The sequence below is a fragment of the Amphiura filiformis genome, chromosome 18 (assembly GCF_039555335.1).
Source record: "Amphiura filiformis chromosome 18, Afil_fr2py, whole genome shotgun sequence".
Classification (NCBI taxonomy): Eukaryota; Metazoa; Echinodermata; class Ophiuroidea; order Amphilepidida; family Amphiuridae; genus Amphiura; species Amphiura filiformis.
In genome coordinates, this window is record NC_092645.1 from 29,820,663 (window position 1) to 29,928,237 (window position 107,575).

The 107,575-nt window shown below is 36.4% G+C and overlaps 3 protein-coding genes and 1 long non-coding RNA gene across 4 annotated transcripts; all 4 read right to left on the bottom strand.

Annotated features, from left to right (window-relative positions):
* Window positions 1–29,418: 29,418 nt before the first annotated feature.
* On the bottom strand, window positions 29,419–49,191 carry LOC140139087 (probable tubulin polyglutamylase ttll-15). Its single transcript, XM_072160867.1, has 10 exons — window positions 49,165–49,191; window positions 48,030–48,111; window positions 46,080–46,318; window positions 39,630–39,705; window positions 38,646–38,775; window positions 37,715–37,781; window positions 35,813–35,937; window positions 34,893–34,965; window positions 31,941–32,054; window positions 29,419–29,679 (listed from the first exon to the last, which is right to left on the bottom strand). Exons 1-10 carry the CDS (start codon window positions 49,189–49,191, stop codon window positions 29,563–29,565), a joined length of 1,050 nt encoding a protein of 349 aa, XP_072016968.1. The 3' UTR covers window positions 29,419–29,562.
* A 128-nt stretch (window positions 49,192–49,319) lies between these two features.
* LOC140139432 (uncharacterized) lies at window positions 49,320–51,480 on the bottom strand. Its single transcript, XR_011857119.1, has 3 exons — window positions 51,147–51,480; window positions 49,625–49,792; window positions 49,320–49,445 (listed from the first exon to the last, which is right to left on the bottom strand). It is a non-coding gene; the product is annotated as an uncharacterized lncRNA (long non-coding RNA).
* Window positions 51,481–56,547: 5,067 nt separating this feature from the next.
* On the bottom strand, window positions 56,548–79,113 carry LOC140139433 (probable tubulin polyglutamylase ttll-15). The gene is made up of 13 exons (XM_072161190.1): window positions 79,077–79,113; window positions 77,651–78,023; window positions 76,428–76,595; window positions 76,126–76,248; window positions 73,771–73,852; window positions 72,569–72,804; window positions 71,023–71,098; window positions 69,724–69,844; window positions 66,171–66,240; window positions 63,284–63,408; window positions 61,650–61,722; window positions 60,596–60,709; window positions 56,548–56,804 (listed from the first exon to the last, which is right to left on the bottom strand). The coding sequence occupies exons 2-13, from the start codon at window positions 77,987–77,989 to the stop codon at window positions 56,688–56,690; spliced, it is 1,644 nt and encodes a 547-aa protein (XP_072017291.1). The 5' UTR covers window positions 77,990–78,023; window positions 79,077–79,113; the 3' UTR covers window positions 56,548–56,687.
* Window positions 79,114–83,166: 4,053 nt separating this feature from the next.
* Window positions 83,167–90,312, bottom strand: LOC140139434 (probable tubulin polyglutamylase ttll-15). The gene is made up of 5 exons (XM_072161191.1): window positions 90,234–90,312; window positions 89,678–89,799; window positions 87,618–87,690; window positions 85,811–85,924; window positions 83,167–84,895 (listed from the first exon to the last, which is right to left on the bottom strand). Exons 1-5 carry the CDS (start codon window positions 90,252–90,254, stop codon window positions 84,779–84,781), a joined length of 447 nt encoding a protein of 148 aa, XP_072017292.1. The 5' UTR covers window positions 90,255–90,312; the 3' UTR covers window positions 83,167–84,778.
* Between the last annotated feature and the right edge of the window lie 17,263 nt (window positions 90,313–107,575).

Below are 107,575 nucleotides of genomic sequence, written 5' to 3' on the forward strand. Positions count from 1 at the left end.
TTCGCAACTCCGGTAGGCACATACCTGTCACTTCTAATGTTGAGTGCCCACCCGAGTATCACAATAACACTACCAGTTTCTAGAACCATATCTACTGGCAGGACCTTCTTCAACATTGCAGTTAATGTTTGGAATAGCCTACCAGATGGAGTAGTCGGAGACATATCTGACAACGGCGCACCATCCTTCAAGAGCAGAGTGTATAAGCATCATATTTCTCGTGTCCGATGCTTTACTGTACCCCTCCACTTATGTTGTCCCTAAGCTCTTGTGAACCACTGATTGGCCCATGTGGTTGTCTTTTATAGTGCCTTTATATATAAACTGCTCAAATAAAGAAAGTCCGCAGTCATGTAACCTGTCCTATACCAAAACCTGATCATGTTATGACAATTTAATTGATACGGTCGTATGCATAATCTTGTTAGCTCCAATTTGATACCAAATTTGCTACCAAACACTCTAATTTCAGAGAGATTGATACCAGTATATGAACTTTGGTGCATTTTCAAAAGTTGCAAATTAAAAACGGACCACGCGGACCTGTAGAGGTGAATAACAGAGCGTAGCCCGAAACAACCGCTAGGACATATCGATCGCATCGTGCCCTGGTATTCATCAGTAAAGCACTGTAGCAATCCATGCGTTTTAAATTAACAATTAAATAAAGCGCGCACTTCGGATAGTCGACAGGGGCCCATAGTGGGCAAGCAAGCTTGACCAAATTACCATGCAAAGCAATTTCGACCGCGTGCATAGTGTTGATTTGCAACTTTTAAAAATGCACCAAATGCCATAAACTGGTATCAATCTTTGTCACTTTTGAGTGTTTGGTAGCAAATTTGGTATCAAGTTGGAGCTAACAAAATTCTGCATACGACCGTATCAATTAAATTGTCATAATACGATCTGGTTTTGGTGTAGGACAGGTTACTTGACTGCGGACTTTCTTTATTTGAGCAGTTTAGTTCTTAACATATGTCACTCATCATGGAAACAAAATTGATGTGATACAAAATATGATGAAAGTGATTTTCCGATCTCCTGAGGTCACAATGGTCAAAATGTGTTATCAATTAGATGGATTCTTATATGCTAATATTGTTAAAATCAAGATGTTATATACTGGGTGTCCCCCCAAATGCCCCTCATTGCGCCCTCTTTTTCTCCTATTTTAGAAAAGTTGATCAAGTATATGTTGATATGTAAAGAAGCCTTTACCCGTTAGCTTTAATAAACCGAATTATTTTAATCGGCTCATAACTTTTGAAGATATGCCCTTTTAAAGAAATGTATCCGTTTTTCACTCTGTCCACGGAGGAGGTTTGGCTACCTCAAAGATTGAAAAGTGCATATACCATGCATGAATATAAAACATTCCTCGAGGATAACTTTATAAAATAACAACTTTATTTTAGGGAATGGGATCTACCGGTGGGCTTATGGGTTATGGATGTTGTTAAGTGTCATTAATTTGGGTGAAATTGATGTGGGACTTCTTTTGCTATACTTGCAATTACTTATGTTTTTCTCGGTTATTTTATGCATTTCTGTTTTATTATGTTTCTTACTTTCTTACTTTATTGTTTCTTGCTTTCTTTTTATTGACAACATAAGTCATTTCTCTTTTTGGAATAAACGGTAGCCCTGAAAAGGGTAGTTTAGTTTGTCGTTGGTTCCTTTGAAGTGAGTTTACTGTGCTGCTCTGCCCTCTACCTGGTTGCCTCCTTGTTCCTCAGGTTTCAGCCCTAGTCCTCATTGCATCAATTGCGTTGAGTTTCAACCTTGTGCGCCGGATACTTGCGAATATAGCAGTAATATATTTGCAAATCAAGTGGTGTGAGGTCTGGTGATCTTGCAGGCCACTCCACAGCATGACCCATCCCAACCACTCTGTTTGCTATCCGTGGACAGAGTGAAAAACGGGTACTTGTCTTTAAAAGGGCATATCTTCAAAAGTTGTGAGCCGATTGAAATAATTGTTTTGGTTTATTGAAGCTAACAATTAAAGGTTTCTTTTCATACCAAAATATATTTGATCAATTTTTCAGAAATAGGCGAAAAAGAGGGCGCAATGAGGTGCCTCTTTTTTTGGGGGACACCCTGTACCTATCACGGCCATGCATTTCTTATATCGCCTTGTTAAGAGTTCGAAGCCATGTCATCAACAGAGGGCGGTAATCCCACGGTAAAGAACGTTATATGTATAAACATATTTAACATCGTAATAATAAATCCACATCTTGACCTTTCCCATATAACAATGTTCCGTTGGCCCAACGTTGGTCCAACATGTTTAGATTGTTGGGCCAACGTTGGCTGTCTGACGTTGGATCAACCTTTTTTTGCTGATTGGCCCAACGTTGCCTCACCGTACAAACTTACGTTGGGCCAGCGCTGGGAAACGTTTGTCTAACCAATATCGCTCCATGGACAACCGTCTGCCAACGTACGGCCAACGTTGAGCTAACATTGACCAAACTAATCTAATGTTTCTAATTGATCAACCTTCTGCCAACATTAAGCCAGCATTCGCCCATCATTGATCCAACAAATTGCTTTCAACATTTTGCCAAAGTCATTTCAATGATAGGTCAATAATGCCAATATTGAACCAACGTTACCCCAACGTGTGGCCAGCCCTTTTAGACACAATTAATTACACAAGCTCAATAATAATTATTTTCTCAGTCTGAACTGAATCATTTTAATATCTGACAACTCATCACAGATAAAATACACATCATTCAACTGTGCCAATTTTCCATCTTGAAAATGTACATTATTAACCGTTCTTTCAGTCAATTGTTATTTTTAGAAGTGACTTTGCATGTACCATGTACAGAAATTGTTTCTATTCCAAATTCTGCACCACCGATCTCTATTTCGGAATCTGTTAACATTAAGGAGGCATATAGGGAAAATATGCATAACCCTACCCGTGGTTTTTGTGCTATCGGAAGGGAAAGAAGGAACGAAAAAGGAGAGAAGATGAAGAAGAAAGTCACTTGGCACCCCCGGGATTCGAACCTTGGACCCCTCGCATGCCACGCAGAAGATCCCCAGCATGTAGCTACACAGGTGACGTCGGCCCGGCCAACGATTCCCTGGGTATATATGACTTGGTCTGATTGCGTCATCAAGTCCCGTGGAATGCATGCACGCAGAGCGGTTTTAATAGTGAGCTTTAGTGAGTCCTAGTTGGATTAGGGTTAAGGAGGCATATAGGGAAAAGATGCATATAGCTTAACCCTAACCCTACCCGTGGTTTTTGTGCTATCGGAAGGGAAAGAAGGAACGAAAAAGGAGAGGAGATGAAGAAGAAAGTCACTTGGCACCCCCGGGTTTCGAACCTTGGACCCCTCGCATGCCACGCAGAAGATCCCCAGCTTGTAGCTACACAGGTGACGTCGGCCCGGCCAACGATTCCCTGGGTATATATGACTTGGTCTGATTGCGTCATCAAGTCCCGTGGAATGCATGCACGCAGAGCGGTTTTAATAGTGAGCTTTAGTGAGTCCTAGTTGGATTAGGGTTAAGGAGGCATATAGGGAAAAGATGCATATAGCTTAACCCTAACCCTACCCGTGGTTTTTGTGCTATCGGAAGGGAAAAAAGGAACGAAAAAGGAGAGAAGATGAAGAAGAAAGTCACTTGGCACCCCCGAGTTTCGAAACTCGGACCTCTCGCATGCCACGCAGAAGATCCCCAGCATGTAGCTACACAGGTGACGTCGGCCCGGCCAACGATTCCCTGGGTATATATGACTTGGTCTGATTGCGTCATCAAGTCCCGTGGAATGCATGCACGCAGAGCGGTTTTAATAGTGAGCTTTATTTAGTGAGTCCTAGTTGGGTTAGGGTTGGGTTAAGGAGGCATATAGGGAAAAGATGCATAACCCTACCCGTGGTTTTTGTGCTATCGGAAGGGAAAGAAGGAACGAAAAAGGAGAGAAGATGAAGAAGAAAGTCACTTGGCACCCCTGGGTTTCGAACCTTGGACCCCTCGCATGCCACGCAGAAGATCCCCAGCATGTAGCTACACAGGTGACGTCGGCCCGGCCAACGATTCCCTGGGTATATATGACTTGGTCTGATTGCGTCATCAAGTCCCGTGGAATGCATGCACGCAGAGCGGTTTTAATAGTGAGCTTTAGTGAGTCCTAGTTGGGTTAGGGTTAAGCGAGATTATAACAAATATGTGACCAGCTCCAACAAAACCTGGAACAAGTCGCCAGGCTTGTTTTTGAGTTCTAGGGCTTTAAAAATGACATTTCCATTTAAAAAAAAGTCAAATTTTGGAATTATTAAAAATTTCATGGTATTTGGCTTTGGGACTGAGAGGATTTTCAAATCTTTGAAAGTACTTATTAAAAAGAGGTTTATTTAATCAATAATTGACAGTTGAACTATGATAATTCCCTATTCAATCTTGTGTAAAGCAGGAAACTTATTAGCCCATTACTTAGAATATCAATTTGGCAAAAATATCAAGGCATCAATCACAAAATTATCCATATCTTGACAAGTATTGATGCTATGTATATAATTTTGGTATCATTTTGAAGCTTCTTTTCCCGTGCTTACATTTGTATGTCTTGTTCCTGGTTTTGTCGGATTAACGGGTCACATAATACATATTTCATGATGTATTTGAGCAAGATAATAAATAATTTCTATACCTGCGTTTCTGACATGAAAATGATACGCGAAATTTATCCACAAAATGTATCGGCAAAGCGGGAGACAAATATACGATACGTTCACTCCAGATGATGGTGGATGCGATATCGCTATTTTTGACGTCGCCATTGGATTAACACATAATCAATCATGAAATCTTCACAAACAATTCTGAGTTTGTTATGTCAAGGCAAAATTGGCTTACTCTAAAACCGTTGGGGTTCGACAAAGTACCCCACTGTAAGTATGTTGTTTTTTCAATTTGTAACTGCTAACCGCGTATTTTGAATGGGGCTGTCGGCCTTGTATTTTCGCCAGCCTCGAACGTCACGTGTTGCGTGTCCTATGCCGCCTGTTCACTCGAATGACGCCATTAACGCACTCTACATAGGAGGATTGGTTGTTCAATCGTTGGCTAACCGACTGTTGAAAACATGTCGGATTACCTACGTCTGAACAACGTTGGTATGCCAACCAATTTCCGATACTTTTCACCATGCATACATGTGACGTAGGCACGACGTTGGTGCAACGTAGGCTCAAGGTACCGTCGAACGCACATGTTGGCCCAAACCAGGTCTGGCTATCTGGGTTATATGGTACTGTAACTTAACTTTTAATTCAACTGCAGAAACATGTATAGACTAATACATGTACGCCCCCACACTCTTCATTTAACAATAAACCACGAGCTCTTTTAATTGTAATTTTATAAGAGAAGTTTCCTTTAAAAGCACTGGGTAGGAACGTATCAATTTGATTCTATGTTCGTGATTGTTATAGTAATCACAGCTAATCGCATCTTAGTAGTAGTTTATATTAACCAGGCCCTCATTATGTACACCAGTATGTATCTTGTTTGCATTTTTCTTCAAACCAGGCTTGGTTTAGCCTCTCACGTTTTGGAATGTATTCCCTCCAGTATTCTGTGCTCGTCACCCCTCCATGTGTATGAAATGTAAAATAATCAGCACGTCAACAAAAGAAAAAGAAAAAGGTGGTACGCTGACCTAAAGAGCGCAAAAAAAAATACACGATACGGCATACATCCAGCCCATTATTATGGGCTACACCATACCCTGCGGAAAATTCCAGAAAATTCTTCCGACAGAAGGAATATGTTTTTCGAATGAAATTAGTAAGACGATGGTGGCCTACGGCATAGCAATGCGGCAACAGCTAACATCGTAATATTCTGTCAGAATCATGCTATTTACTGATGATAGCGCCCTGCTTCTGCGAAGAGAAAATTTTATATTTTACTCTAATAAAATTTACCATAGGCTTTGGGTGAAATCGTCTCATTCCCAGTCTATTTAATTGATCTCCCAATGAGTCCTTTAACATGATCACATGATCAGCAGTAAGACAGTGCCGACACAGAAGACATACCTATTATTAATAGAAAGGTTAAATGAAATATTCGTATGTAAAAAGTAAGATAGTAATCAACATATTTTTGCATTCATGATTAAATTGAAAATAGTCTTTAACCTTGTAATGAAATTATTTTGAATATAAAATTATGTCACTAATACCGTGTAATAGGGTACATGTCTGGACGCCACGTAAAGTACCTTAAGCTATCCCAGCAAATAAAAATGTTTCTTAAAACGTTTATTCAATATAGTATCACTGGGCTAATTGTTTGCTGTTACAAGAGCAATGAGAAAACTTGAACACTTTACAGCTTCTTAAACACTTCACAAATTGAAAAGCTTACGTTCTTTTACGGGACACAAATAATTTATAAATGCGAATTAGCATACCTCAGATGTGCACGACTCGCACATTGGTTCATAACACATGGCTTTGTAAACCAGGACGTCACTATGGCGTAATCTGTAGAAAAGCAAAGACAAAGAAACACATTGAAAAACCCGTGCGTGTATATGTCAGTTTTATATTCATGCATGGTATATGCACTTTAAAATCTTTGAAGTAGCCAAACCTCCTCCATGGACAGAGTGAAAACGAATACATTTGTTTAAAACGGCATATCTTCAAAAGTTATGAGTCGATTGAAATAATTGTTTCGGTTTATTAAAGCTAACGGGTAAAGGCTTCTTTACATACCAATCATGCTAACATATACTTGATCAACTTGTCTGAAATAGGAGAAAATAGGAGGGCGCAATGAGGGGCCTCTTTGTTTTTGGGACACCCTGTATGACAAATACAAGGTTTGCGGAACAGTGGTTGCTTATACTAAAATTAGACATCAAATTTCTTATTCAATCCAGAGCCTCTCTAAGGTGTGCTACTTTGATTACAAAAACATGACCTTTTGAAAACAACGGCAACGGGTTCATTAAGAAAGAGCTGAAATTGTGGTTTCACCACTGGGACCTCCCTTTTTAATTATCAGCTGATACCGAATCGAACCAGGTACCATTTGTTAAATTGTGTCATCGATTAATCTTTCTATCTCTTATTATGTTAAGAACAATGGGTGATAAAGCCTACTTTAAATTGGATATATTCAACGTGATCTCTTATCTTTAATAAAAAAAATGGTATAATTATACGTTTATTCTCGAGATTGGAATTATGTAACAATACCTCAATTCGGCGCGAGATTCTCTTGACTACTACATGTCTCATTCTTAGGTACTTTGTCATGAAGAAGTCAGAGCTACTGCTGATGAAAGCTTGACAGTTCTAAACTTGTCCGAAGGTGAACCCGCTAAAACCCCACTAATTGACATTCAAGCATATTAAAAGTTCTAACCGATATCCGTGAACACCACGACCACCTGTGTCAGCTCCGAGAATATGCAACACATTAAATAAAACGTGCTCCGACTTAACGGTTCTTGGATGACGGATTCCCTGGAAATTCAGTTCAGGGGATGCGTTGACCTAATATGTAAAGAAACATTATAATATAGTGAATCATTCCTTTTGGAAATTTGTGCAGACTCCCAAGTTATGAAACATATACGATAGTTTGGGACTGGAGCTCTATCGGTGCTCCGATATGTAATGATGGTTCTTTATATCATACCATGGATACGTAATAAATATTTTGCATCAAGTGAAACAAGAGACAGGGAAAGTGGGATACTTTTGAAGTACCAACAACATCATTCATTTTTATAATACAGGGTGTCTTATCCAACAAGTTTGGGTATTTCAACGCCCGAATCAAACATGACCGAAAGCTATTCATTTGAACAATGAAACAGCTATCATGATATTTTCTTTAATTTAAAAGAATTACCATTCGTTCTTGAAATACAATAATTTTACGATAATACCTCATTTTCAATGCGTTCCAAAGTACCACATATATACTGAACATGGATATGTATTGTCAAGATAATTACGACTTAAATTAAAATTTATTAGGTGTGATTTCCAAATTGCTCTAATTCAAGAACGGACCAGTCAATAAGCCAAATCGGCATTAGAAGTTTGCAATGCATTGTGGGACAGTTTTTGCATTTTTAGGACACTTTGTCCTTTGACCTATCAGAAATATTGGTCTTTGTGCATACAAAATAATTTTAAAAAGTTTTACTAAGTTATGAAACATATACGATAGTTTGGGACTGGAGCTCTATCGGTGCTCCGATATGTAATGATGGTTCTTTATATCATACCATGGATACGTAATAAATATTTTGCATCAAGTGAAACAAGGAGCATTTATTGTTATGTTATCGGGTTTTTTTTTAACATAAACAATAACACTGTGCAAACGTTCCGGTTACGATAAAAAGAGTCATCGGTACCTATCGCGACACCGATAGTACTATACTAAACCTAATCAGTCCAGTCCGACTGGCTGCTCAGCAAACACTGCCAAGCCAGGCAGCATGTTATCTGCGCAGGCAACATGGGCTCTGGTAAATGTGGCAGACTAACCCCTAGATTTGATGATTTGATAAAAGATCGAGGATTTTACTCTTACACACATGAACTAAAACTAACTTTCGTTTTCTCTCACTCTGGTCTAATTAATGACTTTCTTAAACACGTGCACTTAGCAGCAACAAGAACCAAAGCAACAAAACCATATCAGCAATAGTGAAAATATTCTACCCTCGTTCAGTAAATAATAAGCATAAATCGTACAATGTGTCTAAACAGTTAGAGAGATTGGTTTCATCATGAAACACAATACAAGTTTTGGCAAGGAATGAACGTTTACACAACAAAGGAAGCAGCTTCAGAACGCTGTCACCAAGCACGGTGCCACAAGATGATACCAACGAGTTCAACCAGTCATACGTTTTGCCAATTAATGTAAACACGTTGTGTTTCTAGAATAACTGAGCACGCATTTTAAATTATATTACTAATATACATACCTCGAGTAAATAAACTTGCATATTAGATCCAAGAATGAAATCCCATCTAGTGAATTCGAAGAAATTACAGCTGACAAAAAATGTTGACAAGACAAAAATATAGAAATTATGTTGTTTTTCAAGGAAGGATTTAAAGAATAAGAATAAAATGTAAATTGTTGCTAGCCTCTGTTCTGCCAATGTCCGATTGATTGCAATGCTCCTTGTCTCTTCTGTTTTGTATGAAAGGGTGCTGGCTGTTGTGCTTATAGACTTATAAAGTAGTGTATAAATGTTTGAGTCATAAGTCAGCATATCGTAAGTGCATTTATGCGAACTTACGATATCTTATGATTCAATGTACGTATCATTGATACGTACAACTTTATAAGTCGATAAGCACAACAGTCAGCACCCATTTATACAAATCAAATTAAAACTTGCTCCGGTTCTATCCACGTTGTTTTCTAGGGTGAACCGAGGACAGGGAGCCAGGTTTGTGTGTCTAGGTCCATTTGACTTAACGGGAAAATTCTAAATAGAGTCCAAATGAGACCAATGGGGGTCGATGATATCATGTTTTGTGTCAATACATAATCAAGTGTGCGCACCCTTGCTCTAAAAGTCTACCCTCACCTCTGCAACTTGATTTTACCTCACACTACCCCCGGTCCCCGCACTCCGTGCATCCGCCGGTATTTATGCTTGTCGGGAAACACCCATTTTTAACGATTTCGCGAATTATTTGCCCTTCAACAATACCCCTATTTTCGCTAAAACGCGAACGATATTTCTAATATAGCCTTTTCTGGCAGAAACGCATTTCATTTGACCGGGTGCACACCGGATGCGCCAAACGGAAAATTGTGAAACTGCGATATTTTTGCAAAACTACAGAAGATATAATAAAATATTACCTCTTCTCTGGTAAAAGCAAGAGAAGTGATATTTCGATGAAATACCTCTTTTCAATTTCGCGAACAAGTGGTTTGAAAACACACCCCTTTTTTGTGTTTCGCGGATCGCGTTTCTTCATCTAAAAGCACCCCTTATTTCGCAAAATTTTCGACGAGCAAGAGCACCTGCTGATCCACGGAGTGCGGGGAACCCCACCCTCTCCCTTAAGACGGTGATTGTTTCCTCCAACAACATACATAGATTGGGAGTGGAGGAGATAAATTCAAACATAAATAAGAGTATAGTAAGAGAAACAAGAATACTAAAGCGAAGTAGAGACAAAGAGAAAGCCGCAGTATGTATTGTGTAACGACCCTTAATACCTAACAGTCGGCTTGAATCCTTGGTACATTTTACGATATTCTTGTAGCATTATATCCCTTCCGCTGTACAAAACGGTTCGAATAGCATCGTAAATCTGGGCGTGTATCTTCGATATATTATGACCTGCATAGAATAAATCCCGGGAACAGAGATACCGATTATCAAGGAACAAATCAGTGAAGGTAGATAGAGAAAGGGAGCGACAGAGACAGGGAAAGTGGGATACTTTTGAAGTACCAACAACATCATTCATTTTTATAATACAGGGTGTCTTATCCAACAAGTTTGGGTATTTCAACGCCCGAATCAAACATGACCGAAAGCTATTCATTTGAACAATGAAACAGCTATCATGATATTTTCTTTAATTTAAAAGAATTACCATTCGTTCTTGAAATACAATAATTTTACGATAATACCTCATTTTCAATGCGTTCCAAAGTACCACATATATACTGAACATGGATATGTATTGTCAAGATAATTACGACTTAAATTAAAATTTATTAGGTGTGATTTCCAAATTGCTCTAATTCAAGAACGGACCAGTCAATAAGCCAAATCGGCATTAGAAGTTTGCAATGCATTGTGGGACAGTTTTTGCATTTTTAGGACACTTTGTCCTTTGACCTATCAGAAATATTGGTCTTTGTGCATACAAAAATAATTTTAAAAAGTTTTACTAGAATCAAAACAAATCCAAAAAATATATTTGTTGTATACGGTGTGCAAAAAGTTCGTTCCGCCCTTATGTCCGGTTTGCTCTAAGCATATTATCACTATAGTTAGAGCACCATCAGCTTTTACCCTCAGGATTACTTGCTATGAATGTCCTTAAGGCATACACGCTGTACAAATTCTCCAGCCATTTTAATTTTCTTCTAGTGCGGGCAGACGTGTGTCTTGAGGAATTTAAAGAACCCCAAACCTCGGAGAATTTAAAGATGGCGTCCAAAAAACCCCGACAATGGCTTGTTCAAGGGGAGAGAAATTGCTAGAGAATGGAGGAAGACGGTCTTAACCCAATAGAGAAATGTTGTGGTCTAGTCTAAAAGAAAGGTTTTTTGAAACTCCTTATTGCAAAATCATAACATCACTTACAGATAGAGTAAGAATAGAATAAGGAACTTCTTGTGCCATTAGTGGACATTATTTCTGTGGCAAGTGTGGTTTGTAGGTATCATGGTGATTGACCACCAAGGATCCTATGACTTCAAATAAATTTGTTTAACATTTCTACTCATGTAACAACATAACAAATAACAAGTAGCCTTGAAATGCATTGTGTGAGTTTCATTTTAAACATGTTATAAATGCTTTTGGGTAGGGGCGGAACGAACTTATTGCACACGGTATATAAATTAATTATTTAAATATTTTTAATGATAAAATATTTACAATAATAGATAAATAAATAATAATTAGAGCAATTTCCCCGATATGTCATAGGTCAAAGTGTCCTAAAAGTGGTCTCAAAAACCGGAAGTCACAATGGCGATTGGGCTTATTGACAAAATTCTAAAAGTGTGTGCTAGTTGTTTTATTTTTAAGTTGAATTTGATTCAGGCAATAAGACAGCTAACATAAAAGTTTCCCTTTCTGGACACTCTGGATAACAAGCAAGGGTCCCGACAGTAATTTTATTCCCAACAACATTATTAATTTTAGATAGCTTTGATTAAACAAGATTGCAGTTTACTCGTATAATTTAATTAACCTGTCCAAGACAATCTCTAGACAAAACATGGATAAACTAATGTGAAATGCTCAGCATTTATGAAAAATAGATTTAACCTTTACAATCTTAGCTTATCTGTGACATGAAAACGACAAGTAAAAAATTAATTTCTCTACCTGCGTCTGTTATGTAACTGGCTATCATCTGCCCTTTGTTGTATCCTGCGTCAAAATGGCGTTTCATTTCCGGAAACTGAAATGATAAGGATTAGAGTTGTAAATTTTATAAATGAAATTTAAATACAACCTACTGGTATCACTAACATCCCCTTACAGCTATGTCGGAGATCTGATCATAAGCGATTACTAAAGATGCTGTTCGCCTTGCATGGATATCGCCATCTTACTACCTCTGCTACCAAAACAAGCTACTCCCTGCAAAAGCATGTGCATCTTTTGTTTCTTGATTCGCGCAGAAAAACTTTTGCAATGCGTACGCAGTAATTAAAGCCTGTGTTTGACAGGCGTACGTACACACAGCAAGCACTTTGTGGGTAGAACGTTTTGAGATGATCGTGCAATCGGAGAATGGAAGACCACTAAATCTCATTAGTTGCAACAACCCCTCTCAAGGTCTGAGCATCACTGTTAACATCATTATTGTCATCAATGTTCTTATAGTCATCACCATTTTTCTCAACGTCATCCCCATCACCCTCATCACCACCATCATCATCTTTATCAACATAATAACCATTTTCATCACCGTCATAGTTATCATCATAGCCCATGTGAAGTTTATAATCATTGTCATTTTCGTGGTCATTATTATCACCAATAATTGTGAGAGTAGACTAACTTAAAAGGTGGTCTTAACTCTGGAATTATGGAAACTTTCGGGCCTCATAACTGCTTAACATTGGTCTAAAGTATATAAAAGTATAAAGTTATGAATGGCAAAGACTTAATAAATTCATCTGTGAGGTCAAATTTGGGACAAAATGCTCATTTTTGAAGAAAATCCTCCAAAACAGTTTTTTGGCCTATAGTTTTTCGTTCAACGAAACCAAAAAAATTGTAAATTTTTAAAAACTAGATACAAATATCTAAGAACCGTTTTTAATTTTTTTGAATTTTGACCAACTTCACCAAAAATATTTGAAATTTGGCAAAAATCACGCTTGTTTATGATTTTTTTGAAAATTTAGCATTGTTTGACCATATTTGGTGCAGATTTCTCAAAGTTTGTCAAAATTCAAAAAAATATAAAAAACGGGTCCTAGATATTTTTGTTCAGCTTAAAAAACAACCGTTTCGGGGAATTTTCTCTAAAAATATCACAAGTCTAAAAGGTATTCTTTTATATTCTTTAGACCAATAATTTAGCAGTTATGAGGCCCGAAAGTTTCCATAATTCCAGGGTTAAGACCACCCTAAACACAAACATACTGTGTGAGGTTGCTTGGTTTCTTTATAACCATCTGTGACATAACTCCTGGTGTCATTAAAATCATCAAGAGAGAATTTCACTGGAGCAAGTCTGTGGCTAAACTCATGTTGAATAATATATAATCGCAATGGTTCTATGTAAATAACACGAAGACGCCTATCTGAAATGAGTGACCATGGATGAGAAACTGGTCGGAAATGTATTCTTGGACGAGGATGTTCTGGTCAAGGTTCAAATCTGCAAAAAATTAAAGAATGAAATATTATTTATTTATTTATTTATTTATTTATTTATTTATTTTAGGATGAGCCTGCTTTTATTTTGAGTTGTGGATGCTGAAACTGCAAAAAATAAGCTAAAATCATGAAAGTCTTAAATGAACGAAATCACTCTTAAAGGAGTATTTCTTGATCCTAGCATCCTCTTTTCATGACATTTTCCAAAAACTATCAATGAAAACAACTTATTCCCAAAATTTCAGTTGATTCCGATTTTGCGTTTGCGAGGTATACATGATTATGTGTATTACACTGTTCCATAGACATTGTGTTGTATTTTCGTTCTGGTGTACCAGAACGTAATTAAAATGTTCACGATATTTTTTTGAAACGAATTAATCTGCAAAATGTTTTGGTACCTAAACATTATGTATAACCCGAGGTTTCCAGTGGTATAAAAATATCAACTTTTTTTAGGAAAGTGGGGGGAATGATGCTGTGGATCACAAAATGCCCTTTTAATAAGAAATTTTAATAGCAAAACAAAATGTTGTATGGGTGGTTTTTTTAGGTGATCATTTGATTGTTCGTAAAAGGCTATGACTTAGAGGCCATTTTTCTTCTTCTTTTTTTCAACCTCCACTTTCCAGCACAAAACTTTTTCTAACAATTATTACAAAAAAAAAACAAAAAAAAAAACAACTTCGCATACGACTTGTCATATGCGGGCGAGTTTCTGAGACAAACTTCATTATTCTCATAAAATGTTAACGATATATGTAGTGACTTACCTTTTATTTCCTTTACTTTATTCCCCCGGTGGCTTTGGCCTTTCTCAATCCACAGTTGGTTCTTGTATCTCGCTGACTTTATCTGAAAATATATCATTATTGATTTGTGATTCTACTTTTTAAGTAATAAATCACAAAATTATATAATATAAATTCAACAAGAGTATGTTAAGGAACAAGCCAAAAGATTAATTACGTTCTATAAACGAAACTAGTTTTCGTTTCTCAGCCGACCCCCTCCCTCCCTGCCAGAAACGTAATCCTGAAATGTTGAAAAATTGCATGGTCTCTTATACTGAGCAAAGGAGCAACTGCATGACAAAGAGCATAAGAATATATCAACGAGTTACCCCAACAGCATTTATATAAATTTAATATCGATTTGGTGGGTAAATTAAGCTCATAATATCGCAGAGGCAAATACAGGTCCGACATTTCCACAAAAGAATAGACCTACTACTTCTCTTACATTTTCTCAATATTGAAACCTATACCAAAAAAAATAATAATAATAATAACTTGCTGAACAACAGCTTTCACCTTTTAAACGCCAATTGTTTGGGTAAATCTGGTGTCCTAAAAATGCGAACTGCTAAAACATGTTTTACGTATTAGCGGCTGGTAGCTTTGAGGTTCCATTTATAGGGACCACTTTTTTTAGATTTCCATAGATATACAAAATGGGCCCCCAAATCAACCATTCACGAACGAAACCGTGTTACTGCGTGGGGTCGGTTGAGAGGCCTGGTAATAATTTGCATGTCAGACGCGCTAGGCTATTTTGGCCACAAATAAAAAGCTAAATTTCCCCTGAATTTCAGACCCTTTTTATGTCGAGTGTTTGTTGCTTTTTTTAGTTTGACCCTATTTTGAGGCGAAATGAGCTGAAAACGGGCCAATTTTGACCATGCCTTTAGAAAATAAAGACCAACAAGCTCAAATAAGCGGTGGACTATGTTAACCGAATTTCACTGGTACATAAAACGTAGAGTGATTTGGCGGTGCTCCCTCTGAACTTCCCCGGAATTCCTCCTTTCATGTCTTCCTTATATTACGGTACCGTGCAATCTTCGAATGTATATACTATTTCCTGTACACAATTGCCACTGGCGTCTTTTCTACATAGCACATAAAATCTCCATCATGGCAATTTTCCGAATTTTTCGTTTCATCGGAGGATTTAAAAATTTCTACCAAATGTACAAAAATCACAATGCATTTGCACAAACTTTGAACAAAGCTAAGCTTGTGTATTATGAACAACAGGGTATATCTTAATAATATCGAGCTGATCTTGGGTTTTTTTCCTGTTATTGTTCATTAACCAATGACCGTGAAGAGAGTACAAGGTCATGTCTTTTATTAACCTGAGGATAATTTCGTGTTATTGTTCCTAAAACCAACGACCGTGAAACAAGGGCAGACGATTATATCAGACCAAAAAAAAGTAAGTTTGTTTCCTGTAGCGCACGCGCATTTTGCACATTAGAATTTTTTTCACTTAAAAAACAAACAAAAAAACCCGGAAAATCGCAAAAACATAACATAAAACACCACTTGAGAAAACATTCACACATTACACAATCGAGTGAAGTGAAAAACTGCTGGAGAAAACATTACACATTATTTAAATACCTTTTCTAATCTTCAGGTTGAAAGGGGGTCATAAATATTCTTGAATATGAAGAAATATGATTGTATTTGTGGGCGTCGGAGAGACACACTGTATTTTTTTTTTTTTGTCAAGGCATGGATTTAAAAAATAAAAATAAACAACAGCATTTTGCATTTGACTTTTTAGACCTTCTACCGGAAACAAACATGTTTTTTGGCCTTATATTGTAGAGATAAAACCTATAATTTTCTCTCTCACTTATAATTTATATTCTACATAACAATCAATGGCAAGCAGCATTTCAACGATCTTGCTCTTCTATGGATATCTACAACAACATACCGTAACATTCCGTCTACAAGCATATATATGCCTCTAAACGAGGTTTTTTTGACACAAGAGACAAGAGGCAGACACTCTCAACAAAAACGTTATTTGTAGTTTGAACAACTATATTACTGATAAAGGCGGCTGTACAAACATGTATATTTGTAAGACCAATCTATTGCAATGTTTTTGAGAAGGGTATTGGCCTTTCATATCTTTCGTTAAAAAACCTCGTTTAGAGGCATATATGCTTCTAGACGGAATTCTACGGTATCCTGCTGTCTCGCTCTCAAACATACACTATTAACATCTTCATTGGCCAATTTAAATACTAAAATGGGCCAATATAATAATGTGGTCTGAAACTGGGCCAAAGGAAGTTGCAATTTTGCATGGGAATTTTGCCCAGGATTTCGAGCCTAGCCAGTTTGGCAACATGTAGGCCTAATAATAGAATACCAGCAAATAAGCGTGATTTATGAACCGCCCATAGCAAAAAGAAAAGTTTCCCGGTGAACACCCGATGACCATTCGGTGGTCATCAGAAACCTTTCGGGTACCTTTTCCAGAGTTATCCGAAAGTGCCCGCTAGCGGATACCTTGCGGATACCTAATGAAATTATCCAAAAGTTTTCGGGTAGACATCCGAAAGTCTCCCAAAAACTCAAATATTTCAAATGAGTTACCCAGAAGGTTCCCAGAAACTTATATTCTTTGCAGGAGTTACCCGGTGGTTATCCGCTTTTAATTTGACCTTGAAAATAGCATTAAGCATCTTAAGAATGCGTGGGTGGGTATATGGTCAAAGGTCACTGAATGAATTCAAATAATGGAGCAGCTAGCTGTTGGCAGTTGGAATATATTTGTGCAGAATATTCAAGTTATTTGTGGTCCAAAATGTATGGATTTACATGTAGGACATTACAAGATGTTTACTAATTAATCTGGAACATGCTGTATTAGCAATTATAAAGCATTGAATGCTTGATTTCATATGACAATGCAGGTAGGAAAATTTGTATGAAATGATTTGTATTGATGCAGTCTTTATACACTGATGTACCTAATGACATATTTGAATGTTTTAGTTCTATATCTTTTCTAGTAAATCATGCATGATTTTGACAGTAAATTAATGTCAATTAAATTACTAATCATCAGCTAATGTGTCAATTAACTAATCAGCTTTATGTTAAGCTATTTGTTGTAAATAAATTATAATATTTGATATGAAAATTATTATGCTGTGTCAGTGATGTGATCACATTTAGGTACTGTAATACATGTATATGCTGATATCATAACAATTTGGTTGTAGGCCTACATTAATTGAATGGTATGCACCTTATAGGTGTGAACCAATTAAATTAAATCAGGAATATTTAAAATTACATTGTACACTTTCAAGTTTCTTAAAGCAAGATAGCACAAGCTCAACTGACATAAACTAGCTTAAACTGCAGAGTTATATTTCTCCAAAATCTACAATTCAAATAATAAGCTAAATTGCCTAATAAATTTGTGCATACTCATGAATTTGTATTTCTGCATTCCCCAAAAGGTCAACAGGAAGTCTCCAAAAGAGGTCACCAGGTATATCGTCACCAAAAGTTATCCGCTAGGTCCCCAAAAAGTTATCGGGTAGTTATCCGCTAGTTCCCCAAAAAAGTCATCGGGTGGTTACCCGCTAGTTTCCCAAAACAGTCATCGGGTAGTCATCCGGTACCTATTACCTGAAAGGTATCCACTATTGTTTCCCAAAAATTTATCGGGTAGTCACCCGCTACCTATCTAATTTGCATGTGAAATTTGCCGGTGTCTACCCGGTGACTATCGGGAAGTTATCCGAAAAGGTCTCATTTTTTTGATATGGGCGTTTTTATGGTTGGCAAAATGATAATACATCCATCAGCAAATGAATGGTCGAAAGCAAAAACAAAATTGAAAATGTCACAAACCAGTTACGATGGTATGCTCAGTATACCTTAGTAACTGAAAGGAAATCATCATTTCTGTACATATGCCCCAAAATGTGGAATATTTGCAATTTTAGCCTATTTTGGCGCAAAATTTGTTTAAAAAGAATAAGAAACAGTTTTATTTATATAGGACGTCGTCGATTCTTTTGGTTTGTTCCTTTCTGGTGGAATCAAAACTAATAATAATTTATTCTAGCAGTTTCAAAGAAAGTCCACCAAGATAAAACATAGAACTCATAATAGATGATATTTGATTGAAAACTGTACAGCAATATGTAGACATTGATACAACGTCAACATTGTATTAACTGTACGCAACCAAAAAAATATTCTTCAAACTTCACTTGATAGTTACAACAAAATCTGGAATGAGCGTTTTGAGCGTTTCGACAGTATTTTTTGTGGGACATGAGAGCACATCAGAAATATCGAATTGCATTCTGAATACGAAGAATGTCTTTCTGATATCAAATAATTTTCATTTTTGAAATTCACGATATGATACAAATCTTATGACAAATTATTAAAATTTGATATTTTTCACATTTTTGATATATAACAGTCCTCGAAGGAATTTTTTTATAAATCTAATGACATATTCTTAAAGTGTATGTAGCTGGGAGGAAAAGCCGATGATCAATTGAAAATTTTGACGTTTCATATTGAAGATATGGATTTTCCCTCAAAAATACCTTGTTTTTTTGGTGCTTTGGGGAAAAAATCCATATCTTCAATACGAAAGGTCAACATTTTCAATTGATCGTCGGCTTTTCATCCCACCTACATACACTTTAAGTATAAATCATCAGATTTACAAAGTTTACTTCGAGTACTGTTAAATATCAAAAATATAAATTTTTAATTATTTGCCATAAAATGTGTATTAAATTGCGAATTTCAAAAAATCAAAATTATTTGATATCAGAATGACATTCTTCGTATTCAGAATGCAATTCGATATGTCTGATGTGCTCTATTGTCCCACAATAAATACTGTCCAAACGTTCATACCCCACCCCTTAAGGCAGCTTGACTATGAAGCTAGTTGAAGACTGTAATATTTACCTGCCCTTACATTATTAATGCTAACAATTTTTAGTATATACCTACTTATGTTCACATACCTGATTCAGAAAGTGCATTTTCTCCTGCGGCATAACAAACGTTTTAGGGATATACTTGCTGGGTTGAACAGTGTTCAACATCCGCTTGTCAAGCATAAAAATCATCCCTGGAAAATGATTAACCTATGGAAGTGTAATAAAACAACCTTATTGTTATCTATACGATGTCCAGCAAACACGTTTTCAAAATCATTCACAAAAGGTTAGGTTAGAAAAGGTTGCCAGAAAACGTTTAAATGTCGGGTTATATAAAGGACATAATGGGTATAAAACGTTTTCATAACATTTAAAAACATTTGTTGATAACCTACTGCAAATATTCAAAGATATATAGTAAGTGTTGACAAAAAATATGGTTGTAGTGTGTTTTCATACAAAACGTTTTAAAACGTTTCCATGACCCGACATAAACTCCTCAAAAAAAAGTTTGGAAACTTTCAAAAATGGCTGTATATCGGAATTTTTTGAAATCCATCTCCATATTGTTTCAGATCAGTGAAAACATTGTTCTATCAACAATGACACCTCATTTGTGACGATAACTTATTCCAGGGCTGAGTAACTTTCTTTGAAAGACAGAGAGGTCTCAAAGAAAATGTGCCAAACTGACCATTGTCTGCGCTCATCTCATTGCTTTGACCCAGCAAACACAAAAACGATTTAAAACCGTTTTAAATAAGTTATATTTTGGCTTTTGGTTTAGGTAAAAACGTTTTAATAATATTAAAATGTCGGGTTATATAAATGTCATGAAATCGTTATAAAACGTTTTGTATGAAAACACACTACAACGAAATGTCATTGTAAACTATTTTTGCAAACATTTTTGGCCAAATATTTTGTCAACACTTAAATAACATTATGTTAAAATATTTGCACCCAGCAAACACAGAAATGTTCTTAAATGTTTTTTACAACACGTTTTAATAACATTTAAATGTCGGGTTATATAAAGGTCGTGAAAACATTTTAAAAACGTTGTTGTTGTAAATATTTTGGGCAAACATTTTTGCAAAATATTTTTTCAACCCGAAAATAACATTCTGTTTAGAATGACTTGGAATGTTATTAAAACGTTTTTATGCCCTTTATATAACCCGACATTTAAATGTTTTCTGTAAAAATTTGTGTTTGCTGTGCAGTAAATTACCAACAAATGTTATTTAATGTTATGAAAACGTTTTATACCATGAATGTACCCTTTATATAACCCGACATTTAAACGTTTTCCGACAACCTTTTATAACCTTTTGCGAATGATGTCGAAAACGTCTTGTGTTTGCTGGGGAATGAATGAACGAGTGGTTTAATGCATGAATAAAAGAATGAATGAAAAGTGCTAGGATGAAATTGACAGTTCTACAGGTGGATTCAAATTAATCAACGCAAGTCAATCTCTCTTGCTGGTCACTTCTTCATAGTGGTCATTTGCAAGAAAGTTCTAGTTAACCATGGTTCGATTATCAGATCTGGATAAAGCTCGAGCTATTGGTCAGCTTGAGGCTGGCATGCGTCAGAATCAAGTTGTGGCAACTTTTGGAGTTTCCAGCAAATGATCTCCAAGTTAAAATTTAAGTTTCGTCAGACCAGAGATGTCAAAGAAAGACCCAGAAGTGGCCGCCAAAGAAAAACAACGGCTGCAGAAGACCGGTACATCAGGTTAGCAGCACGTCGAAACCGTTTTTAATGAAACAGTGTGATATTCCTTACTGATGCAAATGGCGCAGACAATGGCAGATATGGCACATTTTGTTTGAGACCTCCTTGTCTTTTAAAGACAGTTTCCTAACAATGGAATAAGTTATAGTCACATATTTGGTGTCATTTTTGACCGAAAGGAACAATGTATGTATTGATAGGAAAAAATACAGAAATAAATTTCAAATATATCTGATATGAAGCCGTTTTGGAAAGTTTCCAAACTATTTTTGAGGAGTTTATATAACCCGACATTTAATGTTATTAAAACGTTTTTATCTAAACCAAAACCTAAACTATAAACTGTTTAAAACGTGTTTGTGTTTACTGGTGGTTATGTAGCCAATCATAAAAAAATAAAAAAGCGAAGTCAGTGCGGTACACATGACGGGGAAGTTAAGAGACACATATATCCACTCACTTTACTCCGAGGAGGTATATTTTTTACATCCGTAAGTATATCAAGTTCCGGATGCTGCTTCTTTGTATTATGGTTGAATGGGTAAATTTTAGTCCATAATAAATCCCAGTCTTCATTTGGCGTGCCAGAACTGTATCCCACTCGTGATAAGACCTGCTTTATACAAGGCTACCAATGAAAAAATATATATCGTTTTAATTTATAATTTAGAAATTCCTCTCCCTTTCTTACCCTTCCTCCTCCCCTCCTCCTACCTCATCTCTAGCCCCCACCCATCTCCTCTCTCTACTAATAGAGTAGCTATAGATCAAGGAAAGTTTGGTTATTAAGAAGGCTAAATGTTATAATAAAATGTTCGTTAATTTGGAGTGACTACTGTGCCGCAATACTAATTTCTTACTTACTTCACCGGTCATCGATACAACGCTACGATGTATTAAACAATTCAATCGTGCCGGGATCTTTGTAAAGTTTTCTTGTGATGCGTTGGTAAACAGTTGCGATGAACATCTCATGTCCACATCTCTCCATAAGAGAACAATCTGTAGACATAACCACACGTCTATCAACGCAATAATGTACCCAATCTTTGATGTATAACTTCGTGGTAGCAGCAGGTTAACTCTTTCTAGTGGAACCTGTTTCGTTGAAGTTGGCGTCGTGTTGTCAGAAGGGTGAGAACGACGTTTTTTCATTGCATTGGCTCTGTTGCGACTGTGATGGATCGCCATATCCTACAGCATGGATGTATTCGAAATCACAACATATTCCTTGAATACAATAACAAAAGCATCACAGGATAATGCAATTTGTCTTACAGCTATAGTTTTATAAAACGGAATAATTACGTTAAAATCTTTCTCTGAAAGTGTATGAAATTCTAATGGAACTGCCCAATGTGTTCATTATATTTGAAATTCACACTCCCCGTGTGGAAGATATTTCCAAAATCTTCCATAGGGGTAGTGTGGATTTTAAATCAAATGGCCCAATAGGGCACCAGATGTTAACGCTGGCAGTTTCACGCTATCTACTATACGGGATTCCATTACTACAGGCCGGCCATACAATACCACGTAGAAGGTCAGCATCTTGGTCAATTTCTGGCTGACCTTTATTTCATCGAAATCACTGATTCGGACAATTTCGACAATGCTTAAAAAAATAATTACCTATTTCAACACAGGAACAATGAACAGTAGCTAAGGTAAACTGACAATATTATTTATAAGGTTTCCTGCAGTAGAACGGACCCACCGCACATCGCGAATCCATTGGTTTTTTTTGGTACCGCAGGCCGCCGACCCAATTAGTTGCTATCAGCTAATCTGTTTTATCACGAGAGTGTGAGACTGATCAATAAACACCATCACATCAACTCAATACGAAGCCTACCGCGGTAAGCTGCCAACACCATCACATCAACTCAAATACGAAGCCTACCGCGGTAAGCTGCCAACACCATCACATCAACTCAAATACGAAGCCTACCGCGGTAAGCTGCCAACACCATCACATCAACTCAAATTCTGTATTAATTTATAACTATAAACACATGTACATATTATTAACAATCATAAACAAAAATACTACCGAATGCACATCCAGAAAATTCTTCCTCTTCTTCTTCTACTTATTGTTTTTCTTATTCTTCCTATTCTTCTTCTTCTCCTTCTCATGGCCTCCTTTTCATTTTGTTTATACTCCCCCTTTTTTTAAAACAACGTTTTGTTCCCGATAGGCCCCTACTTCGCAACGCCGGTAGGCACATACCCGTCACTTCTAATGTTGAGTGCCCACCCCGGGTATCTCAGTACCAGTTTCTAGAACCATGTCTACTGGCAGGACCTTCTTCCACATTGCAGATAATGTTATAGTATCTAACGACATGCTACTGGGAGAAGTTACCAATCACTCTTGATTTTAGCGTATTCATTGCTACTGCATTGTGCTATTGATCTTCGATCGGAATGAATTCATTCATTAAAACTCATGTTTTGATCGTATACGGCATTTTGGCCCATTCTCCGTTAAAGCGTTCAAGTTTGGTCTCAGGAATGACAAAATGCCAACCACAAAGAATTCATAAAATTCATTCAGAATCGTAAACTTTAATAATATAAGAACACAAAACAATGCATGGGTGATTTTTCAACAATACTTCATTTATCACAGCGTTTTTTCCGAGGGGAGTAGAATTTAGGTAACGTATCTGTGACGGCATGAACGTAACGTCAGGACTTTTTGCCATTAATAGACCTGTTTTTATTTACTTTGAAACCATTGTGTTATGTTCCATATATATAATATAACTATGGAGCCTGCTTGATCCATCACATATGAGAACATTCATCTAGCCAATTATTTTCACAGATTGTTATCCATTAGAAATATGGTAATGTATCTGTGAACAATATTGGCGACATAGTCTGAAAGACCTGTTGGAAAAATTTAATAATCTGTGTTGTGATGATTTATACTTTATAATTAGGGCATGATACCAGCTAATGAAAATTACCTATAATCCATTATATGCGCGCATGTTTAGAGAGCAGGGACACATTATACGGAACACAACTTGGCTGGCGACATGGAGGAAAACAATGGACATGCATAATCAGCTTTATTGTTTTATACTTTCTAGGCATGTTACAACCTCTAGTCTCACACATTTTAAAAAGCAACTCCTTAGTATAAGTTATATTAATAAAAGTTATTTCTTTCTGATGAAACAAGTCTGAATACGACTTGAAACTATGGGCGACACATATTTGGCATTTTGAACACTTTATCGGAGAATGTGCCTTTTATCTAAAATATATTTTGATTTTACGCGGTCACTTTACACACCTTTTTGTGTGAGACATGTTTATAGGTTATTATTCCTCCATTTAAGCCAACTTGCCACGGTCTACCATTTATAATATATGTAAAATAAACATCATGCGGTTATTTCTCATTTCTCAAGTCGCCAGGCATATTTTTGAGTTATAGGGCTTTAAAAATGACATTCCCATAAAAAAAATTAAAAAAATTTGAAATTCTTTAAAATTTCATGGTATTTGACTTTGGGACTGAGTGGACTTTGAAATCCTTCAAAGTACTTATTAAAAGAGGTTTAATTAATCAATAATTGACAGTTGAACTAAGATAATTCACTATTCAATCTTGTGTAAAGCAGAAAACTTGTTACTGTCTGTTCAATTAGCTTAGATTCTTTAATTTTTAAGATATTTGAAAAAATAGAAAATTGTGGTCAAAGTCATCAAAGAAAGGTGTTAGTATTTCTTTTCAACTTTGGTCTTTTCCCGCGATATTTTTATAAAAAGCCGTAGAACGTCGGGTACCAGAAACTTTTATGAATCAATCCATTTAGAGCAATGGGGACGAATGTCACAATGCGCAGAGATAGTATTTATCCGACCATCCGCATCAGGAAGTATTGTCCAGCAAAATATTTGCCAGTATGCCTAATTTGTGTTGAAACCCGTCTGTTGAAACATTACGATATTATTTATGAACTAAGGTTTTCAAAAATAGGCCCAGCTTATATAAATACATTCCTTGCGTATTTATTTATTTATTTATTTTTATTTATTTATTTATTTATTGTGCGAATTGGTATGAGAATGGGTCTGAGAATGTGTAGGCCTATAGGCCAATTATAAAACTGCACATTTATTTTCAATTTGCTATTTCGTTTTGTTTGTTGAATACAAACTGAAAAAAAGTGTGAAACAAAAGAACTTTTGTACAAGAAAGTATTATTTATAACAATCAGGTTACAGAAAACAATTCTTGTAAAGTCACTGTATCTGAAAATATCAAGCGAATGCTGATATTCTTGTAAACCAGTTGAAATGAGAACGAAATCCATAATTTTAATGTCATTGTTTAGGAAAAAATAATGCTCAGAATAATGTTACGCATAAAACGTAATCGCGCCATATAATTTCGTGTTAACAACAAAAACCGGTGGACCATCATCACCTATAGAACCTATCCAATAACCGGAACGGTATAACAATTGAAATGGCAGGACAAATTGGTGGACAGCTTGTTTTGCTAAATTGACTAGGGCCAAATTGAGGCCAAATTGAAAAGAAATGGGGTTTTAAATTGAACTTTGGAATTTGAAAAGTATAAATCACTTTTCTTTGATGACTTTGGCCACAAGTTTTTATTTTTTCAAATATCTTAAAAAATCAATAATCTAAGCTAATTGAACAGACAGTAATCCATTACTTAGAATATCAATTTGGCAAAAATATCAAGGCATCAATCACAAAATTATCCATATCTTGAAAAGTATTGATGCTATGTATATAATTTTGGTATAATTTTCAAGCTTCTTGTCCCGTGCTTACATTTGTATTCAAATAATGAAATGTCTTGTTCCTGGTTTTGTCGGAATGGGTCATATATTTGGTACATATTTCATGATGTATTTAAGCAGGGTATTAAACAATTTCTATACCTGATGACTGCTTTTCTGACATGGAAATGATACTCGAAATTTATCCACAAAATGTATCGGCAAAGCGGGGGATAAATATACGATACGTTCACTCAAGATGATGGTGGATGCGATATCGCTATTTTTGACGTCGCTATTGGATTATCACATAATCATGAAATCGTCACAAACAATTCTGAGTTTGTTATGTGGTATCAAAGCAAAATTATCTTACTTTAAAACCGTTGGGGTTCGACAAAGTACCCCACTGTAAGTATGTTGTTTTTCAATTTGTAACTCCTAACCGTGTATTTTGAATGGGGCTGTCGGCCTTGTATTTTCGCCAGCCTCGAACGTCACGTGATGCGTGTCCTATGCCGCCTGTTCACTCGAATGGCGCCATTAACGCCCTCTACATAGCACAGTGTCAACACCCTGTATTATAAATATTTTTTTCCATACAGCTCAATATTCTGTTGAAATCAATATTCTATTATGGACACAGATAAGGAAAGTTTATATATGCATTGTGTTATAGGACGTGCACCTGGAACTTAACTAAATGGGCTAAACGCGTTCCTTTATACCTATAAAGTATAATTGTCATTTTCAAAATTAAATATATCTCAATGTTTACATTGGATTTTAAATTTTTTACATTAAAAATGCAGTAAAAGATATCCACAGCAAGCTGCAAGGCCCCGCTAATTAGTGTACTGCTTTTCGAGTGAGTGTACTGGAAACAAAACCCTGGTTTTACCTGAAAACAATTTTTTTTCTTGTAATAGAAACATCATAATGGGGTACTAGAGCATGCACAAATCGTAATAATGTGTAAAATATAGAAACGCTGTGGTATCTCATATGATAGTCATGGTATGCTTAGCCTGAGTCGCTCGGCCTATCTCGAACAAAATCGCGATGCGTAGCTGTTACAAAACGAGAGGATTCGCTGAACTATCACGGCAATTTTTAACACGAAGATATAGGGATGATGACGATGTGCATAGGAGGATTGGTTGTTCAATCGTTGGCTAACCGACTGTTGAAAACACGTCTGAACAACGTTGGCATGCCAACCAATTACCGATACTTTTCACCATGCATACATGTGACGTTAGCATGATGTTGGCGTAACATCTGCTCAACAACCACAACCGTGCCGACGAATGCCAATGTTGGCCCAAACCAGGTCTGGCTATCTGGGTTATATAGTACTGTAACTTAAAATTTTAATTCAACTGCAGAAACATGTATATGGTCAATTCCAGCCAAAGCGGGCCAAAATTCTCTCTGGGGCCATTTTGAAAATGTTTTCCTTTTCAATTCTAGACTTATCAAATGAGACGATCATGTCTAGTGAATCATCAGGTGGAAGTGCCATCGGATTGAAAAATAACTTTTCTTGCTAGACCAAATAAAGTGTTAAATGCGCATATGCATGTTACCCACGAATTCAAGCATTTTTCACCTGTTGTACGCGATAAAATTTCACTTTCTTTAATATCTTTCAATATTTTATGTGTGACTCATATACACTAGAAATCGGTGAAGACTTTGAACGTAAAATAGAATTTTATTACATATATCTACAAAGAAATATTTTGGTTATTACAAATTTTAAGAAAGAACCAGGTGTACAGTTAAGATTGTGTCAATTCTTCGAACTCTTTCCAAAGTGGCTGTCATTTAACATTACTGTATTATTTCGAAAGATTAGAATAAATGCTTCATATAAATATAAAGTTAGATTTTGTATCTCGTCGCAGGATGAGGATCTCGGATGGATTCGTGGGTAACAGCGTCTGGAAAATAGCAATTCCTATTACTTTTTTAAATAAAAATAAAAAATACTTTTCCGTATGTCAATAATTCAGGCTGCAATGGCACTAAAATGAATTTTAATCAAAATACAGACTACATGGAATATTTAGAATGGATCATTATGGCATTTTGGGTATAAAAATTTAGAGAATAATGAAGTTGCCAAATTCAAATAGACAGAGCAAACAGTTTTATATTATTATTTTAGTAAAATCATTCCATATTTTCATGCAGCAATATTCTATTAACTCGTGTTTGACAGTTCCTATGAACTAAAACACTATCAATACATTGTTAACTATTATTTAAGTAGGGATTCGTGGGTAACCAAAATGTTCGTGGGTAACACATATTTGAAGGTATGTATTGGTAAGCGGCAACATAGAAAATATTACAGAAGGTTGGAAACCACCATGCGGTTATTCCTCCATTGTGTTTCAATGATTCCCGTTTCTCTAACCAATTGCATTTACCCCCAAAATGGTAATTTAGGATAATCAATCAAAACTTCATGATGCAGCTTCAGTATACCTTAAAGAGGGCGCTATTAAACAGGACTGTTTTGGAACCTATTTCGCATGTTTTCAAAATGTTAAGATGCATAAGAAACATATAATTTACAAGTAAATCCTTGGATTCGTGGGTAACGCCGAATTCGTGGGTAAAGCTATAAGTACTATAGTACCGTTTGGGGTTTGCGTTTCTTAGGTGTATAAACTGTAAGTACTGTCAAAATTATAGCATACCCATGGCTTGAATATGTGCTGATTTAAACTTAAAATAAACAATCTCCTTATTTTTCAAGGTTAGCATCTATTCGGGATTCGTGGGTAACAAAAATTTAAACCGTCGTAGATTCTTTTTTAAAGCGGTGAACGTATTTTTACGATTTACAATTTTAAGCGCTTGTCAAACTAAATTCAGTGTCCAAAGTCATTAAATGTTAATTTAAGTTATGGCAATTATATTTGCTGTACTCGTGGGTAACAGTTGATACGTGGGTAACGTCAAATTTGATTTTATGGAATTTTATGGGTAAAACGTATTTGCATAAAATAATCACTTGGACCTCAGAATTATAGAACGAAACTTCGTTTCATGGTATAGTCATTTATGGCATATTCACTTAACATTTTTCAGAACGATCATTTTATTTTTGATACGCGGGTAACAAAATTATTAGCCAAATTGACTTAATGGCCTCTAGAGTCCACAAACTTTGGTGGAATTCAATCGTTTTACATATGATGAGAGATCATGCAAACGTCTTTCTAACGGTAATAATTTCATTTTGATTGAAGGACATTCAATGACATATATGGTGCTTTATCTTTGAATTCGTGGGTAACGCCAATTCATTTAAGCTATCATAACTTGTCCCCTGGTATGACTTGCTAGTAAAGGCCTATATGCACAAAGAGAGCACATTGGACGTGACATGATATGCTCCATCAATAACGTGATTTCCTTTATTAATGACATTTTAAAGTGGAAAGTTAACATAGAGAGAATTTTGTCCCTTTTCGCTGGAATTGACCATATACTATGCACACCCACACACTCTTCATTTAAAAATAAACCACGAGATCGTTTATTTGCAATTTTAAAAGAGGTTTCATTTAAAAGCAGGTACGTATCCATTTGATTCTATTTTCGTGACTGTTATAGTAATCACAACACAGCTAATCGCATCTTAGTAGTAGTTTATATTAGCTAGGCCGTCATTATGTACACCAGTATGTATCTTGTTTGCACTTTTCTTCAAACCAGGCTTGGTTTAGCCTTTCAAGTTTTGGAATGTATTCCCTCCAGTAGTCTGTGCTCGTCACCCCTCCGTGTGTCTGAAATGTAAAATATAATCAGTACGTTAACTCTCTTCATGCGGATGTCGAATGCAGACGCCATGTTTAAAACAAAATTGTAAAATTCAAAAATTTCAGAAATATAAATTTTCATGACCATATTTGGAATCGGCATGAAAAATGCATTAAAATGAGTACAAACAAGCCTAGTATTGGTTCAGTAGTAGTTCTTAAGATAGCTCTTGATATTTTGAGAAAATATTTCAAAACTTCAATTTTTTCCGTTGAAGCGCATGGCTAGCACGCAGAGCATTAACAAATGATAAAAGAAAAAGGAGGTACGCAGGCCTAAATAGCGTATAAAAACACACGATACGGCATTCATGCAGCCAATGTTTCATTTGAAATCTTTCATACCCTGCGGAAGATTCCAGAAAAGTTTCCCGACAGAAGGAATATGTTTTTCGAATGAAATTAGTAAGACGATGGTAGCCTACGTCATAACAATGAGGTAACCGTTAATATCGTAATATTCTGGTAACCGTATTATTAGAACCAGAAGCATCCCAGCAAACACAAAAACGTTTTAAAAACGTTTAAAATAAATTATATTTTGGCTTTTGGTTTAGGAAAAAACGTTTTAATAACAATACAATGTCGGGTTATATAAAGGTAATTAAAACGTTTTAAACGTTTTGTATGAAAACACACTACAGCATTTTTAAAAAATGTTTTCAAAATGCTATTGTAAATTATTTTTGCCAAATATTTTGTCTACATTTAAATAACATAATGTTAAAATATTTGCACCCAGAAAACACACAAATGCTTTAAAGATGTTATTTGCAAAACGTGTTAATAACATTTAAATGTCGGGTTATATAAAGGTCATGAAAACGTTTTTAAAACGTTATTGCAACTATTTTGCGCAAACGATTTTCGCAAAATATTTTGTCAACCCAAAAATAACATTCTGTTTAGAATATTTTGTATCAAGTTTTCACAAATGTTTTTGGAATGTTATTAAAACGTTTTTATACCCTTTATATAACCCGACATTTAAACGCTTTCTGTAAGACATTTGTGTTTCATGGGCAGAAGATTATCAAAAAATGTTTTTTAATGTTAAGGGGAACGTTTTATACCATTAATATACCTTTATATAACCCGACATTTAAACGTTTTCTGACAACCTTTTATAACCTTTTGCGAATGATGTCGAAAACGTTTTGTGTTTGCTGGGATATGGTATCATAGATCATTGTCATTTACTGGTAATAGCGCAATGGCGCATATCCTTGTTATAGTCAGTTAATATCTATTGATGACAGCATTGTCAGAGTCATACTATCCATGCGCGTATTTGGGGGGGGGGGGGCTTTGGGGGCGCCAGAAGAAGAAGGGCGGCAAAAACAGGGGCGGCAAAAACTAAAGGGGCGGCAAAAAGAAATAGTAACTAAAAAAGGGCGGAAAAATTTGATAAAGCATAAAAATGGTACTATACATCAAAATGTGTTACATTTTATAATAGGGCGCTTGGGCCTGAATTCCTTTTTTTTTGCTCTTTACTTTTTCAAACAACCGAAAAACAAAAAGGGGGTCAACCTTTTCGGGCTGTTGAGGAAGGGGCAGCAAAATGAATTTTCTTCAGCCCCCCGGTGTTGGGGTAGACTATGCCATAGTCGAATTTTATTAAAAATATGTTATTATTAGTCATGGTGAACCCATTTCGTTGAACTCAAAATTATACTGATGTTTATTAAAATTAAAGTATTCAATAGTAAAATGGTCATAAAGAGTTAAATATATCAGATGATTAGTGACAATAAAAGTAATTGAATGCAACATTATCTTGCATAATTATAATGGCTCACTTTAATACTGAACAATTCTGATTTTGGAATCTACCAGTTTATTGATAGCGAACCCCGAAAATTCTTGGGAAGCTAACAAAGAGCCGGAGTAGGGTGACTGAAAAGATCAGATGTGAAAATCTATCAATTGTGCACACATTAATTAAATCAGAGTTTTAAGCTATCCAGAGTATGCACAATGGGCAAGTGGACTACGGGGTAGTCTAGGGTTGGGGCGGACACGGTACGCCACTGCTATCTACTGATGATAGCCCGGAATGATAACTTGTTATGGTCAGTTACTATGCACTAACGTTAGCATTGTCAGAATCAGATGCTATTTACTGATGATAGCATTATTAGTATGGGATGCTAACATGTTGATTTTATTACACTGTCAGACTGATGCTGTGAAGAGAAAACTTATATTAATCTGATAAAACTTACCATAGGCTTTGGATGAAGTCGTCTCATTCCCAGTCTATTTAAATGCTCTCCCAAGGATTCCTTTAACATTGTCACGTGATCTTCAGTATGACAGTGCCCACACTGAAGGCATTCCTGATAAAATGAAAATTAAATGAAAAGTTCCAATAAGGTTAATATGTAAATAATGAATATATTTAATGCAGCCCTTAAATTTGTGGTTGTATACTTTTGTGCGTATATGGTCAATTCCAGCGAAAGCGGGACAAAATTCTCTCTATGTTAACTTTCCACTTTAAAATGTCATTAATAAAGGAAATCACGTTATTGATGGAGCACATCATGTCACGTCCAATGTGCTTTCTTTGTGCATATAGGCCTTTACTAGCAAGTCATACCAGGGGACAAGTTATGATAGCTTAAATGAATTGGCGTTACCCACGAATTCAAAGATAAAGCACCATATATGTCATTGAATGTCCTTCAATCAAAATGAAATTATTACCGTTAGAAAGATGTTTGCATGATCTCTCATCATATGTAAAACGATTGAATTCCACCAAAGTTTGTGGACTCTAGAGGCCATTAAGTCAATTTGGCTAATAATTTTGTTACCCGCGTATCAAAAATAAAATGATCGTTCTGAAAATGTTAAGTGAATATGCCATAAATGACTATATCATGAAACGAAGTTTCGTTCTATAATTCTGAGGTCCAAGTGATTATTTTATGCAAATACGTTTTACCCATAAAATTCCATAAAATCAAATTTGACGTTACCCACGTATCAACTGTTACCCACGAGTCCAGCAAATATAATTGCCATAACTTAAATTAACATTTAATGACTTTGGACACTGAATTTAGTTTGACAAGCGCTTACAATTGTAAATGGTAAAAATACGTTCACCGCTTTAAAAAAGAATCTACGACGGTTTAACTTTTGTTACCCACGAATCCCGAATAGATGCTAACCTTGAAAAATAAGAAGATTGTTTGTTTTAAGTTTAAATCAGCACATATTCAAGCCATGGGTTTGCTATAATTTTGACAGTACTTACAGTTTATACACCTAAGAAACGCAAACCCCAAACGGTACTATAGTACTTATAGCTTTACCCACGAATTTGGCGTTACCCACGAATCCAAGGATTTACTCGTAAATTATATGTTTCTTATGCATCTTAACATTTTGAAAACATGCGAAATAGGTTCCAAAACAGTCCTGTTTAATAGCGTCCTCTTGAAGGTATACTGAAGCTGCATCATGAAGTTTTGATTGATTATCCTAAATTACCATTTTTTGGGTAAATGCAATTGGTTAGAGAAACGGGAATCATTGAAACACAATGGAGGAATAACCGCATGGTGGTTTCCAACCTTCTGTAATAATTTCTATTTTGCCACTTACCAATACATACCTTCAAATATGTGTTACCCACGAACATTTTGGTTACCCACGAATCCCTACTTGAATTATAGTTAACAATGTATTGATAGTGTTTTAGTTCATAGGAACTGTCAAACACGAGTTAATAGAATATTGCTGCATGAAAATATGGAATGATTTTACTAAAATAATAATATAAAACTGTTTCCTCTGTCTATTTGAATTTGGCAACTTCATTATTCTCAAAATTTTTATACCCAAAATGTCATAATGATCCATTCTAAATATACCATGTAGTCTGTATTTTGATTAAAATTCATTTTAGTGTCATTGCAGCCTGAATTATTGACATACGGAAAAGTATTTTTTATTTTTATTTTAAAAAATTAATAGGAATTGCTATTTTCCAGACGCTGTTACCCACGAATCCATCCGAGATCCTCATCCTGCGACGAGATACAAAATCTAACTTTATATTTATATGAAGCATTCATTCTAATCTTTCGAAATAATACAGTAATGTTAAATGACAGCCACTTTGGAAAGAGTTCGAAGAATTGACACAATCTTAACTGTACACCTGGTTCTTTCTTAAAATTTGTAATAACCAAAACATTTCTTTGTAGATATATGTAATAAAATTCTATTTTACGTTCAAAGTCTTCACCGATTTCTAGTGTATATGAGTCACACATAAAATATTGAAAGATATTAAAGAAAGTGAAATTTTATGGCGTACAACAGGTGAAAAATGCTTGAATTCGTGGGTAACATGCATATGCGCATTTAACACTTTATTTGGTCTAGCAAGAAAAGTTATTTTTCAATCAGATGGCACTTCCACCTGATGATTCACTATATATGATCGTCTCATTTGATAAGTCTAGAATTGAAAAGGAAAACATTTTCAAAATGGCCCCCAGAGAGAATTTTGGCCCGCTTTGGCTGGAATTGACCATATAGTGAAATATGTGTTTTTAATTGTCTGATGTTACATGTATAATGAAAACACTTCACAGATTTGAACAGTTTTTGAACACTTCACAAATTTAAACACTTTACGAATAATTTTATTTAAACACTTTTATTAAGACACAAAGTAAATATGAACAGTGTACTTCGGTTCTATTTATAAATGCGCTTTTATAAATACGCACGTGAGTCTTGGCACGACATACCAAGACCAGCAAATGTGACCAAATCCTCATGCATTGAACACTATACAGAAAAGGACATGAACTCTGTAGATAAATATCATCAAATTTAATTAATGGAATAGGAAAATTAGTACACAAACAACATTTTGAAAGTATTCGACGACCATGACGACGGAAAAAATATTCAACGACGGAAACGTTTACAATATAATCACAAAGTTGAACAAACTAGACAATTTTGCTGCACGGTAGTCTCATGTTGTTCCGCCTTTGCATTCAAATGTATAAGAAGACCACCTGCTATGTAAAAGGTCACTTCGAGACTTACTATGTACAAGCTGTTATGGCATCGCGGAGGCGTTCGCGTGCGTATTTATAAAAGCGCATTTATAAATATAACCGTAGTACACTGATCAATTATCTAACCTCAGATGAACATGACTCGCACATTGGTTTATAACACATGGCTTTGGACACCAGAACGTCACTATTACGTAACCTGTACAGAAACCAAGACCAAGAAACAGATGTAGAAGTTAAACTTATTGGGACCTTGAAACGACCTCCATCATATTTTGAAGCATACCAACATCGCACATATTGATTCCATTCCAAAAGAATTTTACCATTTTGACCACAAAATCTCCCCTCCCGTACCAAATCTGATTACATTTCCATAAGCACCTAATGTTGGAGCTAGTTTGGCATTATCTGATTACCTGTCGCCCCCGCCCCAATAAATTTGGCGGGGGAAAGTACCCTAGGGCCCAGGGACGTAGGCAGCTTTCTTGGTCAAGGGGAGCAAAATAAAATTTCAGTGGCACAGCTTTAAAAAAATTGTTTTAGAGAGACTGTACATGTCTTCGAGCTTCCCAAAAAAGCTTTTATGATGATGTTGAATTTGACACTATTTTTGCTTTATTGTGACAATGTGCAAACACTGATGTGAATGTTGATGAAAAGGGGGCTCCTTGCCCTTTGCACTTTGGTCAGAGGGGTACTTTTTTTTGTCAGGGGGCAGTCTGCTCCCTCCCTGCCTCCGCTGGCTACGCTACTGCTAGGGCATCATCCCATAATATAAGGTAAAATTCATTTTAGGATAAAATTCATAATTTTAGAATGTAAATCAGAATGTAAGGTACAATTCATTTGAAAAGGTATGCATTTCAAAAGCTTCCGCGCTTCGAGAGGGCGGAGAATAATGGCACCCACCCCTTCAGGGTTTCGCGCATTGGAGCAGAAGCCAACTTTTGAGCCCCTACATTCAAAATCTTGCGGAGCCTCTGTAAAGGTCACATGAAGGCGTTTTAAAATGTTTCAAGCATGATGATAATAAATATTCTCACCAATTTCTGTGAGAAGCATGACCTCCTTTGTCAGCTCCGAGAATGTGCAGAACATTAAATAGATAGGCTTCGTATCTTAACGCTCTCGGGCTATATTCCACAATCATATTGGGAGATGCATTGACCTAAAATATAAAGAAATATTATTGAATGCAGTGAATCATTTCTACTGACTGAAAAATGGTTGACGTAGTTCCTGCAGTACTTGGTAGACATCAAGATTTAAAGCGTTCCAGTTATCATGGTTATTATATGGAAAAATTGTGTAACATAGTGCTGCTAGACAGGAAAAACTGCATATTCAATGCAAAAGGTCAAATGCAAAACACCATATCGTCAGCCTGCTACGCTAAATGTATAAGTCATTCTTACATGTTTCTCATTTGCAATTTCGATTTTTTGAGTCCTTGACCTATTCCGTTCACTCCAACTGGGGGTTGAGTGGTGGCATCCGCATCACAATGTCCCGCCAAACTGTTCTGTCATCTGCTGTACAGCTGGCATTTACAATGGAGTTAGGTTGGTTCTTTTGCAGTCAGCTAGCAGGCAGTCTCTCCGCCTCTTTGGTGGTCTTCGTCTAGGTCTGACTCCCTGGATGTGACATTCAAAGGCCATCTTTGGAAGGCGTGAGGGAGGCATTTTCTGGACGTGGTCAAAAATCAGGGTTTTGCGGATGATGGTGTTTCGGATCCTGTCTCTCCGTGCTACTCCCATCATCTTCCTAAGGCACATCATCTCGAAAGTGAGCAGTCGATTCTCATCTTCTCTTTTCAATGTCCAGGTTTCTGCTCCGTAAAGCAATATTGACAAAACAAGGACCTTGTATAGCTTAATCTTAGTGTTGGTTTGGATGTCATTAGCACTCCAGATACTCTGTAGTCTCTGCACAGCTCCTAAGGCTTTGCCTATTCGAAGTTTACTATCTTTTAGGCAGGATCCTTTTTGGGTGATCATTCCTCCCATAAAAAGAGATGTATTCCACAAGCTAATGAAAAATGCGGCTGGAAATTTGATGAATTATGGGTTTATTACTCAGAAAATCAAAATTGCAAATGAGAAACATGAAAGAATGACTTAGGCATTTAGTGTAGCAGGCTGACGATATGTAAAAAGTCGGCCCACTTCATATGTGGAATTTTTAGTTAATTTTTTGTTTTGTATGTCAAGTTTTGTATGTCTACTTACTGTAACACAAGTCTGTAAATTAGAGAATAAGGGTATTGTTCGCCACTGGAGTGCATCTTTCGTCTCGTATAACACGAGCGACATCATTATCGCCAAGCTGTTTTACGCCAAAAATAATGATGTTGCTCGTATTATATCAGACGATATATGAACGGCAGCGGCTAAAACAAAACCTTTATTCTCATTCTTACACACTTCAATTCAAACAAAAATCCTACACTTTATCAGGAATTACCTAGTGGGTGATATCGTGTCATATCACACGGGTAAGAACCAATGGGATTACAGGAATGTTTACGTTTCACGAAAAATGACAAAATTGATACATATGGATAACTGCGGCCCACTTGTTAAATGTGAGGTTTTGAATTTGACCTTTAGAATAATACATGAGGTTTTCCGCCAAGCAAGCGACAATAGGATTTTAAAATTTAAGTACACCTCTGCATGTTTTGTGTTTTATGGGACACATTGTGGTCAAAATAATTTTTAAGCTTTAAATTTTAAATTTGGCCTGAACATTTTGCTGGACATAAATTTACGCAAGAAATGAACTTGTATACAAAGGAAGTCTCAGAACACAATAAACAATCATGGTGCCTCAAGACTTTATCAGCAAGTTCAACCAATGACGTGCTCTTCTTGTCAATAAATGGTAACACGTGTATTTTCCTCGAGTTTCAGACCACGAACTTAAGATTATACGGTGTTACATACCTCGAGTAGATAAACTTGCATATTAGATCCAAGAATAAAATCCCATCTAGTGAATTCGAAGAAATTACTGCTGGCAAGACAAAACATTTGTTTATAATTATAAAATGTGTAAAAGAATTGGCGTAACGGAGGAAGGGAGGGGCTTGTTATACATTTTAAAATGATCCCACTGATCCGTTATTAAAACAACTTTGCGGGACACACGCTTAAATGAAGATTCACTTCGGCCTTTGCATCGGGGCTTGAGTTTGGAATTCCAATTTCCTTTCTCACGAAGTAATGGCTAAGAGTACCCATGCTTGTGCATTTTATTGTATGAGCTGGGAACGGTCCATGGATTTCCCATGGATTAGCCTGTGTCCCTCACGGACCAACCTGGGTAAACAAAACAAACATCACAGCCTGTCATTTGTCCTGGTATTCTGGGCCAGAGAAATAATTTACCAGACTAAACGTCGGTGATTTCATGTTCTTAATTGTTTCGGCACATTAACAAGTTTGTCCCCTTTTTCAATTAACCACGTTGTTGAACGACTGTTGAGAAAGTCTATTTCGAGTTATTTCTCCAAGATGTCATTAATTGAGACCCTTTCCGGTAAGAATCCTTGGCAAAAGTATCTATTTCATATACAATTTACCGTGGGAAAGTGTTTCTTCTGTACATGATGCTGTAGAGGTATTTTTGTATCAGCGCGCGCGTTCAGCGAACTTATTTCATGTTTTGTGTTTAATCGGAATGAAGGGTTACAAGTCGGTTTGAAGAGGTCTATTGGATCAAGTGGATCAAGACAGACAAGTAGAATACACACTATAGAGATGGGAAGGGTTGGGAAAGCAATAATGTATATCTGCGACTACAGCGCGCTTATCTATGGACTTTCACTCTAATATTCCATGAAGTCGAAACCTATATTAAAGCTTATTAACGTACTGTGCAACGTTCCTTGTTGGCGTCGATCCATACATTTTCCGAAATTCTTGTACCATCACATCGCTTCCGCTGTACAAAACGCTTCGAATAGCATCATAAATCTGGTCATGTATCTTGGATATATTATGACCTTCATAGGATAGATCATGGGAACAGAGATATCGATTATTAAGTAACACGTAAGTAAAGAGAGATTGAGGAAGGGAGAGACAGAGTCACAAACAAATAGGGAATGAAAAACACATCGGCATATAAAATGAATGGCTATAGGTACAATGGAATTAACACTATCATTAGTCTCATTATGCTCAACAACATTAATAATCTCCATTACCACGTAACTTTGTAGAATGATTTGTATTACATGTATTTAGATTGCTATGTTCGACAGGATAAATGTGTGACCGTACACCACGAATCAGCCGTAAAGTCGGCCCGGTCAATTTTGTTTTATTTCGTGTTTAGAAAATATATATCATAAGCTTTAAAATGATATATCATTTAACTTCAAACGATATCCAGAAGCGGGGTTATGGTTTGTTGAACCCTGGTCCTTCAACAAAATGGTACCTTTCTTCGGTTCTACGTGTGTCTCTTTTTCCATATTGCTGGTAATAAATATCAAACAGTCACAATTGGCAGACACTTCAAATCATCCCCAAGTCAACGAGGTTCAGGAATGTCCTCTCATTGTTAATTGGTTATACATACCTAGACAAAATACAATGCTTTGTAACCCATCACTTGAACAGGATTTAGCCAAAGCAGACAAAGACTACAGCTATTTAAGGATTCTATAAAAATAGGTAGAAGCTGATTATCCTCTTCAGCTATAGGATTATTGATTGGTTCAAATGAGATACATGTCACACCAAATTGAGGTACCTATGAATACGACCTTCAAGCACATTTTACACTGTAACTCAGAATACAATTTGCCGACTTTACGGCTCATTGGTAGTGTATGGCCACACATGATCTTACCTGCGTCTGTTATGTAACTGGCTATCATCTGCGCTTTGCTGTATCCTGCTTCAACGCGATGCCTCATTTCCGGAAACTGCAACGAGACGGATGGGAGTTGAACATTTAACATCTAACCTGTTCTTATCACTAACAGATTTGTTACCATTTCCGCTTAATACCGTATCTTCATATCGAGCAGTCACAATGAGTGTACAGTTATTAGATAGTGTTATTTCATGCCATAGAAACAAAATGCAACTAGGTCAAGGAAAGTTTCTAACCACAGTGGTTTCTAAAGAAATCGCTTGGCACGGATAGAACGTTATTTGTTGATAGCGTTGTAAACTCGCCAATTGCGCTGATCACAAGCGATCACTGCGGCTGCTAGTACTGCTTTTATAATAATGCCGACCTTCTCTTCTATAATACTGTAGTTCTTATTTGCCTCTTTTCCACGCCTACTTCTCTTCCCCGGCCCCACCTGGTTATTATTGTTATTATATATATTCAGCAAGACCAATAAAAAATCACCATCGCCGTCGTATCATACTGGTCATCGTCGTCTACATCATGTGCTGCACGATTTAGGGACAGAAAAATTTGCTGTGTTTACGAACACAGCACTAAAACACAGCAAATGTCGCCCTCATCGGATTCGGAGCGTCTGACGAAATCCCTTTGAACCATCCGCGTAAACGTTGTTGATGTACATGTACGATGCATGGACTCTGTGCTTCCACCATTCCAAATATTTCACCTGCTACGATATATAGGCCTACATTTCAGAAGTTTGGATTACGATACGTTTCAGATTTACAAAATTTGGATAGTGCTCTACTTAGCAAGCCTAAGTACATGGATATAGTACTGTGAACTAGAAGTCTGAGGTACATTATATCTACATTGTATACTAGTATAGCGAGGTATTAAATAAAGTGCCATATTCTTCAAATCAATTAATTTAAAGAATAGGGCACTTTATTTGTTACTGAGGTAAGTAATACTTTTCTTAATTTTAGGTAAGTCCTGATAGCTAAGTAAAAGATGACAGAGAACATGAGCAAAAATACAAATAATAATGTCCTGATAGTGGCTTACTTAGTACTTGGTGTAGTTGAAAAAGATGTGATCTCTGAACCATTCTCCTAGCTCCCAGTACATTGTCGGACTGTATGCCTGCTAACCAATGCTCGGTAACCATGGTAACGATGGCTAGTTAAAAGTTAAAAGTTTATTTTATGTTACAGAGTGGCAACTGTGTTCCAATATCTGTGGTTCAAGTGAAGTTCAGACTTTTACATTTCTGCATAGGCCTACCTGGTAGCTGAAAAGGAACATGCTAACAAATATAAGGGAGCATGTCCCACAATACAAAATTAATCAATAATTTAATCAAAAATATAAGGAGATTTATCCTCAAAAATAAAATTAAGAAAAACATAAGGGACGAAATAAATAAAAAGTAAGACCTTATCTTGTCAAGCATGATATGAAGAACATAGAAAATAGAAGGGACCAAGCCCAACATTTAAAATAAAATAAAGAAAAACACAAGGGGCGAAATAAATAAAAAGCAAGACCTTATTTTGTCAAGCATGATACGAGGAACATGAAAAAAAAATATAATGGAGCAGAACCCTCGAAAAATGTATTAATTAATCATTTAATTAAAAAATAAAATAAAGAAAAACATAAGGGGCGAAATAAATAAAAAGCAAGACCTTATCTTGTCAAGCATGATAGAACATGAAAAAAATATATAAGGAACATTTCCCCACCACAAAATTCATTCATTCATTCATTCATTCATTCATTCATTCATTCATTCATTCATTCATTCATTCATTCATTCATTCATTCATTCATTCATTCATTCATTCATTCATTTATTCATTCATTCATTCATTCATTCATTTATTCATTGATTAAAAATAAAATAAAGAAAAACACAAGGGCCGAAATAAATAAAAAGCAAGACCTTACCTTGTCAAGCATGATAAGAGGAACATGAAAAAAACACCAAGGGAGAATTCTCATACTACAAAATTAATTATTTAATTAAGAATAAAATATAGAAAAACATAAGGGGCGAAATAAATAAAACGCAAAACATTATCTTGTCAAGCATGATATGAAGAACATAAAAAGTATAAGGAAGCATGCCCCCACTACAAAATTAATTAATCATTTAATTAAAAATAAAATAGAGAAAAACATAAGGGCCGAAATAAATAAAAAGCAAGACTTTATTTTGCCAAGCATGATACGAGGAACATGAAAAAAATATATAAGGGAACATTTCCCCCACTACAAAATGAGTTAATTAAATGATTAAAAAAAACATAAAGAAAAACAAAATGGGCGAAATAGACTAAAAGCAAGACCATATCTTGTCAAGCATGATACCAGGAACATGAAAAAAAATATAATGGAGCAGAACCCTCTAATAATTAATTAATTAATCACTTAATTAAAAATAAAATAAAGGAAAACACAAGGGGCGAAATAAATACAAATCAAGACCTTATCTTGTCAAGCCTGATAAGAAGAACATGAAAAAAAAATAGGGGAGCATTTCTCCCACTACAAAATTAATTATTTAATTGTTTAATTAAAAATAAAATAAAGAAAAACACAAGGGCCGAAATAAATTTACAAAAAAATAAGCAAGCCCTATCTTGTCAAGTATGATAAGAGGAAGGTGAAAACAATATCAGGAGCATGCCCCACTACAAAATTAATTATTGAACTAAAAATAAAATAAAGAAGAACATAAGGGCAAAATAAATAAAAAAGCAAGACCTTATCGTGTCAAGCATGATACGAGGTACATGAAAACAAATATAAGGGAGAATTAATTAATTAATTAAATAGTTAATTAATTAATTAATCGACATCATCTTAATACGTCATCTAATAATAATAATCTAATAATAATTTTGATTAGAATACATCATCTTAATGTTTGCAAACACAGTATAGAATATTTTCATTCTTATGTATGGTGCTGTGTTTGAGTGCTGTGTTTGCAAACACAGCATGGAATATTTTCATTCTTATGTATTATATTATTGTGCTGTGTTTGAGTGCTGTGTTTGCAAACAAAGCATGGAGTTTTTTTTCATTCTTATGTATTTTATTAAAGTGCTGTGTTTGAGTGCTGTGTTTGCAAACACAGCACGGAATTTTTTATTCTTATGTATTATATTATAGTGCTGTGTTTGAGTGCTGTGTTTGCAAACACAGCACTGAATTTTTTTCATTCTTATGTATTATATTATAGTGTTGTGTTTGAGTGCTGTGTTTGAAAACAAAGCATGACATTTTTTCATTCTTATGTATTATATTATAGTGCTGTGTTTGAGTGCTGTGTTTGCAAACAAAGCACGGAATTTTTCATTCTTATGTATTATATTATAGTGCTGTGTTTGAGTGCTGTGTTTGCAAACAAAGCATGGAATTTTTTCATTCTTATGTATTTTATTAAAGTGCTGTGTTTGAGTGTGTGTTTGCAAACACAGCACGGAATTTTTTTATTCTTATGTATTATATTATAGTGCTGTGTTTGAGTGCTGTGTTTACAAACACAGCACTGAATTTTTTCATTCTTATGTATTATATTATAGTGCTGTGTTTGAGTGCTGTGTTTGAAAACAAAGCACGGAATTTTTTCATTCTTACGTATTATATTATAGTGCTGTGTTTGAGTGCTGTGTTTGCAAACACAGCATGGAATATTTTCATTCTTATGTATTATATTATAGTGCTGTGTTTGAGTGCTGTGTTTGCAAACACAGCATGAAATGTTTCATTCTTATGTATTATATTATAGTGCTGTGTTTGAGTGCTGTGTTTGCAAACAAAGCATGGAATTTTTCATTCTTATGTATTTATTATAGTGCTGTGTTTGAGTGCTGTGTTTGCAAACACAGCACTGAATTTTTTTTCTTATGTATTATATTATAGTGCTGTGTTTGAGTGCTGTGTTTGCAAACAAAGCATGGAATTTTTTCATTCTTATGTATTATATTATAGTGCTGTGTTTGAGTGCTGTGTTTGAAAACAAAGCATGACATTTTTTCATTCTTATGTATTATATTATAATGCTGTGTTTGAGTGCTGTGTTTGCAAACACAGCATGGAATTTTTCATTCTTATGTATTATATTATAGTGCTGTGTTTGAGTGCTGTGTTTGCAAACAAAGCATGGAATTTTTCATTCTTATGTATTATATTATAGTGCTGTGTTTGAGTGCTGTGTTTGAAAACAAAGCATGAAATTTTCATTCTTATGTATTATATTATAGTGCTGTGTTTGAGTGCTGTGTTTGCAAACACAGCACTGAATTTTTTCATTCTTATGTATTATATTATAGTGCTGTGTTTGAGTGTTGTGTTTGCAAACAAAGCATGAAATTTTTCATTCTTATGTATTATATTATAGTGCTGTGTTTGAGTGCTGTGTTTGCAAACAAAGCATGGAATTTTTTTTCATTCTTATGTATTATATTATAGTGCTGTGTTTGAGTGCTGTGTTTGAAAACAAAGCATGAAATTTTTTCATTCTTATGTATTATATTATAATGCTGTGTTTGAGTTCTGTGTTTGCAAACAAAGGACGGAATTTTTCATTCTTATGTATTAGATTATATTGCTTTGTTTGAGTGCTGTGTTTGCAAACACAGCATGGAATATTTTCATTCTTATGTATTATATTATTGTGCTGTGTTTGAGTGCTGTGTTTGCAAACACAGCACTGAATTTTTTCATTCTTATGTATTATATTATAGTGCTGTGTTTGAGTGCTGTGTTTGCAAACAAAGCATGAAATTTTTCATTCTTATGTATTATATCATAATGCTGTGTTTGAGTGCTGTGTTTGCAAACAAAGCACGGAATTTTTTCATTCTTATGTATTATATTATAGTGCTGTGTTTGAGTGTTGTGTTTGCAAACACAGCATGGAATATTTTCATTCTTATGTATTATATTATAGTGCTGTGTTTGAGTGCTGTGTTTGCAAACACAGCATGAAAATTTTCATTCTTATGTATTATATTATAGTGCTGTGTTTGAGTGCTGTGTTTGCAAACAAAGCATGGAATTTTTCATTCTTATGTATTTATTATAGTGCTGTGTTTGAGTGCTGTGTTTGCAAACACAGCACGGAATTTTTTTTATTCTTATGTATTATATTATAATGCTGTGTTTGAGTGCTGTGTTTGCAAACAAAGCACGGAATTTTTTCATTCTTATGTATTATATTATAGTGCTGTGTTTGAGTGCTGTGTTTGCAAACACCGCATGGAATATTTTCATTCTTATGTATTATATTATTGTGCTGTGTTTGCAAACACAGCACTGAATTTTTTTTCTTTTTTATGTATTATATTATAGTGCTGTGTTTGAGTGCTGTGTTTGCAAACAAAGCATGAAATTTTTCATTCTTATGTATTATATTATAGTGCTGTGTTTGAGTGCTGTGTTTGCAAACAAAGCATGAAATTGTTCATTCTCATGTATTATATTATAGTGCTGTGTTTGAGTGCTGTGTTTGCAAACAAAGCATGGAATTTTTTCATTCTTATGTATTATATTATAGTGCTGTGTTTGAGTGCTGTGTTTGCAAACAAAGCATGAAATTTTTCATTCTTATGTATTATATTATAGTGCTGTGTTTGAGTGCTGTGTTTGCAAACACAGCAAAGATTTTTTAAATTCTTTTGTATTACATTATAGTGCTGTGTATTCTATTATTCTGCTGTGTTTTCGTGCTGTGTTTGGAAACACAGCACTTTTTCCATTCCCTAAATCGTGCAGTGTATCGTCTACATCACCACTTTCATCATTGTCAATATTACCATAGTAACATCGTCATTGTCCTCTTCATCATCGTCGTCGTCTTCATCATCAGTATATCTATTATCATCGTCATCGTTGTCGTTGTCATCATCATCATCATTATATTATATCATCACCACCACCACCATAATCATCATCATCATCATCATCATCATCATCATCATCATCATCATCATCATCATCATCATCATCAGACAAAAATCCGTGAAAATCTGTAATCCAACACAGTTACGCATTTATTAACCGGTCATAGATTGTTCACAAAAAATATCTCCTAGTGATCACCATCACCGCCATCATCATCAACAAGTATCTCTACATCGACATCGACAACATCATGATCATCGGCATGGTTGGCATCATATATGCCATCATTAAAGTCGTCATCATCGTTAACATCATTATTGTGATCATTGTCATATTATTGTTATCATCATTATCGTCACCGTCATCATGATCACCATCACCATAGTAACCATCTTCACCACCGTCATAGTCATCATCAAAGTCCACGTCATGTTTATTATAATTGTCATTTTCGCGGTCATCACCATTATCATCATAAATAATTGTGAGAGTAGCCAAACTTAATTATAACAGACATACGGTGTGAGGTTCCTTGAGGTCTTTAAAACCATCTGTGACATACTTCCTGGTGTCATTCAAATCATCAAGAGAGAATTTCGCTGAAGCAAGTCTGTGGCTAAATTCTGGAATAATATAGAATCGCAATGGTTCTATATAAGTGAATAACACCCAGACGCCTATCTGAAATGAGTGACCATGGACGAGGAATTGGTCGGAAATGAATTCTTGGACGAGGATGTTATGGTCAAGATTCAAATCTGCAAAAAAACAAAGGAACACAGGAATATTTGACTTTTATATTTATATGCAGGTTCAATAATTTGAGTAGAGGACACCTGTCTTTTCTCTACAGACGAATCCAACGAGCCAAGTCATGGTCAGGATTTAGTCGGACATCTTTGGGTAGCCGCTAGCACCAACCTGGTGTTTTGAGCGTCCAATTGTGCAAATAAAAGCCACCTAACACCTAGAGAAGATGCAAGGACGAGGAGGGTTAATAGAATAATATATATAATAGAGATAATTCCGCAGGTAATCCCATCGCATCTATTCATACATAGTCCTTTTGTTCGCAAGTACATCAATGCATAGATACCGCGTGTAGTTAATCCGATTATTATGTATTAAGGTGTAAAACGGGTGATGGAATGCAGTTTAAAATTTCCGCCAAGGCCGAATCATTTCACATTTTGAGTGCATTTTAGCCGACGGCTACCCAACTAAAGGCTGCTAGTCAGGTGTAGGAATGCGTGTATTTGGATTCGTCTATAGTAATTCGACCGTACAAAATAGTTTAAGTACCGCCATTTGAAAGTACCCCGCCCCTTTCAAAATAATCCCCACGTCCACGGCCTGACGGACGCCACCTGACGTCCACTCAGGTTTTGTGTTTAAAAGCTAGACCACGCCCAATGAATAAAAATAAAAAATATAAAGTTATTTTCTTGTTTTCAGCATCTATATACTATGGTATCTAAATGATGAACACGTTCAATATAATTTGAATTATGGATACTAATTATAATTCTGAGCCCTGTTGGGAGTGTAAAATTAGGCGGGGGGGGGGCAAGAAATTTTTGGCACACATTCATTGGGCGCCTTTTAATTAAATGCTCTGAAAAGGCTTGGAACAGTACGGAACGCTTAAGTATGTATATTTTCCTGCTCGCTGCGCTCACAACATAAATCTAGAGTCTAGACCATTAGGGTATTCCAAATATTTGGCATGTGCAGGGGTGGGCAAAGTTTTTTGGGCAGGCCCGGGGGGACGATTTTGACGGACAAAGGGGGGAAACGATTTTTGGCAGATTGTTTGAAAATGTGGGTTGGTATGATGTGTGTGTAAAAGGCTAGAGGTGTTTTTTTTTTTTTGATGTTTTTTGCTTGGTTTCTGCTGTTTTGTTGGCTATGCATTAGATGCCTTTTTTCTTTCTTCCTCCCACGCTCTCCCCACTTTCAGCTTATTCAACACAAAACCTTTTATAACAATGCAAAATCAACTGAAAAATGCTGATCGCTCAGGACTAAAGCTACATACAACTTCACATACGATATGACATAGTCATGCATGCAAGTTTCTGAGACAAACATGTTCTTAACGATTCTCAAAACAGTAAAGTTGTTATAATGATGTATATTCATACGTAGCAGTAAACGATGACGTTAAACTTGAAGATGTGCTAAACCGTGACAAAGGGTTAGACATTGACCCTGTTTGGGACAACCTCCTGACCCCCAAACCAAGGGGGGGGGCCATCACATCTTCATGTTTGCCGTCATCTACATTTATGACGTCATTGAAGGTATTCCATCAACATCACTAGACACAGCAAATCTTCAGAGCAATAGCATCCGCTGAAGACGCCGGTTGACCCGGTGAACGCGCTCCGGTGAGTGAAATTTGAGTAGCGTAGAAGTCTAAAATTGTTTGCTAGTAAAGTTGATGTTGGGATTATAGCAATTATTCACCTTTTGTTTTCTTCACTTTGTTTCCCCTGTGGTTTTGGCCTTTTTCAATCCACAGCTGATTCTGGTATCTCGGTGACTTTATCTGAAAATATAAAAGCACAAAGTTCTTATTGTTTTATAAGGATTGTTCATTAGCAAAAGTCGAACAATAGAGAGGACGATAAAATCACTGAATATTTACTTCACTATGAAATTCAGCGGCCCAGCCCTGCAGAGCTTGCAGCCTTTGTGTTTTTAAGCTCAAATTAAATTTACAACAAACTTAAGGGAAGGGGTATGAACGTTTGGACAGGATTTTTTGTGGGACATTAGAACACATCAGACATATCGAATTGCATTCTGAATACGAAGAATGGCCTTCTGATATCAAATAATTTTGATTTTTGAAATTCGCAATGTAATACACATTTTATGGCAAATCATTAAAATTTATATTTTTGATATTTAACAGTACTCGAAGTAAACTTTATAAATCTGATGATTTCTACCTAAAGTGTATGTAGGTGGAATGAAAAGCCGACGATCAATTGAAAATTTTGACCTTTCGTATTGAAGATATGGATTTTTTCCCAAAACACCAAAAAAATTTAGCTCTTTTTGGGAAGAAAATCCATATCTTCAAAATGAAAGGACAACATTTTCAATTGATCGTCGGCTTTTCCTCCCAGCTACATACACTTTAAGACTGTATCATTAAATTTGTAAAATTTACTTCGAGGACTCTTATATCTCCAAAATGTGAAAAATATCAAATTTTAATAATTTGTCATAAAATTTGTATTATATCGTGAATTTCATAAAATGAAAATTATTTGGAATTTATCCAATACGTACCATTCCTTCGGTCATATTGGGGTACGACCCTTTGTTGTGTATATCACCGTCCCGCACGCCGTGTACGTACTGTGTGTTATTTACATCGTGTATGCGTTCGACTAATAATTCCATCGTAATAATAAAGCGCCGGATCGCCGTTTTATTCAAAATCTCGGATTTTGACAAAACTACAGCACCTAGAGTCTTGATTTTTGCAGGGTATATTGGTTTAATAAATTACAATTTAATCGTGTAAAAAAAGGAATTTTAAAAATTCCGTGAGGGCGTCTTCCTCAGCAAATGTTATAATATGGCTTACCAGTTGTGGAATGATTCTAATGATCATCTTAGTAATAAGTAAACGTTAGTCAACCATAAACATTTGTTTGGACCTGATGGACTGATAATAAAAGACAAATTTTAATGTTTGGTGAAATTTTGAATGATCATAAAAAATATACCTACTTATGTTCATACCTGATTCAGAAAGTGCATTTTCTCCAGCGGCATAACAAACGTTTTAGGGATATATTTGCTGGGTTGAAAAGTGTTCAATACCATCTTGTTAAGCATAAAACCCATCCCTGGAAAATGATTAACCTGAGGACGTTCAATAACAAAACCTAAATGTTATTTTTATTGAGATACACAAATATGAAACGGTAGTTATGTAGCTATACTTTACAATAAGATAACGAAACAAGAAATTAAAAGACAACTCTAGTAAGATGTGCAGTGGACGAGGAAGAAGTAAAAGACAGTCATCTACATCCACTTACTTTACTCCGAGGAGGTATATTGTTGACATCCATGAGTAGTTCTAGTTCCGGATGCCGTTTCCTAGTATTGTGGCTGAACGGATAAAATTGGGTCCATAACAAATTCCAGTCTTCATCTGGCGTGGCATATCGATATCCCATTCTGGATAAGACCTTCTTAATACGATGCTACCAAAGAAAACAAAAACAACAGGACGCTTCAATTGTGTAATTTGTACAATATCCAATGTTTTTCTCCTCTCGGTCACTCTCGCTCTCGCTTTCCTCTCACCCTGACCCTCTCCATTTCTCTCTTTCCCTCCCTACATATCTCCCCTCAGTATTTAAATTAAGAGTATATAAGATCCTGCGTTATATACTGGGGTACCCCAAAAGGCGGTTTTGTTACATTTTGATGTGCAGCTTGGATTTCAAAACAGTGTCTCTTGAGTATTCCTTCACTTACAAGATTCAATTAAGTCTTAAATTGAGGCTAATTTATTCTATATTACTCATGTTTTTATCCTGTTTTCAAATAATTTTTAATTATTTTCTTGTGCTATTTGGCAGGAAATGTGCCAAGGGTGGTTGTGGATTAGAGGGAGGTGGATTAGAGGGAGGAATTGATATCGTAAATTTGATTTAAAACCCCCCATTAAAATTTGAATCTAGGATAAAAAATGTCTCAATGAACTCCCAGACATCTAAACCAATTAAATAAATACAGAAGGTCATTTGAAAGACTAATACTTGCTCAGAATGATTGTAAATGTGGAAAAAAGAGGTGGGGTTAAATCCTTCCTACTTTGTGATTGTTTTTGCCCGCACTCTCTCATTTGTTAACCAATTTGCATAAAAATGTGTCAAAATGCTCAGGAGGATGAACCACTTCAAATGAGATGTGTAGGTAAAATGTTTGAAACATTTAATTTTTTACTATGTACCCTAGTTGGTGACACAGGACCATAAGCGACTTACTTCACCGACTGATATGCCTATATAACTTATGATTGTATGCACATTTCGAAATTAAAAGAGTTTTGAGTCTATATTTCTATAACCCACTTTATATTTGGTGTACAAATTTATGACCATGCGCATTTTTTTTGGGGGGGTGGGGCTTTGGGGGCGCGAGCCCGGGGTAAAAGCAGGGGGTGGCCAAAACGAAGGGGCGGAAGAAGAAGGGGCGGCAAAAAGGAATTAGTCAAGAAGGCGGAAAATGTGAAAAATTGGTACTATAATTCAAAATGTGTTGTTTTTAGGGCGCTAGCGCCTATAATCTTTCTTTTTTTTATCTCTCTTCACTTTTTCAAACCACCGGAAAAAAATTGGGTCAACCTTTTCGGGTTGTTGAGGAATGGGCGGCAAAATTGAATTTTCTTTAGTCCCCGGGGTAGGAGCGGCCACGGTACGCCACTGATGACCCCCTTTTTTGGTCCAGAAAGTCTATGCCCCTCCCGTATATTCAAGACCCCCCCCCCCCCCCATTCCCATTCCGAAGAAAATGTCAGCACCCATAACATAAGAGTAAAAAGCTACTTACTTCACCGGCTTTCGTGACAGTGCTGCTATCAATTAAAACTTTCAATCGTTCCGGGATCTTTATGAAGTTCTCTTTTGATGCGTTGGTAAACGGTTGCGATGAACATCCCATGTCAACATCTCTCCATAAGAGAATTATCTGTAGACATAACCACACGTCTATCAACGCAATAATGTAACAAATCTTTGATTTATAAGTTCGTTGTAGCAGTAAGAAGATGTTAGCTCTTTCCGGTAGAACCTGGTTCCTTGAAGTTGGCGTCGTGTTGTCAGAAGGCTGAGAACGACGATTATTTTTTGCATTGACCTTGACCTTGCGATTGTGATGGATCGCCATATCCTACAACATAGATGTGTTCGAAATCACAAAATATACCTTGAATACAATAACAAAAGCATCACAGGATAATGCAATTTGTCTTATACTTTGATCAGCTCGTAATCGGCGGGCCTTATAACATCGCGGATTAATATCAAAATATTTTATTTTGAGAATTGTCTTGTGACATCTCTCCAGAAGCATCACGGATTATTAATTCAAGTCCTATACTTTGTCTACTTTCTTTAACACACAAAATAAAGACCAGACAGGTCAACCAATAGCACTCTTAACGTGGGTCTACTTTTCGGCGTAGTGGTAAAAGTCTAACATTTCCCGCCTATTACGAGCTGATCAAACTATACAAACGAACCTTTTAAGTCTGGTCTTTCATGTTTTTTAAGAACATGTCCGCGAAACCCCGATGTTGATGAATATTGCTTGTCGCAAAGTGGACATTGGTATGTCTTCCGTGTTGTGGTTTGAGATGTTGGTTTTTTATTTTCTTTCCCATCTTGTTGCGCCGAAGTTGCCGTATATGTAGTTTCCTCATCACTGTCGCTGGTAACCCACTCATTTTCTGACCCTAAAACATCGTTCTCATCATTATCACTCCAATTATTTTCTCCAAGAACATCATCAAGATCTAAATCGTCCCAATTTATGAACGCATTTTCCATGTTTATCGGTGAGTAGCGCGAGTTGTTTACGTCAGATTGTCAATGAGTGAAATGACCCGGGGTCATTTAAAGGTCTCAGTTGATTGATCTACGCATGCGCACTTCGTCGCTCGGGCTATCAAGCGGAAATGAGCTGGTACTAGGTCAAGTGTATAGCGCTATTTACATAACAATGCCGCAACAGACCTTGCACACAGGGAAAGAATAGATCGATGCATTGCTTCCTATCTCTTTAGGTATACTAGTCTCAGGCTATAGTTTTATAAAGGATCAAGTCACTTTTGGTTCTCAAAAAAGGAATGTGTTCGTCTTCAGTGCTCAAGTGCAGAAATCGAACAGCTCACACACACCTACACTACAGGAAAGAAAATAATGATTTGAATGCACCAAAGAGTATTAAAGCTACGCTACATTTTGACCAAATCTGTCCTCAGATTTGAGCCTTATTCAAAATGATTTTTTTCTGAAAATAAATATCGTAGGTAGACAATTCACAGTGCATAATGGTGAAGGTCAAAATAAAAATTCTTATTTTAGGAATTGCTTTATTCTGAGCTAAAGGGAAATATTTGTTGTATTGCTCTCCATTTTTTTTTCAATTTATTTTGGAAAGCTCGCGATCAATGTATTTCGTTAAAAGTTTGGATACGCGTTGCGAACACATTATGAAAATAATGTTGATAATTACGTAAAATGGGAATAAGTGTCAAAATATTTATTTATTTATTACTTCATAATATTTTTGAATAATAATAATTTTTAAGTTAAGTGTTATTTGTCCTTAACTAACAAAAATCCTAGGAATTTTTCTGCCTGATTTTCAGTTTATTAGATCTGACAAATAAAAACATTGCAATTGACTTAGAAAATGTCTTTTCACCTGCTTCATTACAGATAAGAATAAAACACTTATTTGTTGTGCGGATTGAAAACACTGACAATTTCGAGTTACAATAATTCAGGACCGAATTAAAAATACTAGTTTGCGTCGTGATTGGTTGCTGACCTGCGCAATACATCATCTTTAGTCTTGTTGACAGGACGTCATACGCAAACTAGTCTTTTTAATTCGGTCTTCAATTATACACTACTTACCTGAATTTGAAGTCAAAACAGTAACATTTATACCATAAACACTTGATATAATCCCAATGGGCTATTCCATTTAAAATTCACACTACCACTGTGGTAGATTTTGGAAATATCTTTCACAAGTGGAGTATGAATTTCAAATGAAATGAACACATTAGGCAGCTCCTTTTGAATTTCTGCGGAATATTTACGTTAAAATCTTTCTCTGAAAGTGTATGAAATTCTAATGGAACTGCCCAATGTGTTCATTCTATTTGAAATTCACACTCCCCGTGTGGAAGATATTTCCAAAATCTTCCACAGGGGTAGTGTGGATTTTAAATTAAATGGCACAATAGGCACCAGATGTTAACGCTGGCAGACGGTTGAATTGATGTAGTTTGCTATTCTACTCACTTAAATCCGTTTCACGCTATATCTACTATACGGGATTCCATTACTACAGGCCGGCCATACAATGCCACGCAGAAGGTCAGCATCTTTGTCAATTTCTAACTGACCTTTATTTCATCGCAATCACTGATTCGGAAAATTTCGACAATGCTTAAAAAAATAATTACCTATTTCAACACAGGAACAATGAACAGTAACTAGGGTAAACTGACAATATTATTTATAAGGTTTCCTGCAGTAGAACGGACCCGCCGCATATCGCGAATCCATTGGGTTTTTTTATACCGCAGGCCGCCGACCCAATTAGTTGCTATCAGCTAATCTGTTATATCACGAGAGTGTGAGACTGATCAATAAACACCATCACATCAACTCAATACGAAGCCTATAACCGCGGTAAGCTGCCAACACCATCACATCAACTCAAATACGAAGCCTACCGCGGTAAGCTGCCAACACCATCACATCAACTCAATACGAAGCCTATAACCGCGGTAAGCTGCCAACACCATCACATCAACTCAATACGAAGCCTATAACCGCGGTAAGCTGCCAACACCATCACATCAACTCAATACGAAGCCTACCGTGGTAAGCTGCCAACACCATCACATCAACTCAATACGAAGCCTACCGCGGTAAGCTGCCAACACCATCACATCAACTCAATACGAAGCCTATAACCGCGGTAAGCTGCCAACACCATCACATCAACTCAATACGAAGCCTACCGCGGTAAGCTGCCAACACCATCACATCAACTCAATACGAAGCCTACCGCGGTAAGCTGCCAACACCATCACATCAACTCAATACGAAGCCTACCGCGGTAAGCTGCCAGCACCGATCTAAAAAATGCATAGTTTCATTCTATATTAATTTATAACTATAAACACATGTACATATTATTAACAATCGTATGTGACCCGGCAGCACAAATGAGCCGTAAATTCCCTAAATTGTATTCTTAGTTACGGTGTAAAATGTGTACGAAGGTCATATTCATCGGTAACTTAAGCTGGCCTGACATCCGTCTCATTTCGATAGTCAAAACTAATCAATAATCCTATTGTTGAAGTGGATAATAAGCTTCTACCTTAGATGGCTATAGAACTTTTAATAGCTCTGGTCTTTGTTTGCTTATATTGCTAAATCCTGTTCAAGTGGTGGGTTACCAGGCATTGTATTTTGTACAGGTATGCATAACCAACAATTAACAATGAGAGAACTTTCGTAAACCTCGTTGACTTGGGGATGATTTGAAATGACCGCCAATGACTGTTTGATATTTATTGCGGAAAAAGAGACACATGTAAAAACGTAAAAAGCTATAATTTTGTTGAAGGAGCAAAGTTTAACAAACCATAACCCCGCTTCTGGATATCGTTTGAAGTCAAATGATATACCATTTTTAAGTTTATTTTTTAAACACGAAATAAAACAAAATTGACCGGGGGAGGAATTTACGGCTCATTCGCCGTGGACGGTCACATATATTACAAAAATACTACCGAATGCACATCGAGAATAGCTTTTGTAAATTAAATTCTTCCTCTTCTTCTTCTACTTATTGTTTTTCTTATTCTTCCTATTCTTCTTCTTCTCCTTCCCATGGCCTCCTTTTCATTTTGTTTATACTCCCCCCTTTTTTTAAAACAACGTTTTGTTCCCGATAGGCCCCTACTTCGCAACGCCGGTAGGCACATACCCGTCACTTCTAATGTTGAGTGCCCACCCCGGGTATCTCAGTACCAGTTTCTAGAAACATGTCTACTGACAGTACCTTCTTCCACATTGCAGATAATGTTATAGTATCTAAGGACATGCTACTGGGAGAAGTTACCAATCACTCTTGATTTTAGCGTATTCCTTGCTACTACATTGTGCTATTGATCTTCGATCGGAATGAATTCATTCATTAAAACTCATGTTTTGATCGTATACGGAATTTTATCTAAAATATATTTTGATTATACGCGGTCACTTTACACACCTTTTTGTGTGAGATATGTTTATAGGTTATTATTCCTCCATTTAAGCCTTTAAGGGCTTTAAAAATGACATTCCCATAAAAAAAATCAAATTTTGGAATTCTTTAAAATTTCATGGTATTTGACTTTGGGACTGAGTGGACTTTGAAATCCTTGAAAGTACTTATTAAAAAGTGGTTTATTTAATCAATAATTGACAGTTGAACTACGATAATTCACTATTCAATCTTGTGTATTGTAAAGCAGAAAACTTATTACTGTCTGTTCAATTAGCTTAGATTCTTTAATTTTTAAGATATTTGAAAAAATAGAAAATATACGATACGTTCACTCCAGATGATGGTGGATGCGATATCGCTATTTTTGACGTCGCCATTGGATTATCACATAATCATGAAATCTTCACAAACAATTCTGAGTTTGTTATGTGGTGTCAAAGCAAAATTATCTTACTTTAAAACCGTTAGGGTTCGACAAAGTACCCCACTGTAAGTATGTTGTTTTTCAATTTGTAACTGCTAACCGTGTATTTTGAATGGGACTGTCGGCCTTGTATTTTCGCCAGCCTCGAACGTCACGTGTTGCGTGTCCTATGCCGCCTGTTCACTCGAATGGCGCCATTAACGCCCTCTACATAGGAGGATTGGTTGCTCAATCGTTGGCTAACCGACTGTTGAAAACACGTCTGAACAACGTTGGTATGCCAACCAATTACCGATACTTTTCACCATGCATACATGTGACGTTAGCATGATGTTATCGGCTCAACAACCGCAACCGTGCCGACGAATGCTAATGTTGGCCCAAACCAGGTCTTGCTATCTGGGTTATATAGTACTCCCATAGTACTGTAACTTAAAATTTGAATTCAACTGCAGAAACATGTATATGCACACCCACACACTCTTCATTTAAAAATAAACCACGAGCTCTTTTATTTGCAATTTTAAAAGAGGTTTCATTTAAAAGCAGGTACGTATCCATTTGGTTCTATTTTCGTGACTGTTATAGTAATCACAACACAACTAATCGCATCTTAGTAGTAGTTTATATTGGCCAGGGTCTCATTATGTACACCAGTATGTATCTTGTTTGCATTTTTCTTCAAACCATGCTTGGTTTAGCCGTTCATGTTCTGGAATGTATTCCCTCCAGTAGTCTGTGCTCGTCACCCCTCCATGTGTCTGAAATGTAAAATATAATCAGTACGTTAACAAAAGATAAAAGAAAAAGGAGGTACGTAGGCCTAATTCACGTAGCGTATAAAAACACACGATACGGCATTCATGCAGCCAATTATTCACTGTTTCATTTGAAATATTTCATACCCTGCGGAAGATTCCAGAAAAGTTTCCCGACAGAAGGAATATGTTTTTCGAATGAAATTAGTAAGACGATGGTGGCCTATGTCATAACAATGAGGTAACCGCTAATATCGTAATATTCTGGTAACCGTATTATTAGAACCAGAAGCATCCCAGCAAACACAAAAACGTTTTAAAAACGTTTAAAATAAATTATATTTTGGCTTTTGGTTTATGTAAAAACGTTTTAATAACAATAAAATGTCGGGTTATATAAAGGTCATGAAAACGTTTTAAAACGTTTTGAATGAAAACACACTACAGCATTTTTTTTAAATGTTTTCAAAATGCTATTGTAAATGTCTTTTGCCAAATATTTTGTCTACATTAATAACATAATGTTAAAATATTTGCACCAGAAAACACAGAAATGCTTTAAAGATGCTATTTTCAAAACGTTTTAATAACATTTAAATGTCGGGTTATATAAAGGTCATGAAAACGTTTTTAAAACGTTATTGCAACTATTTTGCGCAAACGTTTTTCGCAAAATATTTTGTCAACCCAAAAATAACATTCTGTTTTCACAAATGTTTTTGGAATGTTATTAAAACGTTTTTATACCCTTTATATAACCCGACATTTAAACGCTTTCTGTAAGTCATTTGTGTTTCATGGGCAGAATATTATCAAAAAATGTTTTTTAATGTTAAGGGAAAAGTTTTATACCATTAATATACCCTTTAGATAACCCGACATTTAAACGTTTTCTGACAACCTTTTATAACCTTTTGCGAATGATGTCGAAAACGTTTTGTGTTTGCTGGGATATGGTATCATAGATCATTGTCATTTACTGATAATAGCGCAATGGCGCATATCCTTGTTATAGTCAGTTACTATCGATTGATGACAGCATTGTCAGAGTCATACTATTCATGCGCGTATTTTTTTTTGGGGGGGGGGGCTTTGGGGGCGTCAGCCCCCCGGGGTAAAAGCAAGGGGCGGCCAAAATGAAGGGCGGCGGAAGAAGAAGGGGCGGCAAAAACTAAAGGGGCAGCAAAAATAATTAGTAAATAAAAAGGGCGGAAAAATTTTTGAAAAATGGTACTATACATCAAAATGTGTTACATTTAGGGCGCTTGGGCCTGAATTCTTTTTTTTTGCTCTTCACTTTTTAAACAACCGAAAAAAAATTGGGTCAACCTTTTCGGGCTGTTGAGGAAGGGCGGCAAAAATGAATTTTCTTCGGCCCCCAGGGTTGGGGCGGCCACGGTACGCCACTGCGATCTACTGATGATAGCCCGGAATGATAACTTGTTATGGTAAGTTACTATACACTACTAACGTTAGCATTGTCCGAATCGGATGTTATCTACTGATGATAGCATTGTTAGAATAAGATGATATCTACTGATGATGGCCTTGTAAGAATCAGATGCTATCTACTGATGATAGCATTGTACGAATCGGATGTTATCTACTGATGATAGCATTGTTAGAATCAGATGATATCTACTGATGATGGCATTGTAAGAATCAGGGGATGCTATATACTGATGATAGCATTGTTAGAATCATATGCTATCTACTGATGATAGCATTGTTAGAATCAGATGATATCTACTGATGATGGTATTGTAAGAATCAGATGCTATCTACTGATGATAGCATTGTTAGAATCATATGCTATCTACTGATGATAGCATTGTTAGAATCAGATGATATCTACTGATGATGGTATTGTAAGAATCATATGCTATCTACTGATGATAGCATTGTTAGAATCAGATGATATCTACTGATGATGGTATTGTAAGAATCAGATGCTATCTACTGATGATAGCATTGTTAGAATCAGATGCTATCTACTGATGATAGCATTGTCAGAATCAGATGCTATCTACTGATGATAGCACTGTTATAATCAGATGCTATCTACTGATGATAGCATTGTCAGAATCAGATGCTATCTACTGATGATAGCATTCTTAGAATCAGATGATATCTACTGATGATAGCACTGTTAGAATCAGATGCTATCTACTGATGATAGCATTGTTAGAATCAGATGTTATCTACTGATGATAGCATTGTTAGAATCAGATGCTATCTACTGATGATAGCACTGTTAGAATCAGATGCTATCTACTGATTATAGCATTGTTAGAATCAGATGCTATCTACTGATGATAGCACTGTTAGAATCAGATGCTATCTACTGATGATAGCATTGTTAGAATCAGATGATATCTACTGATGATGGCATTGTAAGAATCAGGGGATGCTATATACTGATGATAGCATTGTTAGAATCATATGATGATATCTACTGATATCTACTGATGATGGTATTAGTAAGAATCAGATGCTATCTACTGATGATAGCATTGTTAGAATCATATGCTATCTACTGATGATAGCATTGTTAGAATCAGATGATATCTACTGATGATGGTATTGTAAGAATCATATGCTATCTACTGATGATAGCATTGTTAGAATCAGATGATATCTACTGATGATGGTATTGTAAGAATCAGATGCTATCTACTGATGATAGCATTGTTAGAATCAGATGCTATCTACTGATGATAGCATTGTCAGAATCAGATGCTATCTACTGATGATAGCACTGTTATAATCAGATGCTATCTACTGATGATAGCATTGTCAGAATCAGATGCTATCTACTGATGATAGCATTCTTAGAATCAGATGATATCTACTGATGATAGCACTGTTAGAATCAGATGCTATCTACTGATGATAGCATTGTTAGAATCAGATGTTATCTACTGATGATAGCATTGTTAGAATCAGATGCTATCTACTGATGATAGCACTGTTAGAATCAGATGCTATCTACTGATTATAGCATTGTTAGAATCAGATGCTATCTACTGATGATAGCACTGTTAGAATCAGATGCTATCTACTGATGATAGCATTGCTAGAATAAGATGCTATCTACTGATGATAGCATTGTTAGAATCAGATGCTATCTACTGATGATAGCATTGTTAGAATCAGATGCTATCTACTGATGATAGCACTGTTAGAATCAGATGCTATCTACTGATGATAGCATTGTTAGAATCAGATGCTATCTACTGATGATAGCATTGTTAGAATCAGATGCTATCTACTGATGATAGCACTGTTAGAATTAGATGCTATCTACTGATGATAGCATTGTTAGAATCAGATGCTATCTACTGATGATAGCACTGTTAGAATTAGATGCTATCTACTGATGATAGCATTGTCAGAATCAGATGCTATCTACTGATGATAGCATTGTTAGAATCAGATGCTATCTACTGATGATAGCATGGTTAGAATTAGATGCTATCTACTGATGATAACATTGTTAGAATCAGATGTTATCTACTGATGATAGCACTGTTAGAATCAGATGTTATCTACTGATGATAGCACTGTTAGAATCAGATACTATCTACTGATGATAGCATTGCTAGAATCAGATGCTATCTACTGATGATAGCACTGTTAGAATCAGATGCTATCTACTGATGATAGCATTGTTAGAATCAGATGATATCTACTGATGATAGCATTATTAGTATGGGATGTTAACATGTTGATTTTATTACACTGTCAGACTGATGCTGTGAAGAGAAAACTTATATTAATCTGATAAAACTTACCATAGGCTTTGGATGAAGTCGTCTCATTCCCAGTCTATTTAAATGCTCTCCCAAGGATTCCTTTAACATTTTTACGTGATCTTCAGTATGACAGTGCCCACACTGAAGGCATTCCTGATAAAATAAAGGTTAAATGAAAAGTTCCAAGATTTATATGTAAAAATGAATATATGAAGACCTGAGCGCAAGAAGACTGTAAGTCCACTTGGCCCCTCAACATGTATACACTAAAGTTTCGTATAGTTTGGTAATGTTTTATACATGTTCAGGGTGCAAAACAAATCTTTCATAACCTTTAACCTTTCATGATGTTTTCACCCTGGAACATGTATTAAACATTATAAAACCCTAAGAAACTATACGTAACTTTTGTGTATGCATGTTGAGGGGCCAAGTTGACTTACGGTCTTCTTGCGCTCAGGTCTTCATATTTAATGCAGCTCTTAAATTTGTGGTTGTATACTTCACAAATTTGAACACTTTTTGAACACTTCACACATGTAAACACTTTACGAATGATTTTATTTAAACACTTTTATTTAGACACAAAGTAGATATGAACAGTGTACTTCGGTTATATTTATAAATGCGCTTTTATAAATACGCACGTGAGTCATAGGCACGACATACCAAGACCAGCAAGCGTGACCAAATCCTCATGCATTGACCACTATACAGAAAAGGACAGGAACTATAAATATCATCAAATTTAAGTTTTAATTGAATAGCAAAATTATTACACATGGGGATTCCGAATTTGTACTATGTTATCAAAAACAACATTTTGAAAATATTCGACGACGGAAAAAATATTCAACGACGGAAACGTTTACAATATAATCACAAGTTGAACAAACTAGACAATTTTGCTGCACTGCAGTCTCGTGTTGTTCCGCCTTTGCATTCAAATGTATAAGAAGACCACCTGCTATGTAAAAGGTCACTTCGAGACTTACTATGTACAAGCTGTTATGGCAGCGCGGAGGCGGTCACTTGCGTATTTATAAAAGCGCATTTATAAATATAACCGAAGTACACTGATGAATTATCTAACCTCAGATGAACATGACTCGCACATTGGTTTATAACACATGGCTTTGGACACCAGAACGTCACTATTACGTAACCTGTACAGAAGAAAAGACCCAGAAACAGATTAACTTGCTGGGACCTTGAAATGACCTCCATCATATTTTGAATCATACTAACATCGCACATATTGATTCCATTCCAAAAGAATTTTACCATTTTGACCACAAAATATCCCCTCCGTACCAAATCTGATTACATTTACATATGCACCTCATGTTGGAGCTATTTTGGCATTATCTGATTATCTGTCGCTCCCCCTCCCCCCCCCCCCAAATGTTGGTGGGGAAAGTACCCTAAGGCCTCTCCAATAAGTAAAATTCATTTCATATGGAAAGGTTTCTATACAAAAACGATGCTCTTATAAACCATCATGCGCACAGTTTACACCTCGATACACCTGAGCACACATTTTCGTCCCAAGAGCTTCCAAGCAAAGAACAACACACAACGAATGCCTCCACCAGTCTTTAAAAATGGGCCTCTTTGATTGGTTTTTGTCGAAACCTCAAGTGTTCCCTTCATCCAATCCGATTTTTTTTTTATCAAACGAAGGCTAACAGTTTCCCCTAAAAAGTTTTAGTCACTCACTAGCTCAACAGATAACACAATTCAATGTTATAGCAAGGCGAATGTGGAAAATCTGTTGAAACCTACCCATCCAAGCACATTTTTTGATCACAATGTAGGTTTTAAAAGTCAAAACCTCAAGTGTTCCTTACAATATTTGTCAAATTTTATGTCATTAAATGAAAAAGCACACTTATATTGTCCATATACTAGAGTCACTAGAATGACCAATCGTCAAAAGTTACTATTTTCGCCTGTTTTGTCATACTGTTGTAAATTCAATGAACTATGACTTTTAAAAAAGAGCGCTTACAAATTTATATGTAGGTTAAAATTCAAAATGTGTCGGTATAAATCAGAATGTAAGGCATACAATTCATTTGAAAATGTATGCATTTCAAAAGCTTCCGCGCTTCGAGACGGTGGGGGATATGGCACCCATCCCCTTCAGCGTTTCGCGCATTGGAGCAGGCCCCAGATTTTTAACCCCTACACAGTGGCGTAGCGTGGGTCATAATATGGGGGGGGGGGCACCGACCGTGATTGGGGCACCGGGTCTGATTGGGGGTGGGGCACAAGCCGTTTTTTACCATTTTCCTATGGGATTTTCGCCCCCCGCGTACCCCTATGACGCTACGCCACTGCCCCAATTACGTAACCTGTACAGAAGAAAAGACCCAGAAACAGATTAACTTGTTGGGACCTTGAAATGACTTCCATCATATTTTGAATTATACTAACATCGCACATATTGATTCCATTCCAAAAGAATTTTACCATTTTGACCACAAAATATCCCCTCCCGTACCAAATCTGATTACATTTACATATGCACCTCATGTTGGAGCTATTTTGGCATTATCTGATACAATTCATTTAAAAATGTATGCATTTCAAAAGCTTCCGCGCTTCGAGACGGTGGGGATATGGCACCCACCCGCTTCAGCATTACATTAAAAATCTGTAATGTAAAGATCACATGAAGGCGTTTTAAAACGTTTTAAGCATGATTATAATAAACATTCTCACCAATTTCCTTGAGCAGCATGACCACCTTTATCAGCTCCGAGAATACGCAGAACATTAAATAGATAGGCTTCGTATCTTAACGCTCTCGGGCTATCTTCCACAATCATATCGGGAGATGCATTGACCTAAGATATAAAGAAACATTGAATGCAGTGAATCATATCTATTGTAAAATGGTTTATGTAGTACATGAAATGTGTCCGTGGATTTGGAAAAAAACAGGTACTATCAAGATTCAAGGCGTTACAGTTATCATAGTTATTATATATATTATTGTGTGACACAAAGCCGCTGGGCAGGACAAGCCTCATTTTTAATTCCAAAGGTCAAATGCAAAACACCATAATTATGTAAAACGTCGACCCACCTCATATGTGACCGTACAGCTCGAATGAGCCGTAAATTCCCTAAATTGTACAGGGTGTATCAAAATGATTGGTACCGACGACTTCTCATTTTTTGCTGAATTGTTTTACTATTTTTTGTACCAGTTTGGGGTTAACTGTTTAAATATTTGTAATTATAGTAGTTTTATAATCTCTAAGAATTTTAGATTATAAAGATAGCACATTCTGTTCAGATGTTATATGATTCAAAAGGAAAGTAGGTGTTTTACATTTTCATCGTAACGCTGGATCAGTAGCACAGCATTTTCAAGCTCTATTTTACTACAAATACCGTGTGAGAATGATATGTTGAAAACCATGGAAATGTTTAATATCTTCCTTGTATATATTTCTTCAGTCATAACATATTATGTTCTAATCAATATTTATTGGTTGAGAGTAATATTATTGACTTGAATAATTTAGGTGGGGTGAAAGAAGTTTGTGTATCAACACCTTTCAGGGCGGTAATTTAAATTGTAGTATTGAGATTACTAAGTAGATGGTGTGGCAGAATGCCTATAGACTGTAGACAGTGTAGCGTAGTTTACACCTGGTAAAAGTTAATGGAATGGCTCTACAGTATTCCACACTTCAGCGTGCATTCATAGTAAAAAATCACTGGTTGACACGAAGCTATAGAGAAGTGCAGCGAAGATTTGAAAGACAGTTTCCAAGAGCAAGGAGTATCCCATGCAATCATGCTATAACTTTCAATGTTTCAAAATGTGATATGGACAATTTACAGCATGGATCCATCCCAGGTGTTAAGTTCATTTAAGATAGGGCTTCACCTAACACTGCCAGAGTCGTATTGCAGGGACTTCAGGAACTATCTTTCTAAAAGCATGTGTAAAGCAATTTTATGTTATGTAGACTGAGATCAGATATTGAAGAGCATGTATGCAATAAATGGTTCAAACAGTGAACCTATTCATCTTGTGTTGCTTAAGTAAAACCATGATTACGTCGATCTCCGTTTAAATGACAATAGCTCCCAGATGCATCAACCTATCAACTTCAGATTATTAGATCAATAAGTTAACATATCCCCCTTTTTATTTATAGTACAAGAACTATATTAATTAGCAATTTTGTATTTTTGATATATTTTTGAAAATGTCACATAGCCCGGTACCAATCATTTTGATACACCCTGTATTCAGAGTTACAAATACAAATCTTCAGTCAAATACAGTCAAATACCAATCTTTAATGCTATTGTTGAAGAGGATAATAAGCTTATACTTATAGTAAATAGCTTTAGTCTTTGTTTGCTTTGGCTATATCCTGTTCAAGTGGTGGGTTAACCAACAATTAACAATGAGAGGACATTTCTGAACCTCGTTGACTTGGGGATGATTTGAAGTGACCGCCAATTATGACCATTTGATATTTAATACCAGCAATGTAGAAAAAGAGATATATTGTAGCACCAAAATAATGTACCTTTTTTACTGAAGGAGCAAAGTTCAACAAACCATAACCCCGCTACTGGATATCGTTTGAAGTCAAATAATATACCATTTTAAAGCTTATGATATATATTTGCTAAACACGAAATAAAACAATTTTGACCGGGGGAGGAATTTACGGCTCATTCGCCGTGACAGGTCACATATGTGCAATTGTTGGTTAGGCAGAGTAAAAAAAATACATGTTTCTCGTCCGCCCCTCCTCCTTTTTTGAAGATTTTTCAAATTTCTTTTATTTTGTAAACTTTCAGTTATAACTTGTTGAAAAAGATGTTTCAGAAGTGAAACTTATTTTACGGCTTTGCAAATGCATACTACATCATTTATGATCACTAGAGGGGCCTACCTCTCAAAACAATAAAATAAATAGGGCCTCCTCCTTTTTCTCATATATCGATCTGTAAGTCGATTACCCAAAATATGGTGCCAAATACAGGTATTTATAATTAAATACCGAATTAAAAATACTAGTTTGCGTCTGACGTCATGACAAAGGCGCGCCGTGATTGGTTGCTGACCTGCGCAGTATGGCATTTTTGGTCTGGTTGACAGGACGTCATACGCAAACTAGTCTTTTCAATTCGGTCTTCAATTATAGGGTCGTTTTCCAATAAAAAATAGAAAATAAAAAGCCTCTTATCCTCCAAATTTTTAAAAACCCGGACGAGAAACATATTTTTATTTTTACTTGGCCTTATTGTTTGTTTTGTATGTTAACTTCAAGAAAATGCCCCGGCATACCATGACCTAATAACCAACACTATTTTGTATGTAAATCCCGTTTAAGTAGATATCTGCATTGTTTTGAGTTTATTGGACATACCGTGGTCAAAATTGGCCTGAACAATTTGCTGGACACAAATTTCCGCCAGAAATGAACGTGCACACAAAGCTTCAGAACGCAATAATCAATCATGGTGCCTCAAGACTTTATCAACAAGTTCAACCAATGGTGTGCTTTGCTTGTCAGTAACACATGCATTTTTTCTCCGAGTTTCAGACCACGAACTTTACGATTTTACATACCTCGAGTAGATAAACTTGCATGTTCGATCCAAGAATAAAATCCCATCTAGTGAATTCGAAGAAATTACAGCTGGCAAGACAAAACATTTGGTAGTGTTAGTTTAGAAAACATATCGTCGGCTGTATTTCATAGTGGCGTATAGTGGAACACCGCGAATGAAAAACTTTTCAATAAAATCGGGTTTGAAGAAAACAATTTAAAATCGAGTTGTGTAAATCGGACATTCATATTATAATTGATCTGAAATTGCTGTAGTTAACTAAATAGATTTTATCTTCATATAACTTTCAAAAGAAATAAAGACACATTATTACTGGTAAAATGATGACAATAAGTACAAAATTATACGTCACCATGGAAAACACGCAAAACGCAATACCCTAACATGACGCCAACCTTATGCTACCTATGGTGTTACTTTTTGTCGGCTTCATTCCATAGTGGCGTATAGGTCCTTCGCTATGGAATGTAGCGAGCTGTACGCCACTATGACATGCAATGAATTTCATTTTGGGCGATATTTCTTAGTTTGTTTATTATTATAAAATGTGTATTAAAAGTGGCGTATGTTCGATAAGCCACAATGAAAAACACAAAATTTCACTATGTAACGCCACAGTTATTAATTAATTAGTAAAATAAAAAAGAATACTGCACTGTAAAGTGTGCTGAGGTTTGTGGATCAACGTCTAGGCGTTGTGCCTGTGCGTAGCGTACTATAAATCACTGCGCTTTGTTTATCATTAAAAAGCAGTGTAATACGCATATACTATCCATTGACCTCAAGGTACGCCTACTTCGTGCAACTGTGTTTTCCATTACCACTTATGGATGCGAGTCTTGGGCTATGACCAAGAATGATAGGAAAAGAGTAGATGCTTTTGAGATGTGGTGTTACAGGAGGCTTCTACGAGTGACATGGAAAGACAGGAGAACAAATTCCTGGATCCTCGACAAGATTGGTACAAGTCTAACCATCAGAAGCAGCATAATGGAGAGAAAGCTGAAGTACTTTGGCCATATTGTCAGGAAACATGGAAGTGTAGAAAAACAGATTTTGCAAGGGGCTATGGAAGGCAAACGAGGAAGAGGACGTCCACCAACATCTTGGACTAATGACGTGAAGCTGGTTTCGAACCAAGGAATGCAAGGTGCAACGCACTTGGCATCAGATCGAGTGAGATGGCGTACTCTTGTGAAGACCACAGCAGCGCTACACAGCGCCACCTGACACAGAGAGAGTAATACGCATAATCACGCATAACTCGCAAACGCAAAATCGGAATCAACAGAAATTTTGGGAATAAGCTTTTTTTCGTGGATATCTACTGAAAAACGTCATAAAAAGAGAATGCTAGGACCACGAAATACTCCTTTAAGTGCCAAAATGACAGTTTTGAGAAAAATGGGTTTAAAGTTCTGAATTTAATCTATTGGCCACAAACTTAGTTATTTTGGTTTAAACTTGCTGTAATGACTTGATACTGATATTGTACTAAATGTAGCTATTAATCAACGATTTATTTATTGATTTTCTATAATCAATAATCAGTATTTTGCAGTTAACTACTTTTTCCACTAAAACCATGAGTCAAATTTAAACAATTATATTTTTCACAAAATTGAAAGATAATAATAGTTAAAAGTATACATTTTTAAAATGCCCATATTGTGAGGAACAATTTGATGTATCATTTATGCAAATCGGATGAAAATTTGACCTCGTTTGACCTTTGATTGACCTTGACATTGTAGTTGCTAAACTAAGCACATTGGATATGGCAAACCATATATTTTTGTGCCTTGTAATCCTTGTACCCTAACGAGTAATTAGAAACCAATTTAAAACAAATCGGACCATTTTGAAATTTTAACCCCACTTGAAATTTCACAAACAAATCGGACCATTTGAAATTTTGACCCCACTTGACCCCTTACGTGACCTCTACTTGTAGGGGGTCAAATCGACCCAAATTTTCAGATAAAAATGGTTGACCCCCAGTGACCTATAATCTGCCAATAACTCAATTTCGTCAATATTGCACTTGACTACTTCATGTACCGAGGTATTCTACCGGGGTCTTCAAGTGTGACCCCATTTTTCAATTATCTGGTAAGGGGTGGTGCAATAATTATGTGTCCCCGGTCTGGTGAATTGTAGGGGGGGCAAAGATTTTTTGGCAGGCCAAACGGGGGGGGGGCAAGAATTTTTGGCAGGTCGAAAGGGGGGGTTGTGGTGTCAAGCGATTATTTGGCAGGTCGAAAGGGGGGGCAAGCGAATTTTGGCACAGATATTTTGGGCACCATTTCTATATTACGCCCTAAAAAGGTGTAGGAAAACGTTATGAACACATTAAAATATGCACAATTTCCTGCTCACTGCACTCGCATTATATGATAAGACAATTTTAGGTTTTAAATTCGGGTTTGCATGTGTATAGGGGGGGGGGGCGTTAATAAGTTTTGGCTCGTCAAAAGGGGGCAAAGGTTTTTTGGCACGTCAAAAGGGGAGGGGGCAAAGGTGTTTTGGCACAGCCAGGGGGAGCAAGCGACTTTTGGCAGACCATTTTGAAAATTCACCACCCGAGGGTACACATAATTATTGCACAACCCATAACCACCACGTTGTTGAACGACTGTCGAGGAAGTCTATTTCGAGTTATTTTTTATAATAACGGATGTCCGCCTTGATTAGTAAATGATAGCAAACCAGTGAAAAATACCCCAAAACTCGGTCAGTGCAGCTCCGCTCGTACATGTCAATAACGTCATTATCGATTGGATTAGTCGTCCGTAGTGGACAATTCGGTCGCTCATTGGATTAATATTATCATGTGGTAATAAATTTGCATTGGACAATAGATTACTATATAATGGTTTTGTACTGCATATATCGGTTTAATCTTCAATAAGCGGGTTTATGGCTGGAAAGGTCACGGTGAATTTGCCGTGGACGTAACTGCACTATGCAAGTAGAACAAACACTATAGAGATGGGAAGGATGGGGAAAAGCAATAATGTATATCTGCGACAACCAGTGTACTTCGGTTATATTTATAAATGCGCTTTCATAAATACGCACGTGACCACCTCCGCGCTGCCATAACAGCTTATAGACAGTAAGTCTCAAAGTGACCGTATACATAGCGAGTGGTCTTCCTATACATTTGAATGCAAAGGCGGAACAACATGAGACTGCTGTGTAGCAAAATTGTCTATTTTGTTCAACTTTGAGATTATATTGTATGTAAACGTTTCCGTCGTTGAATATTTTTTCCGTCGTCAAATACTTTCAAAATCTTAAATTTGATAATATTTATCTACATAGTTCCTCTTCCTTTCTGTATATTGGTCAATGCATTAGGATTTGGTCACGCTTGCTGGTCTTGGTATGTCGTACCCATGGGTCAAGTGCGTATTTATAACAGCGCATTTATAAATATAACGAAGTACACTGACAACAGCGCGCTTATCTATCGACTTTCACTCCGATATTCCATTAAGAAGAAACCTACATTACAGCTTATTAACGTATTGTGCAACGTTCCTTACCTTACAGTTGGCGCCGATCCGTACATTTTCCGAAATTCTTGTAGCATCACATCGCTCCCGCTGTACAAAACGCTTCGAATAGCATCATAAATCTGGTCATGTATCTTGGATATATTATGACCTTTATAGGATAGATCCCAGGAACATAGATATCGATTATTAGGTAACAAGTAAGTAAAGAGAGATAGAGAAATGGAGAGACAGAGTCAGAGACAACTAGGGAATGAAAGACACATCGTTATAAAATGAATATAAAATGAATAGCTAGCTACATTGGAATTAACACTATCATTAGTATCATTATGCTCAACAATAATTGAATATATGAATACAAAAGCCACCTAAGTCCATACTTTGGCCAAATTGAGTTAAGCATGGGAAAGTGTTGCTATACATAGGCCTGTCATATGCATGAAAGAACAACTCAAATTCATTCTCTGTGTCTATTGGGCATGTGAAAAATAGCATGTATGAAAGAATCACCCAATTCCATGATTTGAGTCTTGTAACACATTGATTGAAATCCAGTATGTATAAAAGTCCACTTGTAACACATTCATTGCTAGAGAATGACTTTTGAACAAAAAATGGGTTTAATAAAGGAAAGTGTGTGGTTTATATTACATGGCAGAATGCTTATCAACATTATACATACCTGTGTGCTTTATTTTGTATTATCTTACTAGTGGTAATCTCATTCTAACATTGTTGTCTTTGTATATGATTCAAAAAACCACCTAAGTCCAAAATTTAAAATGAACCCCACGAAGTCCCTGAAATGCTAATCGTCATACCTAATACAGGTTAATCCACTCATTTGCACGTAAAACTTACCATATTGACCAGGTAAATCTAACTGAAGGAATTAAAATGATACACGGGTTTTTCTCTCAAAATAACTTCGCATGGACTTAGGTGGCTTTTGTATTCATGTATTCAATTAATAATCTGAATTACCCATGTAACTATGTAGGATGATTTGTAATATGTGACCCCTCGGCACAACTGAGCCCGGATGTCGCCAGTGCCACTATTGAGATATGCTCCATCGAACTTAACAATAAACAATAGGAAACAAAGGATTTATTGACTGTTTTATTGATTTTTCACTACTTAAATGTCACGTATTATAGACATGATATACATCATTTTAAAGCTAATTTCAAGCAGAATTATTTTGGTTGAATATCTCAAAAATGATGATTGGCGACTTCAGGGCTCAGTTGTGCCGAGGGGTCACATATTCAGATTGCTACGACTTTGAAAACGACAGGACATGTTTTAAAAATATGGTCTTACCTGCGTCGGTTATGTAACTGGATATCATCTGCCGTTTGTTGTATCCTGCTTCAAAGCGATGCCTCATTTCAGGAAACTGCAACAAGACGGAGGGGACCTAAACAATTTTAACATTCATGCATCAACCTGTTCTTATCACTAACAAATCTGTTACCATTTCCGCTTAATTGTGATGCGATCAAGCAAAATCAGTCGGAACTCGGAAATATTAAATTTCAGTTTCTCATAAGATAGTTAAAAAAAAATTACAAACCTGCATTTTGCAGAAACCCCCATTAAAATTGAACTGGTGGTTCCAAAGATATGAGCAATTTAAGAGTTTTCAAAACAGGAGGAAACAAAAGGAAATATTACCTTCGTTTGCTAAAACTTCAAAATCAATATTCCCGAGTTCCGACTGATTTTGCCTGATCGCGACACAATTGTGTATCTTCAATCTGAGCAGTTACAAGGAGCGTACGGTTACTAGATGGTATTATTTCATGCCTTAGCAAATGCAACCAGGTCAAGGCAAGTTTCTAACCACAGTGGTTTCTAGTGAAATCGATGGACACGAATAGAACGTTATTAGTTGGCATCGTTGAAAACTCGCTAATTGAGTTGACCACAAGCGATCACTGCTACTACTGCTAGTAAACTATGATATTGCATAATAATGCCGATCTCCTTTTCTATAATAGTAATAATAATTTTCCTCTTTTCCACGCCTGCTTCTCTTCCCCCTCCTGATTATTATTCTTATCATATATCATCAGCAAGAACAAAAAAAAATCCCCATCGGCGTCGTAGCAGGAGTTATCATACTGGTCATCGTCGTCTACATCACCATTTTCATCATTGTCAATATTACCTTAGTAACATCTTCATTGTCCCCTTCATCATCGTCGTCGTCTTCATCATCATTATGCCAATTATCATCGTCATCGTTGTTATTGTCATCGGCATCGTTGCCATCATCATTATCATCATCATCATCATCATCATCATCATCGTCGTCATAATCTTCTTCATCATCATCATCATCATCATCATCATCAACATCATCGTCATCAATCATCGTCATCATCAGACAAAAATCTGTGATCGGTTGAAAAAACCGTGAAAATCTGGAATCCAACACAGTTACGCATTTATTAACCAGTCACAGATTTTTCACCAAAAATATCTCCTAGTGATCACCACCATCATCATCATCATCATCATCATCATCATCATCATCATCATCATCATCATCATCATCATCAACAACAACAACAACAAGTATCTCTACATCGACATCGACAACATCATCATCATCGGCATCGTTGTCATCATTATGCCGTCGTCACCGTTAACATCATTATGGTGTTTATTGTTATTGTCATCATTATTATTGTCACCGTCGACATGAACACCATCATCATCTTTTTCACCATAGTAACCATCTTCACCACCGGCATAGTCATCCTCATAGTCCACGTCATGTTTATCATAATTGTCATTTTCGCGGTCATCACCATTATCATTATAAATGATTGTGAGAGTAACTAAACTATGACAGACATACGGTGTGAGGTTGCTTGATGTCTTTATGACCATCTGTGACATACTTCCTGGTGTCATTAAAATCATCAAGAGAGAATTTCGCTGGAGCAAGTCTGTAGCTAAAATCTTGAATATAGAATCGCAATGGTTCTATTGAAGTGAATAACACGAAGACGCCTATCTGAATTGAGTGACCATAGACGAGGAATTGATCGGAAATAAATTCTTGGACGAGGATGTTATGGTCAAGGTTCAAATCTGCAAAAACAAAGGAACACAGGAATATTTGACTTTAATATCCTATATCGTGTCATAGAGGATATGCAGGTCCAGTAATTTGAGTAGTGGACACCTGCCTATCTTCTATAGTAATTCGAGCGTACACACTATTTTAAGTACCGCAATTTGATACTACCACACCAATTTCAAAATAATCCCCACGCCCACAATACTCGTGATTACTTCGGGATGTCTACGGATAGATACTACATAAATCAGGCGATTGTCCAATCAGATTTTGTGTTTAAACACTAGACCACGCCCAATGAATAAGAATATTTTGTCAGCATCGATATACAACGGTATCTAAAGAATGAAAACGTACAATAAATTTCGAATTGTGGATACTAAGGGGTTGTGCAATAATTATGATCCCTGGTGGCAGGATAAAATGGGGGGGGGGGGCAAAAAAGAGGCAAGCAATTTTAGCAAGCCGAGAGGGGTCTAGCGATTTTGGCACACATTCATTGGGAGCCTTTTAAATAAAATGCTCTAAAAAGGCTTAATATATATGCAAATTTTCCTGCTCGCTGCGCTCACAACACATAGCTAGACCATATAAGTTTGCTAATAATGGATCCAAGATATTTGGCATGTGCAAAGGGGGGCGCAAAGATTTTTGTTTTGGGCAGGCCGTTTGAAAATTAGAATTAGAATTATTGCTCAGCCCCTAAAGGGAAAAGGAATCTAAAATGAACGCTCTAAATATATTCATATATGAAACATTATTAACTACAAAAAGATGTGGGGTGGTGGGATGTGTGTGTAAAGGGCTAGAGGTGTTTTTTTTTTCATTTTGGTTTCTGCTGTTCAACCTTTTATAACAATGCAAAATCAACTAAAAAAGGCTGATCGCCCAGGACTATAGCTACACACAACATCACATACGATATGACATATTCTCAATACAATAAAGTTGATGTTGGGATTATATAAATTATTCACCTTTTGTTTCCTTCACTTTATTTCCCCTGTGGTTTTGGCCTTTTTCAATCCACAGCTGATTCTGGTATCTCGGTGACTTTATCTGAAAATATAAAATCACGAAGTTCTTATTGTTTTATAGGGATTGTTCATTAGCAAAAGTCGAACAATAGAGAGGACGACAAAACCACTGAATATTTACTTCACTATGAAATTCAGCGGCCCAGCCCTGCAGAGCTTGCAGCCTTTAAAGCTCAAATTAAATTTACAACAAACTTAAGGGAAGGGGTATGAACGTTTGGGCAGGATTTATTGTGGGACATTAGGGCACATCAGACATTATGATATCGAATTGCATTCTGAATACGAAGAATGGCCTTCTGATATCAAATAATTTTGATTTTTTAAAATTTGCAATGTAATACACATTTTATGGCAAATCATTAAAAATTAATATTTAACAGTACTCGAAGTAAACTTTATAAATCTGATGATTTCTACCTAAAGTGTATGTAGGTGGGATGAAAAGCCGACGATCAATTGAAAATTTTGACCTTTCGTATTGAAGATATGGATTTTTTCCCAAAACACCAAAAAAATTAGATCCTATTTGGGAAAAAAATCCATATCTTCAATATGAAAGGACAAAATTTTCAATTGATCGTCGGCTTTTCCTCCCAGCTACATACACTTTAAGACTGTATCATTAAATTTATAAAATTTACTTCGAGGACTGTTATATCTCCAAAATGTGAAAAATATCAAATTTTAATAATTTGTCATGAAATTTGTATTATATCGTGAATTTCATAAAATGAAAATTATTTGATATCAGAAAGACATTCTTCGTATTCAGAATGCAATTCGATAGGTCTGACGTGCTCTCATGTCCCACATAAAATGCTGTCGAAACGCTCAAAACGCCCATTTCAGTTCCATTAAGGTTGGTCTGAACCCTGGAATTATGAAAACTTTCGGGCCTCATAACTGCTAAATTATTAGTCTAAAGAATATAAAAGTATACATTTTTAGAATGGAAATGACTTGATGAATTCATCTGTGAGGCCCAATTTGGGCCAAAATGATCATTTTGGAGAAAATCCTAAAAAACAGTTTTTTGGCCCAAATTTTTTCGTGCAACGTAACAAAAAAATTGTTTGGCCAAAAAAATTTTTTTATTGATTTTTAAAAACTAGATAAAAATATCTAGGGAGCGTTTTTTCATTTTTTTGAATTTTGACCAACTTCACCAAAAATATTTGAAATTTGGGCGAAAATCAGGCTTTTTATGATTTTTTGAAAATTTTGCATTTTTGACCATTTTTGGTGCAAATTTCTCAAAGTTGGTCAAAATTCAAAAAATAAAAAAACGCTCCTAGATATTTTTATCTAGTTTTAAAATTAATAAAAAAATTTTTGGCCAAACAATTTTTTTGTTACGTTGCACGAAAAATTTGGGCCAAAAACCCGTTTTTGGGATTTTCTCCAAAATGAAAATTTTGGCCCAAATTGACCTCACAGATGAATTCAGCAAGTCATTTCCAGTCTAAAAATGTATACTTTTATATTCTTTAGACTAATAATTTAGCAGTTATGAAGCTCGAAAGTTTCCATAATTCCAGGGTTAAGACCACCCTTAAGTAACCTTACAACACAAAACCTTGCGTAACATTAAATACAAAAAAACAAAAAACAAACAAAAAACAGATGGCGCTATCAGCTTATCACTGCAGTAAAATGATTAAATAATCATTTTAAAGCCATATTATAATATTTTCAAACAAAATAGATTAGCATTTCTTTGCCATAAAATGTTAGCTTTTACTGTCAGATATATCCCCTTTTATTTTTGAGTCGAACAACTACGGCAAAGCAAAGAAAATTGGAATTTACTACCAGCGCACATACGTACCATTCCTTCGGTCATGTTGTGGCACGACCCTTTGTTGTGTATATCACCGTCCCGCACGCCGTGTACGTACTGTGTGTTATTAACATCGTGTATGCGTTCGACTAATAATTCCATCGTAATAATAAAGCGCCGGATCCGGCATTTTATTCAAAATCTCGGATTTTGACAAAACTACAGCACATAGAGTCTTGATTTTTGCAGGGTATATTGGTTTAATAAAGTACAATTTAATCGTGTAAAAAAGGAATTTTAAAAATTCCGTGAGGGCGTCTTCCTCAGCAAATGTTATAATATGGCTTTAAGTACCAGTTGTGGAATGATTCTAATGATCATCTTAGTGATAAGTAAACGTTGGTCAACCATAAACATTTGTTTGGACCTGATGGACTGATAATAAAAGACAAATTTTAATGTTTGGTGAAATGTTGAATGATCATAAAAAATATACCCACTTATGTTCATACCTGATTCAGAAAGTGCATTTTCTCCAGCGGCATAACAAACGTTTTAGGGATATATTTGCTGGGTTGAAAAGTGTTCAATACCATCTTGTTAAGCATAAAACCCATCCCTGGAAAATGATTAACCTGAGGACGTTCAATAACAAAACCTAAATGTTATTTTTATTGAGATACACAAATATGAAACGGTAGTTATGTAGCGATACTTTACAATAAGATAACGAAACAAGAAATTAAAAGACAACTCTAGTAAGATGTGCAGTGGACGAGGAAGAAGTAAAAGACAGTCATCTACAAACACTTACTTTACTCCGAGGAGGTATATTTTTGACATCCATGAGTAGTTCTAGTTCCGGATGCCGTTTCCTAGTATTGTGGCTGAACGGATAAAATTGGGTCCATAACAAATTCCAGTCTTCATCTGGCGTGGCATATCGATATCCCATTCTGGATAAGACCTTCTTAATACGATGCTACCAAAGAAAACAAAAACAACAGGACACTTCAATTGTGTAATTTGTACAATATCTAATGTTTCGCTCTCCCTCTTTGTGTTTTCGTGTCTGTTTCTCTCCTCTCGGTCTCTCTCGCTCTCGCTTTCCTCTCACCCTGACCCTCTCCATTTCTCTCTTTCCCTCCCTACATATTTCCCATCAGTATTTAAAGTAAGAGTATATAAGATCCTGCGTCATATACTGGGGTACCCCAAAAGGTGGTTTTGTTACACTTTGATGTGCAGCTTGGATTTCCAAACAGTGTCTCTTGAGTATTCCTTCACTTACAAGATTCAATTAGGTCTTAAATTGAGGCTAATTTATTCTATATTACTCTCATGTTTTTATCATGTTTTCAAAATTTTTTAAATTATTTTCTTGTGCTGTTTGGCATGAAATGTGCCAAGGGTGGTTGTGGATTAGGGGGAGGTGGATTAGGGGGAGGGATTGATATCGTAAATTTGATCTAAAACCCCCCATTAAAATTTGAATCTAGGAAAAAAATGTCTCAATGAACTCCCAGACATCTAAACCAAGTAAATAAATACAGAAGGTCATTTGAAAGATTAATACTTGCTCACAATGATTGTAAATGTAGAAAAAAGAGGTGGGGTTAAATCCGCCCTACTTTGTGATTGTTTTTGCCCGCACTCTCTCATTTGTTAACCGATTTGCATAAAAAATATGTCAAGATGCTCAGGAGAATGAACCACTTCAAATGAGATGTGTAGGTAAAATGTTTGAAACATTACATTTTTCACTATGTACCCTAGTTGGTGACACAGGACCATAAGCGACTTACTTCACCGACTGATAGGCCTATATAACTTATGATTGTATGCACATTTCGAAATTAAAAGAGTTTTGAGTCACCAGCCCTTTAGAATTCTATAACCCACTCTATAGTTGATGTAAAAAATTACGACCCCCTTTTTTGGTCCAAAATGTCTATGCCACCCGTATATTCAAGACCCCCCGTTCCCATTCCGAAGAAAATGTCAGCACCCTTAACATAAGAGTAAAAAGCGAATTACTTCACCGGCTTTCGTGACAGTGCTGCTATCAATTAAAACTTTCAATCGTGCCGGGATCTTTGTGAAGTTCTCTTTTGATGCTTGGATAAACGATTGCGATGAACATCTCATGTCAACATCTCTCCATAAGAGAACAATTTGTATACATAGCACCACGTCTAACAACGCAATAATGTAGCAAATCTGTGATTTATAACTTCGTGGTAGCAGTAAGAAGAAGTTAGCTCTTCTTTCCATTGGAACAGGCTTTTTTGGCGTTGGTGGTGGGTAGTCAGATGGCTGCGAACGATAAGTTTTCTTTGCTTTGGCTCTAACCGCTCGATTGTGATGGGTCGCCATTTAGAGATGTTTGCAGTCCCGTTGTTGAATATACCTTCAAAACAATTAAAAGAACATTGAAAGTGTATAATGCAAAATCTTTAGTACTAGCCTGTGGCAATCAGACAGCTCACTTCTTCGTTGTGCTCGGGTAAATGGTTGCGATGGACATGACATTATCCATGTCTGAGTATCTCAATAAGAGAAAAATCTTGTAAATTGCACCCGTATCAACGCAATAATGTAACCAATCTTTGATTTATAACTTCGTGGTAGCAGTAAAAAGAGTTTTTAAAAATCTTTGCATAATACATATTCTTGAAATATATTAAAGGGGGTAACCCAGCCTATTGGTTTTGGATATGGATTGTCTTTAAAATTACATATATCAAATATTATCCCCTTTATGCAGCTTTGTGAAAAAAAACCGAGAGCATTTTCTGCGTAAATGTGAATAAATAGCAACATTTGCAACCCAATACGTATGCGTGAATTGCATTCTGGGGAAAATGTATTTCCCCTTGCAATATGTAAATTTCAAATGAATGTAGATAATTTTGGGTTTAAGAAATGGAGCAGAAAAAAAACCTATCACTACCGAGATTTGAACCGGGGACCTCTGGTACAAAATTACGACGCTCTAACCAACGGCGCCACGCGGGCAGCTTCCAATTTCGGAAGGAAATTTTAAAGCTTTATACGGTCTGAAGTCTCTTCAGCAGTTATTGCGGTTCGCTCTTTTCATACAATGTGAATGACGCGAAACCAAACTAGCTGTTGAGGAGAATATAATTATCAACGATAAGCCTGTCCAGAATTCCAGAAATTGGTAGCCACCAAGGGAGGTATATTGACATGAATTCTCCGATTTCTCCGGAAATACATCGACTTGGAGCGTCAAATTTCAGAATAGGAATAAGAAAAATACGATCTATTTTGTGATACCAAAAACTCATTTAAATGACAAAAATCGGGGGGATGATGTTGTCGATCGGGTTACGGACCTTTAAATATTTGAATGCAACAAGGTGTATAAACATTAAAACCTACAATTCATACTTCAACATTAAGTTACAAATAAGACATGTGCACTCATTTAAACACTCACCTAAATTCGTTGTATGTAATGTACGAGGATACTGGATACAAAAAAAATCATAGGTGTACTACGAAAGAAAAAAATCGGTTCTACTTCTACAAACGTATATGATATGAACGTAATAGAAATTTATAACAAATGCACGTAATTAAACAGGGAATAGGGACTAATTTGTCGTATACGAGAATAACTATTAATGCATGTAAGTTGACCTTATTATGATGACCTTGCATATTATTTCAGTGAATTCACTGATGTAGAACTTTGCATGCCGTACTCACATTGTCCGTAATCAAGACAATCCCATCACTATATTGCCGCTACTAGAAGAATATTGTTGCACATACTGCAGTTACTGTCCGTTTTCCTATACACAATACACAGTGCTCTCACCATTGACGCGTGACCCCTACAAATGATGTATGTTGGGAGAATGGACACTTGCCTAGTTAACATCACTGTGTGAAAAATAACCAGCCAATATTTTATTTATTCTCCAAAACTTCTAGCAAATATATTTCTCTAACATGACCTAAAATTACAGCTAGGTTAGATGTTCAGAAATGGTCGTACTTTTGTAAAATATGAGTGAGGGCAAGGCATAGCTAGCCAACTCCCCGTGTTATTTGAATGGAGATTTGACCGAAAATATTGGTATCGGACCGCTCACTTCTGAAGGATGCCACACAAAACCGGTAAAAGCTGCATTTAAATTATTCTAAATAGGTTCTAGAAAATAAAGTTTTGTAACATGTCCTAAATTTTTAGCTAATTTAGGTGTTTGGAGAGGGTCGTACTTTTGTGTTTTAGGAAGGACATGTAAACGACAGATAACACCAAAAATATGAAGAAATTATTTCTAAACCGTGTTAAGTCAAAAATCATTATGTTGCTCATTTTCAAGAATGCTGGTTTACAAAAAGCACGACATTGTCTGATTTCGTGAACAAAGCCACACATAACATTGTTTTCTTTCGTTTCCTTTATAATCGGTTACCCAACTGAAGCTATGAATTGCGATATCGCACATGAAAACAGTCACTTGTGCACAACCAGAGAAGATCCGATTTAATCAGTTGAGCTGTTTCAATGAGTGTTATCTTGGTTTAAAAGCTTTTAATGGGGTTAAGTCCTGCAAAGGTCGAGATGAATTCTACTGTAGACATGACTGCATCATGATGCAAACTACAATTTCTAGCTAAATGCATGTTGTTGAACCATTTTTTATTGCATTCACTGATTTGCAGCTTTGTGATCTACACAGGGCTATACCCCCTATCTATACATATAGTAGATATAGCGCCATCTAGCCAGGAAGGCCATATAATGGGTAAATATATACATTTTTGTGGATATATAAATATAAATTCAGTGTGGACTTAAAATTATATGGACATCTGGACATATTTATTATTATTATTATTATCATTATTATTATTATTATTATTATTATTATTATTATTATTATTATTATTATTATTATTATTATTGGTAGTAGTAGTAGTAGTAGTAGTAGTAGTAGTAGTAGTAGTAGTAGTAGTAGTAGGAGTAGTAGTAGTAGTAGCAGTAGCAGCAGCAGCAGCAGCAGCAGTAGCAGTAGCAGTAGTAGTAGCAGTAGCAGTAGCAGTAGCAGTAGTAGTAGTAGTAGTAGTAGTAGTAGTAGTAGTAACAATAGTACCCCAAACCCCACCTTTTCTGGTGGAAAATATAATACATATTCCTGAAAGAAATTCATGATTTGAATGCACCAAAGTGTATGTATGATAGCATTCAAACTTCAACATTGTAAGTTACAAATAATGAGTACGCACATTAAGTGGTACGGATTCAAACACTCACCTAAATTCGTTGTATCCAATGTACGAGGTACTGGATACATATAAATCACGTACGTACTACGAAAGTTCCATCGTTGATTCAATGCAAACGGTTCTGAAGGAAGTTCTACCATATACCATATACCATATACCATATACCATATACCGGGACCATATACAACTTCTAGCAACATGTATGATACGAACGTAATCGTAAAAGATTAAAATAAATGCACTTAATCATAATCAGCCTGTACTTAATATAATATATATTCGTCGTATTGTCGTATATTAGTTTACTATTAATTTTTCAATCCATATAAGTTGACCGTCTATAGCTGGTCGAAGGATTTGATTGTTAACTTGACCATGAATATCATTTCAGTGAATTCACCGATGTAGAAAATTCTACTTAACTTCGCACCTACTTAACCATAAAAATATCCTTGATCTTAATAGACAATTGCAGCACTATATAATATATACCGTTGCTGTTACACAGCCAATTGTTGCATTTATATGCATGCTGAGTTGAATTTTTTGCTGAATTCATGCTGTTTGATTAACTTATTATCCGCAGTTTACTGGGTATGAGAAGCACTTTGAAACAAATCGCATTGATTTGATAATTGCCGGGGATGATTGCAATAATTGCACACAAAGGTATTTTGGATACAAATACTGTCAATTTATGTATAGGGGTGCGTCTGTGAAAAGAACTTTGAGAGAGAGTGATATCTCAACAAGGTGCTGGTGAAATATCCAAACCATGCTGGTTTATTTGCAGCAGGATACTAGCTGATACTGAATCACTATTTGGATGTTTCCACCACAAGATTTAGACATTTTTGGGGAGAAGCCATAAAAGTTTGATCCGGTTAAATAGTTCAGTAGTTTTAACTAATAGTTCAGTAGTTTAAAGGGTTAAAACCCTTAATATAGCTCAGTCATTTAATTAAATATTAATTTAATTTTAAAGACAGTCTTTGTTATTGCATTCACATGCAACTTTGTGAAATGTCAGTGGTATTACAACACCTGTATCTACCAAATATTCTCGTACACCGAATATAAATTGTCTTGTAATCAGATAATATGATAATATCATCTGATGATAGCATTGTTAGAATCAAATGCTATTTATCTAGAGAAGATAACATTGCCAAATAAGATGCTATCTAACGGATGATAACATCTTCAAAACAATGTTAATAAACCATCAGATGCAAAAAACTGATGCTAATCGTTAGATTCAGATGATATCTTCTGATGATAACTTTGCTAGAATTAGATATCTACTAATGATACCATTGTTAGAGAACAAACCAAACGATCGATGACGTCCAATAAACGTAACTAGTTTCGTTTCTCGGCCGACCCCTTCCCTCCCTGCTAGAAAACGTGATTCTGACATGTTGAATTTGGACATAGAGTTACCTACCCCTTGTATCGTTGTGGATGGGTAAATAAAGCCGGAATATCCACACAAGTACTCCTACTGATTTTCTTACGCTTTGTCAGACGTGATAACCTATATAACATCGCTGAAATGCTAAACAGAAACATAAAAAGGACATTAACCATGATGATGTTTAGAACACCATTCGCGTTTTTGTCACCGGTTGTGGGTCCCCGTTTTCGAAACAATCCTGGGCTATAAAAATGAAGACCCCAAAATGAAGGCCCCTAAAAATACCACCATCATGTTATTTTGTGTTCTAGAGTTATACTGGAAACACACGTATACACTATACATGCACATCCCACACAATCTTCAATAAAACGTATTCCACGGGTTCTTTTAGTGGCAACTGGATAAAGGAAGTTCATTTACATTTGCTAGGTGCGCACCAATTGTTTCGATATAGAAACAAAGTCCGAAATCAGCTTTTCCCAGTTCACACACCAATGGACAACAACAACAATTACCACACACTGTTTGTATAAGTTAACAAAATCTTTAATGAAAAGAATAGCATGATTGGACAGTGATCTCGCAAGTTAACATAAAGAACATGATGCAGTCATGTCTACAGTAGAATTCATCTCGACCTTTGCAGGACTTAAACCCCATTAAAAGCTATTAAACCAAGATAACACTCATTGAAACAGCTCAACTGATTAAATCGGATCTTCTCTGGTTGTTCACATGTGTCTGTTTTACATGTGCGATATCGCAATAAAGCTGGTATTATAGCTTCAGTTGGGTAACCGATTATAAAGGAAACGGAAGGAAACAATGGTATGTGGACCTTTGTTCACGAAATGAGACAATGCCCTGCTTTTTGTTAACCAGCATTCTTGAAAATGAGCAACATAATGATTGTTGACTTAACACGGTTTGGAAATAATTTCTTCATATTTTTGGTGCTATTTGTCGTTTACATATCCTTCCTAAAACACAAAAGTGCGACCTTCTCCAAACACCTAAATTAGCTAAAAATTTAGGACATGTTACAAAACTATATTTTCTAGAATTTCATAGAATAGTTTAAATGTAGCTTGTACCGTTTTTGTGGCATCCTTCAGAACGGAGCGGTCCGTTACCAATACAGCTCAATATTTTCGGTCAAATCTCCATTCAATTAACACGGGGAGTTGGCTAGCTATGAGCTAGCTATGCTTTGCCCTCACTCATATTCTACGAAAGTGCGACCCCTTCTGAACATCTAACCTAGCTGTAATTTTAGGTCATGTTAGAGAAATATATTTGCTAGAAGTTTGGAGAATAGTTTAAATATTGGCTGGTTATTTTTCACACAGTGATGTTAACTAGTCAAGTGCCCATTCTTCCAACATACATCATTTGTAGAGGTCACGCGTCAATGGTGAGAGCACTGTGTATTGTGTATAGGAAAACGGACAGAAACTGCAGTATGAATACAATTATCACAAATATTAAGTAATACAGATATTACCAACTGCTTGTTCTATTCATTCATTTAGAGGCTTATTGAATGGCCAAATGTTACTATATATAATTCAAATTTGACTGAATGCAATTGTTTCAATTTGTGAACCCCAAGGGTGGCACTCGACTTTGGAAGTGACGGGAATGTGCGGACATAAGTTCAAAACTAAGCCCATTTGGTGAGAACCTAGACACCAAAAAAGGAGGGTCTTTCGGTGAGAAGGCCCTCACAATGGGTTTTTTCCGTGAGACTGTGGAAAATCTTACCAAAAGGGGGGTCTTTCTGTGAGACTGGTTAAAATGTTGGGTCAAAATATAAACATTATAAAAGTTGATACATGACAGGAAGTGATCAATTTTTATTTGGAAAAATATGAAATAAAATAATTAAAAAAAGGGGGCCTTTGGTGACGGGAAAACAAAAAGGGGTTATTGGGTGAGAGTGAGTTCAGTCAAACAAAAAAAGGGTCATTGGGTGAGAGGGAGTTAAATGGGGGTCAATGTGGCCGCACATCCCCGTCACCCATTTTTAGTGAGTGACCCCGGTCTGCGAACACGTTGCTGTGTCAAACATGTTAAATAGTTAGATCACCGCTTACTTTGTTGCATCCAAGATTTGACACGAATCATCATTATCATGTTTACATTTTACTTTAAATAGTAACAAAAACATTCATTATGTTAATAGCTCCTTTTGCCACATTCATCTTATTTCAGCAACAAGGTGCTATTTTATAATGCAATGCAAATTACATATTGGACAGTTTTTAATTTTCCCCATAAATGTCATTACACGCAAACCCTTGCATGAGTATAAGATAGTTTAAGCAAGGTACATCACGCCATGTGATTCCAGTTTTGTGATTGTTATGATAATATTTCAATATCAAATATACATGCCATAGTCACAACTAAATGTCAAGTGTATTATAAAGAATATTATAATCGCAGCTTAGTAGTAATTTATATTAGCTAGGCCCTCATTATGTACACCAGTATGTATCTTGTTTGCACTTTTCTTCAAACCAAGCTTGGTTTAGCCTTTCACGTTTTGGAATGTCTTCTTTCCAGTATTCTTCGCTCGTCACCCCTTCATGTGTCTGAAATGTAAAATAATCAACACGTTATCAAACAAAAACGAAAGTCTAAAGATCGTAAACACATGCGATACGGCTTTCATCCAGCCAACGGGACGTTCCATTTGATATCTTAAAACTGGAATCAGTATTTCAAATGAAAGTTACTCAATTGGCTATTATAATTTGAAACCCACATAATTCTGGGGAAGAATTCAACCGCGTGTTCTACGGGGGAATGTGGACTTCAAAATAGAACAGCCTAATGTACAATAGAAAAAGAAACTAACTATGCATTTTTTTTTATGTCTGAACTATGCAAGGCATTAAAAGCTGCTATCAGTATGATAGCGCTGATGGGTTGGCGCCAAGATAGTTGTTTAGATACCATTTAAAGCTCAGCCGATTCTGGTAAGAGTATATTAAACCAGGTAGAGCATTCCAAAGGTAAGCTGAGGATGGAAGGAATGACCTCAGGTTGGATCTTGAGATTTTGACAGCTTGGTCATGGGATCTAACAGAGCGCCGCAGACGAGGATCAACAATCATACGATCTGGTAACAGATGTTGAAGGAGTTCTGGAGCTTCACCCTAGAACATCCGATGAAATAGAGTGATGGCTCAGATGTTGTAATAATAGAAAGAACCATCAAATACAGCACCTGAGACATAGAAGAGCAGTGGGAGCCATCACTCTATTTCTCTTCTATGTCTCAGGTGCTGTATTTGATGGTTCTTTCCATCTGCTTCTGAGATGCCAATGATGCGTACCGCTCTGAGATGCCAATGATGCGTACCGCTCAATTATGCAATAGCATAATCAGATTTTATCCACTGATTGTTAGAATTATGATTACGTTTAATTGTAACTGTCCCAACTGCTGCTGCATGCGAATGTATTAAAAAGAGAAAACTTATTTTAAATCTGATCAAGTTTACCATAGGTTTTGGATGAAGTCGTCTCATTCCCAGTCTATTTAAATGCTCTCCCAGGGATTCCTTCAACATGGTCATGTGACCTGCAGTAAGACAGTGCCCACATGGAAGACATTCCTGATAATAAATGAAAAGTTCTATAATTAAAGACAGAGATAAAAACAATTTATCGCGTCTGATGTCACTGTCAATTACGATCCTTGATTGGTTTACACAGGTTAATTAGCGCGTAAAAGGAAGACCGATCTATCTGGTGCTGATCGGAGAAAAGGAATAGCAGCAAATGGCGAAAAAGTTCGTACTTTTACAAAGCAAAAAGCAGCTTTTCTAGGCATTGTGGACATGGTGCCTTCACCAAAGAAAGTTTCCTACTATAAAGACCTAACTTTTGAGATGGTTTGCATGTCGAAAGGTGCAAAATCAACAATAAGGCGCCCGGTTATAAATCCGCGTTCAGCAAGTCATCATCACGACACTTGTAAACAAACCGTTCTCGAGTTTGATTGACAGGTGACGTCAGACGCGATAAATTGTCTTTATGTTTGTCTTTCATTATAATAAGATTATTATGTACAAAAAATAATATCTTCGTATTCGTTTATACATTGAACATGTTGACATTAAAAAAAAATCAAGTTTAAGATGTAAATTACATTTTTTTTAAATACCTTTAAAATTTTAATTTTGAAACATTAAAAATGTTAAAGGGGTAATTATTGACTCCTCCCCCTTTCTAGGAACAGAAGACCCTCAATATTGCAATTCTAAGCTCTACAGTACTATGCCCTGTACAAATATATCAAAATAAAAATTCACTCCGTTTCACATAGTGACGTACCTTTCGACTTACGCTTCAAAAACTTGCCAAAACCCCCCAAATCTGCCGTTTCACAGAGTGGCGTATAAGTTTAGAGCTAGATTATATCCTGTAATACTTTAACTCTAATTTCAAATGTAATCGGTCCACTAAGAGATAATATTGGAAGAGTACTGACTATGTTATTAGTAGCATATCCTTGAAACGCTTTTTTCTCGCAAATGTATTTTGCATTTATCCTGCACGTACACCACTATGTGTATCGACCGACGAACTCTATGTTTTTCTTAAATTACTAACTAGCTAGAATTCCCCATGGCAAAGAACTAACCAGGCGGTGATGGAAGCGATATCGCCAATTTTGAGATCGCCATTGGATTAACACATAATCATGAAATCTTCACAAACAATTCCAAATTTGTTATGTGGTGTCAACGCAAAATTATCTTACTCTAAAACCGTCGGGGTTCGACAAAGTACCCCACAGCAAGTATGTTAATTTTCCATTTGTAATTGCTAACCGTGTATTTTGAATGGGGCTGTCAGCCCTGTATCTTCGCCAGCCTCGTACGTCACGTGTTGCGCTTCCTATGCCGCCTGGAACTAACTGCTCCCTTGCCTTGGTTATCCGTACAAGGGCTCGGGGAACTGATCCTGGCTGTGATGGTTTATTTTTTGGTATGTATAGGGTGTGCGCTTCTTAGCTGGACATCCCTGATTGTCGCTCAATGTTTATAATGATGTGTCGTGGGCCACAGTCGTCAGCATATTAATGTGCAGTGCGTATATGCTTGTGGGTTATTATGATTGTACGCCTGCATGTGCATATATAGCGTCTGCTGCTGGTACTTGTACAACGAGAAAAACTTTTTTGAACAATTTACAACTTCGAACACTTTACAAATTACTCTATTTGAACACTGATATTGATTCAAAGGGAAACAAATGCGTTCACTTGCTTTTGAGACACAAAGTAAATGCGAATTAGCTTACCTCAGATGTGCACGACTCACACATTGGTTCATAACACATGGCTTTGTACACTAGAACATCACTATTGCGTAATCTGTAGAAAAGCAAAGACCAAGAAAAAACCCGTTCGTACATGTAGCTAGTATGTGTCAGAGTGAAATCCAGTTTGTCGCAAAGCGGCCTATATTTAAGACTTGTGGTCAGAAAGAAATGACTGAGATAGTTTTTTTCCAAAATGTGTATACACATCTGTGCAATAAAATACCATGAATTGGACGATTATGTTTTCCTTAACAGTGGTGTGCCAAAAGTAGAGGAAGATGTTAAAGACCCAGTGATCCCAGCGCAAGTGTAGAAAAATAAAATTGTTTATAACTTGCTTAACAGTGAAGGATAAGTCATTCAAATTGTCATTGGTATTTTTGAAATAACAAATTTGGCAACAAAAAAAAACACACGAAGAAAACAGCAGCACAGACGAAGTTGAAGCCCCATTCAAATACATGTAAATTTAGATACTGTCAGTATCTAAATTACAGATTCGTGTAAAATGTATTATTTTGTCTTAAATACGTGGCTTTCGGCTGAACCACTCGCAGGTTAAGTTAACACATCTATGACAATGACAAAGGTACCAAAATCTGAATTTTGATGATTTTTACGATCGTCCGGGTGAGCAAATCACTGAATGGGCCTTTAAGGTGGTACTACATACCCTGATAAATTTTGCGACTAATTTTACATTTTTCTCAAAAAACAATTACACACTGGTAAAAAAAAGTTACGTATAACAAGGTGCAAGGAATCCAATTACTTCACTTATAATATCAGTCAGTCAAGACAAGTGGTTCATTACAGAAGAGAGTACAATGAGTCATTTCAAATATTGAGTTTTAGTTTTGGTTTTGGTTTTGGTCACGTGGTTTCCTATTATCCTGCCTAAGCTCTTGACTCATAAGATTATTGATATCTTTGTTTCGACCTTTTGTTAGAAACTTAAAAATTGTAGGAAAGAAATTAGGTTTTCATTACAGTTTCTTATAATTATAATGGTGTGACACGGTTTGGATGTGATCATTTATATATTTTTCAAAACATTACTGTTTTTTGTGGTAATTTTAATTCTATAAACTGTACATTTTTGTGCAAGCTGAGGGCGCTATTTACATATAATTTAAATTTAAATTAGCCAAATGATATGTGTTATACCTGACGTTTCATGATAAAAAGTTTTTGGAAAATTCCCTTGTCAATTTGTTAGTATGTTTGCTGATGTTCTAATACCATTTGATAGTGTCTACCCCTTGTAAAGATGCAAACACGATTAACGCCATCATTGTTCAACTTTTCTTTAAAATGAAATGCAATCGAACAACCGTGTTGAAGAAGAAAATCAATTAGGTTGGAGTTACCTGACCTAAGAAATGTTTAAATTTCGCAGTGCAACATTCACGAGGAGAGAAATCGAGTATTTCAATCTTCATTGAAAAACGTCGTTTAGAAAGTCCAATAAGCTATAGCTATTTTAGCTGTGAAAAAATATAGACCATCGAAATTTGCATTCGACATTACAAAAGGAGCGACTGAGGTGTTAAAAACAAAATCGATTCACGTCCTTATCGCATGGATACGACAATCGATGAAAGGTCATTATATGACTTCCGATATAAGCTAGTGACTTTTATTGAAGATAGAGGGGGAAAGAGAGAGTAGTGGGGAGGGGGGGTGTAAGAAGAGGGAGACAGAAAAACAGAGAGAGCATTGGAAGTGGAAAGGGAATGATGGGGAGAGGAGAATTCGAGATAGAGGAGACATCGAATATAGGGGGAGGGGAGGAGGGGGAGAAGGAGACACTTAGGGAAAAGGAGGTTATATAGGTGGGGGAGAGGGGATTCTCAGGTAAGAGGTGTGGGGTTTTTTTAAACGCTTACGTGAAAACACATTGCAAAAAAGACATTGTACACATAAACATCCCACCACACAGGCAGGCCCACCCCTACCTCACCCCACACATCTCCATACCACCCCACCGTACCATCTTACGAATGAGACAATCAAGCATGATGATTTAACATTCTCACCGATTTCCGTGAGCAGCGTGACCACCTATGTCAGTTCCGAGAATACGCAGAACACTTAATAAAAAGCCTTCGTATCTTGCTGCATTTTCGATTCCCATAGCCATATCGGGGGATGCGTTTACCTAAAATTATAAAGAAACATTGAATGCAGTGAACAACTCCCACTGAAAGCGGTTGAAGTGGCTCTCGATAGAAACCGGTGGCCTTTTATAATAAATATTATGTATCCAACATAATAATGATCATGTATAGTACTATCGTTTTCATCTAAATGATATTTAGTATCTTACTGCCATAACGATTCATACTGCAGTTACTGTCCATGTTCCTATACATAATACACAGTACTCTCACCATGTGAGTTTCCACAATGAATGGCAGTTTTCACAAACAAATGATGCTTCAGAAAACATTAACTTATCACGGTATATCAAGACTTAACCAACAAATTCAACCAATGACGTGCTCTTCTTGTCAATGAATGAAAGCACATGTGTTGTTGTTTTTGTTTTTTGAATTTCAGGCTACGACCTTTAGATTATACAGGTTTACATACCTCGAGTAAATAAACTTGCATATTAGATCCGAGAATAAAATCCCATCTAGTTAATTCGAAGAAATTGCAGCTGAAAAGACAAAACATTTTTTAGTTTTTAGAGAAAAATAGTGTTAAATATTGAGACTACGTTTACATTCTTGTAAGTTCTGCCAATATTAAAAAGACAGTGATGTCCCTTATTCCTTGCGCCATATGGCCAGTTGTTCATACGGACATACGATATGACTCAAACAATAACGATTTGACTCAAACAATTGTGACGTGTCATGTCAAAAGGAGACACTTTTGGGCAGGATTGTAAACGGAGAATAGCCAAAAATCTGCCAAGGCTGATTTTTTCACAATTTGGGTTTGTTGCGAATTTGTGATGTTATTAATGATAAAATGTTGTCTGATAGTTTCAGACTGGAATATATTGTATATAAACTGGCATCTTGTATTTTTTGAGACATTTTTCAAGGTAATTCCTAATCTCAACATTGTCCATAATATTTTTAAAGGCCGATATCTCAATGTCCAATTTTATAATACCATAACTTACGAACTCAATATCTTGAAGGAATGGAGAAAGATAGACAAAATACAACAAACACTAGCTACAGCTAGAGATGGGGTGGACAGAAAAAGCAATATAATCTATCTGCGACAAAAGTACATTTTAAACGCCTTTGGTATTCCAATGTGCTATGAACACGAAACCTACATTACTTATTGTGCAGCTATCTTTACCTAACAGGTGGCTTGAATCCATGATACATTTTCCGAAAGTCTTGTAGAATTGCATCCCTTCCGCTGTACAAAACACTTCGAATAGCATCATAAATCTGAGCGTTTATCTTGGATACATTATGACCTTAGTAGAATAGATGACGAGAAAAGAGGTCATTAAGAAATAAGCAAGTAAAGAGACAGTGCGGGAATGATTTACGAACAGAGAAGCTTTTTAAGAATGCAATAAGAACCGTGGACCACAAAAAACACAATGTCTGGTAAATTAAATTGATTTCGTCGGCAAATATAATAATAATATTAAAATAAAAGTATTAACGCTATCATTCATATATAAAATAAAAAGTAAGTATCCGCCAGTGGTCTCATTATGGTCGTAAACATTAATAATTTTAATATAGCCATGTGCAGTGTGTCCCAATATAAAATACAGCATTCCTTTATTACGTTATAACGCTAAAATTACATAATGAAATCACAAAATTAAAAAAATGAACAAATAGAGGTTATCCACTTTACTCATGCGTGACTTCTAACAAAAGGCACTGGTTCCCGTAGTATTCCTCATTCAAACTAATTCAATGCACGACCTCGGAGTTACCTGCATGACTTTGGCGGGCTATTTTGAAATAGTCATGGTTGCACATGCAGGTACTTCTTTTGAAAGTCCTAAACAAGGTATAGGAGTCGCTGGTAGGATATGCAGCTTATAGAACACGGATAACCTCTATTGCGTTCTTTAAATTTCCTCTTGTGATAATCTTGTCATTCTGTCATTCGTACTGAGGTATCAGTATTTGATTTATTCCAAGAGCTTTGTTAGCTTTTACTTCTATTATATACATGTATTAAACATATTGAATAAACAGCCGCTTGGCAAAATGTTAAATAAACCATTAAATCTGCAAAATGTATCGTAGCAGTTAATGTGTTCAACTTATTTATCCAGTTTAAGCATTTCCTGAGTGTTCAGCCTACCAACCCTTTACCTACCAAGATGACGATGGGGACATTTTATAAAATAGGCGAGATGACAATCTTGTGGCACATAGATCAGAAGGTTCATGGTGATAATTATACTGCGGTTAAGGGATCCGATAACAACGTGTTGCATAGTATTTTCATTGGACATGAGAGCACAACAGGCATACAAAATTGCATTATGAATATGACGAATGTTTTTCTGATATCAAATAATTTTGACTATTGAAATTTTTTTCACAAAAATGCAATCAAGGAAGAGAAAATTATTAACAAAATGTCAAAACAAATTATTAATTACTTTTTAAACTAATTAACAATTCATTTAAACAAATTCGCGCAGTAACACTTTAAAGACAATAAGTACGTGTTTACCTGCGTCGGTTATGTAACTGTCTACCATCTGCCCTTGGTGGTATCCTGCTTCAAGTCGATGCTTCATTTCCGGAACCTGTTACGAGATGGAGAAGAGTTGAAAATTTATGTCGTAATTTTAAATTTCAATGACCATATCTAGAATCAGTATAACATATGCATTAAAATGAGTATAAGCATGCATGGTTCTTAAAAGGCATATCTATTGCAAAACAAGTTTAACTCCATTCGAAGAGAACAAGTTGACACTCGTTGCAATTATTATATTAGTATTTCTTCTGAAAAAATAGAAATTGTGTTGGTAAAATGTGGGCTCGTACGGTCCTCTCCCCGTTCGAAGCGAAATTGATTTTCAAGGCAGCGGGTTGATGACGTAAGTAAATGAAAAGGACACAATAGGGGAGAGTGGGGTAATCCCGAACACATTTCATTTAAGCATATTACTACAACGTAAGATAGAATAAACCATACCAATATCAAGAGTGGGTAATACTTTGATTATAAGCACGTTCTCATTAACTAAACCTTAATTAGTTAGAAGATAATGGAACAGAGAAAATGGCGTCGTTCGGGATTATCCCGCGATCTGAGGGTAATCCCGAACGGTACTGGAAAGATCATTGAAGAATCAATTTGGAGTGTTAAAATTTTTTGATTATAACATTTAGTTTATTTCTAGAACCTCAGTGAAATTGCAAAATTGCTTCCCACGATTGTGGGATATTAGTATAATCGCTGCTTACCTTCAACACAAACGATAATTACGCCCAAACTTAGTCACAAGAACCGTTTGCACAAGCTTAATTTAAGTTACACCCAGCTTGGGGTCAAATGTTATGTAAGGGGTATTAGGGGTCATTCTGTGAAAATCTTTGTGTAAAATTTGATATAATTGAAAACATAATTAATTAAAAAGACTAGGTTGCGTCTGACGTCATTTGTCAATCAAATCTGGGCAAGCTTTGTTTACAAATGTCGTGATAATGAGTTGCTAAACTCGGCGGTCTTTATAGTAGGAAACTTTCTTTCCTGAAAAAACAATAGCCATTTTCTGTGACTCCTTTTATCCGATCAACACCAGATGAATCGAGGGTCCTAGGCAGTTTGAATGATAGTGACGTCATCCACAAACTAATCTCATCAATTATGTTATTAATTATAGAACAGTTATCATTAGGCAATGTGACCAGACGAGCCAGATCTTGAATGCTAAAAGTAAAGTATAGTAAAAGCAGAAACCACAGTGTATGCCAAACAGCCAAACAGGACATAATTAGTGGTGGGTTTGGGGAGATTTATCATGGTTTATCATCATTGTGATCTTTGTGGTCATCACCATTTTATACCTTTATCATTATCATCATTAATAATTATAACGGTATCCTACATACCTGGTAAGCATGCTTAACTTCGTAATGACCATCAGTGACATACTTCTTGGTGTCATTAAAATCATCAGGAGAGAATTTCTCGAGAGCAATTCTGTGGCTAAGTTCATGTGGAACAATGTAGAATCGCAATGGTTCTATAGACGTGAATAACACGAAAACGCCTATCTGAAATGAGTGACCATGGATGAGAAACTGATCGGAAATAAATTCTTGGACGAGGATGTTCTGGTCAAGGTTCAAATCTGCAAAAACAAATGAAGATTAATTTACCTGGGAAAAAAGGAGAACAGTACCAGTGCATTGATTGGTCACCCTAGGTCAAATAAGAAATAAATAACTAACTAAAATAAATAAAGAAAGAATTAACTATTGGAATGTTTATGTTTAATGTTATCTTCTATCGCGTGATGGATGATAGGCGGGTTTGAATATTTTGAATACTAGGCACCAAAAATATTGTTATGAAAATACAGATTTTGAGGGAAATAACAAAATATTTTTAGTACCACCATTTGAAACTAGTCCACCCTTTTCAAAATAATCGACAAGTTTACAATACTCGTCATCAACGGTCTGATACTGATACATGACACCTAAAATCACGTGATTGTCTCGATATCTCTACACCCACTGAATAAAACCGGGGAATTAAACATATTTTTATTGATATCAGCATCTATCTATACAGCACAAGATCAGTATTCGCTGTAGAAGTGACGTCATAATCGATTAACTACCATAGCAATAGATGAATACAGTTGTTGATTATATCGCCCTGCACTACAAGCAGATTGCAATTATCACCTGTCTTTGTCTGCAATCATATATTGAATATAATACCGCTCTTTTCAAAGATACTAATCTTACAGGTGTGCGTGATCAGCATGATATGATGATTCAATGCATAGGGGGAGGAGTCGGCGACCTTCACGTGGTCTCCCCTGTTAACTCGCTAAAAACGAGAACGAACGTCGACAATGAGTCAAGGAAGAAAGCGACATATCGCTAGTCAACGCAGTGTTACCCAGGAGCAGCGCCGTGACCCTGAGCCCTGCTTCGCGTCCTTCTCAGGACGGACAGCTACTGCTGTCGAAGGTTACGTGTAACGACGTTGCAACTGAACGTAGAAGGCCTCACCTCTGCCAAGATGAACATCATTGAGCAGCTGGCAGTCAACAACAAAGCCATTGTGATCCTTCTCCAAGAAACACACCGTGAAACCAATGAAAAGCTAACTCTACCTAACTTCTCACTGGCAGGCTACATCCCAAGCAAACACCATGGACTAGCAACCTTCATCAGCCAAGACACAGATGACTGGTCCCTTGAGGCCCAGTCCTCACCCGACTCTGATACTGAATGGATCGCAGTGAAAGTGCTTGGCATCAACATCATCAATGTGTACAAACCACCTCCAGTACGCCTGACCAACACATCTCTACCTTATTATCCAGCACCATGTGTATACGCAGGAGACTTTAACTGCCAGCACACTGACTGGGGCTACTCTCGCTGCAATAGTGATGGGACTTGCCTCGCGGAATGGGCTTCTACCAACAACCTGACCCTCTTGTTCAATCCTAAGGAACCTGACAGCTTCTTCTCAGGACGGTGGAATACTGGCACCAACCCAGACCTGGCTTTTGCTGAACCCAGCCAAGGAAACCAACTCCCTGTGCGTAAAATCCTGGACAAGTTCCCAAGATCTCAGCACCGACCATCTCTGATAACCCAACCTGCTCTGGTGTCTCCAACAGCTAGCAAACCAGTAAAGCGGTGGAACTGCCGGAAAGCAAAGTGGGACAAGTTCTCTGCCGAGGTCGACCAGCGTGTTACCAAACTACCACCACCAGAGAGTGATGATATTAACACCACATACTCAGCCTACTGTAACTTGCTCATAGATGCAGCCAAGTTGTCGATCCCAAGGGATACCAGAAGAGCTACATCCCATGCTGGGACGATGAGTGCCAAGCTCTGTATGAAGACTTTACCTCGGCTCCATCGAAGGAAGAATCTGACTCCTGCGCTTCCACTCTCCTCACAAGACTGGATGAGAAACGCAAAGAACGCTGGATCGAGACTGTGGAATCAATCGACTTCACCTACTCAAGCAGAAGGGCCTGGCAAACCGTCAACCGCCTGACAGGCAGATCAACACCAAATGCCGGAAAGTGTCCAGTAACTGCGAACGCCATCGCCAGCGTACTTGTGAACAACGGCCGCTTCACCAACCCTGACCGTGATCACTCCAGGCGGGTCAAGAAGGAAGTGTCCAATCTTTGGAAGATGCCATCCACCTCCGATCTCTGCAGCGATTACACCATGCAGGAAGTAGAAGATGCTTTGAAACTACTCAAAGCAGGTAAGGCACCTGGACCAGACAGTATCCACCCAGAATTCCTCCATCATGCTGGCACTGCTGCAACCAACTGGCTATGCAAGTTCCTGTCATCCTGTATGAAACGATGCAAGATACCAAAGATTTGGCGCAAGGCAACTGTCATCGCACTGCCCAAACCTAATAAGCCAAAGGATGACCCTAAGAGCTACCGTCCAATCTCTCTTCTCTGCATCCCCTACAAGCTACTGGAGCGCCTGATCCATAGCCGTATCAACCCAATTGTAGACCCACAGCTTCCTCACGAGCAGGCCGGTTTTCGTCGGGGCAGATCAACAGTGGACCAGGTCACCCTCCTCACCCAAGACATCGAAGACAGCTTTGAAGGGAACCAGAAGACTGGTGCTGTATTTGTAGATCTGACAGCAGCATACGACACCGTTTGGCATAGAGGCCTGATATGCAAACTCCTCAAGCTCATACCAGACAGACGGATGGTGTCCTTCATCGTGCAGCTAATCTCGAACCGCAACTTCATTCTTAAGACCAGCGACGGCCAAGCTAGTAGACCACGCAGTCTGAGGAACGGTGTGCCACAGGGCTCCGTCCTAGCACCCTCTTATTCAACATCTACATCCATGACCTGCCCAATACCATTGCTAAGAAGTATGGATACGCAGATGACCTGGCAATCCTGAAGTCGAGCAACTCTTGGGACACAATTGAGAGAGCGCTCAGCCTAGATATGGACACCCTAGATACTTACCTCTACCAATGGCGGCTCAAGCTGAGTGTTGCTAAGACTGTCTCCTCTGCCTTCCATCTCAACAACAGGGAAGCCAACCGAGAACTCAATGTAACCATCAAGTCAAAGCGACTGAACTTCGAGGCTTGCCCCACATACCTAGGAGTGAAACTGGACAGAGCCCTCACCTACCGGCAGCACTTGGTTAATCTAAGGGACAAGGTCACAGCAAGATGCGCATTGATTCGTCACCTAGCCGGCACCAGCTGGGGAGCAAGCGCCAAGACCCTCAGAACATCAACCCTGGCCTTGGTATACGCACCAGCAGAATACTGTGCACCAGTATGGAGCAGGAGCCACCACACCCACCAGGTAGACACTGGTCTAAATGAAGCAATGCGCATTGTGTCAGGATGTCTGCGACCAACTCCAACCGAACAGCTTCCGGTTTTAGCAGGAATCCCTCCGCCTGACATCAGAAGGAAAGCAGCCTCCGTAGCTATAGCACTCCGATCTGAAGAACCAGGACACCTCCTTCATGACACCCTGTCAAGAGCTAGGAACAGTGAGGGGGAAAGCAGGAGATTGGTATCCAGGAAGCCGTTTGCTCAGCAAGCAATAGTCTTGATGAAGACGACACAGCCTAACCAGACAGCCAAGCACTGGACAGCTAAGGCATGGAAAGACCAATGGCTTCAGTCTTCCTCACCACTCCAGCGCTTTGTCACAGACCCAACAGACACCATCCCAGGCTTCAATCTACCCAGGTCTGCTTGGACAAAATTAAACCGCCTGAGAAGTGGAGTTGGACGCTTCAATGCCAACCTGTTCCAATGGGGCTTAAAGGAAAGCCCAGCTTGCGAGTGCGGTAGTGAGGAACAAACAGCCGACCACATCATCTCATCCTGTCACCTCCATAGACCACCGAATGGTATCTCCGGCCTGATTGAAGTCGATGAAGCCACCAGGGACTGGTTGATGCGTACTGGGCTTGAAATTTAATGAAATTTATGTTTTGGCTTTTATATCTTGTTTCTTCCTGACATACGCAAGAAGAAGAATGCATAGGTACCGCGTAAAAGTTGTAGTGCAGGGCAATATAGTCAAAAAATTGTATTCGTCTATTGCTATGGAAGCCTTACGTCAGTTCTACAGCGAATAACTGCAAAATCAACTCAAAAGAGCTGATCACTCCGGATTATACGTAGCTATACACAACTTTACATGCGATTTGGCATAGCCATGCGCGCGAGTTATAATAATAATAATAATAATAATAATAATAATAATAATAATAATAATAATAATAATAATAATAATAATATTTATACTAATAATGATAATAATAATAAAAATAATAATAATAAATATAAATTATAATAATGTGAATTTATAATGCGTAACATCTCCACCAAATTAATGCGCTCAAGACTCGATACAAAAATTACCTTACACTACCTTGTACTTCCTTCACTTTATTTCCTCTGTGGCTTTGGCCTTTTTCAATCCACAAGTGGTTCTGGTATCTCCCTGATTTTATCTGAAAATAACATAAATTATTATTTACATCAGGCTTTTGAGCGATACAATAAAACTGTATATTGTACAATATTTGCAAAATACCCGGATGCAATACAATATTTTTTTAATATTGTACGCGTATCTCGTACGCGTCGCGCGTTACAATGATGACAACACCAACACGCGTCATGAATCAACAGATCAACAATACAGACACCGTAACGGCTCACAGGAGATTTCGTACTGTAGGCCTATAAATAAGTAAAATCACTTAATTAAAAAAAATAATTCGCGGCAATTCTGGATGATGATAACCTTAGGAAATATAATCCACATCTACAAATAAACCTATATATAATTATTCCGAAATTGTCTTTGGAGAGTAAAGAGCAGAAAACAAGAAGGTCATAAGGTACACGAAGCTTACATTACAATACACATTGGTTAAACCCGGTGGCTAAGTAAGCTTAAATTTTCATTTTACATAATAATATATTGATATAAATAATAATAATAATATTGAATGGCTTATTTTCGTGTGATACAAGAATATATTGCACTCGATAGAAAAATATTCTTGTATCACACTCAAAGCCATTCAATATTATATAAATATTCATATTGTTTTATAGGGAGTCAGACAAACAATAGAGAGGACGACACAATCAGTTGATCTTCCTACCCGGGATTGCAGAATAATACATGTATAAATGTATAACACTAGTTCCTTTTGAGATTAGAATATTATCATGAGAGATAAAAACTGTTTAAAAGTTTAAACAGCGTTGATTAATGGTGACCTGAAGAGCCAGTTGCATAACAATAACTTGTTTAAAAGTTCTTAAACAATATTTCAAGCAACTGAGTGTTCAGTTTACCCGTTTATCAGCACGGTTTAAATTTTTAAACAGCGTTCTAACATTGCGTTTACCAAGTAAACATAGGTAAATCATAAACCTTATCAAGTAGAACCTTATGGACTGATGATAAATTTTGATGCTTTGACTAATTTTTAGAAATAAGGGCCAAAAACATATAATTATTTGTGTGTGTACGCAGTGACAATCAAACCTAGACTCGTATAAAGACTTATTTTAGTCTTTGCATTCTTATTTTTACACGGGTGCTTCATATTCTCCGTTATAGTTAATTATTAGAATAATGAAAAAAAAAGAGTGAAACTAAGAATAAGCATAATTTTGTAAAAATGAAAAAGTTGACAGCATGGACGCAAATGCCCAAAAAATCGACGTCATAGATTGGTCGCCCCAATTACCCCGACCCGCAGCTATGCTACTTGCCAATACTAAAAAGTTTTGACTAATCATAGTAATATAGCTACTTTTTTACACAATGTGTTCATACCTGATTCAAAAAGTGCATTTTCTCCCGCGGCATAAGAAACGTTTTAGGGATATATTTGCAAGGTTGAGCGGTGGTCAATACCATCTTGTTAAGCATTAAACCCATTCCTGGAAAATGATTAACCTGAGGACGTTCAATATAACCTAAATGTTATTTTTTATTGAGGTATAAAATTATGAGACGGTGGTTATGTAGCTAAACACTAAGATAAGGCCAAAAAAAAAAAGGTTCGTCTCAAAGCTGACGCGCGCGTTTGTAAAAAAAAACCAATTTTTTATAGTTTTTTCCAGAAAAAAATCAGCGAAAATCAGACTTTTTTCTCCAAATTTTCTCGCCGTGATTCTAAACCAACTATCTCGCTTTTTAAGAAAGTTTCCAAGCAGTGCACTTACTATAAAAATGTTGCTTTATGCCATAAAAGTTCGCCGAATTCAATAAAATGCAGTTCCAACATCGCCAAAGTGCAGAATTCAGCAGCATTGCAAGCACATGGATGAGTGTAAAAACTCAATAAAAACTGACATTTCATATCAAATGAGTTCAAGTTTAGGCCAAATATCATTATATTAATCGAATTAGTGGAATATTTTGACTATAAAACAAAATTCATGGTCAAATTTTTGTCACTTTTTCTTCGACTCACACCGGGCGCGCGGGGGCCGGCAGTTCAGTGAGTTGTTCACAAATTACATGACAATCTAAACCCGAGTGTCTAAACTGACCTAATCTGATCAACAGAGGGCCAGGTAGGCAATATTTTTATTTTCTATTTTTTTATTATTTTCGTATTTTCGGGCGTTTTTAAAGCTTCTTGTGCCTACAAAATACCATGAAAAAAAGTCGGGAATAAAAAAAAAAAAAAAAAAATCGCATTTCGCATTTGTTTTTAAATTTCTCGTCAGCTTTGAGACAAACCTTTTTTTTTTTTTTTGCCTAAGAAAACTAAACAAAATACTAAAATGCCAACAATTGGTAGCAGCACAGCAAACACAAAACGTTTTCGACATCATTCACAAAAGGTTATAAAAAGTTAAAAGAAAACGTTTAAATGTCGGGTTATATAAAACATTTTCATAACATTCCTAAACATTTTTTGACAACTTACTGCAAACATTCTAACATAACGTTTATAAGTGTTGACAAAATATTAGGCAAAAAATGTTTGCAGAAAATATTTTTCAATAACATTTTGAAAACATTTAAAAATATTTTTGTAGTGTGTTTTCATACAAAATGATTTTTAAAAATATAACCTGTTTAAAACGTTTTAAAAACGTTTTGTGTTTGCTGGGAGGAGAAATAAAAAGAACCTAGAGAGATTAAAGACAACTCTAGTAAGATGTACAGTGGAAGAGTAAGAGTAAAAGACAGGCATCTATCCACTTACCTTACTCCGAGGAGGAATATTTTTTATATCCGCGAGTAGTTCTAGTCCCGGATTCCGTTTCCTAGAATTATGGCTGAACGGATAGAGTTGAGTCCATAACAAATCCCAGTCTTCATCTGGCGTGACATAACGGTATCCCATTCTTGATAAGACTTTCTTTATACGATGCTACCAATGGAAAATATTAAATAATAGAACGCTCCAATTTATTCCTTTGTATAGTGCAATGTTTCTCTCCCGCTCTTTTCATGTGTGTATTTTTTTGAGGGGGGGTTATGTCTGTCAGTCTGTCTTTCTCTCTCTTATCTAACTTACCAAAACCCCAACCCCACACCTCCTTCCCTTCCCTTTCTATCTTCTCTCTCCCTCTTCCCCGCAGCTCAGCTCTTAACATAAGAGTAAAAAGCGACTTACTTCACCGGCTTTCGTGACAATGCTTCCATCAATTAAAACTTTCAACCGTTCCGGGATCTTTGTGAAGTTTTCTTGTGATGCTTGGACAAACTGTTGTGATTGACATCCCGTGTCCATATTTCTCCATAAGAGGAAAACTTGTAGACATAAACACACGTCTGTTAACGCTATAATGTATCCAATCTTCGATTTATAGCTTCGTGGTACCAGAAAGAAGAGGTTACCTCTTCCCAGTGGAACCGGCTTCATTGACTTTGTTGGTGTCAGAAGGCTGCAAACGACGTTTTTTCTGTGAATTGGCTCCGACCGAGCGATTTTGATGTGTCGCCATATCATGCAACATAGATGTGTTCGTAATCCCGTTGTTAAATATACCTTCAAGATAATAACAAAAGCATTAAAAGTACATGTTCAACTTTCTTACAGTTGTGACTGAACCAAATTAGTGAACCACGAGAGTTACATAAAGGAGCAAAATGTGTAGTTCGAGTGCGGCAATCGAACAGTTTACTTTTGATATTGCTTGGACAAATGGTTGCGACTGACATCCCACGTGCACATTGTTGACATAACCCCAATATACTCTCTTAATGTAAAAGGGTGAAAACTCTTTCTCTGAAAGGGTGAAAATAAGGTATGTTATTTTTTGTGAGTAAATTCACTAAGGGAGTATTCATAAATACCTTGGTGGGGGACTGGTAAAAAGGTAGGGGGGTCAAAAAAAGTTTTGGTTCTTAAAAAAGGAGGGACCAACACATTTTAGGTGTTTCGAAAAGTATGATATGGTATGATGGTACTAGAGGTCATTTTCAGCCTGTGTTGTTACTACAAAGTAGGCTACTACTAAATCACAATCTTGGTAGGTCTGGGAAATAGGCCTACTGGCATTTTTATCATATAATTTTTATATCTGTAGGCTACCAACATGATTATGCACCAATCTGGACCAAAACAGGAGAAAATACAACTAAATCAAGAAAATATTGCAAATTAATTGGATTTCTTTGCACGTAAACAGAATGAGCACAGGCACGGGTGCCACGGATTTAGGGTGGAGGGGCAAAACTGATGCATGTGGGGGGGTGGGTGTGTGATTTTGACCAAAAGTATTCTCATATTTGACCATTTTAGCTTTTTGCACAAATTTGTTCCAATTTTAGCAATATTTGATCATTTAAGCTTCAATATGGCCAATTTTTTGCGCGGCTCGCTCCGGGGGTTCGCACGCATCTGTACAATTATAATAGCCACGGATCCAAATTATGCTGCCTCCAAATCCTCTATTTAATTTATCCCTGTCAAATCGGATAAATCGGGACAAATCCAGAGGATGTTTAAAGACATTCCCACAACCCAATGGGGTTTCTGACCTTGTATGTCTGGCTTTTGTACACATGTGGAACAGTGGATCATGCCTTGCATTGGAATTGTGTGCAAATATCTGGTGTTTTCATCCTATTATTTAACATTCATAACATCGAGACTTGTTGGCTGCAGTTTTAAAATTACCATTTTGTGTGTGTGGCAATGGGGACTTTGCCTTTAAAATTAGGTTATATTGATCAAATTTCCCAATCATAGTGCATTGTAGGAATGCCTTTAAGCCTCTTCTGGGACAAATCTGGACAAATCTAAAATTAGTATAAAATGAAAATTTCCATGTGTTTATACATGCGCAAATGTCCCACCGTATAGGGAATTTTTCAAACATTTTCTCCCTCAATAGCATGCGACCTACATACCCCAGACCACTGGATAATTGGGGGGGGGGGGTCAAAAACGTTTTGTCTCTCTAAAGAGGGGACAAAAAGTTTAGCTGTCCATGGAGGGGGGGGGGGGTCAAAAGTTTTCGAATGAAAGATTTGAGGAAACCAGCCCCACCCATACCAAAGTATTAATGAACACTTCCTTATAATGTATCATACCTTTAGAGAGTGGTTTTCACTCTTTTAGGGGTGACGAGTGAGTTTTTCACTCTTTTTTCAGGATGAGATTAACCGATCTCTGATTTAGAAGCAAAAGAGGTAGCCTTTAACAGAAGAGGTAGCCTCCTCCCAGTAGATCCTGCGTCATGGAAGCTGGTGGTGGTGGTAGGTAGTCTGAACATGGAGGTAGTAGAGAAGGAGAAAGCTCGCACGCATTCTATTGTACAATCATAATTGCCGCCCTTTGAGGTTTCCAGATCAACGTTTTGATTATGTAACACGATTATCACTTATAATCTTTTGTGTTGTATACATGCATGGTCGCACACTTGTGTGCGCTATAAATATGCTAAAATAGCATAAGTCATTCTAACTTGATGAAAATGATGCACATTATGCTTTACAACCTCTTTCATTGCCTATAGTTTAAAAGAGGGCTCAAGACGCGGTTTATTTTGAAACCTCAGGGGAGGAACAATTGTTAAAGTTTTGGGTAAACAAATAAAATCGGACCAACTCGGGCAGTACCGGGCAACACTGAGATACTTCTCGTTTGATGGGAGAATTCCTCAACTTAACAATGTGCAATTTGTTTTAATAAGATCTTCGTAATTTTAAAACAGTGGTAAAAACAATTTTACCCGTCCTTAAAATGTGTGTGAACTGCACCATTCCATAATAAACTGTTTAGAAACATTCTGGAACAACATGTTTCAACATATTATTCGTAAAAAACATCATATATAAAATGAAATATGAATATTCAAGTTCAACAGCTAAGTAAATGTATGCGCATCCATAATACATGTTTTGCGCATACGTGACTTACTTGTTACTAAATATGAACCCCCCATTAGACGGAGTCATTCCAGAAATTATCGGCAATGATCATTAGATCAAAGGTATATCTGTCTCTATTGTGTTTACAATAGGATTTACGTAATGAGCTTAACGCGAGCTCACTCCTTCTCTACTACCTTCATGGTCTGAATGATGAGAACGTGTTTTTTAAGCTTCGACTGCGCCATTTGTCGCTATATATATTGAAACTTGTTTATGTACGCTCCAACCGCGCCATATGTAACTTTTTGAAGCTTCGATGTTAAAAGACCCGATGTGAAATATACCTTGAAAACAATAACTAAAGCATCACACAAATGCATAACTTTCTTACAGTTGCTACTGGCAGTTCAAATAGAATGTCATTGTTTGTATTCTATATAGCTTTCGGTACTCGAGTGCGAATATCCAACAGCTCGACTACACTATAACCGTAGTTTGAGATGGAAAATATCATAGTCTTGAAGACATGGAGACAAACTTACATTCTTTTTACACTGTTTACTGCAAAGTACTGCTAGTTGCATACTTTCCTGCCGCTTTGCAGCTCTGTAGATGATTTCGCAGTCGCGCCAGAAACGCCAGCGGTGACCAGCTGCAAGCCGATATATCGATCACTTGCTCACTTCACCGCTTTTCTCAAGCGGCAGCATTGCTGCATGGGAGTCAGGTAAACTTGGAGTGGTGCCGCTCTGACGTATGCGAACAAAATACGATTTTGGCAACATTAGTTGTACGAGTCATGCTGCCGCCGCTAATCGGTGTGCCACTCCGCTTGCAGACAAGTGCAAGCGGCATTATGAAGTGTCATGCCGCTCAGCGGCAAGCGGCAGATTATGAAACCAGCATAGGTAATGAAATGTTGAAAAAGACAGTGGTACTGATTCAAATACTCACCTATATTTAGAGTAGATCACGTGTACAGATCAGTACATATAAATTGATGACCTGGAAGTCTCGTCGTTCTTCGATTTAATCAAAAACCTCAAGGGAAAGTGGCACGATATACAGGAAAATATATTGGTTTTATAATTACAATTGTACTGTATAGGTACAAACTTGTCTTGTACAAGGTGGCCATTACGGAAACTTACATGTACCTTGACTCTCTCTAGCTGTAAGGATATCATTTGACCTTTTCGATTAATTTGACCGTGCGCGTTTTTCAGCGAATTCACTGAATTAGAAACTTTGTTCTTGACCACAATTTTATTGTATTTACTGTCGGCAGCTGACCTTAGAAATGACTGATATTACAACTATTGTATCTAATATACACCGAGCACTTAGTTAATGTTCCCAATATTTTCATTGAATTAAAATAATATAATTATAATGAAATGAATTGTTTTGCGATTGGAGATTGAAAAAGGGCAAGACTCATGAATGTTGTTATGATTAGATATGATAAGGATAATGAACTGAGTGCAATGCATTAGTCAAGATAATTGCATGCGCCGTACGGTGGAGTTATTGCATTTAGCTCGAGAGCCGATGAGTATATTGCGTAATCATATCGAAAGGTTTGGCTACAAAACGATACTCTTATAAATACATCTATGCACAGCTTCCACCTCTATACACATGAATGCACAAATCTGTCCAAGCACAGAGAGTCCAGCAATGCATTGTCTCTACAAAGTCTGTTTACACTACACGGTTGAATGCATAGCACCATTAGAGCTGTGTGAGCTTTTAGCTGGTGACTATTGGAAAATACGGCATCAGTGATTGGTTTTGGTCAAAACCTCGATAGTTTCCTTTATCCAATCAGAAAAGTTTTAATATCGAACGAAAGCTAATACTTCCTGCTAAAAACACATTTTTTCATTACATCAACAGATGACGCAACTCAATGTTTATAGCAAGGCGAATGTGGTAAATCTGTTGAAAATGACCTATTCACGCACAATTTTTGACCAAGATGTAGGTTTTAAAAGTCAAAACCCCAATTGATACTTGCAATAGTTTTCTAATGTCATGTCATTAAATGAAAGAGCACACTTATATTGTCCATATTATACTAGATTCGTTTCAATAAGCAATGGCCAATTCTCTTTAAAGTGTAAATTAAATCTTGTGCAAAATGTTACTACTCTCACCTTTTTTGTCAAACGGTAGTAAATTCAATGAATAATGATTTTACTTATAAAAGAGCACTTAGAAATTGATATGCAAGACAGTAGTTCTCAGAAGTGAGTTAACATTATGTTTAATGCTCTGCGTGCTAGCCATGCGCTTCAACGGAAAAAGTTGAAGTTTTTAAAATATTTTCTCAAAATATCAAGAGCTATCTTAACAACTACTGAATCAATACTAGGCTTGTTTGTACTCATTTTAATGCATTTTTCAAGCTGTTAGGCAATGTTATTTTGGAACATTATTATTTTGAATGTTTTTTGCTTTCCTTGCTATCTTCTGTAGATAGCATTTAGGGCCTTGATTCATACCTCTAATTTTTTTCTTTATGATTAATGATTTTTTTAATGAAATGACTCTCTACCGAAGATAGCAATCATGCCGGGTTTATATGAGACAAAAAAGTCATTGTTTTGTTTTTTTGTTTTGTTTTGTTTTTGTTTTCTTTTTGTTTTGCTTTATTGTTTTGTTTATTATTTTCTTTCCTTCATGTTCCCAATAATCTCTGCTATGTAAGTGTCGTTTTAAATTTTGGTCAACTTCTTCATTTTAACATTTCTTTATAGCTTTGCATTCGGCCTAATGCCGTTTTTTATTCTAGGCGAGCGCAAAATTAATACTGTTTTACCGGCCCCGGGATTTTACGCACTGAATCCTCCCATTTTGCCTTCTGAATCATCATCATCTATAGATCGTGTGTTAGGCAATGTTATTTTGGAACATTATTATTTTGAATGTTTTTTGCTTTCCTTGCTATCTTCTGTAGATAGCATTTAGGACCTTGATTAATACCTCTAATTTTTTTTCTTTATGTGTAATGATTTTTTTAATGATATGACTCTCTACCGAAGATAGCAATCATGCCGGGTTTATATGAGACAAAAAAGTCATTGTTTTGTTTTTTGTTTTGTTTTGTTTTTGTTTTGTTTTTGTTTTGCTTTATTGTTTTGTTTATTATTTTCATTTCCTTCATGTTCCCAATAATCTCTGCTATGTAAGTGTCGTTTTAAATTTTGGTCAACTTCTTCATCTTAACATTTCTTTATAGCTTTGCATTCGGCCTAATGCCGATTTTTATTCTAGGCGCGCGCAAAATTAATGCTGTTTTACCGGCCCCGGGATTTTACGTACTGAATCCTCCCATTTTGCCTTCTGAATCATCATCATCTAGAACGTGTGTTAGGCA

Coding starts and splice junctions, on each gene's coding strand:
- LOC140139087 (XM_072160867.1), bottom strand. CDS start 49,191: ATGATCATTAGAATCATTCCACAACTG. Junction 48,112..49,164: donor TTAGAATCATTCCACAACTG/GTAAGCCATATT, acceptor TTATATTTTCAG/ATAAAGTCACCGAGATACCA. Junction 37,782..38,645: donor CCAACAAGGAACGTTGCACA/GTACGTTAATAA, acceptor TCTTGCCAGCAG/TAATTTCTTCGAATTCACTA.
- LOC140139433 (XM_072161190.1), bottom strand. CDS start 77,989: ATGGCGACCCATCACAATCGAGCGGTTAGAGCCAAAGCAAAGAAAACT. Junction 73,853..76,125: donor AAATGCACTTTCTGAATCAG/GTATGAACATAA, acceptor TTATATTTTCAG/ATAAAGTCACCGAGATACCA. Junction 56,805..60,595: donor GACTTCATCCAAAGCCTATG/GTAAGTTTTATC, acceptor TTTACATTTCAG/ACACATGGAGGGGTGACGAG.
- LOC140139434 (XM_072161191.1), bottom strand. CDS start 90,254: ATGCAAGTTTATTTACTCGAG. Junction 89,800..90,233: donor TGCAAGTTTATTTACTCGAG/GTATGTAAACCT, acceptor TTATAATTTTAG/GTAAACGCATCCCCCGATAT. Junction 84,896..85,810: donor GACTTCATCCAAAACCTATG/GTAAACTTGATC, acceptor TTTACATTTCAG/ACACATGAAGGGGTGACGAG.